This window comes from Neopsephotus bourkii, unplaced genomic scaffold (assembly GCF_033783945.1).
Source record: "Neopsephotus bourkii isolate Nb327-2 ecotype Australia unplaced genomic scaffold, CSIRO-AGI_Nbou_v1 NB_1770, whole genome shotgun sequence".
NCBI lineage: Eukaryota > Metazoa > Chordata > Aves > Psittaciformes > Psittacidae > Neopsephotus > Neopsephotus bourkii.
In genome coordinates, this window is record NW_026902244.1 from 13727 (window position 1) to 157905 (window position 144179).

General features: G+C 40.6%; 1 long non-coding RNA gene across 1 annotated transcript; it reads right to left on the reverse strand.

Moving 5' to 3' along the window:
- Positions 1-42001: 42001 nt before the first annotated feature.
- Positions 42002-85272, reverse strand: LOC133226189 (uncharacterized). The gene is made up of 3 exons (XR_009729441.1): positions 85176-85272; positions 43141-43267; positions 42002-42128 (listed from the first exon to the last, which is right to left on the reverse strand). It is a non-coding gene; the product is annotated as an uncharacterized LOC133226189 (long non-coding RNA).
- Positions 85273-144179: the final 58907 nt, after the last annotated feature.

The following is a 144179-nucleotide window of genomic DNA, read 5'->3' on the forward strand; positions in this document are numbered from 1 at the left end:
TTATATTCCCAGAGTCAGTATCTGGAAACCTGTAAGACTTATTTTTTTCAACTGACTTGTCTCCCCAGACAGCTGCTGCTTACAACCTCTGACTTTTCAATAGGTGATGACAGCTTGGTGAAGGATGGCTCAACAATCACGATCATTCATTTCCACCCTGTGGGCTGCAATCCAAAACTTCCCTATACTTCATTTTTTCCATACGGTAAATCATTATTGGGAAGAAAGTGTGAATGCACTTAATTGCTAGCCAAAATGTTGCAAGGGGGGGATTCAAACACATCTGGTTTGAAGCAATGTGCACTGCCACTACTACTTCAGAAGTTCATCTGAAGATAAATCTTCCATTTGCAGCTCAATACTTCCAATACATCAGTTCTTTAAAGCCTGGGTTTTCTTCAGGCATTTACTGCCTTGTAACTATACAGGTAAGAATCCAAAGTTCACTAAAATCAATGCGAGTCTTCCCACTGACTGCAATTTTAGATTTAACCCCCAAAAGATTTGGCAAGACCAGGCTTTCACACAGAAGTATGATCCTTCTTATAACCTGAATGTCAGTTATTGATTAGAAAGGTACATTTACTAGTCAGTGGAAATGGTGAGGATGTGGCATTGCCATTGCTCCATGAAGCAGTATTTGTACAGGGTGCAAAATCCTACATCAGGATGAATGACAAACTGCCTGCAAGTGTGTTACCTACCCCTGCTCATGTCTCCCAAGGAAATCCATACAGGCAGTTCCCATGAGTCGCTTTCACACATACACCCCAGCAAGCCATTGCCAGAACCGCATGCTGCACAGCCCTAGAGCAAGCAGGAGCAACCACCACTGCCTGGGCTGGAAAGCAGAATGAAACAGATTAAAACCAGCAGTGAAACACAAGGTAAAGCTAAGAAAGGAACCAATGCAAAGAACAAAAGCTGCTTGGGAACAGCCTTCACATCCCTTCAGCTGCAGGACAAGCAACAACAATATCCACTTTCCCCTCCCAACATGCCTGCAGCAAACTAGAAGGAGCTACTATTGCAACCCACTGACAAGAATACCTGACTTAGCCAGTTTTATATGTTCAGGGATCTGAGAGGCCTTGAAGATGACAACTTCACTTGGCAGGAAGTCTTTCCCTCCAAGCATGCCTCTGCATATGAGAAGGCACCAGGGTGGTGGTTCCCTTCACAGTGCTGGCTCCTGCCCAGGAAGAGGATTTGTCTCTCCAAGTGCACAGGGATCACTTTGTAATTTTTAGTAAACAACACCACCCTAACTGGCTGTAATTCCTGACTTCTTCAGAGGTTACCACTTCATCTTAGCTGGCAATTACTCTGCTGTGATTAATTACTGGCTTCAAAAGCACCAACTTTGCATTTATTGGGCTTTATGATAAAGAGCTTTAAAACCACAAACCTTAGCATTTTATTCACAGTAGGACAGAAGTCCAGTTATAGCCCTCTAGTGCAGAACACATTATACAGACCTGCCAGAAACCAGTTCCTGCTCCAAGGAGTTTACAATTTAAATCTGTGATTGAACACTAGTTCACATCCTTATCTTGAGGGACATAGTTTGTTCCAAAGACTCTAAAGAGATTATTAATCATAGTCATGAATTCAAGAGCATGCATATATATTTGCACAACTGGAAAAAGCTACAAGAACTGGAATTACAGCAGGTGGATATAAAGAGATATAATTGGGACTAATGCAATAAGCAGTGGCTACAGAAGAGTAGGTGCCTAGCTGTTGCTCAGTGTTTTACTGGCAGTGCACTAGGGGCCAAAATCAAGGAGAGATTTGAAAAAGGACAATGTAGTGTTTTTCAGGTTTAGGAAAGCTTTTCTTGTGCATTATTATAGGAAAAACACAAAAATGTCTGATGGAGATTGGATTAATGGCTTAATTTCTAAGGAGTATTAAATTACCTGGCATACTGTAGAAACATTCATAATTTATAAGTAAAATGATATTAGCGATTTCCACAAAGCTTAGAGAAAGAGTCTAGACAAGAATGATTATATTAAAATCCCAAGTTCACACTTGAGGACCATGTTTAACACTCATATCCTGTAATAGGATCCACCACACAGAGGAAGATGTCAGTTTTTCTACTTTCTCTGCTTTCATGCAGGCAGGACTCAGACTGACTGAACAGTAGGGCTGGGAAATAACAGCCTGGGGAGCCACACTGCTACTGAAGGTGAATGCAATCCCACTCCAGCTGCATTGGCTGTGGTTTATACAGCACCATGAACTGGGCAGGACCCTTTTGCAACATCATCCATCACCAAAATGCATTAGAGAAATGGAAGCTAGAAAACAACATAAAAATCTCTTTCTGCTAAATGATGTTATGGACTGTGGGTTTCCTTCAGATGTGTCACTATTTTACTTTTAGAGGGATGCTTCACTGCTGTGGCTAAAACAAATGTTGCAAGCAACAAAAATATTACAAGGCTACAAAGAGCCATTTCTCAGCTAGCAGAGGCCGCGCAGCTGAGATCTGCAGGCACAGGAGTCATGGCTAGCTCAGAATTACTTCAGACTCAGGGGTAAGGGGATAGGTTTTGTATTTTCTTCTCTGCTGTATTGATCATTGAACACTCACATTTTCAAATTCACTTTGCTTCCCAGTTACCTATTTTCTAACCCTCCCTATTTTTGATCTAGTATTTGAGGTTCTCTTATTTTTCAGGTCATCAAGGGGTACAGACAACAGTGCCTGCCCCCTTAATAGGTGTTCTGGGGTTTGGAGCTGTGAGTTTTGTCCATACAAACCTGCACTAGGGTGAAGATCACCACTGATAAGTGTGTCTAGCTGTCCTACAAAGATCAGAAGAAAAGCTACCAAGAGTTAGAATGGCATACAGGCATTATCACATAAATAGTAGCATGACTATTTCTTTAAGGCATACAAGAAGGTCACAACCTGCCCCAAATTGCTCTGTGACACCACGCGGCTTCTTAGAGAGTATGGTACTATTGAAAGCAAGCGCAGGGGGAAGAGTCTAGCTGTAAGTCATAAAAACTTAAAACTAAGTCCTACCATCAGAACATAAACCAAACCCTGTACACTCTTCATGCACAAGAATACGTTTGGCTGTTCAGTGTGCCCTGGGCAGCTTGTTGGGCATGTTGAAAGGTGCCCTGCCCTGTGCCGGCAGCAGGACAACGTACCATGTTGACAGCTCTCTGTCCCACTGTGCTGTGCCAGGGAGACAGGGAGCAGGAGATTTCAGACCTGCTGGGGCTGGAGCAGGACTTACTGCAGCACTGTCACAGAGAGTTGCAGCAAGGCAGGGCTGGAAACTAGAAACAATACAGTAGAAGGAAGGGGGTAATAAACACCCAGTGGAGAAGAATTTCCAGCTGTTGGTTAGCTGCTGGAAAAGGCATCAGGACTGTCAGTCTTAAATGTCTTCATAGTCAGCTTTGGCTATGCAGCGCAGTTCAAGAGCTGCTCATACAATTTATTTTAAAATATTCTGTATGTAATGCTATAAATAATGGAAAACAGAGTTATCCACAAGGAGTGCCCTTCCTAATAATCCTTAAAACACATTCACATTTAATGCCACCTTTTTAAATGTCTGCAAAGCAACTCGAGCAATGGTTTGTGTGCAGCAGGGAGGTATTAACAGCACTTTAGTGTGAGTCTGGTTTTGCTCAGTTAACTTTAGGCTACTGCTGTTTTATTTTGTGAATAAATTAGTCAGGTCCTATTTATTACATATCTTTATTTGCCCTTACATCTTTCTTCTGATCACTGAGCGTAAACGGAGGCAGCTGAGGCTCAGAGACATAGTGAACTGTTTGACACATCAAGATGTTTGACTCCATTCCGATCCATCGGCCACAACCATGAACATCACAGGCTCTGTCTTACCTCCTAGGAAGTTTGTGATGTGCAGGGGGAGGCCAGCATCCTGCTCATGAGCCAACTGATCACACAGGAGCATGGCCCCACTGAGCAGCAGCTTACTGTAATGGTTACTACTGGCCTGATAAGGTCTTTTCAGCATGAAGACCAAATTGATGCCCCAAAGGGAAGTATTTGGAAGCTCTAAAATGAAAGAAATGTAATACCTCCCTTGGTAACTTTAAATAAAACACATCTTTAAATGCTGAAGAAGCCACTGACTTTTCTCATTCTTTAAAACCTGCCAATTTCAGCAGCATTACTTCTCTCTCCCTTGACCTAGATGTGATACTAAAGCTCAGTCTCTGTCTTTGCTCCACACTGAAACATTCTAGAGATGGAGAAAACATTAAGGTATATGGGTACTGGCAGCACATCAGCAGTAATGTGATGCGAGCATCTTCTAGCAATGAAGAGGGGCTGGCTATCCCCAGAACCACTGCATTAATTTTGACGAGGAGGCACACTGAAGCTGGGGGTCTGGGTTTGCCACAGGCCTGGGGAACACGAGCAGCCCCACAGCACTGACATTTGGTCATCTCTGGGTGAGCCCCACTCCCACCCCATTTTTTTTTTTTTGTCCGATTTTAGTGGTTTAGCTGAGGTTATCTGTAAGGATGGGCTAAGCCCTTACTCTGCATTAGAGCACCTGAAACTGGTGTGCTTCAGTACCATACCCAGTGCTGGCTCCGAGTAGCTCACATTCAGGCAAGGAGTCCTCCCTCTGTCATCACTTCTGCAGTGTCCTCTGGGAAGGCAGCCTGGACACAGGAACACCATCACACCTCAGGTTCTACAAACTGTGCTGGGCAGCTCGGGCTTGGCTACCATGGCACTGGGTACCACCACTCAGGCATTTCAGTTCAGCTTTAGACTGGAAATGTGCAGAAAGCCAACACAGTACAACATGGGAGTAATGGTGGAAATTTGGGAAATTTAATGACAAGATGTTCCAAGTCCATGGACTCAGCAATGTGATCTGAGGATCAGAGGTCTGCTCAAGACTTCTGGCTCCCCCACTCACTTCAAGCACGCCTCAAAGAGGAGTAACAAAACCTTCTGTGCATCTTTTTATGCAAATACAAAATGGTTTAACATTTCCTGGAGCTGCGACAGCAGGTAATGTCAGATTGGAAGAACACAACCAACCACAATATAACTTCTGTCTAAAAATGAGGACTCTTATGCAGTGTCAGAGCTCAAAGCTGAAACCACAGGATGCTTTCCCTTTGTTTCACTGGACACTGAATCTCCTACCTTTTATACCTGGCAGTGTTTCACTGATCATACTGGCAGCAGCGAGAGAGCAAAGAAAGCAGTAGTAAAAAACCCACCTTTTAGACTACATTCCTTTATTAAGTCACTTAAATATGTAAATTTTCTTTTCATGTATCAATTGAGAGAAAAAAATCACTTTGGCAAAACCTCTGAATTCCACATATTCTGAGCTTCAAATAGAGGCCCTAAGTAAATATTTTTACCTGTAACCCCTACCACATAAGCAAGAAACAAAGCCTGCTCTTGTACAAATCCTGGGCTGCAGCAGCTACTAAATCCCTCTTCTAACAACTGCTGCTGCTGAAGCAAAGTGGGGGTTTTAAAATGTTGCTCAATACTTAGCAAAAGTAAGCTAAAGATTAATGGTTTATAGTTTTCATTTGTATTTCCATTAGAAACAAGGAAAGCAGCCAAGCAAATATCCAATTACCTCTGTGCACGGCTTTCCTCCAGTCTGGCACAGTCTGACCAAGCGAGTGTGTTCTGTGCTTTTCAAAGGAAAGTTGTCCTGCCATAAACCTGCCTCTATCCCTTTGAATCTTGGCTGTTATGAATTTTCAAGCCAACAGTTTATTTCTTCTATTTGTAGGATATAAATCAAATCCTGGGATGAGGATATTATACACCCAACTTTTCCACAGGGTACAGTAACTAATTGGGTGTCTCCTGATGCTTCTTCACAGTTCTATTTAGTACATACTAATGAATAATACATGCAAATAATATCAGGTTTTTACATAACAGAAGCTGAATTCGGTGTTGATCAGAAGATCTGGTGGCCTCTCAGCCACCTTGGATCTAGAGAGGAGCGCTGCAGCTGGGGTCATTTCAAGGTTTAAAGGAAAATTTCAAGACTCCCAACAAAAAGACTGCTTGAAGCAACTGTTCACGCTTGAGATGTCTCTGTGCTTGCGTGACAGGGACTGGGCACAGCGATTTACTTCCAGTTGACATTTTGCTATTGTTTTACATAAAAGGCGAAGTTGGAAGAAACACAGTGCACACAGGTGACACTTCTATTTTGGGAAGACTTCAACAACTTTTTTTCAGTTCATTTTATTACTCATGAAATTCATACAGGACTTGGCAAGGAGTGTTTCACTCTTACTAACATGATGATGCAGGTGAAGGGATCAGTTCATTTCTGACACAGATGTGTCGTGGTTTAACCCACAGCCAGACAGCTTGTTACCCACTCCCCCCCCTTCTTGCCCTCCCCCTACTCCTGGGGGACCGGAGAGGAGAATCAAAAAGAAATGCAACTCCCACGGCTTGAGATAAGAACAGTTTAGTAACTAAGGTACAATACGAATCACCACTGCTACCACCAACGACAACAATGATAAGAGAAAACAGCAAAGGAAAGGAGTACAATACCACGCGCCGAACCGCCAGTCCGACCCGGCCGACCCCCTCTCCTTCCGGGTTCCCCCCCAGTTCCCCCCTCGGCATGACGTGCTGTGGTATGGAATACCTCTTTGGTCAGTTTGGGTCAGGTGTCCTGTCTCTGCTTCCTCCCGGCCTCCCCTCCTCCCTGGCAGAGCATGAGACTCACAAAGTCCTTGGCCAAACCAAAACATCATTATCAGCTTTGTTCGAGCCCGAAAGTCAAAACACAGCACTGCACCAGCTACCAAGAAGGAGAAAAAATGACTGCTGCTGCTAAACCCAGGACACAGATGACAGCAGTTACTTAACAGAAAAGGGAAGTTTCATACAAACATCATAGTGAGAACTGAACACAAATACTCCACCTAAATAGAAGTGCTGTTTATATACCTGCCTTGCAATAACCTCAAGCAGCGTTTGGCCAGAACCAGTTATCAGGTAACAACCATGGGGCCCACTGATGGTCCACATCTCTAAGGCACCATCACCTACTGCAAGTCCACACAAGCTTCAAGTGTTGGTTCCAGAGGTAAAACCAAGCAGCAGGTCCTGGGATGCCACCAGCATTCCCTGCAATGTCCCTGAGTTTCCTCAGGAATTTTGTCCCAAAATCTGACTCAATTTAACCTCCAAACTTCAAGATCTTTTCAGTTAAGTTTAAAATTGTGAGCATGCATTTGAACCTGACCAAGAGGAAAAATACTTAACTAAAACACAACAAAATGCACAGCGTTGCATAAAATTTGCTACCCTAAACCACCAGTACCGGTTGTAAGAGATGTGAGCCTTGGATGAAGCCCCTGCAGTAGTACTTTGTCCTTTTTCACACCAAAACTACCAAAGTAACTCCAACACAACTTTGGCCCTCCTTTCTTATATTTTACCTCCCTACTGGCACTGATCTTCCCGAACTCTGAGCCACTATAAAACTGATCCATAAAACCCCATTGCCATGGTCAGCCTACCTGCAATTACCCTTGACTTGACAGTTGCCCTGGTGTCCTTCCCTCCTCCAGTTCAGCCCCATATGGTACGCACAAGTATTTCTGACTAACCAGATGAGAGGCTCTAGTTTTTTATAGCAATTGTGCAAAAAATTCTCATATTTTCAGAATTTAAAACAATCTCAAAATCTCATTCCTGGACACTAACTTTATACTCAAAACCAGAGATGTACTATAGAATTACGATGAACCAGTACTTTTCACTGAATCCTAAACTAGTAGATGCATTGCTTTCAAGAGATATTTTAAACACTAACTAGGAAAATAAATAAAACCAGCTTTGCACAGCCTCCCCTCGAGGAGCATGGATGCCCCAGGCTCTGTGCTCCTCTCCAGTCATTCTCCAAAAGTACAAAAGTATCTTCTTCAATTCAAAGGGCTCATTTCAAAGCCGTGTCTTAGTCTAGCAGAAGTTTCCAACACCTTACACAGTGCTTCTGAGAGAGAGATTGATAAAGGCAGTGGGAACAAAACAGAAAATGCAGTTTAAAAGATGAATCAAGAGATCAAGTTTCTAGGCCAGACTGTCTTTTCTTGTCTAGGGATTGCTTTGATCCTGACAGCCTCACAAACATGGGCAGAAACAATACGTCAAGACTAAAGTTTTGCCTCAAAAAAGAAGCAAAGAACTTTGGTACAAATATTGAATTCTGTGAACAGATTTCTCTTTTCTTAACTGCTTCAAAAAGTCATTTTACAGCAAGCATGTTGCATTAGCTCAGAATATCATTTGTCACACTGGACAATACCAGTGCTGGTACTGAATTTTCCCCCCTCCTGCTCACTGTAACTATGCATAAGATGTTAAACCTGTCCTATTTCAGTTTTGCTCCTGCTTACTGCACAAGCACAAATAAAGAGATGTGCATAAATGTTCTTTTTTCTTTTTTTAAATATAAAAATATATTTTGCAGGGAGATGAATGTAAAACACAGCAGGGGTTCTATTAGTGCACTTATTGTGAAGTAACTGAATCACCTATTCAGACATTCATATTTTCAGAACTTCAGCTATTACATCAATAGATAATGATTATGCAAAGCATTATCACACCTGAGTACTTAAGTAGATCTTGATGAGTCTACTCCCAGATTCTGTCTGGGTGTGCAAGGGCAGCTGTGAAAACTTTCCTGACAACATGTGTCCTTAGGAAGCTCTTTTATGGGCCAGTTAGGATGTGCGGCTCCAAGAAATCAACTCCTGTGGCATTGTGCCCGTGATGCCATAAAATGTCTGATTTTAGGCTCAGGACTGCAGAACCACAATGAAGTTTATATTTCTGAAAACACAACTCCTAAAGCCTCTGGAACTGTTCAGAGATAGCAGAGGAGTAATGGAAGGAATAAGAATAAAACCAAGAGTATGACACATTCACAGATGCCTGTAAAAATATTGAGCTATCATTACTGAATACATTTCTAACACAGTAGCAGTACCTCTGTAACACAATATTTCAGGATTCCAAATAACTTTTTCTTAGAGCCTCTCACAAACATACAAACTGGAAAAGGTGATATTTCCTCTATAGAGGGAGCAAAGTTCCTGCTGCCAGTGGGTCTCTAAACCCTCCTACCCTGGGATGAAGCATTCAGGTGAGAGAAAACTTAACTTTAACCTGACAGGTAGGTAAATAACTATTTTTCAGTGTGGGAATTGTTTTTATTTTGATGCCAACACCTTCTCTATGATTATGTCTGCATAGGAGACAATTGCTGTTAAATTGGGATTAAAAACAGCCTGTGGCTAAGGAACTGAAGTCAAGAAGTATAACGAAAAAGATAAACTGACTCAGGTCTGATTTTCAGTTGATCACGTAGGTACAAGGTAACGGCGAAGGGTCCCCTTAAACACACCGTCATCGGAAGTTAGTGAGTCATAACGAACGGAACTTGTTGGGGAAAATTAGGTTCCTAAAATAGAGTTCATTAAAAAACCCCAAAACATTTCACACCCAGTGACACTAAAGTAAAGGTAACTCATTCTGCGCATTAGGCAGTATCATTTCAATAGGCTGGGAGAGAGGGAGTATTTTAATAAACTAATAAAGAGATACAGATGATACAATTAGGTCAATAAAACCAGAAAGATGGAGTTTCATTATCCTATCCAATACTGCATGCTGTGCAACCAAGTGTGTTAAATGAAAACTTTCAGCTTTCATGGTTTCAGGATGTTAAAAACAACATAATAACAACATGAACTCGGATGCTAACCATGGCACTGTAAACAGACATAAATTTTAGCAATCAAGGGCACTAGAGCACAGTTGTCATTAAATGCATAATAAAAAAAATCCAACTCAACAGAGTGGGAGCAAAAAGCAAATCAGACCTGCCTGGCTTGTTGTGCTGACACCACGCAGAGCGTTAGCACATAAAATTAGGTGCAGACTTGTAGCACTCTCGGTGCATTTTCAGCTCTGCAAAAGTTTGTCAGTGCCTTTTGGAGACGCCATAGATTCACATTTCATGTTCAAGCTGATCACTGAAAACATTCATTTTTACCAACAAAGAAGCATTAATCTGAGGAACACGAAGGGACTGGGGATACATTTAGGAAGTGTATTACTTCACTGCGTGAGACAGCGTCAACTAGTGCTACAACTGGTGATAGCCCAATAAGTCTCAATAGCAGCATCGACATTCTCAGTGTTAAAAATACACGTTCACATTCTGCTTTCTGCTAATGTTCTACAATATTTGTACTACCTGCAGCACAGCACAGTATACTAACTACACACTCATTATTGGCAAGAAACCCATCACCTGCACAGATGAAAGGCAGGACACCTGTGATAAAAGCAGCTGTTCATAATGACAACTCCATTCCCTCTTCCAGTTAGTCACATTTTTTCATAAGCAATGCTAATTTTCCTTGACATTAAATGGTGGACATACTTCCAATAAAAATAGAAATATCTTTTGATAGGTCCTTCAGGTTGACTACTTGACAAGTACCACAAATTGCTGTGTCAGAGACAAGATAGGAGATCAGGTCAGCATCTGTCTGAACAGGTTTTGCAGTGTATTGGAGAAACCTGCTTCTTGTGTAGAAGAGAAACACAAACTTATTGTTCAGAGTATTTCAGTCTGGTATGGTTGTTTGGAGCAGGAGAAGGGACTAGATGGTGACTGAAGGCCCTTCCCTTCTCTATTTTCTGGGTCAGTTCTCCAAAACAGTAAATAAATGGCACATGGGTCCTGTGATGATCCCTGCACAGAGCTGAATTCCACCTCCATTCCATTGAAATCAATGAGGTGAACACTTTCAGGGTGACATTTATATATCTTAACTGATATTATCCTCACTATTTAAGCTATTTAAAATGATAAATAATTCTGATGTTTTTAATAATGTTCAATTTTTCCCCAAGACGACTTAGATTTTGACGCATGACATGAGCCTGCACCACTCTGCCACATTACACAGCATGATGAAACGCAGAGAGAGAAATCGCAGCACAGCTAATGAGCCATAGAAACCAACATCAGAACAAAAGTAAGCTCAGACAAAGATCACTCCATTTGGCTTTGACAACTCTCTAACCCCCCCCCCCCTTCCCTCTTCAAAACGAAGGAGAACTCTGCGGGTACCCACTGGCTGGAAATAACACTGTAATGATAAAGCAGAGTTGTGCCATGCAGCTTCGGTGAGTCTTTCAGCAGACCCACCATGGGTGCACAGTAGCCATGTGCAAGTGCAATAAGATATGAGTACACATTAAGGTCATCCACACATCTAGCATCCCTGGGCAGAAGTGCACAGGCAGGGGGCTGTGACCTCCCATGGGGTCAAGCCAAAGTCCCTGGTATCTGGGTTTTTTCTGATGCTGGAGCTGAAGAGTAGGCCAAGGAATCTGCCCTGCAGCATTATCAGGAACTAGCTGGGTTCAGCAGTGTACAACCTCCCTCTCCTAAGCCTGGCACTGCCAAGGATGCCCATTCCTGCAGGTGATCAGCGCTCACTGTGTTCATTTGGGTTTAAAAACTGACTTAAAGCCTCAGAACCTGTCTATCTCTGAAGCAGGTAGATGTCACACAAGAGCAAGAGAAAGGCTGCAATGAGGAAACAAACATCAGCTTCTGTCCATCTCTTCTCCCAGAGTTGGGAAAAGACAGGTAAAAGCAATTTACCTCTCTCCATGGCACCAGCTGCACAGCTGCAGAGAACTACCCAAAGGACTGGGGTTTTGTCCTCCTCACTCACTAGGAGAAGCTACCAAACAGGAAATGTCTCCCTATCGTGTTTTTTTTTGCTTCATATTACCAAGTACAGCAAAAATAAACATGGATAAAATTATTCAAAACACTCGGCAGATTAGTCTCTTTTCAACATGCTTTGATGAAGCAAGTCACCATCAAGATGTTGTTTCAAAACTAATTTGTATCTTAAGTACAAATCAATTAATATCATCCTAAAAGCCACACAGAAGTCCTTGCTTGTGAATAAACTGCTGCTGTGGCTGTTACAACTCTGTGAATGCAAATCCTCATGCCCAGAAGTTTGAAATGAAATTCCCATGAGACTAAAGTAAACCCCACTCCTTAAAATACTGCCTAAACCAGGATTAGCAAAAGATTTAGACTTAGCAGAAAACTAAAGAAATTATAATGACTTTTTTGCACTCACTGTGGATGTCATATTTCTCAATGCCTTTCAAAACTGAAGGCTATTCACTGCAGAACGTATCTGAATCTGATTCTACGAGAGTTTGAACAAATTATGCAAACTGCTGATCACCATAAATCCCTTTCATTATATTCTCTGCCACACATTCTTCACCATTTTTAGATGAGGTAAAAGGGAGCACCACTGCCAAAATACCATTAAAACCTGGTCTGAGCAGAATTAAACAACACTGTATATAAAATACCAGAAATCACTGTGGTCTGTGTTTCCAGTTTCTGTAGCACAGAAATCATTTCTATTGCTTGTTTCCATCCTAAACTTAGTCTTTGCAGTGCACCTCAAATGTTGAGATTTTAAAAACTGTGATAAGTCATCTTTTTCTCTACTAAATACACTCTGAAGCACCAGGAACCCTTTACAGTCACTGCAAATTCTAAAGATCCATTTATCAAAGGTAAGATCTTTTCTCATAATGCAAATCTCAAAGAATACGTGTTAGACATGAATGGAAGACCAGTTTTATCATATAAAATATTAACTGGCTCATCACATAATCTTCTTTAAAATACACCTGTCTGATATGAGACCTAGTAAATCTAAATGTTAGATCATACTTGCATAGGACATGGAAATAAAAGCTGACACATATCTTCCTAAATTACAAAGAAACTCAGATACCTTGTCATTCAAAATGAAATTCATTACTTACAGTGTGGTTTCAGCCACACCATGTTAAAATGTACTATGATAGGGTCCTCTTACCCAAATGTAATTTCTGATACTAGAAAATTTTCACCACAACAAAGAAATCTACAGAATTATCATGCTGGGGACTCCGTGCTCCTGTACTCAATTCTTACCAGGTTTATAAGGCATCAGGGATGCTACTCAGAATTAAATACAAGAAAGCTTTGCTTCCCTCTGCAGAACACACCACTAATAGAAAAAAGAGACTGTGAATACCACAAAGCCTTGTAAAGGAAAATGGGGACACTTTGGTTTACTATAATCCTTTGTAAATGGCCTTTTGAATTTGCAATCCAGCTATGTCATTTACTTTCTCATCTTATTCAAAGCCTGCCACAAAAAGTTATAAAGGCAAAGCAACACAATGGTACCTAGATGGAGAGAAGAGGCGTGCTGTCTTATATTGGCAGACCAGTAACTCCTGCTCCTAACACAAGCACCTAAGTATGATATCAAGGTAGGTGGTATGAACATCACATCCCTCCTAAGATGACAACTTTTTTTTTTTGTTTCTTTTCCCAGAATCACACATCTGTTTGATTCTTCAGAACATTAATTTTATTACTTACTACTACTTAAACCTGTGCACTGACAGACTGGATAGACACGGGCATGACGGACAGTCTGTCAGAAGGCCGACAAAGCTCCCTACAGGGTGCCTGTGTAACTTTTATTTACTGCAAAGTGTATTCTACAGAGGATACGCAGCTCTGGAAACATCAAAATGTGGTGTTCAAAGTTACGCAGCATAATCTGAGTGTATAACACTGGTGAGATCATAAGAAGAGCTAACATCAAAGGCGTAAGGACCCACAGACTGAGAACCTGGGCTGCTGCAGGGTTTGACTCCCATGTGGCAAGGGCACTATTCTGTTAGTCATCTTCTCGGGGTAAAGCCTCTTATGATAAATGTCTTAAGTGAGAGTCAGTGCTTCAAGCCATTCTCCAGACTGGCATTTAACAAGCTGTCAGGATGACTTAAAAATAGTGCAAGGACTAAAGGAAAAACAACATTCTCATTTGCTTGTTCTGCTTTCCCTGCTGTGATTTTATCAGGAATTGGCCAGCTTAATTTAGCTTTACAAGTTGCCAGAAAATGGCATAATTCCATTTTAATTTTGTTTCTTGGCTGAATTTGCCAAACTGATCCACCTCTGATGGTCCATCAATGACTGGTTCCAGCAGTTCACACCAGACCCTGGAGCAGGAGTCCTGGGCCCTGCTCTCACTCCTGCTGCTGATGGCAATGTGGCCACCACGCAATGCATTTATCTCCTCGTGCTTCCTAGCACTCATTTATAAAAGCAAGTTACAATTACTGCCCAGGTTGCAGCGAAGGAAAGCTGATACTTTTATAAATGTTTAGAACTAGAAATATTTCATGGCAGTATTATTTTGTGAAGCTGTAAGCTTTCATTTTTGGTTTGAAGGAAGTATGAAATAGAGGAAAACAAAGCATCTGCAACCCTGAAACTGAAGCTGAGATATCTTCAGACTGCCTCTGATCTTTGCACTGCTTTCAAGACTGAGATTCTTCTCCAGCTGAAGCAAGGGCTGTGTTGTCTGTCTGAAACTAATCTAAACAAGGTAAAAATGAAGACTTAACTAGCCCAGACAAAATAAGAGTGATCGTACAGCTCTCCAAAATGCAATGCAGTATTTTCTTTTTTGCAAATGTCTGTCCTTCATTACCTTGCTTAAGCTTTAATATTAGACATGACAATAACATGGTGTTCAACAGGATTTAAGATTACTGGAAATAGAGAGGCCATTTGGAAAATGTCATGGCCTTGGTAAGAAGATCCAGGGCTGGCTGAGAATACCCAAGGGCTTATTAAAACATAAACCTTGCATATTTAGGATTCAACCAAACAAATACAACTGCCATTTGCCATTAGCAAGCAAAAGGCAACTCTTACACCTTCTCCTGAAATACCGAATGACTGGGGTTTATTTACCTCAGGTTCCACTGAAGTCAGTAATTCATCATTCCCAAGCACTGTAACTGCTCCTGCAGTATTTGACAAAATCAGGCAGTGAAGTTATCAAAAGCAACCTTCTCCAGAGGATGGGGTGGACATGCCTGCAGGACTTTGTTTTAGGATACCAGCTTTCTTACTGGCTGGCAAACCACCAGAGCTTTCAGGGTCACCAACTTTTCAGACTGCCCACACACCTGTCCTTACGAGTAGAGTTCAAACTAGTATTCCACATGAACTCCCAACTCACCTCAGCAGATTTTGACAATAAAGGATTCTGCTTTGCATTTCAGTTCTTTTCTAATTCAATATTGAACTAAAATCATTCACATACACACTGAAACAAAAACCAAATGAGAATCAACACCCTGGCGAAATATGCATGCCACCAAAGAGTTATAGGAACCTAACAAACATGGCTTTCTCATCATCTTGGAGTGTTCAGTAGTGTTCAACAGCATCTGGTTTTCCCTAACATTAAAGGGAGGAGCATATTAATGAAAAATAGGACTTCTAAGACTGTTGATTCTTGCTAATTCACCTTACAGGAAAAGGAATTTCAACAGATCAATTACTGACATGCAGGATTTTAGGCTGACTAGAAAAGCCAATAAACCAGCCTCTCATAGACTGAAAAAATCTATCCTAAGGTATCTCGATATCAGCACCTCTTCCAAGTTTTAGAGCAACACACAGCTCTTCTGTAGTTCAGATGAATATATATATGTATGCCAGTGCAGAGGTTAAGTTTAAGATCTGGAAAAGATCAAATCGTCATTCCTGTAAAGCAAAATATTTTGGATTTGACTGGGTCAGGCTGCGTATGTGGCAGTAAAATGTCAGGCTGATCAAGACAGGTATCTGCACAGAGAGGAAGACAGGAGCTGCACTCTCCCCTTCCCTCTCCCCTTTTAAAGACTTCATTGTACTTAGATATATTCTTTGAAGATTTTTATAATTTCTTTGTATCAAAGGGATATTAAAAAATAAGGCTTAACATCTTTGTTATCTTTAATATTAGTGCAGGAATACTACTTCTGTGAAATCAATACAGAATTGTTTTCCAAAATCATGCTGGCCCCCCATGACAGTTGAATTGCAAATGAAGTGTAAGCACAGAGCATCCTTTTCCCTTCCATGTACCTGCAGTTACTGGATGTTGCTGCAATAGAGGCATGGAATAAACCTATAAGAGGCCAACGGTCATCACCTAAGGAAAAATTTACAAAACAAGCCTGGAATAGAATACGTGCTCACTCCTCAGGGTGACTGAAGAGGCAATTGAGGATCCCTTCCTGGCAGTGCCTCTTGAACCTCACTGAGTTCTCAGGGAACTGAAAAGCCTTCTAGATGGCTAAAGTTATGTGAGAAGAATCCCATTCCAGTCACTGGGTTGGGAGCCTTATATAGATGTGCTCTGCAATGTAAAATAGCCTAAAATACTTTTACCTAACCAAAAACCCGTAGCAAACTGATCAAACTTACCGCCTTTGTCTGAAACAAGAAGGTAAAGAGTGAGAGAACTGCTCCTATGAGATAAAGTGCATGCATATAGATAAGCAGCATACAGTACAAAGATATATTGAATTTCTGCTTTATAGGGAAAATTTCTGTCTCTGGCTTTCAGTTTGCCTTTCTGTATTATGCTATTTCAAATCAATATATTCTTCAATGTCTTGAACTTGCTCCCTCCATAGGATACAGATGAAAACGATTCCCAAAGAATTTACAAAATACTTTTAGTTAGAAGGTAGAACATAACTCTGCTTTACAATCGGTGTGAAGAAAACCCCCTAACAAAGCGAGTCCCTGGGCATCTTCTCTCTTCACCTTCTTTTAGGTGCTCTGTGGTGAAAAAAACATTTTCCAATATTCTCCGAGATCAAATTCTCTTGTTACAATCCTATTTTTACTTTGCTTTTATAAGACTCTGAAGAACATTGCTTGGTCATCATCCAGCACTGTATTTTTTTTCATATATCAAATTCCATCTGTGACTGTTATCCAACTGTGCTAAGACTATTCTTTGGCAAAGTAACCTGGAAATATTGCTTTTGCCCTATTTTCCCTTTTCAGTCCTTCCAGTTCTGTAACTGTCTGAATCTTTCTTGGTAAAACCTAAAACTATGCCTGTCCTGGCTTATTTCTTGTACCATCATATAGGTTAAGTTATTGGAAAGCTTCTTCGCAACCAAAACACCAGTTTGTGAACTTGTGATGCCAAGTTGCTCTGTAACAAACACAGCCTGACCTCACTTCCCACTGAGCACTTCCTCCACCTCTCATGTTCACACATGCCTGGCTGCCTGTTCAGCTCTTCAGTGCTCCGTGACTTCCCAGACTCTGACAGCAACTGCCTATATTCCACTTTCAAAGATGGGAACAAAGACATCTACATGAAACCCCAAAGCTGGCCTTGCTGCTCTGCCCGATTCTTTGAAATATAACCTGCCTAAAATCCCAGCAAGATCCATGGATCCTGCTCGTGTATGCTCCAGGTAAACTTCTGCTGTCCCTTCCTCTCACAGTACTATACCTCAACAGCAAAATTTCATTCATTTTTGTATATTTGAATAAACCCTCCCCAAAACAATCCAAAAGCACATAGACTTCCTGGATTACTGATAAAAACAAATTCATTTACTCATGAGAGAGGGTGCTGCTGCTTTTAAAAAGCATCTCTTGTGTATGTGAAAGAGGAAATTGGGAGAACAGTTTTCTCTCTTCTTGTTACTCTCATATAACTACCTCAAAACAAAGAATTAGAAAGCAAAATTGTCCAAACCCAAAGTATGGACAGGAAATGTGGGCAAGGAAGTATTTTATTTTTTTTTAAGTTATAAGAAACTGAATTTGCATGTCTTAAATCTGTAAGCAGCTCTGCAAATCACATTTCCTTCTCTTTTGAAAACAACTGCTGTATGCATTCACAACTCAGACTAATAAATTCCATAGCAACACCTTGAAGTGCACAAGTAATAGACCTCAGTAAGACACAATGAGAAATTTGAGAGCCGCCAAGAGAAAGAGGTCCCAGAGCTGCTTTCAGATACCCGATTTCCCAGGCTATTTATCACCCAGCATTCCCACTGCCTCTACAAATGAGCCAAATTCAGTCTGTGTCTCGGTTGCCTACAAACCCCATTCTCCTTCACAGCAATACCACTCACTACTCCACTGGAGTCCACAGTCCCCAAAGGGGAAGGGCTTCAGGTCATTTCTGGCTGTCACAGCATCATCAGAGGCAGCTGTGGGGACCGACAGGACCAACCAAGAGACAGGAAAGCACCCATCACAAAACAAGCCTGAGCATGACCAAACCCTTTCCTCTCAGTCCGTTCTATAGCCCAGAAGGCCTAGGGGACTTCAGAACAAGTACTCTGGGCCTTCTGTAGCAACTGATGTGGAAATGCCACTACTTCTACACAGCCAGAACATTCGATTCTTTCTTGCCAGGATTAGCAGAAGATATATATTTTTGAAAAAATTAAAAATTAAAAAAATAATCTAACTCTGCTTACTGGCATCAGCAGTATTTAACATTTTCTTTTACATATGATGTATATAATTTATATAGTAACAGAAATTTGTGAATCCTGTCATAGTAACAGAGACAAGAAAAGTATATTTTTGGTTGCAACAACAACTGAAGTTTTTAGTTAAGGATTCCATGAACACTTATTCTCTCTCATCCTCTTGAAACTCCCCACCTAGTTGCAAGAAAGAAAAATTTACTTATACATGCACACTGTCTGGTCCAGCTAAGTCAAAGAAGAAGGAAATAAACAAACAAAAAAACATTTCAGTGCTAAAATTGTTTCTTTGGACACTAAAATAATTGATTGTTCCTCTGACAGCACTGAGCATTGCCAGGGATAAACCCTGCAGAAGACTGTTGGAGTTACATGAAGAAAAGGCCAGGACCTACTCTCCACTTGGAAAATTGCAACTGCCCAGGCATGTCCATACATCCTCTTCTCATAATGCTAAGGGGCAGAGTGCGAGGGGCATGGCAAGGTTTAGCAGTGGCCTCCATGTGTCTCTACTGCTGGAAAGATTAGGAACAAACACCACTGCAGATGCAGGTGGGGAGCTGGGAAGACAGTGAGAGGACACAGGCAGCCTGGCAGGTGCCTCAGAGCTGGCTAGGAGGGCAGTGTTGGCCAGTGCACCTGCCGGAGGGGAGCAGCCACAAGCATACATAGGTTTTAATCTCCAGAGCTGTTTAACTAGAACACAAAATCCTGAACAAGAGCAACATAACTCTTCAGATATAAAATATAAATCTTCTGATCTGAAAACAAATCCTGCCTCCCTTCCCACCCACTGTGTCCTTGCAAAATTGTCCTTCCTGCCAGCTTAGCTTTCCAACACACCCACTGTGGCTCCCCAGGCTGACGCATCTCTTTTGATCTCTACAGACCTTGTCTGTCTGGCAGCAAACTGTTTTTCCTTCTCCCTCTGACACCTGCACCCCACGCTCACCCTCTGTACTCCACCAGGGTGAGCACTGTGGCCATCCATGGAGGTCACTCTGGCCAGGCCACAGCTCTTGAGCCCAAGCAGACTACTGATAAAGCAGTCTTGACATCCCAGATGATTGTCCTGATCTGAATCAAATTATTCAAGGCAGATGAACAAGAGCATCACTCATGCTGTACAGATTCAGCAGCAACAAGAAGCCCACTGACCCCTTGTGTTTTCCCAGATGTCAGCATCAGGTCAGGAAACTGAGCCAGAGCATTTAGGAAGGGGCAGTAATTAAGCTGCAGTAGCAGTTCACAGGCAGAAAGACCAGCTCCATCATCCCATCATAAGGTATCCCATCTGAAAAAAAATCAGAGCTCTGCCCCTGCAGAAGAAGGCTATCATGTGCCTGCTGGAGAGTTCCCTTGCCTTTCCTGCCACTGCTCCCACTCCTGCCCTGGAAGAGTCGAGACCCATCACTTTCAAGGCAAATGTGATAGTTCCAATGCCTGAACCACTCCTGGTTTTCATGAGTTATGTTTTCTTTTTCTCTATTCCTCTGAAAACTGTCAAGATCCTCCTTCATGTGACCGGCAGATGCTCAGGAGTACATACCCCTAATATATGAATTATTTGAAACTACTGGCTGATCTGCTGGAAACCACACTTCTTATTAACACTGCTCTGAAAAGCAGTTCAGAATTTCAGCTGTAGCTCACTTTTTCCTACATCTCCTGGCATGACTATTTTAAGTACAGGACTAAGAATGGGAAAACACAAGTATGCAAATGAATATACTTCCCAAGAAAAAAAAAAAAAATAAAGCTTTTCCTCTGAATTTTTCTCTAGCAGCTAGCAGAAATCCAATCCCATTGTGCTTTTATCTGTCATTTTCACTGGAAGGTTTTATTAGCTCAATTAACAGAGCTATCTGTACTGAAATGTCTCTTTCTATCATTACTTTACAGCTCTTGAATGTAAAAATCAGTATGCAGAAAGACTTTGAGATGCAATTTATGGCAAGCTTGAGAAGCTTTCAGTCTTTTACCTTTTTACCATACACTAAGCAGTATATATAGCCTCTTACTCCAGTTAACAGTCTGTGCTAACAGACTTCTGCAGGGCTTGACTGTACCAGGGTAGCTGTACTCAGTTCACCCTCAGATGCTAAGCCCATGGGGGACTGGTAGGGCAAAGCAAAGTAATCTCATGGAATAAGGCAGCCTTGCAGTGCTTCTATCATTATTATTCTATTAACACACTCTACCTTTTATTCTGCCTGAAATAATATTGACTTATTCCTTTCCTTAAGGGCAGTTTTAAGATGTGAGTGAACTATTATCTCTGCATTATCTGAAATGGAGCAAATGTTTTCTATCAAGTCTTCACCTCTTGGAGAAAGAAGCACTTCCATTTCTGTATAAGCAGTGCTGTGTCTGGGGGGGATCATTGCCCCAGTCACAGCTGGAGACTCAAAGGGAAGCAGACTCCAGAGGCTGCCTGCCTGGATGACGCTCACATTTAGCAACAGCATCAGTCAGGAGCAAGTTCCTGACATCTTCTAAAGCTACATTTTGCCACTGCAGAAACTGAGCACTGAAGACCTGTAAACCCAACAGCAAAGTGAGAACTGCCACATAACAAAGGACGTACATTTATTCTCAGTCTCCCCTTCCTTCCAAATCCATTCTCTTATAACCTTGCACCCCATTCAGGACAGGAGGATGCTGAAGGATCTAACCATACGGCTCCCAGTTTTGATGCACCCCTAAAAACAGAACTCTGCAAGTACTACACCAAGAATGAGCTTCTAGGAGAATCCCAAATGCTGTTAAGAGGCTTGCTCAGCATGTTTGAAAGTGCCAAAATATTAATAGAGTCAAAAGAGATCAATCAGATGAGTCAAACTGGCCTTTGCTAAATACATAAAATATTTTTGCAGAAAACAATGCAAGAGGGGAAGCATTTAACAGCCCAGTTTCATATCATCAGCAGTTACCAGCATTTTAGGATAGTGGTCACCAAGATCTATGAATCTGCCTATCTCTTAGAATAAATAGGCAGTTCAAATATTGTTGGTAGACTGTATACATAAATACTCACTTTCAATAACAATGCCACAAGAAACAGGTGTTCATTCTGTATCTCTATTTAAGAAGCTGGTGCAAAATACAGTCAAAACCATCTCTTATTTATCCGAGATCCAGAAATCTTCTATTGGTGGACTCAGATCACTGCTGTTGTAAAGTGTGAATCAACTTCCCACACCTTAAATCAGCAAATTACTGTATCATTTCCCTTGTGTTTGTTATTCAGAGCACTTCATCTCTGAGAGGAAAGAAAGCATTTGTTTCATTGACAGTAGCTGATAATTATACTTGTAAAAAAGCACTTTATAAGGGTCAGTAGCCTGTAACAGGGGGATTCTTACACAACTTTTCAGCCTCTACTATCAGTGCCTCTACTTTCAGAACTGAATTCCTGCCTCTAAACCACATTTCAAAAGAGGGTGAGTTTTGCTGGCAATTTAGATCATGTTATCCTTGTTAAAAAATTGGCTTAAAAAGAGAACAGTATCAAAGACTTCCAGTTTTCAAAAGCAGAAGAGCTGATGGGAACACAAAGAGCCCCATTTCTAACCCAGAAATATACACTTAAATTGACACAGCAAGCGTGTCACCAAAACAAAACAATTCAGAAGAACAGAGATTAGAGAACAAAACAGATAGAAAGAACTGATTAATTCTATTGATTCAGAGCAGCACTATGTGCATTTAACACTACTCCAGAAATAAGAATCTTCCTGATTTAGAATTCACATGTCTGATGGAAATACCATTACCTTAAGGATCAACATATAGTGGGAAACAGAGAGCCATCATTCCCATATCCAAACATTATAGAAAACTTTCCAACTCGAAGTCTTAGTCAGTTGAGACCAAGTATCTGAGCAGCTTTTTCTGATACAGAAGCATATTAACCTCAGGTATCAGACCTGCTGAGAATAACAACCTGATTTACAGAGAACAGATCTTTCCATCACACAGTACTACTTTTTCATTTCAGCAAGTGTTAGTGGGCAAGGTGGCAAAATGCTTGTCCCCAGGAAGAAATTAGCATTAAACTTGGCTTGCCAAGTTCTTCAAATCAAAATCAATCTGCAGACACTAAACCCACACCCACAACGACCAGCTGATCTTTAGAGTCTTTTTTTCCCCTTGGCTGTCATCTTCATCCACCCACTTCACAATGCTCTGAGATAGCCCCATCTTCAAGGCAAGTTCTTGACTACAGGCAGTAATCATTGTCTATGTGGAAACAGTGGACATTCAGCGCAGGTAAGGACAGACAAGCTCAGTGTTTGGTCTGAAGCTGCCACAAAAAAAAAAGGAAAACCAGATTCCATAAGGCTAAATTAATTTTAAGTTACTATCACATTCAGACAACTTTCCTATAGGCCCATTCCTCAGTAACTCCAGTTCATGGCCTAGGATATTTAAACAGTCATTTATGTTCAAGTGTCAAGCTATGAATGGTAGGAGCAAAGCAGAGTTAACAGATTTGCCTCCAGCATTTCTGCACACAGGCACTAACCTCCAGCACCAGCACAGAGCAAGCACCCCGGAGCAGCAACAGCTGAGTCACTGCAGCTCCTTGCTTCAGCACCCACATGACATTGCCATAAGAGAATTTTAACTAGGTCAAAAAACATATCCAGAATAACGACTGGTGTCATGCAAGGGTCTTGTGGCTATAGACACCAAAATTCATGACAACAGATATTTAACGAAAGAGAACTGAAACTGTAGCATCAATTGTCAACTAAATCTTTTGCTGTGAATAAAAATCAATTATAATCTTGTCTCTAACTTTTTAGGATGTGTTGAACAGATATATTACAAAGACTCTGAAAGCTAATGGAGCTTGGAATATGAGCTTCATCCTTAAAATGATATGTAACGTAATTATGCATAATGTTCTTCTACTGTGTCACAAATTTACAGGAGAAGTTTGATTTCTGTATAATTGCTTATTTGACATTAGTGTCTCTGTAACTGAAATCTTACTGAGCTTTCAGCTTGTCAAATATTTTGTGGTTTTCCACCTGTGAAACATTAGAATTGACCTGACTTTTTCACATTAATCTAGCCCAAGTAAAATGTCCCTTCTGATCTTTTTGGCTACAGGTATTGCCTTCAGCCGCTCATGGGGGCTGAGTGTATCAGAGCCTTCACAGTTGTCATGAGAAGTAGATGTCCTTTTCAAGGATATAAGGCATGATCAGTACACCTAATCCAGAACAGACAGACACATGTTTAGCAGCATTTCCCATGCAGTAGAGGAAACTTCATTGCACATGAGCAGTATTTCAAGGTAAAATAAAGGGCAAGAAAGAAACCCAAGTCCCACCTCTAGGATATAACTTCACCATTTGCACGTATATGATCAGTATTCCATCACCCATGTACTCGATTTCCTCTCTTGCATATTCTATTTTCATCACATTGGTGATTATTTGCATCCAGTCAGCACAAAGAACCCACAATAGAATGGTGCTAGGTAGATGCCTGAAGCAAGCTAAAAGAGCATTTTCAGCCAGCCATTAGTTCTTTCTCCCCAAGGGACCTCTTTATAAATGCACTGCTCCCAGATAATCGAGCTGAAGATCAGACAGACTGGTATTTTTACCTGCAGTCAAAGAGGAACACATTCTCAGCACCCACTGAAATTTTGCGGGGCTTTTTTCCCTACCGGTAACAAATATTTAACAGCCAAGAGGCTTTGAGCACTGGTATACGAGCACGTTATACCATCAAAACAATCAGGCTGTCAGTATTCTGAATTCTTACTTGAATGCACTCCTACATTGGTAAGAGATTTCTATTTTAAATTAAAACCAAGGACAATATGAATAAAGATGATTTTGAATTCATAAAGATGAACTTAGTTGGATTAAGGGAACAAGCATGCAAACATCTGACACAGCTAAGTTTCAGCTATCTTGCAGCAAAAACAAAGCCAGCACCACAAAATCACTAGAAAATAGGTTAAAAAAGACAGTGTGAAGAGAAGATTGAAAAAGATGAAAACCAATAGCAATGAAGGTTAAAACCCAGTTCACATACTCTGTCTTTTCATGCACATAACTCACTGCGCAGAAAAAAAGATTATCTCCCACCCCTGAATGGCTCAGTGCCTCAAGGAAATGCAAAACAATTACTGATACAGAATAAAAAAGACCACAGGATATGAGGAGGAGTACTCCTCCCCAAATGAAAAATTAAAATTAAAAAGGAAAACAAACGGGAAAAGTCTTACTGCATACAAATGAAAACACACAGCACAAGGACATCACATCAATAGGGAGAAAGGCATAAATGTAGCCAAGCAGGCCCTGGGTGAAGCAGGCAATACAAAAACTTACAAATCCAAGTTCTCCCAAGAACAAAGAAAGCATTCTACCGAGCTAAAGTCTTGCCTGCTCAAGTGATCATCCCCTGCACAAAGCCAAGGAGCATCTCATTAAGTTGTACCTGTGCCTCACACAAAAGAAATTAGTTTTATAATGCATGGCAACAAAGGAAAGGCTGATCCTGATTTTTCACTGTTATTATAAATTAGGAATTACTTCACAGCAGCCACTGAAATTACTGTACAGAGACAAAAACTCTGCAGATGTAAAATGAAGTTCAGGCTCAAGAGGAAACACCGACTCCCTATTTTTAATCCTGCAGCAGAAGGCCTTTTGTTATTGACATAAGGAAGGAAAACACAAACAGCAAATCAATTTTGCCAGTTTTTCAGGTTATGATCAACACAAAGCAATTTCCACACCTGGGTTTTTTTGTTGATTCCATCACTGTCTTGGTGCTTATATCACTTCCTCTGCTGATCTAACATCATGAGATGAATATTTTAAGGAAGAAGCAACACTTGAGTGGCAGCACAAAGTTTGTTTCTCAGACAGGCAAGCTGCCATCCCTCAGAAGGCAGCTGAATCACACAGTGTATAAATAACTGTCAAGAGAATCACTTAGTCTCACTGTGAAATCCCTCAGAGGGGCAGAAAGGTGGGGTACAGAGCAGTCCTTACCAGTCCACTAGCAGTTCCTCTCCCCACATCATCTGTAACAGCACTGCCTCTTTCAAGTAGCAAAGCTATGCATGAAGGCAGATGAGAATGTCCTGTTTCCACCTGCAGACATCAGGTTTGTGAGAATTCATTATCACAATTCTCAAACCCTAGCAGTGATGAAAGTTCACGCTGGTGTCCACGTGCCAATAAGAAACAGCCCTACCAAAGGGGATGGAGCCACATACAAATTGGTGAGGAGAAGTGGTGAGTCACATCCCACCCAGCAGGGGTTTCCAGCCCCCAGCCTTTACCTGTCCCACCCTGAGTAGCCAGGACACGCCAAATACAAAGTCAAGGTCATTCACAAGGGTGGCAGCAGAGAGTCACAGCTTTTAGGGAACACATTAATGGAAGCACACAGAAATGCTTGCCTGCACCAAATCCTGCTTTGAGGAACAGGATTCTTTTAAAGTAATAAAGCTTATGCACGAGTATTGGTGGCATTAAACTACTTATAACTTAACTCATGACCTCAGCATCTCGAAATTAAGACATACATACACTCTTGAGCTAAGATCTTTCTTGTACCTTGACTCTACTTCTTCGCATCCAGAAGTAACAAAAAACGTTTAGGCCTGTCCCTAGCACTGCATTTGGCCAAACCCTCTAGTACAAAGACTAGGGAAATCCACTTCACTTAGACAGACATACCACTGCCTTCATGATTACACTGTCATCTCCAATCTTGGCATGCTCAGGGCCCCAGGTACAGAAGGCAGCTGTCATTCTCTCCCAGGTGCTCTCCTTTACATCCCATTGTATGCTGTGCAGAAATGACACCAGAGCAGTATCAGAAAACATGTCCTAATGAAACCTACTCTGTTCTCACTGTTCTGTCATTGGCTTTTTGATGACTTTGGCAAAGTTTCTAGTACATCAGGAGTTAATATAATCTAGACTAAAATCAGAGCCTTCCATGGGCGATTTCTAACTGTTTTCCACTGAATAGCTTAATTTAACTTTCAACAACTGCAGGAGTTCTGCAGCCACATCTCCCTTCAGCAGACTATTTGCATGCAAAACAGAAGATCATAATACTCTATACAACCTCATAAAAATATGTAGGATAAGACACTAAGCATCACTTTGCAAACTGTTTGCTCTTCTGCTCCTTGTTATGTTTGTATCCTGGCTATTTGCCTCCCAAAAACTCCAGTCCTCCAAAGAAATCTTGAAAAAAGCACACAAACTAATTGCAAAATTATGTCATGAACTTGTCAGGTGAAAAATGAGGACACTTTTAGTCCCATCCTGAAGGCTCTGTGCAGTCAGCATTTCCACTAACTTCAGGGAGAAGCAGCTCAGAAAGCTGAGCCTTACTGTAAAAAGAAATGTAAAGATCCAAGAGAAAGATGCAATTCCAGATGTTTATTTGCTCTGTGAGGATGACGTGTACAGGCTTTGATGGTAACTGGAATTCCCAGGTATACCAAGTTCCTTTAATTAGGATTAAATGTGGAGATTAATATAGTTCATGGCCAGGTATTATTATATACCATACATTGAACCAGACAATGTAAAAAGGCAAGTGTAAGTAACAAATGTCTCACACTCCTGAACAACCACCTTCTCTCAAATTTTCTTAATCTTTTTTATCCTCTGCTTATGGAGCATGTGGTTTTCAGCTCACTGCAAAGAATGTTTCAGAAAATGCCCACTTTTGCCAGAAGAAAAGGCAAAATGCTCAAAAAAAAAAAAAAAAGAGCCAGACTAAAAAATAATCCACACTTCCCTGTGGGAGCTGTCAGAAGAGTTCTCTCTCCTCCTTATGAATGTGGTAGCTATATTCATTTATTGTAAACATCTTCATTTTCTTCTGCTTTTTCATTCTCTTTTGACAGAGGTGATAGATAAGGTCAAGTCATCCATTGCCTAATGAAACTATAGTGTTTTAAAAACAAACCAACCAACCTTTCTCTGCGTAGAATTGGTTATTATTCTTTCATCATCTCCTTTGTCTTCCTCTATCCTCTCCATCTACACAGCAAGTATTTTCTCTATGTCATACTTTTATTTTACACTCATTTTCCATCCATTTAATTCATGGACTCAGGTAAGTAACAGGAAAAGGATACTAGACACCCCCCACACTGATGACAGTTTCTTTCTATTTGATTTTTATAAAGAAAGAAATGGGCTATTACCTACTGTCATCACATCATGTAGGTTAGGAAGTACTTGTGATATGTCAGCATCCAAACATGGTAAATGGTAAGTGCTCTGCCAAGGCTGCTCCTCACCAATGACCTGGGAGGCTCCTCACAGCCAGGATGCCAGCAAGCATGCCTCATCTCACTGCTGCATCCTGGCTGGAGAGCAGGATGGCTGTAGCACAACACTGGCTTTCACATTTATCACCCTTTCACAGATGTCTGATGTCTGTGGATACAAATGAAGGGTTATGATGGAAGTGTTTAGCACCAAGAGTCAACTGTGAATGACTAACAATGAATAACCTAGTGGGTGTTTGATTACATGGTCTCTACGTTAGGTTTTTGAAGGCTAACCTCTCAAAGCATATTTCCATCCCCTTGGTTCCCTACAAGAGGATAAACTTTTCAAGGTAGCCTGTCTTTCTCAGTAGTTGTTTGTACAGTGCCCTACCACAATGGGGCTCTGTTCTCCAAGCAGCTCTTAATGTGAAGTTCAGGACCCATTTCCTTTTATAATCACACAATAAACAGTTTGTGTTTAGTCTTCTATTTTCCTGGTAGGAAAAAAGCCTTATTGACCAAATCCCCTGTTAGCTGTTCACCTTGGCAAGAATCCTCTTGCTAGATAAGAGAGGAGGAAAATTGTATTTCCCAGCAGCCGCACTCTTGAATCCACAAGTAATTTCAGCTAAAGACTATTTATTTTTAACCTCCAAAAGAGATGTTTCTCAAAATTCAGTTTGAGAGATGGAGTTGAAGGCAATTCTTAAAGAGCACTTCAGCTGTGAATACCAGTCTGTGCCTTGTACCTTTGAACACACATCTTCCTGAGCTACCAGTGATCCAGATTCTAAACTGTTGAACACTTACTGTTTGAAATGAGATAGTATTTTGAAGAGTGAGCATGTCTCTGCAGTGTCCATTTAAGTGGAGCATTCTCAGGCAGGTTGGTTGGCTCTCACAAGTACCTACACTAGCTAGTGCATTGGTCTCATAAAGGTTTTTTTTTTTTAACACGGAAGAAGTTAACTTAAGTCCTGACTGAGCGGCTGCTTTTCATTCCTTTTGAGTAACCTCCAGTAGCAGAGCCCTCCACAGCAGCTCCAATGCACCAGGTACATCCACCAGCAAACTCCCAGACAGCTGAGCTCCAGCAGCCTTACCTCCTTCCCAGAGAGGAACTGTCCCAGATCTGTCAGTGTGAGTTAGGACATCAGCAGAGACTAATGATTGGTGTGAAGCTAACATGAGAGAGGACAGAAACAGTCCCCAAATAAAAGCAATGTTCACTTCTCATATGCCTTAGACTCATTGTCTAGCTGAGACAGCTTACAGAAGTATCAATTTACAGTCACCTATAAGGGTAGTTTTCGTATAATGGGCACCTGGTCTATTCCCAGTGAGGCTGAGCCCACCAATTTATTTCATGAAGCTATCAAACCTTAATGGGTTTCTGGTTTTACCTGTCCAGACCTGAGATGGTAACTGAAAGAGATGAAGTTGCATCTCATCACGGGGCTTCAGAGCCAGCCAAGAACTTTCACCTTGCAGTCAGCTTTTTTGGTTTTTTGGGTTTTCTGGGTTTGGGGTTTTTTTTTGGTTAAAGGAAAGCTGGAATCTATAAAAACTTTAAATACTTTGCATTTTCCAAACAGGAACTTCCCTGTCAATCTATCACAGATTTCAGCCTCTTGATCTTTTCTATACGTCTCATGATAAGACTCAGTGCCAAAAAAAAGATTTCTCTTAAAGAGCTATCCCATAAAAATAAGCAAGGGGATTTTATTTTATAACTTCAAATTAGAAATGCATTATTGATGGGATCATTAATTATATATTTTGGATTTATAACCAAGTCTTGAAGGAAAGCACAATATTTGAACATACATAATTGGTACTGCACCATACAATCTCCCTTTTCTTATTAAACACAAACCTCATTTCCTCCTTGTATGAATATTTTATTCTGGATACGTGTTCCAGTTATTTGGCAATATCTTCTACTCCATTTCAGTCCTTATTTTGAAAGAAGACAACTAAGATGTGAAGATTTTCCCATTGATATAATCTAGTTCTAAATTAAAATAAATTTGAAGTGCAATGTCTTTAAAAAACCACAACTCCCAACTCCCTCCTCCCTCAAGGGCTTAAACCCATGGCCTGGAGGAATTGCAGGCACTTCAGTCCTGAACAGCATCTTCCCAGCCCTCTCTAAGTCACAGGAAAGGGCCTCCCTTTCCTGCCTGTCCATGGCTTCCTCAGATTATACGCATTACTGAAAGCTTTTGCATGATGATCAGTTCATTTGTAGGCCTTCAGAGGGCTCTGTGTGTGTGTGTGCATGCATACATACATGTGCATCCCTTTTAGACCAGGAGCAGAAAAGGAAGTCCTGTCAAATTTTCAGCCACCCTAAAGCAACTACATTGTTTTCTATGTGTATGCTTGATCTGAGACTCCAGAGGGATTTACTGGATTATTAACCTGGGTGGCTAACGTCGAGGTACATGGAGGAAGATTAAAAAGCTTTGTGGACATACATCCCAATGTTTTTCCCTTGTGTGCTATCACATGCCTCAGGAGCTGTTGCAGTAGTGCAGGAGAGGCTGTGCTGGTGAACCTGAGCACACGAGAGGCAGCAGGTCAGGATGGCCATGGGCCAAGGCAGCCCTGATTTCCTTCAGCCTCACTGAGTTCCTTGTTCTGTGACAAAAGGCAGCTCTTCCTGCCTTGTACAGTAAGTGTATTGGATGTGAATGACAGTGTATGTCAAACTTTCTTTCCATGAAATTATAATCATGCATTAAAGGATCTTTGGGTTATTTTTTCCTTACATGAAATAAAGAAGCTGGTTGATTCCCACAGACACACACACAATTTCCAAACTAAGGCAAATACATTAGTGATAAGAGATGACGAGCCATGCTCTAATCTTGTCAATCACTCAGCAGTGACAAATACATATAAATCCTTAATTTTCAGAACCAGACCCCCCAAGAGTCCAAGCTCAGCTAATACAGTATCTCAGAGCAGGCAGTAGGATGCTGGCCACACGCTTTAAAGACCGTGGTTCAGTTCCCCAAGTTACCACCCAGAATTTAAGAGTGGCAACCTGGTCCTTAGTCTTCTTGTGTTTCACTTCCCCATTGGTAAGACAGGGAAGCCATGACACACTGCACAGTAACCCTGATCTGCTCAAACCAGGTCATTGGAGCAAAAAGTGACTAAAGAGTACAGTCAGCTGTAGAAATCAGTTAGTTGCAACCAGTTGCTGCACTAAAAGTAACTGAGAGCAGAGAATCTGATATTCTATTATTATTTTGTATTTGATTTCTACAGGCTTAACTACATTATTTAACATAAAAACTTTAAAGCTACTGAAACTGAGAAAACAGTCTTTGGTGTCTTTTAAGCTTACTTCATTCACAGCGTAGATACTAAAACTCCTGCTTTAGAGACTGAAGACTCTGCTTCATTATTAAACGTATGCGCATCATGGCCCTTACAAATCTCTATTAAACTGAGGATTAGGCAAGGGCTGGAACAGATAAGACAGTATATTTTCATTCAATCTCCTTTAAAATAATGATGCATGCAACTTCATGTCATTACTCTTTAACAGTCTTAAGTCTATTTAATAGCACGGTAATATTCCAAAAAGGAAAAGCGAATTATTTCCACATTTAATTTTCATCACAAAAGTGAATGTGGTTCTTTCCATGGCAGATAAGCAGCTAAAGCTGCTTGGTACCTTAACTGGGATCCGACTGCATTAGCTCTGCTACATTACAGCTGAGCTAATGAAACAAAGCAAAATGATTAGCTTCAGACTCCTTAGAGTATCAGAAAGTAACGTTTGTCTTGCTCCTAGGGACCCCCATAGAGGCAACAGAATCGGCAGATGCCACACCTGAACGAGCATCAACTGGCCTGTGTGACTGAGCTGGTTATATATCCCATCCTCTGATAGCACAGAGGGTGATAGCCCCCATACTGTGGGCACCACAGGGAGCAGTGTGAATATTACAGTCTCTTGTCCTCAGCTTCTCTCATCTGCTGTGACAAGGGAGGAAGGAATGGCGAAAAGCTGAGGACAGATCTGCCCTAGCACATGGCCAGCTGTGCTAATCCCTGAAAAAGCAGCATGTCCAGGGGCTTATCCCACTCCCTCACTCGAAAACAACACAGGTTTCTTCTTTCTGCAGCAGTGCAGGGACAGCTTCAAAGAGGCAGGGGACACAATCCAGCCCTGGGCCAGCCCAAGCTGGGAGACTCCAGCATGAGCTCTGTCCACACCCTGGCTCTACTGCTTGTTCAGAATAAACCCAGGAGAAACTGCCTTTTACACCAGTAAGAAGTGCAGTTTTTAAGGCAGGGACAAGCCAACGAAACCAGACATTGCTCTCAGTCTCACTCCTTTGTGCTCACAGCCATGCACATGCACTGGCAACAAGTTTCCAGTCATCTACTTGCCATCAACCTGCCTGACCATTACCTGAACACTGCGGCCAGGATGGGGGTGCAGCAGAAGCTCATGGCTGGGGAGGGATGTGACTATCCCTTTTGCTCCCAGAAGCAGTTTAACGTGGCCATAGCAGAAAGCTCTGCCCTGAGCTCCTTCCTCCAGCTATACCTCACATCTTTACCTGCATCTATTGTTCACTGCCCTAAATCACTCCACCCCAGCAGTCATCACATTTGCTCCTTTCTTGGTGGAAAGTAATAGACTTGCCTCTTGAATGCCTGGAAGTAGTTCAAAATTAATACAGGTTTTAGCACTTACTGTTACAGCATCCACATAAAAATTCTCCACCTTTCCCCATAGGTTCTGCAGCCTTGCAGTTTGAGCAGCAAGCATACTAAGAATAAAGTTAGCACCAGTTTTGCATGGTCAGAGACTCTAAGGCATGTTAAATTAAGCCTAGATTTATGAATGCAGAAGAGATGCTGATGCTCATATATACACAAAGGTAACTACAGGAAAAGACTGTTGCACAATTTTTCTCTGTTAGACCTATGCTTAGAGCTGATGCCCATCACTTAAATTTCTTCTCTTGTTAATCCTAAATGAGGTATTATGATATGATCAGTCCCAGTGTCCATACCTGGTCTAATCAAGAAGCAGGGATATTAAGAGATCTGGAGAAGATGCTCATTTATTTGACAGTCTTTTGAGGCTTTGGAGCATACATATTTCAACACTTTAAACTGAGGCAGGATGTTCTAGGAAGTGAACAAAAGTTAGCAGTACTTTTATTTTACACGTTGTCCGTTTGTATCACTTCGTCCATTTCTTAAACTTTGTTTGTCTCAGAGACAACACTTGCATTGAACAGGATTTTGATCACCCTAATTCTCCTGTTCCCCAAGTACACTGTTCTCTCCTCGGTTTTGTAGGCTTTCTGCTCATTTTAGGCAAAGCAAAAGATTAGCGGGACAAGGAATCCTGAAGTGCATATTACTGATCTTCAGTCTCACATAACCTGCTTCTAGTGGTGGATGTAGCTGCAGAACTGAACCCAGTCTGAATCTTCAGCATTTGGAAAATTCAGTACCACTCACACCCCACTTTAACTGAGGTTCTCCTGCCAACTTCTCCAGCTCAGAGTCAGAAACGGCAGCTGCAGAGAGGTGACACAGGGGACTGCAGGCCATGGAGAACTGATTCACCAGGAATTGCAAAGATCCTTTATCCCTCTCCTTTTTTCAATAAAAAAAACACAGAAAGGACTCTCAGACCCACTATATACAGGCCGCAACCTGAATGGCTTCATAGGCTCATGCTTAGACATGAATGTAAATCTATGTATCTTCCAAATGATGCTGGACATTGAGCTGAGATCATGCTCAAATGCTTTACAGAGCTGAGACTTGACTGCTCAGTGATTTGGGGAAGGGAACATGAAGTCATGGCACCTCTCATGCAGTGAAAGCCACACATTGCCAAGGGAATATTTACCCCACAAAAACCTTGTTCTTCCCATATTTCATTGATGTAACTGTAAATGTAGATCCATTGCTGCTATACATCTGTGGAAATGAGCTGACACTGCGGCTTTTAACTCAGAGAATATCAGATTCAGAATAAAAGGGTATCTGAATTCACGTTCAGAAACTTTTTCTTTCAATGTAATAATGTGACTGATTCCCCCCCCCCAGCAGAGGGTGTTACTATATTCATAGTTCCTCTTTAATTAGCTTCTCCAGGATTGTTAGCTCTTCCGCAAGATTCTTTCCTCTAAGTTCTAATTATAGATACTGGATAGATTAGCCAGTGTTTGATGACCTTTTATACCAAATTGACTTCAGCTTCATGTGCACAAAAATCCTAGCTGGGGAAGGAAGAGAATTTATATCAGATGACTAAAACCAATTGAAGCACAGCAGCGCTGACCCTGTCCTCCCATGTTGGTACGTTACATCGTATAAGCTCCACTAGAGAGAAAACTCGCATCACTCGTGCAGCAGAAAAGAGACCACTTATATAAGCAGAAACCAAGAGCTATTAAATAGATATTTAATATTAAGTTCAACTCTTTAACAGAAAAGTTGTTTGTGCTTAGAAAAGAAAAGATACATTGAGCAAATATTTAGAGCTATTGGTACTGTAATCTGGAATATTTAAAAATGTGCCTTGCCAGGCCACACTAGACCTCAAAAACTAATAGAATATCACTGACCAGCACAGAACTGCTCTTTAAACACTGCCTCAATCTAGTTTTAGGCACGTTCCTGAAGAGAACAGGGCTCCAGCTGCCACAGTGTTATTGGAGGGGAAAAAAAAAGGGGGGGGGAGGGGGGCTACAGAACTTCTACTTGGAAAAAATGCTTTGTCATCCACAATTTATAGTATGAGTCTCAACCATTCCTGAATAGGCAGCTCCTACTTCTTCCTAGATCTCCAGGGAACCTGTGGACACAGACATCTCGCACAACCAAAGCATTTGCTGGGAGGAGCCTTCAGCAACATCACACTTTCTGCCCATGCAGAAGGTATGCTACAAACCTCTTGGTCTCTCTCTCATACACACTTCTTTTCTAGGGATTTGTGATATGTGAAGGACAGTTCCAAAGTTCCTCTCCTCACCTACCACAACTAAAGAGTACTAGAACCATGGAGTGACTGATGTTACTACTGCAGGCAGGATTTTCCCCAAGGATCTTCGAACACAGATTTCATTCATTTTTAAATGGATATGTGATTTTAACCAACCTTTGAAGATACTATAAAAAAGACTGCACATGTGTACAGAAACACATAAAACTAGTGGGGGAATTTTGTTAGGTTATCAGTTATGTATTAATAGTACATAACTTTGCTCCTCAGGAATAAAAATCTGGTAGGTTTTTTACTACTTAACCAGTAATTAATAAGGTTGCAGCAGTACAAATGATTGACAGTGACATGCTCTGACAGGTTATACATAGCAAGTAATGCCATGTCAGAGGCTTCAGTATTTATAGTGAGATGAATGGCACATAATGTGATGCACATGCTAACAATGAGCATAAATATTTAGTACTCCCAGCAAAGCCTACTGGTATGATTAATTTGGCCTTAACTCTGTGTCCCTCTGCAGTCTTGCCTATCAGCTGTTTATTTAAAGATGTATTTCCAGAGAACCCTTATCAAACGTATTTACACATCCTCCCTTCAAGAGCAGCTTTTGGCAAGTACTTTTTCTTCTCGGAGCAAGATCCTGGAGTCCATAAGGGTCAGTTTGGCTTGCAGCAGTTTGGTAAGAGCCCAGGAACCCAGCACTGTCACTGTCACACTGTCAGGGCTCCCCTACATACCTCTGCCATCTCCTGCAGGTAGAGATGGGCCCTTTCTCCATTCATGTCTATTCCCTTGTGGTAGAAGAGGAGTTTGATAGTACTGCACCACCCCTCTCAGCAACTGTGGAGAGTTACAAGGGAAGGAAAAAAGGCTTCCTCCCAGCTGCTCACCCCCTGCTCAAACCACTTTATACATCTGGAACCTTCAGAATATGGTTAAGAAATAATTATAGCAGCTTTCTTACTTGTTCTTCCCTTAAATCATTCACAGTGCTGGTTATTTTTTTGTCGGCAGCTGTCAGTGCAGCAATAACCATGCTGTGACTGGCCTGTGTAGTGTTTAAGCTGTGGAGAGGGAGGGAAAGATTTTCTATCCCTTATTTCTACCTAAAGAGAGCCTTTGCTCACCAGCTAATAGTTGTGATAATTCGCTCCATTTTTAGTATTAACTCCATTTATTGAACCAAAGGACAGGCTCTCCAGGTATTACTCCATGCAAAGTAAGAGTACATCTTAGTTTTGGAATGTTTTCAAGTGCTACCTTTGAGATTTTGCATCCTCACTACTTTTTAATACATAACACTCAACTCCAAATATTTAAGTTCCTATGACAAACAACTGAACAACTGATCATTTCCAGTGTGGTAACAGGGAAACCACAGACACAGTACCTGCCCTCTATTCCCTCAAAAACCTGGAAGGCAGGAGAGATTTGATTAAGTCTTACTATCCAGAATGTCACTCTGCCCATAAGAAGAGGAAGAAGTACAAGCTCATTCATTCCTGTGTTTCCCTTTTACCTGTAAGTGTGGTCCCACTGGCTCTTCAGGCACACACTATTTCATTGCATTCCTACTTGTCAAAGGAGCACAAAAAAAAGCTTGGGGTGTGACCTATTATCAAAAATACATATTATATACTCCAAGTATGATTTTATTTCAAACCCCAAACTAAACACAAATTAAGCAAGATATTTTCCTTGTTTAAACAAGAGCATATTGGGGAAACCACAGCTAGGTATCTACTTGAGTAGGGTAGCAATAAGCAAGCAGAGGATAAACCTCTATTGCCAGAGGCCTTTTCTCATTTTGAGCAGCTTCTTGACAATCCAGTCACACCTATATGAGCAGCTTATCCCTGTATTTATCCACCGCTAATCCGTAATTCTTTATGAACTGAACTCTCTCTCTCTTTAAAATTTTGTCATTCCTCTTGTCATGTGGATAAAAGAAAGACTCATCCCATGCATGTGCATAAAGTCAATGTTCATTTACTCACCTCATGTACTGAACTATTTTATGTTTGTCAGGTCTCAGAAAAGTTGTCAACCTGCCATTCATGGGAATGTTATGGTGTATCCTACTCTTTCAAAGATTATTTACAAGGCAAGGTATTTGCATGAATGAAAATCATGGGATGTTTGGCCTACATTTATCTAACACAGACATATTAAACCCTTCCCCTCTCTCCTGGCACTGACATTTTTCAGTGCAAGATTTCCTACTGGCACAACTAACAGCCATTACACATGGTGCTGCATTACACTGGAAGATTAAGGAGCATCACAAGGAAAACCAGAAGGTTAAAGGACTATGGTGCACCTCTGCAGGGAGAAAATATCAACAGCTGTTCAGTGCAGAGATGAGCACATGGTACACTCAAACAACTGGTGCAAGCACACTGGGATGCCCAAACAATTGGTAACAAAAGCCAGACAGATATAAGCGAGAATTAAGCCAAAATTAATGAACCTGAAGTTTACAACATTTAGAGGTTCACTGATGCTAGCGCTTCAACAGCAGGACTCTTTTTAGGTTGTAGGAGGTTCCTCTCTCCCCAAAAACTACCTTATAGGTGAGCAAAATACCCACTATCTTCCAGACTGCTCATACCTCATCAGGAAGAGCAAATTCAGGTCAAATTAGCTCTTCACTCCTACCAGAGTACTCCACTATCTTCTGCAAATTAACACAGCTATTACCAATGATTATTGGACACCTCAACACATGTGGAAGGGCAGAACCCATGTACCTTGCTTTCACCTGCACAAGCTCTACCACCCACACATAAGGTCTAAAGTCAGCAGCACTTAAACGTTATACTCAAGAACAGTATGTTTAGCCATGTTGAGGAATCCGATTTTTTTGTTACTAAAAATTAGCACACACAACAACCAGCAAGGCTGCTGGACAGAAAGGCGCCTCTTACATTTATAGACCTTTCTCTCCTAACAGCCCCCGCCATGGCAGTTGGGGTTGGACTACATGGTTAAAGTCCCTTTCCAACTCAAACCATGCTGTGGTTTCCCTCAAGAAAGGCAATAAAGGGATAGTAAATGTATTTCTGATAAAGGATTAAGGAAGGTACCGTAATGCCTACTACTATTATGCAAACCAAACATGAAACACAGTCAACATCTGTGTCCCTCTCACTGTAGGAGAGGAACTGGTTCGAGACCATCTTAAAATTCTGAACGTGCACAAGTCCATGGGTCCTGATGAAATCCATCCGCGGGTCCTGAAGGAGCTGGCAAATGAAGTTGCTAAGTCGCTGGCCATCATATTTGAGAAATCATGGCAGTCAGGTGAAGTTCCCGACAACTGGAAAAAGGGAACTATAACCCCCATTTTCAAGAAGGGAAAATGGATGACCTGGGGAATTACAGACCAGTCAGTCTCAGCTCTGTGTCTGGCAAAATCCTGGAAGGCATGCTAAGGCACATGAAAAACAGCAAGGTGCTTGGTGACAGCCAGCATGGCTTCACTAAGGGGAAATCCTGCCTGACCAATTTGGTGGCCTTCTATGATGGGGCTATGGAACTGATGGACAGGGGTAGAGCAGTTGATGTCATCTACCTGGACTTGTGTAAAGTGTTCAACACTCTCCCACACGACATCCTTGTCTCTAAATTGGAGAGACATCAATTTGATGGATGGACCACTCGGTGGATAAAGAACTGGCTGGATGGCCGCACACAGACTGTTACGGTCAATGGCTCAGTGTCCAGCTGGAGACCAGTAATGAGTGGTGTCCCTCAGGGAGTTGCCCAGGAAGGTTGTGAATGCTCCATCCCTGGCAGTGTTCAAGACCGGGTTGGACGAGGCCTTGGGTGATATGGTTTAGTGTGAGGTGCCCCTGCCCCATGGCAGGGGGGTTGGAACTTGATGATCTTAAGGTCCTTTCCAGCCCTAACTATTCTATGATTCTATGTTCTTCCCACCACCTTGCGCTGTTGTTTCATGTCTCCCAAGTCCCTTTCATCCTGTGATGATGCTCCTATTCTTAGTGACTAGGCTCAAAAACCTTACTGCTTTCTATGGTCTGAATTGACCCTGTAAAAAAATCTTTGAAAGCTACTATTAGGATGATATACGGCCTAATTTTGGATGCTACAGCATTTAGAGTCAGACTTATGACTGGGGAAACAATCTCCCACTGACTTGAAATGCAGGGAAAGGTTTCAGTACTGCAGGAGAAGGCTCTCTGGCTGAAAAGTCATATTTTAAAGTTTACAGCTCCTGCTTCTGGCTCGGCGTTGCTACGGCAGTGAGGAGAGAGCCTGGCAGGGCTCTGCAGATGCTGCTGAGCTCTGGATGCGGCCACTCCAGAACACTGTTTTAACTGCTCTAGGGGAGGAATCTAGCAGCGGGTTATTACTGTAAGTACCAAGCTGCCAATCCACCCTGTCTATGGTTTTAAAAGCAGCACAGTTTTATTAAGATAGAAATGACCATGAGAAATCAAGTGCATTTTAGCTTAGGCAGTAAGATATAAGGCAAGAACACTGTGTAGGCCTTTATGGCTGGCAATAGACACCATTGCTATCAACCTTCTCTGTTGTCTTCCATCGTGTTTAATGTGCATAATCATGGCAGCAGCACCTCATCTCATCTCACCCTGGCTTTGGGGCTACAAACAAATAAATCAAGCTAAAGTTGACTCCCAGAGCAGACAGGAGAACCCCTTTTCTCTCTTCATTCTACATATATCTGTTCACATGTCAGAACCGCTCAAAGCACTACTGTAAATATGCATCGTACTCTGTATGAAATCCAATGCTGATTTTACAAATGAAGACAGGATGGCTGAATCTGCCTCCAGTTCTGAACGCTTCAGTCTATATAGAGGTTTTTTTTTATATATTTCAGCAGGATTTTAAAAATGTTAAGCATCAGTTTCAGAAATGGCTTATACTTGGACCTAGATTCAGCAACGCTCAAGCACACTGTTAGAAACTATGGACCAGGTTCTCCAGAAATAAGAAGTAGCTTTAAAACATGATTTTCAAGGCAGGCAAAATGTCCTGTTTTTAATAATATACCTTAGACAAATCCAATCAAGGAAATCAATATAAGCTAACCATTGTTTAGATATGTGTCTAATTACTTTACATACAACCACAACTTTTCAGCATGCAGTGAGAATGCACATGCAAGTGTCATTTAGTTTAGCTTTACCTCCTTTCAAGGTACCTTTTTCAGCTAAGGAACAGAATCTGGTTTTAAGCACATACCTATTTCTGACAGATACAAAACGAACACGTTTAGCACTGCTTCTGCAGATTTTTAACCACCCTCAAGCATGTGGTGACTGTGGCTTACACAATGTGTACAGCTGATGAATTTTAAACTAATCTCTGGTACTGTTTCTACTCCAAGCAATGTTAGAGGTGCCCACTCCCATTGCCACACTGAAAAGTCACTTCCTGACTGCAAAGCAGATGCTTGGATATCATGCAAAGAATAGAAATATCCTACTCAGTGCACTATCAGGGCTGCTAATGAACTTTTAATTCCCTACCACAGAGACTGTATCTTGTCACAAAACCTTACATGGTGAAACTCTTGAGTTCATACATACAACACACCCTGCTTCCTAAGAGAATGATGCACTTGTTTAGTTGATACTAGATCCTTGGTCCAGCCAACCACAGCACATATGTGATCTCAAAATGTCACATTTCATAACTCTTTACCGTTCTCACCCTTTCTCCCTCCCCTCTCAACAACAGCCAGCTCCCTGCTGTGAGCAAGCCATCATTTCCACAAGTGTTTCACAGGCAGCTGGTGCAACCACACAGTGCTCCCAGCTCCAGCAGTGTAGGCAACACAGCACCCCAGGTGACCCCTGAACTCTGGTGCAAATCCACATTTGTACTAAGCACCCAAACACATAATACAGAATGTTTCTTCTCATCCACTGAGGAGATCCACAAAGATAAAATCATTTCCTTGCAGAATTAGTACAAGTTGGCTTGGTAACTCGATGAGTTTCAGTGCAGTCTGCACATGTTCCCTTCAGAAAAGCTCCATAGCAATCCACACCACATTATCCAGAAAGTCGGTACTGACTGGACTGTTAAAAGACTTCAGCCTTAGAGAGCTTTTTATTTACTGTTTTGTTCCTTTCTTGTTTTACTTCAAAAGTTTTCCCAGCAGCTCTAATCTGTGACAGAATATTAAGCTGCAAAACACCTCCTGTAGCTTTGTTGGTCACAGCTACTGGTAAGATCTAATTCCTACTGTTCTTAAAAGGCAAGCGACAGGCTTCACCGGGGCGTACATGACCTTTCCAAAGCCGCAGCCCGGCAGGAATTGTGTCGATTGCTCTAACCTGTCAATGAACAAGAGCTGCAGAGCTAGCAGGAGAACAAGTTCTGATGCCTGTAGTTAAATAACAGCACCTCAGGAGAGCACATTTATGAAATATCCGAAGGGCTGAAAGGTCACTCACAACGAATCTCCCCTTTCTCAGGAGCAAGAACTGCCTTCTCCCAGATGCTGCTCTGGCTGGGGCAGGTTATACTGCAGCAGCCTGGGTCTAAAGGGGTCCAGTGCTTTGGAAGAGGTCTCTTTATAGATGAGGATTTTTTCCATAATTATACTTCAGGCAACACTAAACATCTGACAGAAATTAATAAATCCCAGGGGTCTGAACTTCTTTAAACCAGTAGTGCATGAGGCCCACTCGCCTTCTCACACACACTGTTTTTAAGGACCAAGGGTCCCCAGACACCACCCACAGCGATCAAAGCTTTTGTCCCCTCACACATCCCACAACTAGAATTTGCAAGCCTTCCAAAACTTACCACACCATGCTAGGATTCAAAGCATTCTTCCCAGAGGTTCAACCAAAATGGTTGTGTACAATCACAAAGCTGTCTTTACGCCACATAGCACTGGCCTAAACCTTGACAGCCCTGAGCTCCCATCAAACTCGCTTTGCTGCACACTTTACTGCTAACTCTTGCAAACCCTTAGTAGCTCCAGGGTAGATCCATGGGTTGTATGTGAGTCAAATAACACCTTGTTGAGCAAAACCTGACTATCAGAAAAATCTAAGAGAGTGAAAGTCCCCAGCTGGAGTCATGTGTGGTGCCCTGAGCCTGCACAGCAGGTAGGAGAGCACAGGCATAAGAAAAGCTGTTGCATATTTAAGCCTTCTGAGACACCATGCTGAACATCACAACAGTCAAATGCACACTGGAGCCCTTGTCCTTGAGCAGAGCTTTATCTTACCTTCCCTGCACACTGGTGCAGCAGCCTGCTCTGCACACGCCTCAAAGGCCACAGCGCAAGTCCTCCAGCCTGTCTCGTGCTTTGTGTTTTCTCCTGTTTTCATGCTGCTCTCCTGCTGCTTCAAGGTGCTTCCCTACCTGTCCAAATGACAGATGAAAATCAAACTGACACCAGGTCTCTGTTTACACACATTCTAGTCTTTAGATAATTCGATGGATCTTAAGAAAAGGCACATTTGGCCCTTCCTACACTTAGTCCAAAGGAAGCGAGCTGGGATGGATATCAGTATCGGTACATCTGGTGTGATGCTTCCTGAACTGTACCCATCCTTCAGCATAACAATAGGAACATCCAAAAGCTGAACAGCAATTTCTCACTACCATGAGCTGTTTTACTGCCAGCTTAAAGTGCAAGTGTCTCAGAAGCAGATCTTTTACTACAAGCAATATGAGCTTGAAGTAACTCAAATCAAATGTTTTCCTTTTTTTTTTCTTCCCAATTTCCTCAAATCTGCCATCTCTTGACAACTTCCCTCCCTTGTTTAAAAGCTTTTCTAATCCAGAACAACATAGGAAACACAGTGCTGTGAAGTGCAGACAGTGAAATCTAGCTGGGTAATTTGGCAATAGTCTTACAATAACTGTTTTTTCAAACACATAAGTACACTTTTCCTGATGTTCCAGTTAATATATAAAAAATAAAGCTTAAACTGTATAACTTTTATAAAACCCTAGAGCAGGCGATGCACTCCTTGGCACAATCACATATTTCAAAAATGAGATTTTTATCACAGTATTTCATTTTCAGTCAATCGAGGTCTGCATTCATAGATCATTTTTCACATACATTACTCAGCCACTGCTCTTTCTATCTCCAGTCTGGTAAATATTTTTGCCTTGTGCAAAGGATGTTAAGGGCAATGCAGCCAAGATGAATTCTTGCATTAGTCTTGTAGCTGACAGTGACATACAGCAAGATATTAGAGCACTATAGTATCAGGAATGTACTGTAAGCCCCAGTAAAGGATGTAGCCTAGAGTTTTATAGCCTCAGTCCCAGAAAACAAAGATAAAAGGTACACTTCCACTGTAACATACAGCCAAGTTTAGTAATTCAGAATAATACACCACATCAATTAAATTTAACCTACCAATTCATCATCTTGCTGGAGTCAGGCCAGGTGCCTTTGATGACAGCTTGGCCTATTTCACGCAGTGCAACACAGATCAATAAGGAGGTGGTGCAGCGTAGTAGATGGTGCCCATGTGTCTACCTAAAAAAACCAAAATATAGCTTAGAGTTATTAAACTGTTCTACTGCTTCCAAACAGACATCAGTATTATATAATGTAACTCAGGTGACGTAGGAGAGGAGTTTGGCTATTGGAAGTGCTGTGATTATTTTAATGCCGAAAGACTGCTGTGTTTTTCTAACAGGCAGCAGGATATAGCTTCCAGCAGGTTCCCAGTTACAGGGAGCACGCTGGTGTCAGTTTTATGGCCAGACTAGATACAGCTTAAGAGCAGTGCCTAACCAGTCTCTTCCGAGCAAAGAACATTCTGGTTTTGTATATTGATGGTAAATCCTCATTTCTCTTTACAGATATTAATCCAAACTCTCTGAAATCAGACACATTTAGAAGACAGAGAACAGGTTAAACCATTCTTTCTTCCTCCCATTATTTATGCCTACAGCCTTATCAGCATTCAAAACCACATCAGTTTATCTAACAATACAAAAAATTTAAACAGCTAATGAATTCTGTGCATGGCCAGAACTACTTTAATTCAAATTTGCCTTATATTGAGTTCCCTCAGCTCAGCAAAGAAGGCAGCTTAATATGCAATTAAGGCTCTCTACACAAGTTGATCTACCTGCTACATGTTAGTATTATAGCAAAAATCATAAAAGAGAAGAAATCATGCAATGAAGGTGATGGAAAGGCAGAAAGTTTATGCAAAAAAGACTGCATCTAAGTCTCAGAGTCACCTTCTTCAGGACTGTGAAAATGCCAAACAGCATATGGAACATCGCGTTAGTCAGGTCGCTAAATGAAACAGAACTACTTCAAGACACAGCTTTAGCAGAGTGACTACTGAAATCCCTTCATAAGAGACCTGTATTATTCTGTTCTTATTTGTACATTTATAATAGGTGTCATAACTGTATATATAAATAACAAAGAAATAGTCTTGCAATGGTAAGTAATCCATACAAATTCTATCACAGTAATAAACTCTCTCAGAATTTTATCCTCAGGGCTCCAGATAACCTCATCCAGTGAGGAATTCAATAACTCCATCAGTCAGGAACCAGAAAGGGGGGTGTTAACTGAGTTTGGAAGTAACACTAATGAAACTCTACAGATGCAGCTTCTCAAATGGAATTAATTTGATGAGAATGGAACTCTGAGAATCATTTCAGGCTCATTTTTTTGACATCGTTCAGAGTTAAAATACCTCCAAATTGATATGCCAGAAACCCTAGCGACTGCCTTGATTTTCTAATCTAGTATCTTTGTGGATACAATCCTGGAAGACAAAAAATTACTGACACATGGCAGTATTATTTAATCTAACTTGGTCTGCAGGCTCAAAACACTTCATCTAAATGCTTAGGGAATGAACCATACTTAGTACTACTATGACTGAATTTTAATAACCTGATATTAAAGCTGGGAGAGTTGGAGGAGGAAGACATGAAAACTGAGCTACTCTTTTTCAAAGATTTGCAAGTTACTCTGAGTTTTTAACACAGTAAGGACCTCCAGGCATGACAGATACCAGTTTGGTGGGTATCCTACAAATGGGATAAAGGAAAAATGAAGATGTTCTTTTCTTCCAAATAGTTTCCAATTACTGCATGGAAAAAACAAAACCAAAAACAACACCTCCCCCCCCCCCCCCCAAAAAAAAACCCACAACCCAACACCCCAAAACAACAAAGCAAAACATAGAAACAAACAGTCTGAGGCATCAAGAAATAACATAGTACTTTGCAAAGAATACAATACTTTTCCAAATGAAGCCTGTTCTGTAAGTGACAAAGACAGCATCTTTCCACATGGCAGTGAAAGACCTCTGAAGGCTGGTGAGATGGTGAGCCCTAAGGTAGCAGGACCATAATAGCTTTACCAGCAGATTACTTCTCTAACAGCAACAGAAAATAGTTTGGCAAAGGCAAGCCAGGCCTCAAAGCAGGATTAATAAACTCTGAGCAGGTTTTCCAGAGTATGTTGCCATGCAAAGCAAACCAAAACATTGTCTTTGTGCAACTTAGAAAACCATATAACTTTAGGCATTTATCTTTGATACGAATGGCCTATGGAAAGCAAGTCTCACGTATCTATACAGAAAACAGGCTTCTAAACTGAGCTGGTCTGAATCTTACCATCATCAAATGCCACCAAACAAAACCACTATAAAAAGTACCGACCTATCTGGATTTCTTATCGATTGGTCTTCAGCTGTGAATGGGATTATTTTCTTCCTTGACCTCAGTGCAAGGAGTTATTTAGAAACTTTTCAAAATCTATCTATTATTCAGTGACAGATTTGAATTTATTGAAAAAGAACTGGTTTTTACAAACGCTTTTTTTTCCTGGATATTTTTCCTTGCATCTTGCTTTGCTGTTCTTTCCTTCCCCTCCCAAGGTGGATGTGAACCTCAGGCTGCCTGAGCAGGTTACTAATGTTAAACAAAACACATCAGCTTGCCACATCTGTCTCAGCAGAAAGTCAATATCCACTCCAGGAGCAATCAAGCACCCAAGCATGGAGGCTATAAGCAAAAGCCTGTAAAAAATGTAGTAACAAAGCCTGAAACTGGTGTAAGGGTTTTCTTGTAAACCTGCGATTGAAACCAACTTTATCTAAGAAATTACAAAGGCTTTGATCACCCTGAACTGAATTCTGGGATAAAGAGCCCAGTGCATGGGTAAGTGAAATTCTGAACCATGAAACGCACAAGTATCTTCTACTAAGTTTACCGAAACTCTAGCAATAAAGTACTTCTGTAACATTTGCAGCTCCAAATCTTTGATGCACTCAGAATTTTAGCTGAACCACATCTTAATATCTTTTCTGCTTCTATAAATGCAAACAGTGAGAAAACATTCGTTTTCTAGCAGCACAGCTTTGAAAAGCTTTACCCAAAATATAAACTCATTTCACATGGGTCACTGAACATATACTGGATGACAAATGCTTTTTATCACTACCAATCTCATGAGGTGTCTCAATGAAGAAACATCTACATGCAGAACAACACTATATGTACTATAAATGGCCCCCAGATAGACTGAAAAATAACGTAGCCAGCCCAGCAAAGATTGAACCTTCACCGTGTGAAGGTAGAAATGCTTTCCTCCTTGTGAAAAATCTACAAAGAGACTAAAAAATGCCATGGACTTAAAAAATAATTTGTACAATAATCAATATTCCAGATACATACTACATAATTTCACCCTTAAGTAAGTAAACTTGAGAAACATTTCCAAACCTGGGAATCAGGTGGTGACTGTCAGTGCTACATGCTGAGAAACAGAATGGACAGGAAATTGTTTCTGTACTCACTCACATATATACAATTCTTACCATTGAAGGATACAAGCACCTGTGCTCTCAGGTACATGCTGAGGTACAAGAAATTGATTTAATTTCTATTTAATAGTGTTTTGTTTCTTCAAAGGGAATGGCCAAACTAATTCTGATGTCATTTATCTAAGAATCCTGACTCCTCAAAACACTTTCCATTCTCAGTCATGCAGTGCTCCTGGTGAAACAGTGGGGACACAAAAAAAGAAAAGACGGAAGCACAGAATAAGTATCATTATGAAGAATTTGACAAGGAAATTCATCTCAAGGAAACACCAATTCCTCATGCTTGCAGAGTACGTAAGTATTTTACACTAAGAAAATCATTAAATCGCTTGTAAATGCACTAGGTGTTTATACCCTCCATGCTTTGGTAATTGAGGAGCACACATGTCAAGAGAAAGACCTGTTCAAAAATAATTTCAAGAAATTATCAAGAACAGCAGTTATGGTCGAAACAACATTATATGATGGCCGTTATAATGGGAACACCTATCAGCCCAAAATGAAACCACCACAAAAGAACAACTGCAGCAGCTTAGATCAGGGCTTACAAGCAATCACAGGCTTCAAATTAGCTCCAAAGTATAATTATTAATTCCAGAATTAGACAGCCATCTTGCACACATGCATGATCGTTCTTGAACTCCTGATTTTTTAAAGCCAAATTTCTCTCTCAACAGCAGAATTTAATCTCTCTTATTTATGGCTCCCTCAATTCCCCAAACAATTAGTTTGCAACTGAAGGAGAGAGGCATCTACAGAGGATGATGTATCTTCCCACACAACAGAGTGTGGAGCACCCCTGCTTCCTGGCACGCTGGTGTCATGGCATTGCCAGGTCATGTTGATTTGTAGCACCAGAGGACTGCAGAAGCCTCAGGTAGTTGAGAAGCCTTAGCTTCCAACTAGAAGCTTGTTGAATTATTTCCAAATTTACTACTACAGCAAATAGCTGCCAAACGGTCTCACTGCTCACGGCCCAGGAAAGCAGAGAACAATGAATTACGTTTAGAAGAGATGCAAAGTTTCAGTCTTGCTAGGTGAGACATTATCATCACATTTGAAGGTTTATCTACTTTCTACTGACAAAGGTGCCACCCCTGCAGTGCCAGATCATTCTGGAGGACATGAGAAAGCTGACAATTTTCCAAGAACAGGTTCATTATAAATCTATATAGCAAGTGGCAGAATACAAGAATACTGATAGTAAAGATCAAGATTCTCTTGAAGACTTATTTTGAAGAAAAGAAAGGGTATTTCTGAAGCTTAGAGTCAGCAACTGTTAAAAGGATGCAAAAGGCAAATCCTGAGTTACATTACTTAAGACACTGAGGGGCTATGTAATGGATCACTTACAGGATACACCTGGAACCACAAATACCCATTGTTAGTCCTCTCCTCTACTAACCTCTGCCTTTGCTTACTCATCCGTAAAACAAAACTGCTATTTCTTACAATCTTAGCTGATACGTGTTGAGAATTGTGATACTTGAGAGGTACCACATAGTTTGGGTGTGAGTCGTGATTGTGACTGTACTGAAATATAGTTTGTAAGGACAAGGAGTGAATAGGTCATCAATGTGTAAGTAATGGAAGCCAAAATGACTTCCTGTCCTTATGAGCTCTATTTTATTGCTAATGTAAGAGGATGTTAGAAATGTGCTTCACAGTGCAGGCAGAGAGCATGGCTCCACCTGGAGGCCTTTGGAGAAAGCACCCTAGGGACGGACACAAGGACAACCTCCAGGATTTCAGAGTCAGGGGTACTGGGTGTGTGAGACTCATGATACCCCCCACAACATGCTCCTTTCTCTTGCTATATGATGCCATTACATCAAACTTACCATTCTTTTTTAAATACCTGCCAAACTTTTACAAAGTAATTTATTTTTATTTATATATGCATATATATTATATATATATTAATATATACAAAGTATTTTATGTTAGATATTTTTATGGGTTATGAACAAAAACCCTCAAAATTTAACTTGAGTAAGAATATAACTAACCTGGAAATGAACAAACAAAAAAAAAGCAATGTGTAACTCTTTAAAAACCTTCATATTAGCATCCAAAAAAATGTAGAATGAAAACCATGTCATTTGGTGCTCCTTAAAATTGTGCACATCTACTAAAAATTACTCTGAATGTTCATATTTTTCTCACATTTAAAAATGATCCTAATAAAATACCAGTTTTGATATATTTATACAGAGCTCAAATCACTAACGTGTCTATTAAAAAAAGAAAGTGCTACTTAGTTGGGTTGTTTGGGTTTTTTTAGAGAAGACTTTTTTGCCCTTGGCAAGCTGAATTAGCAGTCTTACAGAGACTGCAAGAGAGTGAATTTAATGTGTGAAAGAATTTAATACAGGTCACATTTGCAAATAAAAACCTGAAATGGATCAAACAGTAAATACTCCCCAATTCAAAGTCATGAGACAGAATTGAGAAATAACCCAAATTATCCAGGTAACCTCTCATCAACTCTCACTATTGTGACAATTATCTGAAATCTGCAGCTGTTCTCACTAAAGTAAAACTGAGAAAGGAGCAGGTCAGGCCTTTGAAGTGGCCTTAAAGCTAAATTTAAAGGTTTTATTCTCCCATGGAGTGTGACCGGTCAATGTTACTACCGCAGCAATGCTTCACTGTGCCATCAGCGGGTGCAGCCTCTCCAGCTCCTGCTTGCTCCTCAAACTGCAACTGCTTTATTTCTTCTTGCCATTTCCTTTCGCAATAACCTTTTCTACTGTGAGATGGGCCTAATGAAAACAGCACAAACTCAAGCCCCTTAGGCAAACCAAAGTCCATCCCAGCTAACTCTTTTACAAACATTTCATATTTACCAAATTCAGCGATGCTGTGTACTGCAGTAATAAAAGCTCCATCTTTTGCACCTTGCTTCCAGAATGCCTATTACGTTACCCTTTGATATATCATATCCTTCTCACCTACAGTGTATTAAAAGTCTCTCTTACTAGTGTTGCAATATTTTCCTCTTAAATGAGGTGTACGAAACAAAGGACATCAGCGCCAGTTATCTGGTATCTTTGCTTACTCGGTTGTAAAGGAAGTTTTCCAATATAACTTAAATCTCTGCTCTCAGTAAGCCCAGACCCACAAGTTATGAATACCAGACCTGTCTGTTCTTCATTTGTCCTACAGATTATCCACAGCTGCCTGGAAACAACTCTTTCTCACCTGCAGTACCCCTTTCCCCATTCACTCTAGTAGTATTTACTTCTTCCCTTTTAATGCTACTTATTTGGAGAAATTAATTCATTTTTGACTCCATGTAATTTCAAACACCTCTTCTTTTATTATGCTCTGCCCACAACACATTTAGTTTCCTGCTGCAAACAGTGGGGGGCTGTACAGCTACTTAAAACACATGGGTTTTATAGACTTGGCTGTTTTCTCCTTAATCTAAGGCAAAACTACATAAAGCCTTTGCTTGCTTCACCATGGCCACCCCGGGTTGCTCACACCCACTACAGAAACCAGCCCTGGGAGCCTTTTGCCTTTTTCACTGGCTACTCTTATCTCTGCCTTGTTCTTCTAAAAGATCTTCCCACCAGGACGCTTCCCTATGCCTCTCGCCTGCCTCTTCAAAGTAGTTTTTCGTCAGTTCCCTTCCCTGCTTGAGCCAGGTCTCTACAGAGCAACATGCTGCACTGGAGATGCAAAAAGCCCATTCCCATGATGGGGCCAGAGGCCTCATCTGGAAACTTCCAAGCACGACCAAGAAGCACAGCAAGGAAGACACACACACGATCCTGTCTTTTTTTAGGCAGCACCTACTGACCTGAGTGACACCAAGAAATAAGAAGGAAAACTCAGTAACTGCATGCAGTACCGAGTAAGCACACTGCAAACAGAGTCGGGACAAAAGAACTGTGGGTAAATGAGCTTTAAATGGCATGAGCTTTTCTGAAAGCTTTCTGTAGTATGCACTGATCTCTAAAGAGGTCTGTAAAAATAAGAAAGGAAAACCCCCTCTTTTCCACAATTTATTCAAATTAGGTAAGTAAATTCTTTAAATCTGACTGCACATATGACTTTATCAGGCAAAATAATTTGAGAGAGATCTTCAGAGATCTATGAACAAAAGAACTGGAATTTTTTGCAGGCTCTAAGGCTGCGAATTGATGGCTTTGGACCATCTGCTTTTCTCCAGAAAGCTTTCCTGCTTTCAGAAGGAAGCACATTTAAATAGAACAAGAGACTTAAGGTCAAATCCAGCAAAGGAAGGTAACCATAATGATACAATCAGTTCAAAAGAGGAGACTGCCAAAAGTCTGTGTGTAACAGAACAGTTCCAGTTCAAATGACAACATATCAAAACAGGTGCTGAGATCCTAAATAATATCAGAGAGGTTTATCTTTAAAACCACTGAGCAAGGAAAGAGAGGAGGACCCTATGATGGAACGTGCAGGAACAAAGTGGTCTTAGGGTACAGGTATCAGCTACTCACAGGGAGGAGGAAGCTGGATCTGTATCCAGGGATGACATACTCAGTTTAACAGCCACAGCAGAGCCATAGTGACAGGCAAGAAGCTGGATATGATAAAGATAATGGATAGAAAACTTCCAAGGTCTAGTGATCATGGTAATATTAGCTTTAAAATTTTGAGGCTATTATTTCAGAAAAAGCAATTCAAATGCATTAGGGCTTTTAAAAAAAATCAGCACTTCAATGTGAATGACAGAAAACTGACTGTAATCAATTATTTTCTACAACAGTTGGGAATGGAGCAACAAAAAAGCATTTAGGTCACAGTTAAAGACTGAGAAATACAATCAGCCCACAAACATTACCCAAGTAATTTTACATGAGTTAAATCATGCAAATCTTAGTCACAATACATGCTGAAAGTTCTGGGATTTGAGTTTTGTAGCTGTCTCACTGTACACCTAAAGCTTCATAAAACCTGTGAAAATCAGTAGTGAATAAATGAACATACACATAAATATCTGTCATAAAGGAGAAAAGTTCTTTACTAGTATTTAGCCCTTGGATGGATGAGGAGGCCAACGTCAGACAAAATAGGAATGTGCAGAAGAAAACCAGAAATAAACTTTAAATTGCAGACCACTTATAGGCAGTACTCCCTCTTTTCTTCTAAGAGGGCTTGTAAAGCAGAACCCTGTTCCCATTTTGATTCTCTGGGCCTGGTTCTCAACAACACCAGCCTCTTTTCCTGTGATCTGGTAGATTTAAGGACCTCAGCAGACATATTACAGACCTCTCCTCAGTGTAATATACTCAGCTACGTTCTCAGATTTGAGTCATAATATTTAATACCTCATCCATACATAATATCTATGAAAAAGGATTAAAATAAACATAATAGTAATGGAAAGTGTTATTGCTATGGCAGCACTGATGATAATAGAAGCCTCACAAATAATTGTAATATTGTTCTCCTCTGCAAGCCCACTCACCGGTTTTTGTGCTGCTATCAAGGACAAACAAATAAGAGAAACCAGGAGGAATCCAGTTCCTAAGCAACGCTGTATTTCTGTACCCCACTCAGGCTCTGGCAGAGGTTTATCTTGCTCCAGGCTCTGAAATAGGATACAAAAGGTCTGTGGCACTGTCTGGGAAGCACAGTCCAGCTTCCGATGGCACCTTCTTAAATCACATTCCTCTCAGCCTGCTATTACATTCCTGTATGATGAAAATCATTGCTCTCACTTTTTTTCAGACCTTTGTGTTTCTCATCTATCTGCCCAACAGAGCCATCAGGGCAGCAATCAAACCCTTCTGCTGTTGTACAATGCCAGGCAAAAGGAAGAAGCCCTGAATTCAGAGGGAGGGTCTCTGATGCTACTGTAATACAAATCAAACAGCTGGGACATGCACCCAAATGATTCTCCTACTGCCAACACCTACATTTGGTGTTTGTTTCTCTGAACACTCTTAAACTGCAGCAAACAGAATTTCTCCCGCAACCAGAGCTGGGCTGAACTGCAGCACTGTTGCAGACCAAGAGCATATATGGGGCCATGATTCTATGATGTGAAGTATCACCCTGTGCACAGGAGAATCACCCAATGCATCCAAATTTATCAACTGCATGACAAGCTGATGCACCTCTTACATGGTACTTACATGGACCTATAGAAACAAGAAATCTGCCACCTGCCTAGGAAGGTATGGCATACCAGAAAACATCCAGATGACCCAAACCCCCTAAAAATCACATTTGCATAGTTGTCACTACAGTATTTCTCACATCAGACACCAAAGCAGTGGTATCTACCACCATTAAACACTGTTACAGGACAATGAACCAAACAAAAAGTTGGGTTTTGCTAATAAATACACACACACAAAACACACCCCTTAACTGCATGAAGCTCCATGAGCAATTTTGCAGAAGGATTTTTTAGTCATTGTGCATTCTCCAGTGGTAATATTTTTGCATCTGTTAGAGAGTGTAATTCCATATCCAAAGGCACAATACACATTGCCACGTGCCAGAAGGGATGTAGGATTCTTGCTTTGCACAGATCAGCCCATTGATCTTAATGGGATATGGCAAAATTCCAATAGTTCATGTACAGAGACATTTCAAGGATTCTCAGCTGAATAGCTTTTTAAATCGTAAAAAACCCTACGTCAAATCATATTTAGAGTTGAGTATCACCAGAGTAACAACTTTTTCAGCTATACAATGTTATTTATAAGCCATATGCAATGCAAATTTATGACACCTGAAGTATAAAACCGTAACTATACAAATAATAACCGCATATAAAAGTCTACCCTTTGACCTCTGTACAGTTATTTCACTCAGAGAAGTACTTTTCTTTATGAAGGGTTTATTTGTTCTGGCCTCGCTTCTAATGATGGTCTACTATAAGCACAAATGGATATAGGGTTGATTTGAACGATTTCTTTTGCTCCTAAAATGTGGGATATACTTATAAGCATCAGTGCACAGAGTCTAAGTTGTTCTACTATATGACTTTTTACCACAAGTAGAAAATTCTCTCCAAACAAAATTTCTCCTCTATCGTTTATGTTTTTATAGCAAAACCTCGCATTACTGAATGGAAATTATCACCTTACTATTAACCTAACCATTCACTAACTGCAGCAACTGCATAGACATCATCAGTGAGCCTGGATTCTCTCTGGTGAAAAGCACACACACTCCCTGACACCCAGAGAGATGAAATTTCAGTTCTCACCCTGGTTTTCAGGAACACGTTGCACTCCTGCCTTTCCAAACTACATCAACAACACTGCAGCATTTACTACAAAGGATTAGCACCAAAGAAACACATACTTAACATTTAGGTAGATGTTTCCAGCCCAGGCAAAGCTCAGCACTTTCGGAGTTCACCAGTACTGTCTCTAACTTAGTCTAGATGAGCCAATCTTTCAGTGGTTAAATGCAATTTAGATTAAATGTTAACTTATATCTGGGTACCTCTTGTGAGCAGCTTGTGCCAAATTGAATATGGTGCTCTTGTGATATGGGATTTCAGTCAGAAAAATTAAGGTGGTACCTAATTAATTTCAGTTAATTTTATTTAAAGACATACAGCTGTATGCAAACTAGCTTCCCAGCAGTAGAGGAATGTAATAGCATTTAATTCACAAAACTACTGTCTCCATAACATGTTCAAATTACAGACAAGTTACCAGTGCCACAGATCTGCATCTATGTATCAAAGCAGCACCGATGGGTATCCTGTCCCCCACTTCAGCACAGCTTGCGAGAGCATCCTGCTGTTTACTCAGAAAGCCACTTTAAGTGTCCATTTTAGGATGGGCAAGAAATAACCACTGCAATGGAAATGAAAGGTATTAAAAATGCAGTTTCCAAATTGCTCCATATTATCCTTACAACAGCTCTGAAGATTCACTCAACAGTGCAGATTCTTGACACAGTCTCAGACTGCTTTGCTGTCCCAAGGCACAACCTTCATGGCTGTCACTGGACTTCACGTACACTCAATGTGGAGCTAAATAAACTTCTGCTATAAATAGCAGTGGTGCTTGCACACATATTCACTGAAGGGATGTTTTTGTATGTTAAAACATCTTTAAGCTGCTGCTGCATGTGTTATCTGAAGCACTTGATTTCCCATGGGAATTTTGCTATAACAAACTTCTCCCTCCTTTTCCACAGAAGACCTACATTTAATGCAGTGGTGCTGCTTGGGGACTGCGAGACACCAGGGATGTGCTGGCACTGCCAGGAACCGACTCTTCGGTGGATTAGCTTTGTTAGCAGGTGGTCTGGAGGAAGGGCTATACAGTACTGGAATCTGCCACAAAATAAAAAGCATCTATTTTGAGTATGCTCACCCTGGCTTCACTTCTGACCTGTCAATGAAGAAAACGGCGGGCTGGATGCTGAGTGCTTTCAAAATAGGGATCTGGGTGAAACGCCAAGACCAGCAACCCAGCCTAAATTCTCCTCCAGTCTTTCCCTGACATCCCCATTTGCAAGCCTTAAATGTACCAATTTCTTTCCTGCACAGGAAATTAAATGTACATAAAAATGATTACCTATGCCAAAAGTTACACTTATTTTTTAATGCACATTAAAGATGTTATAAAAATGTGCAATACTGAAATAGGAAGCAGGGTCTCCACTGAAAATTGATACTAAGAGCTTGCTGCATCCTTTTATTTCAACATGGTGCTACCAGTTCCCTTTTTACCATTGCAGAAAGTCAGTTCCTCCATATCCTCACAGAGGTTACAAAACGTAACAGTTCAGAGATGTCTGGCTCCTTATTTTAAATGTCACCAAACCACAGCATTAAAGTTTAGTTACATACTTGTTCTGTACATGCCAAAACATTTGCTCTCACATCAAGAGCTCTTGTTTATTCTTCTCTTAGTTTACTAAGTTCTGAACTCACAGATGGTTGCAGTAAGTTTAGTTTACAGAGTAAGCATTGCAGAAGAAAAACTACGGTAATGAACAAAGTCTTTAGTAAGTCACGCTTCAAAGAGATCGATAACATCTAATTTTTGTGAAGAATGCAGTAAATCCCTCTTACCTGACACATTTGTGCACTCACAGGTACTCATGGTAATCTCAGTTCATTTGGGTAAATTGAAAACATAAACCTGGTAAGTTAAATTGCTGGTTTAAAATATGAAATTTTTACCATTAATTTCTTCTGCAGAGTACAATAAACAAGCATGAGGTTTCACAAGACAGTGTAAGTTAAATTTAAGCTAGTACAATAAGATTATTATAACTGCAAAAGTACATTATTTCAACAAAGTGTAAATACCTTAATAAGAAGCTAACAAAACAACACCAAGCCACATTTCTACTTACTAGATTAGTAATTTAGCTCTTTCCCTAATGGAACTAGATTGGTTTAGAAAACAAGTAAAAAATTCAGGTCATACTATAGCAATTTTATCATGCAAAATGATACAAGAAATGACAGCACCAAATTAAAACTATGCTTATAAATGGGCACATACATATCATAGAATCACAGAATGGTTTAGGCTGGATGGGACCTTAAAGCTCATCCAGTTCCAACCCCCTGCTATGGGCAGGAACACCTTCCACAGCTTCTCTGGGCAGTCTCTGTTCTGTCTCTGGAACCATACATTTGCATCACACAGGACAGATATATTGTGATAAAGAAATAATCATTGGGAACTTGCCTTAGAAATACCTTGAAGTAAACCATTTTCCAAGCATAAAACAGTCATTAAATTTATCTACAGCTTATACCACAGAGCATATGCTACAGGGTTAAAAAAACCTTGACAAGGAAGAAAAATAGCATGGAAATTTCCTGGAATATTGATGTTTCCTGCCATTCTCCACGCTTAGAAATTTTCTACTTTCATTAAATTTTAGTTAACCAGGCAGTATAAGTGATGTAGTACACTGTAAATTACAGCAGTAGCATTAGGATGCTAAATAGAGGCCAGTATTACACTTCCCTGCAGACAAGTTGTCTTCATTTAAGGAAGGACTGATTAAAGAAGGAGCAGAGAATCTGACCTCTCTGAGGATAAATAAAATTTACCTATACATTGCCTAATATCAAGGTGAGGAGCAACAGGGAAGAACCACGAACAACCAAAATACATGGCCTTATTTGAAACCTAACCATTAAAAATAGAATATCAATAAAAATGGCAGTGATGGTCCCTGAAGCAAGCTGTGATAGCAGGTCACAGATCTGCTTGGGTGTCAAATTTTATCATGGCTATCAAATACCAGGCTCAATACCTTTTAGTTTCACAGGACTAAGCAGTTTCTCCCCCTTGTTTTCAGTAAATTCAAGGGTAATCTTTGTAACAGTTCATTGCCCATACTGTATCCCAGGGGCATGAAACTATCCCCTTGGGAGGGGTGATCAGGTTATAGCTCTGCATTTCTGCTCTCCTCCTTTAATTAAGATTTTTCATGTCACCAAAATATGTTAACTTAAATTCAAATCAAGGATTTGTTACTGAGCTGCATTTGGTATTTATAAACTTCAGACAGAACAGGCATGTGTGGCTCATGGTTTATTGTTGTTTTAAGCTTATTGTAATCTACAAAATATGATCAGTTATCGTGGCAGCTTTAAGCATTTAAAGCAAAATCCATTTTTCTTTGTCAAACACTTTCTGTGATATGAGATGTTAGACACACAGACTGAGTCATCTTCTCATTAACTCAGCCAAGCATATACATCTTTCCCCATCCTCTCCTTGAATTTATGTTATGAAAAGATACATATTTTGAAGCAAATCATTTTCTCTGCACGTTAAAAACAAAAAGAAGCTGGAGACTGAGAAGGGGAGAAAGGGAACAGCTGAAAGTAATCTGAATCCCAGAATACATTTAAAGGGAAGAACAATGTATTTTTCATTTGGGAGATAAGTCATATTGGGCTTATCAAAAAACAGTCCTTGGATGCCACAGTTTGCATGTGGGCTTGAAGATAAAGAAACAATGCTTCTTCTGCTCTCTAATCCTCCAAATGAGCAGCTTTAAAATACTTGTATGGATTTATGATCAGAAATAGAGTACATTTGGTTTTTTTAGTTAATTACATTCAGAGTATTTAAGAAACCAGCATATTCCAGTGCTTTCTGAAAATAAGAAGGTGCAGTTCTAGCACTAGTTCTGCAGCCATGCTCAGTGGGCTTGTACCCAATGCAGCTTTGCAAAGCTTCATACATGGAGTTTTGCTGCATCTGATTTATTTGATGTGGAACACAGTTTTAAATTAATAAACTGCAAGAAATTGAGAGGACTGAGGGATTAAATCAGGAATAAAATTTGTAACATTCATAGACAAAAAGGGCTGTCTCAAAAAATAATCCCCCTGACTGAAATTCCCCTGAACAGACTGCCAGCCTCTGACACCCAAATAACTCCTAAATACAGGACTCATCCCACTGAAGCCACAAGACAGGTGTTTGCTTGATTAGGACCATACACTTTTAGACAAATTGATTTATGTGAACAGAGTTCACTCCTTCGACCACAGAAAGCTTTGGGATGAGCCTGTGAGGTAAGAATTCTTCCATTGATTCAGTCAACAGGAAGGCTTTCACTCAGGAAAATGCTGCACAAGTCTCATCTTCAAATTTCTGTACCCTCAGTAATACATCCATGAGTCCTGCACAGGCACTGCTCCACCTGGAGAAACTGAAGTGCAAATCCAGTCCTTCCAGTCCAAACTGAAACAAGACAGTTTGGCTGTGTCTTCACCAAGCTCGAACTAAAGCAGAGCAATGCAACTCACTGCACGGACAGGGGTTTTTTTTGCTCCTGCAAACAGGTACAACTTCCTTGCACTATATTTCATCTTTGTTGTTCTAGAAAATATATCCCCATACAAAAATAATGCAATATGAAATTCACATGTACTTCAAATTGTGGTTTAGGGGAACAATAGCTCGTTAGTTTTGAACATCTCAGAAGCAATACAGTGATTTCAAAGCACAGAGTGTATAAGCAACAAACACTAATGCCTGCTTGAACTGCTCTGTAATATTTTATCTGGAGATCTGCCAAATTCTTTGTCTGAAATGCAGCTAAAGTTAATGATCACAAGCAGAATGGCTATTTTTATATCCAGCATGTTTATCATCAGGAATAAAAAGAGAAGTTGCCAAGTGAATGGCACTGTTGTTCCAAAGGTGGTATTTAAGTAAATTAAGAACTCGGAAGCAAACAGAAGGCAAATTCCACATTGCTGCAAAAGGCAGTTTTACAAAGCTCCATTTTTCAATTATTTCACACAATGTGCCATGCTCTGTGGGTTTAGATCTCCAGTGCCAGGCTGTGATGCATCCTCCACACAGTCCTCGAAAAAGGACTTCGGGCTATTTTGAAGACATTTTTCAACGTAACCAAAGCCATAAGGGCAGTTTTCATGCATAAACACACCTTCCTGGATGCTCAGCACTTCAGTTTTATCATTTTCATTGCATACTCAGAATGGGGATCCCCAAGAGGAGGCATTTCTAAAAGGGTTATTGCTGTGGGAAGATAAACTAGCTCATGAAAATATGGATTTCATCCACTTCATTTCACAAAATTAAACCAATTACTACCTCATGTTCTATCCCAACTACTTCTCCAAGTTTGCAATAGCACATTCTCTCCCACTTTTACAAGACGCTGCCAATACACATAGCCTCCTATCCCAAACAATTCCTCAGGTACCCATATTTCCTTTTCTATACTGCAGTTAGCCCAGTAGCTCATCTCTCTAATTATACTTTTAGATACTGTTTCCAGGTGCCCTATGTCCCTTGTCCTGGAGTGCTGAATGGCTTCTTTGTCTTTGCTCCCCTCTCCAGGTGGTAGTGAAGTATAATCTTCTCACAAAACAGATTTTTTGATTAGGATAAACTTCCTTGTTCTTGTTCTAACAAGACAGGAAATCAACTGCTCCGAGAACTCAGCAGTGATGACCCCCAGAATTATTAACTCTTCTAAAGCCCTTTAAAACAAAACAGAAGACCCCCATTTTTTATTAAATAGTTCCTATGGCAGCTTTAAAATGTACCTTTTACTTTTGCCTACAAATGTCTGCTATCTGGGCTGCCGAATACTGAGAAGTCTCACCTTTTACCTGTGGATATTTTCCCCTCTTGGACTAGAGTGTTGGGAGGAAAAGGGAATGGCTGAATTTGCAGAAAGATGGTCAAGGAACAATAATAGAAACCATCCTGTTCTCTCCCTTTGGATCGTTAGTCAGGCTGATAAGCATTTCACCAATTAAACAAAGTTTTGCTGGCTAAACCAGTGCTGCCACCTTCCTGCAGCCCCCCTCAGCTCTGTGCTCTACAGGCACTATGGCATCTGGGTTCAGAAGAAATCTTGCAAAGCGCAGCTCTCAAGAGCATGTGGAAAGACTCACTCCAGAGGTATGAAAAGCAAAGAGCTCTCTTCAGCAGCAGCTGTTCTAAGAGCACAGTCTCACCAAGTGACTGACAACAGCCTTAAGACATCTTAGCTTACCCACCAAGATTTATATTTTCCCTATGGCTAACTTTTTTGAAAGAAGGTATAAGCTGATCGTATTTTGTCTTCATCTGCTCATGTTTCAACCTTCTACCTTTTAAAAGTTAACCCACTCATGTCTTAACATGTACAGGCTCTTTCATCAGCCACAGACTGCACAGACATATGCTGTATTACATGTCCAATGTGGGCAATTTATGCAAAAAACCGTAATACCGATGGTCAGAGGTTATTCTGGTTTGCATCCGCCTTCAGGCATCCTACAGTCTGTGTTCTGCACCCTAATGGTTTGCAAACTGGATGTGAACTGGAGACGATAATCACAAGCATGTTCCTGTCAGAAGCACTGTGAGGTGGAAGTGCACTGATGAATACTTACTGACTCCAGTGACCTCATCTGCCTGTACATTCCCTCGGAGACTTTCCCCTCCTGCAGCGGATGCACCATTCTCTCTTGCCTGGAGCAATGCCACTAAGCTCTTGCATTTTCTAGTGACTCTTTGCTTTATGTTACAAAGCCACCAACCAGTTTAACAAGCAGTATTAACTAGACCTGTGGTTCCAGACAGGTAAGATTCTAGCAGTATAAAAATGTAACAAATCATTGCATTTACATTATGGTAAGCTACTATGTAAGGTACTTGCAGCAAAGAAATTAAATTGACAGATACTAAAATCAGTATTGATAGCAACAGCTTGAAAGAGAAATAAAAAGATGAAGAACAAGAAAAGGGAATCACCAGGAGATTTAGCTTCAAATGTTCTAAAATCCTTAGATGATGGATATGACTAAGAACAATTGTCAGGGAAGCAAGCATTCAGGGAAAAGCATTTAAGTGCCAAAATAAACAGAGCTTCAGCCAAATTTAAAGCTCTCTGGAGGAACAAAGCCCATAACAAGACTGCACATCACCAACTACATCCCCAGGTAAAGCAGTAATATCAATCACTATAGATACTATCACGCAATTATAATGCTGTTTAGTAAATTATCATCACAAACAAGTCCTACTAACCTCACTCTATCCATTTTATTAAATAGGAGAATCCTAAGAAAGACAGTATTATGCTAACAAGTCATTAAAATGTGAAGTATGATCATATTACAAAAAGTGAAATAGAATATTTCCTTCTTACCAACCCCCCTCTATCTATATTGCAATATTGAAGTGGAAACAGGAAAAAGCTTCCTTACAGCAAAGAGAACTTTTCTCTCAGAATTAAAGCAAAAATAGTGTAAGCTTATGTTGGTCACCCTAAAAGTGGTCACTGAACAGCTCTTGATTTAGCCCATCTCAAAAGGTACCAGCACTGGGATGAGAGGCTGTCCTGGTAGCATCAGTCTAAATGGTTCACCAGTTCTGGACAGATTGGTCCCACTGCTTCTCTTCTTGCCCTGCAGTCTCCTCTTCCTCCTAACCCCACTACCCCAGCTCTGGCACTGGTCAGACTCCATACAGAGCTGATTCAGAACACAGAACCAGCAGAATCTGGCCACAAAACTCCATCTTTTCTGCCAGGTTAGCCAGCTGAATCAGCTCAGGAAAAGATACTGCTGTCAGATCCAACCCATGGGAGGAGGCTGGACAGCAGTGGGATGGTAGATCAGCTCATGCTTAATGGGTGACCTTGGCATTAAGATGGGAAAAGCATCCATGTAAGTTCCTGGTTTGATGCTCCACCTAGGACATAAGCCAAAGGAAAATCAAGCTGTGGCCACACAAATACGAGTGTCCAAGTCTACTGTTTCCCCATCCTGAGAAGAACAGATTTTATACCTCTTTACAAAAACACTGTGACACAGGATTGTCTCTTCAGTGTGGCTGCACACTTATTTTATGCATATGAATAGCTTTTGCAACAAGATGACTTTAACCAGAACTGCAATGCAAATTTAAACTTACAGTCAAAGGGGAAAAAAAGCTGTGTTTGTAATTCCCTCTAATACAATGTGACTCCTAATCAACTGAGCCAAGGTGAACTTAGGGGCAAATATTTACTTCTGTTAATCTCCAGATCCAGTATTTCTCATCTTTTTTGTGGGGGGTGAAGAAACAGCTCCTTTGTCCTTCCTCCACCGATATCTTTCCAGTGATCCTGGTGTCCTCAACATAAAAAGGACATGAAACTGTTGGAACAAGTCCAGAGAAGGGCTACAAGAATGGTCAGGGGACTGGAGCACCTCCCATATGAAGACAGGCTGAGAAAGTTGGGGCTGTGCAGCCTGGAGAAGAGAAGGCTGCGTGGAGACCTCATAGCAGCCTTCCACTATCTGAAGGGGGCCTATAGTGCTGCTGGGGAGGGACTCTTCATTAGGGACCGTAGTGATAGGACAAGGGGTAATGGGTTAAAACCTAAACAGGGGAAGTTTAGATAGGATATAAGGAGGAAATTCTTTCCTGTTAGGGTGGTGAGGCACTGGAATAGGTTGCCCAGGGAGGTTGTGAATGCTCCATCCCTGGCAGTGTCCAAGGCCAGGCTGGACGAGGCCTTGGGTGATACGGTTTAGAGCGAGGTGTCCCTGCCCATGGCAGGGGGGTTGGAACTTGATGATCTTAAGGTCCTTTCCAGCCCTAACTATTCTATGATTCTATTAAACCCCACACCTCTACCCCTACCTAAGCAGAGATGTTTGACTCAGTGTACCTACCCCCTTTAAAAATGGCCAAATAAGTGACCAGAGCTTCACAAGCTGTTGATGATCTCTTAAATACTAATTTAAATTTTGTTGACATTTGTATTTGAGAGGAATTATGGTAACACCTGCAGCTTTAACAGGTTTTATCACAGACATGCAAGCTCACTCATATTCAGTAATAGGCTTGCTCCTGTCTTTTTCAGTTTATATCTTCCATCACAATAAAAAGCCACCCACTTCCTTCTGCTCTTCTGGGCTTTAGCCTAAGCATCTTGAAAGACAGATACCTTCAGACACCTGGGTATTTATGATACTGATACTTCAAATATATGATATCTCAAATTTGCTTGAGGAAACACGTGTTAGGTGCTAAGCCCTTTGCTGCTGCCTTGGCCTTTTGTTTATTGAATATGTCTTTTCCTGCTGTTCCCATGACTCCTCCTTCTGTCTGGATCAGGTCAAGTTCCTTCCTGCCACCAATGTTTTTTGAACTCTCTTATTATTAATACCATAAATCAATCTGTCCAGTAGCTCACTCACTAGGATATATCTAGACAACTGCCTGGAAAGGCCTAAACTATTCTAGGAATTTGTTGAGGTGGTCCTGCCCTATCCCCACTTGCGGACAGGCCCTGGCACCTCTTCTCACTCTCTGGTGGGTGCTGGGGTTCAGCCCTGCACACTAGGCTGCAGAAAAAATTGGGGAGGGTGAAGGAGAGGGAAAGGAGTGGGGTCATTTTCTGCCAGCTCAGCTCACTGAAACAGGTCACAACAAAGCAGAGGTAACCCAAGGGAGAAGGCAGGAAACCAAGCGAGACCTCTCAGCTCTGATATGGAGGAACATTCCACCTGTCTTCCAGCATGCAAGGGACCATGCCACCCTCAAGGTAGGCACTGTCCAGGATGCACAGAGTTTAGACCTTTGCAAGTGATCTAAACTTCCACCCTCCTCATTGGTAAAGTTGTTAAGAACTGACTGCGAACAGGTTGTATTGTCACAGACAATCAGAAGAACAGCACCTTTCTGTTCTGTACAGTAGTACTCCTTCTAACTTTCCCTTTTCTGCACTATATATCCATTTTCTTTTACTCTGTCACTATATCTTTTGGACCACGGCTATGTAATGGAGCCACTCAATACAAAATTTGCAGACAAAACCAGCTTCAGCAAATGGGGTGTCCTGCATGCTCCAGCCCATCACCGTGTAGTTAAGCCAATTCAAACCTGTGTGACTGTGTAACACTTTAACACAGGTCCTATACTTAGAGCCCTTCCATGTATAGCTGTAAGTGTCCTAAGAATATTCCTTAAACAAGAATATTCATTACAAATGGGCACTATATAGAGCAATGACAGAGCAGCATCTCACAGGAAACCCAAGCTTACTCCAGGCACTGCATGCTGCTGCCATCCACTAACCTGACTGCTCCTTGCCTTCATAAGCAGTCCTCAACCCTCAACCCTAAAGGGACAAGTTAATTGTAAATATTTAGTTATTTATCCAGCCTGATAAAATGCTCACATGCCACCTCCCTTGCTCCGTCCCGAAGAGCAGCATGGTTTGCTGGTTAAGTATATTTTCTTTCACTGATCATGATGATGATTATGGTTGCTGTGAGTGATGATAACCTCCCAGGACATTATTGTTCTTCAAAGCCTGCTATGGCAAAGACATTCATTTAACTATCCAAGGGGTATTTAGGAAAATACTTTTGTTATATGCATAAACCCAAAGGGAAGAGCAGCTACACTGTGAGTATCGTTACAACAATTAAGTATCATTACTCCCACTATTTTTTTTCAAATTATAAGTAAGAGAACAAAAATGTGAATTTTCTTTAAATCTTCCTTTCCCTCCATCACTTAGGTCATACAATTTCATTATCCTGTATCTCAAATATCCATCCTCATTATTACTATTAGAAGACCCATTTTAGCACTTTGGGAAGTCTTCAACTGCACAGCAATTATTACACATTGTAGAGCATTAAGTGAGAAGACAACATGCTAGACACCTGTGAGAATTTGTATCAACTATTTGGAAATCAAACAATGTAATTTCTTCTTGAATATTAATTTTGAAAATAGTGAATTAGGCCAAATAACTTCAAGGAGCTTATCTTCCTTCCCAGGTATGAGGCTGCAGATGAATCAGACCATAAAAAAATCATTCTAAGTATATAAAAGTAAAAATATCTCAAGATCTGAGTGTATTTAAAATAATACCTTATTATTGCCATGGGGTATATTAAGTAGGATTAGTTCCGATAGATATTTAAATGTTTATTTCAAAAATAGATCTAACTTCCGTGGGACAAAGGAAAAAAGCACAGACTACAGCCTCTCCTGCTTGAATACAGCAAAATTCATCAATATGGGTGAGGATTCTCAGTAAAGACTTTTTAATCAGATCAGGTTTTCACCTTAGAAAACAAACAACTCTTGTTTCTACTGCCACTCTTATACTGCATGAGAGTTTTGCTGAATACTTATTTCATCAGTCAATGCTTTGATTTACCCTTGTACATATACTGAAGAAAGAGCACCTTAAAATGCAATCACTGGAACTGCATGACAGCTGATAATTTAGGAGGTTCAAGCCTTCTGCTTACTATCCTATATTACAAAAAGGGCTTTGTCTACAGCATTTTAAAGGGTACAAAAAAAAAGACTATGTTATTTAACTCTGTAAATTAACGACATGTACTCTTGGCTTTTTTAAGTATGCTGAAGAAAAACAGAAAAGGAAATGAAAGTGACCCAAAGAATGATGAGCAGAAATCTCATGCTCAAAAATAATACACTGATGAAAGTATACAGATTATACTGGATTCTGCTCTACACATAGAGATCTTGTCCTTCCAATGTCCTTGCAGCAGGAAACCAAACCACCTCCACCAAAAGCACCAATTTTAGTTGATATTGTAATTAGCTACAACTTCCATTTTTAAGCTTAGTTTTTGCTGTTGAATCCCTACTTCAAAATTAAAATCCCAAACCAGCCCTTTTGCTGTTTGTCAACATGGACTTGCTCTGGAAGTGCTAAGTCTCTGGGGAAACACGTATTGTATTGCAGTAACTTTCACCACATCTACTTGAACTGTACTTGACCCCACTTAGTCCCAGCTCTTCTTTTACTTCTTACAATTTGGCCTCAATTTTATCCATCTATATCTGTATGTATATATAAACACAGATATCTACATACTTATGTATGTATCACAAACCTAGCTTATTGTTTCTGATTTTAATTATTTAGTTTAAATTCCTATAGAGGCTTTAAAGGAATTCTCTTTCTGTAGAAAAGAAACCCTGAAGGAATCCTGATCCTGCAGGCACAGAATATTGCATTTGACTGCTCAGCATATTCAGCAAGGCTTGAGTGACTCATGCAAGGACACGGCTGCAAAAGAAATGTTTCTATTAATTATTTACTCATCTTCAGTGTTTCAGTGCCATACAGAGTTTGCATAACTTTCTGAATAAATTATTCAGATCTTCACAGTTCAACCCAAGCACAGTACAGCTCAAAAGAGATGACAAACCTGCGGCACATAACACCTACCCATTAAACCCTTTCCCCTCATTGCAGCTCTTGATACTTTAATCATGCTTCTACCCAGGGATGCACATGTAGCATCAGGCAATGCAAATCAGCAGGGTTACAAATACTATAGAAATGCAGTGGTTATTCCAGCCTCCTCCCACAACAGGGGAACAACAGACTGAAGGTAACACTGGAACAAGGAAGTCACAACATCAGAAATGCTCTGACAGAAATACCACTGGCTAGTCAGGATCAGCCTCACACTAACCTGCTCTGGCTGCTTCAAAGGGGCTGGGCAGGGCAGGCAGCTACAGGCAGTCATATTTTCCCACCATATGAAAGTCCTCCCTCATGAATCACAGTGCACTGTGGTCTTGCGCCCTGAGGCTGTGGCATTCTTATAATTTGCCAAACGCACGTTTTCTGCACTTGGTATGGCAGCTCTAAAGAGTCCTAGCATATGTATAAAAAGACAGTTTAAAATCCTGCCAAGTTTATGGCTTAAGTGCTGTTGTGTAACTAAGACCTCCAGAAGCTAGCTGCATATGATGGTGCTTAAAAAGAAAAGAAAGAACCATAAAATGCGTCTAGTGGAAGGTGTCCCTACCCATGGCAGTGGAGGCTGGAACTAGAGGATCTTTAAGGTCCCTCCCAACCCAAACCATTCTATGATTCTAAGAAAATGGCAATTGCCTAAGAAAACAATGATCCATAATGCAAACTAGATGAGAAGATTTTTGAGCATTTCCTTCTGCAGAGTTATCTTTACTGGAGCAACCTCTCTAGCCAAGGGCATGAGCAGGGCACAGCACACCCCAGTCACTCCTGTGGCTCTGAGGGTCTGACTGCTCAGAGCTGGCCCTCCCAAAGCAGCCCTGTACAATGCACTCTTACTGTGAGAGAAATCATTGCACTGCACCCTGTGCTGCTGAATGAGGCCCCTTGATCTAGCTCCTGCAGGAATCAATCACTGATTGAATTATGTAGGCATAATCCCTAAGCAGAGCTAGGACTTGGCTCATAATACAAATTAGTCCCCCACAAAGCATTATCAACATCTTACTTCAAGTAAATATTAGACTACACATTGCTGGGAAAAGCGGCTGTCTTGGCCTCCTGAGATCCAAGATACTTCAGAAAGTGCCTTTAGGCTGGGATTTCCGGTGTGCCCAAGGAAATTCATGCTTTAGGCACTTGCTTCTTCTGTTCTTCTTCTGTGCCTCAAGCTACATGAGGCAACAGGAAATGCAACCACCCAACCCAACCTCTAGCCAATCTCCACTGGCAAAGCAGAAAACATAGATAATGGAAGGAAGAGGCAACCAAAAGAAAATTCCTAATGGATTATGAATTATACAAAGAACATTCTTTGCTATGTAATTAATGTAAATTCACCATTTTTAAGCTTCCACAGGGAAATTTTCCATGTCAAATCAATTTGTAGGTAGGACCCAAGAGGCAGAAAATCACAACTACTTCAGTATGCTTCTTCATTAGACTGTTGGTGGGGGTTTAATTTTCAGTCACGTTCTTTGGTGACTTTGATCTTTGATGACAGTGTTAACTCTATCTGGTCCTCAGTTCTGCATTGATTTTAAACAGCCTTTGAGATACCTTCGCTAATTATTTCAGTGGAAGTTTAATTAAATCTTGTCACACAGGAATAAGCTGCTTCTTGGAATGGCTGCTAAACATTATAGAGCATGTAATTGGAAAAAAAGGAGGATGGATAATTATAGCTGGACAGACAAGCACATGAAGAAAAAGCAGAAAGCTATTTCTAAATAGGAATTCAAGTGCAAGTGTCTGTGAACCTTCCCAGCTTCCTTTGTGCACAGAAGCAACAGACTTCTTGCGTTTGTTCTGTTATTTCTATGTCTAGATTTCTGTCATGCATTTCCATTCCCAAATTTCGTCCTAATTTCTGTATGTGTATTAACTTTGTAATTTAAATGTTTCTCAGAATTCCTGCAAGATTGGAAAGGAGTTATTAATATTTAGTCAAGTATACATTGTAAGTGGTTATCTTCCTTCAGACAACTGCTCTGCTTATGTTTGATTATACAAAACAACAGAGGAAAAGCTGAAAGCATTTCTTTTTAATGAAATTCCCATGCCCATAATTCCTCCCTGTTGATCTGTAACTACCTTTTATTTTCCAAATGGAGTCCCATAAATGAAGGATATTAGATTATAGCAGAGGTTGAGTTTACTCAACCAGATACACATGCTCAAAAATGAGACCTGTTTTTTTTAGATTTCACTATCTTTCCACTTCCCTTCTGATTCTTAGACTCCCTAGAGCTAATGAATAAGTCTTTTACCACAAGTAATTCACTCAGCTCTAATGTCACTCCCATATATTTCATACTGAGCCAGCAGCTACTTAGTATGTTCTCCTTAGAAAGCTGAAAAAAAAAAAAAAGGAAATAAAGCTATATCCCTTAGGTTAAGCACATACTTTTGCTGGCCAATATATTTTCATATTATGTTATAAATATGGCATTCATACATAAATACCATACTTTAAAGACGACACCAGTATTTCTTTTTGGAAAAAAAATCAAAAAGATGATATGACTTTAAATGGGCTCAAAAATCAGAAGAAATAGCGTGGAAGGGTACATAATAGAATCATAGAACGGGTTGAGTTGGAAAGCACCTTAAGATCATATAGTTCCATCCCCCCTGCTATGGGCAGAGATGCCTCACACCAGACCATGTCACCCAAGACTCTATCCAACCTGGCCTTGAACACTGCCAGGGATGGAGCATTTACTACTTTTTTGGGCAACTTGTCCAGTGCCTCACCATCCTCATAGTAAAGAACTTTATATCTAACCTGAAGTTCCCCTGTTTTAAGTTTAAACCCCTTACCCTTGTCCTACTGCTACAGTCCCTGATAAAGAGTCCCTCTCCAGTATCCTTGTAGGCCCCCTTCAGAGGAGGTCTCCACACAGCTTCTGTTCTCCAGGCTGAAGAGCCCCAACTTTCTCAGCCTATCTTCGTATGGGAGGTGCTCCAGTCCCACAATCATCCTTGTGGCCTCCTCTGGACTTGCTGCAAGAGCTACATGTCCTTCCTATGCTGAGGGCACCAGAACTGCACGGAGTCCAAGTGAGGTCTCACAAGGGCAGAGTAGAGGGGCAGGATCACCTCCTTCGACCTGCTGGTCACGCTCCTTTTGATGCAGCCTAGGATACGGCTGGCATTTTGGGCTGCGAGTGCACACTGAAGCCGGCTCATGTTCATTTTCTTATTGACCAACACCCTCCCCACCCCCCCAAAGTCCTTCTCCTCAGGGCTGCTCTGAATCACTTCTCCACACAACCATATCAACCATAACAAGACAGCAGAAAGTAAAATTAAAGCTTAATGATAGGTGAAATAAAATAGCAAAATGTATTCATTTCCTAATCTTAATTTTAATACATGACCTGCATTAGACATTGAAGGATGGGATTTAAAGTTCCTCACAGACTGAAGATTTTTGTATGATAAACCAAAATGGTCAAACTGGACTCAACTGAAAGAAAACCAAACCAGCTGTTCTGAGGGGGACAGTAACAGCAGCAGCAGTGGCAGAGACCGATGATGAGAAGACCTGACCAAGAAAGCCAGACCTAATAATACATTCTAAAAAATGTAGGGGAAAATGAAACACCCAAACAGGGTGCTGCTCCTCACTGATATATCTACAATATGGCTGGAACATTCAAGAAAGAGAATTTGTTTTCCAGCCCTTGAACAAATGACCATGGCCATCTGGAAAGATTGCTCTTCGTCCAAACAGGCTGGAAAGTCTCTGAGAACAAACACTTCTGCTTGGAAATTAAGAATAAAACCTCTGTTATTTACACTTCTTTGATGCTGTCCTCTGGCCTAGCAGAAGCACCCAAGGGTAGAAATTTCTTACTTGTTTTAAAAGAAGAAAATAGCACTTCCTCATGTTGATTTTGAAGCATTCAAATAAATGTGACAGGACTTGCATCCCCTGCAAAACATGTTTGATAATGTGAAGGCTCTTTAAATCTCCCCACAGAGAGGGTTTAATTATCTGGTTCCATAGAAATGTATTATTCTCTTTCCAATTAAGCTGCACAGTATTTTTTCCATCTGTATATTAACTTTTTTTTTGCTCCTGTTAGTTACTTTCTTGTGTTCTTACACTAGGCCTCTCTCACCCCTAAAATAAATTTAACAAATCCTCTAGAACTCTTCACCTCTAAAGCAGCATCCACGCTTTTCTGTCACAATCATATCTGATAGAGATTCCAGCAGGGTGTCTACTATGCCTAAACACAGTAACAAAACCTTCAAGCTAGTTGACCGTGTGTCCAGTCACTCCCACTGGATTTCCATAGCAGAATAACCAATTTCAGTTGGTTTATTTCAAAGTAAAGATTCAGACCACACAATTCTCATGTTATAAGCTTTTTTGTACTTTAAGACAGCGAGAGGCTCATGCTGTAGACCCCAGCTCCCAGCCCAGTTCCAACACCTACATGAGAAGTCCCACTGGCTGTCACTGCAATGTAACATGTATGGGTTTGTACACTTACTGGAGTTACGGATGCCAAGAGATTACAGATGAATCAGCTGCCCTGCTGTCACTGGGGATCAACAGACACTGAATTTACTGAATACACTGATTAGGTCAGCACAAGAAGTGCACAGTTTCAGGCTGAGGAATCCACCTCATCCCTTTTATTTTGTATGGTCTTGGAGCTTCTCACAGATTAATCTCTTCAGGCTGGGCTGAAACATCTTCCAAACACATGCTGTGGTTATACTCACAGGAGTTTATTTGCATTGTTTTTTCCTTAGTTCCACTTGCCTTGAAAATAATATCCTGACTGATACCAATTGATTAGTGTGTGCGTTTAGGCATTAATGAATTGGTGGATGCTGTAAACTGCCACTCTCCTAAACTGAAATCTGTCATGCTGACAGTGAAACTTCAAGCAAGTCATTTAACATGTCTCTGCCTGATCCCCATCTTACAGAAAGTGCCATCACTGTCTTTATTTTATTTACACTCTCAACACTTGGGGGCTGGCATCTCTTGCTACATGTTCCTGGTATAACACACCCATACTTCCAGTTGTGGGTACTGGAATATAAAGATACAGGTAACTATGTAGGGAAAATAGTTAAAATAGCTGCAAAGAAGGACAGAACAAATAGAGAGAAAACTCTTTTATTCTCTTAATGATGTTTGAAAAAAGCATGATATTTGCAGACAGCATGATCTTCAAATTCTCTTGTTGCAAAAAGCTTAGCTAAATTCTAGATTATAATATGCTTCAAGGTTTCGCATGGTCTTTATGGAGAATTTCTGGAATACTGTCATAAATATTTAGTAGCTGGAAGTCAGCAAATATATTACAAGGCAAAAACCTACAGTCCATCTACCATACAAAAAATAAAACAGAAGAAAAATCACCACTGCACTCATGCATACAATTAACTTCTGGGAAGCTTTCTAAAAAACCAGCTCATATGGTAATTTAAGATTGTCACTTTGAATCAACACAACTTTGTACTTTCATCTTTACTTCCTGTACATAAAGACCTTCCCAGTGACAATCTAGTCATCAGTTTCCAGCATCTGTCCACAGCTGCAGAGTATATGTGATATGCAGATAGATTTATACATAAATTATAGCAAATAGGACACACAATCCTTATTTTTCAAGTATCTTCACTACAGATGCCACATTTTTGATTCCAAATTGCTTGTCCACTCCTCTTCCACAAGCAATTTTGCTATGGAAGACCAGCCCAAATACAAAGAAGGCTCAAAAAAGAAAAAAGAGGAAAACAAACAAGAACAAAACCCTTAGGAAAATTGGACATTTCCCTGACTACTTCTGAATTATTGCAGCCTGTCAGGGATGCAGACTAGCTCGCAGCTTATATAACCAGAATGGTTTTTCATAACTAAATTAAAAAGCAACTTGTCATAATGATACAATTTAATGAAAAACTGGTGTTTAAGAAGCACTGGCCCCACAAGGCAAGTAAGTTCACCCCACCTGCTGCCTCCTGCTGTTTCAACTGTATTTGGTGGGGGATGATGGCAACACAACAACAAAGGGTAAGACTTTTTCAGCATTTTAAATATTGATGTGCTGTTATTTCCTAAGACCCAGGTACTGGAATGCACAGTGCATCCCCTTTCCTAGCTAACAGGTACACTCCTGCATCTTCAAGAGCTGAGGCCAGCACCAGTGAGAGCCAGCCCACAGCACCACAAGGCTAACTGAAGACCCTGCCTAGCAAAACTAAAGAAATAAAGGCTTTACAGAGAACAGCAACTTCTTTGCCTTGTGGTCCCACTAACACAACATCTGATGCAGGAGTGCTGCTGGACAGGAGAGACACCTCCCTTTTTGCAGCCAGCGTCCCCTCTTTCTCAGATCTGCTCCCCACCTTCTGGCAGGGCAAGAAGGTGGCAGGTGAGGCAGCGCTGGCCTCTCTCAGTATTTCTGCATGACAACACTCTTTCTGAAAGTGCTTCTTTTTCTCTCCTAACAGCATTAAAAGCTTTGTAGCCAGTACAATAATGAGCATTTGCCTGTCAACACAGCGCCATGGCACTGCTATTTGCACCTACCAACCACATTTCCCCACAGAACTGAAAGTCGCTTTGAAGCTGCTCGAGGTCTGGGTCAACAGGGAGAAATTCAGGACAGTGAGCATAGAAGCTAATGGATCCAATCATTCAAAATGCAAAAATAGGTGCAGAAGAGAAGTACCTAATTTATGTGAAAGTCTACATAACCAGGTATCGTTCTTGGTTTGACTTTAAAATACAGTATCATTTATTTGTTTCTAACTTCCCAAAGACTGGCATTTCTTCACTTAAAAAAGAAAACAGGAAGATAAAATAAAAATAAACCACAGTAAACAGTTCAACCAAATCAGATATGAAAGGAAAAAAAGTCTGCAGACCCCTATCATGGAGACTGATTATTAGCAAGTATATAAACACTTAGTCTAAGTCCTTCATCTGGGTCCAAGTAGGAAACAGCACAGACCTCTGCAGAAACAACACCAGAAGGGATTTCTCTCCAAGCTTCTGAGGGAATAGTGGGCACTGACCCTTCACAAACTGTTTGTTTAAGTTCACATGTAGTGAAAAACAAAAGTCCTAGCAACATAATTTCCGACTTCTCTGCTTCACAGTTTGAGACATCCAGGAGGACACTCAGCAATTTGTTCAGCTGAGCAGTAAACAACCCCTGCACACAGCAGGAACATGTGCAAAGCAAACTACACCTGCATGTTCCTCTCCAATTTGCCAGAGGCTGTTAGAACAACTGCATCTCATTTGGGGGAGGAAGAAACAAAAAAGCACAGGAATATTGCATCATTTTCCAGAACAAGTTGCTAAAGCTCCGCATAAAGAGAATGTACCATCTGATGTACTATCAATAATTAAAAATAAACTCACATTTAACATGACATTCTTCTTGTGTTAAAGCAGGCAGACAGGCCTCAGTTTGTTCTTTGCAAACATTTTTAAAGTTTAAGCTTATTCAAGTATTGGCGACTCCCTTCCTGGCTATGTTACCCATCCCGGATGCTGAATGCTTGCTCTGTCTGCTGCTGGTCCATGGCTGGAACTGGAGACCTACATGTTTGTTCCCCCAAAGCTGCAGCATCAAACCACCTGCTCTTGGAGCCATGGCACTGTTGAACAAGGAGAGGCAGAGCTTGCTGCAGGGTAGGAGAGCATGTATGGGGTAGCAGCTCCCCACTGCCTGCAGCCTCAGCACAGGGATTCCAGAGGTCCTCATCTCACCAAGTTGAAATGCAGGACCAGGGCAGCTCACAGCAGCCAGGGGAAGAGCAGATTCAGTTGATGCCACCTTGTCCTTCTCATCACTGCTAAAATGATAATAAAAGGCTGGTAGAAGCCAGCTCCTGACCAGGGAATCCCAGAGCATGGCACATGGCATTCTGCCCTCCCACACTGCTCCTGACTGCCCAGGATGATTACTAGAGCAGTGCACTGCAGTACCCTTATCTATGCTGATCCACAACTAAAGCAATGTCACAAATAAAATGCTGGCTAAGTGCATCAAAATCTTAATCTGCCCTCAGGATCAGCCCTACCACTTCCATCCTCAACCATGGGCACAGCCACACAGCCTTCTCGAACCTTGCCTGCTCCCCTCAGCTCCACAGCACTCCCAGACCCTGCCCAGCTCACTGTCCACCAAGCACCAGCCCAGTTTATGGGTCACCACCAGGCTGTTCTCCCATAGCCAGAGATGCACAGATGCAGAGATGCAGGAGGAGCTGCATCCTCTTTGCCACCAGTCCCCAGAGTGTCCCTGGCTTCCTACAGCTGGCCCACAGCTCTGCCAGTGATGGCCACAGCCTCTGCAGAGCCACTGTGGGGCTTTTAACAGGGCAACAAGCTCACCAGATTCACAAGGAAATATTTTCTCTGATCTCTGTCTCTGGGAAGGAAAATATGACAAAAAAAAAATAATCTTGTTATGTGGTATTGAATTCCATTCAGTGCAATACAGGGAACAATATAGAAAGCTATAGAACAAAAATGAAAAACAAAACCCCAGCGACCCTTGGTAGACAACACTGGAATTGCTTCAGTAAGGAAAACCGCAGATGCCAAAGGCATAACAATTCAGACTACGTTTTCCAAGTTACTCAGAATAACTGCTGCATTTCTGGAAGATATTTATTATAAACGTGGGCCCCTGCACAAGACTGGGCCAACCTAGCTTTGGCACTCCCTAATGAGAGACCCCTCAAACAAGCTTCACCAGCTACTGTAAGGAGAGAGCCAGAAGCTGTGGCTGAGAACTGCAGAAATCCTCAGGCATGACACCACCCTCACCCCTAACTGCCCCTGTGTAGCCACATCCTGGGTGCCCACCAGAGGACACACAGTTGGCTGCCAGGCACTGTGGGTTATACTGCCCTCAAGCAAAAAGCTCCCTCTTTAGTTCCTGTTTTGGGAACAGCTAAACATGTGTGCCTGCAGGGAAACTTGGCATGCCCTCCAGAAGTAATGCAGGGGAAAAAGCTGAAATGCAACATCAGGAAATAGCCAACTGAAGAGAGGTTCATGAGTTACAATACTTTTGAATCAAGTGATTTCTGTGTTTTCTACCAACTATTTTCAGTCCCAACCTCTGTCCATGCAATTCCTTTGATCTAATACTATAACTGTAGGATTATCTTTGTCTTCTGTCTAAAGATTTAAGAGCATCTGGTGGTTTCTTGGTTGTCACCTGTCCCTAATACAGTGACTACTAAACCACATCCCTAAGTGCCACACCTACATCCCTTCCAGGGATGTCAACTCAACCACTTCCCTGGGCAGCCTGTTTCAATGCTCAACAACCCTTCCTAATATCCAATCTAAACCTCCCCTAGGGCAACTTGAGGCCATTTCTTCTGTCACTTGTTACCTGGGAGAAGAGACTGACTCCCACCTTGCTACAACCTCCTTTTAACTAGTTGTAGAGAGCAATAAGGTTTGCCCTGAACCTCCTTTTCTGCAGGCTAAACAACCCCAGTTCCCTCAGTGGCTCCTCGTAAGACTTGTACTTCCATTGAAAAAATATCTTATTGCCATTCTTCTTATACATATGTTTCTTGAACAGTGAATGCAGAGCATGATACCACTCAGGCAAAAGCAAAAACTGCAATTCTTTGTAATCGAGATATTATGTGCGAAACCAAAGACACTTTGAAAGAAAACTATCTAAGGAGAATTATCTGCCAGAATTCTTCCCAGGACAATCTCGTTCCTGGGCCATTGTAGCACAGTTGCATCTAGATTCAGTTGGGATTAATGAATTAGAAATGCTTTAAACACATTATTTACTGTCGATGAGTGAGGTGAGGTTTTGGTGTTTGGTCGGGTTGTTTCCCAGACACTGTTTAGCCGTAACTTCCATAATAACTGAAATACCAATTTGATGTGAAAAAATTCCAGCAGCACCTCACAGCAAGTTTCACAGGACAGTCAGATAGCTATTTGGCCAAACAGAATTAAGAAAGAAAATACATCTAGTTTAGAGAAACAGCAAACATTAAAAAAAATGGTTTATAGCCATATTCATTGTGTCTCAATTTTATCCTCAGGTTATGTTGAACTGAAGGACACTTTATGTGAAATCAATGCCTGTTGTGTACACAGAGGCTTTTTCAAGTATTACTGTGCAGACTGGCATGTGTTTTAATGGAAATATCATTTACTGTAAGCAGGCAGTCCTAATACCATTGAAAGATGTGATTATATTTTCACTAATACTGTTCTGATGCTGCAGGTATCTTGATGTGCTTGTAAACCTAAAGCTGTAATGGCTTAAGAGAACTAGCCTCATACAAGTTGAATTATTAGGGACTGATACGCAGTCAATACCCTTCCACAAATTAGGAACGAGAGACGTGACACCTCTGTTCTACTGCAACCCTTGGAGTATAAATCCTCTGCACATAGAGGCTGTTGTATTGCAGGAACACCAGATACTACACAGATAATTAATGAGTTCCCTATATCACATTTGTTATTACTTACCTATATTCAGTAAATTGTTGGCCAGACTGGAACAACCTAAAGCCACCAAAGACAGCTTTTGTGGTAGGGCTTTAGAAGAAGGTAGCTGTCACCAGACAAAATGCCAGTCACCAAGACTGCTAAAAACCTGTTTAAACTCAAGCTACGCTCACACCTCCACAACCTTCTGCCACATGCAAGCTGCCTATGAAAGGAAACCCTCAGCAACGGAAACCAAAACTGGGTGCCCAATGGCCCTCAGGAAGGGCTTAGTAACCTGCAGGATAAGCTAATTAAACCCAATTAAGTATTGGAGTGCAATTTAAATCAGAAAAAATGTTGAATGAGGTTAAGCACAAATGAAAAGGTCAGTGATGAAGTATGTACTTACGGAGCTGCATGTTCCAATAGGAACATTAAGAAATTCAACATTTTTATTTGCTTGTGCAACAGTACAAGCAAACCAGATACTGTCTCGGATGCCATGAAAAGGATGCTGCTGTTAAAGGGAGATCAGCAGTATACTTGGAAAAACCTATCCTGCAAATCCTGAATTGCCCACAATACTCCTTTTAATTTGAACAAACCTCCACACATTTCTGTGTTAAATAACACAGAGTATCAGTGTAGAACACAAAGATAGGCTCGTGCTGCTACTTCTCTGTCTCATATTTGGGGCTTGTTTAGTCATAATTAAACTATATTGATGCGATATTTAAACACTTCCTGTATGGCTTTGCCCACAGGGCTGCCAGGAAATTTTCTCTTCCTATTTGAATGAACAAAACAATTGGAGAATTTTCATCAGATGCACACATTTTAACTCTCTTTTAATGACAGAATAATAAATACTTTATAGTTGCAGTTTCTGGTTTATATGAGATATTTTTACTGGTGCTGGGATTGTCCTGTAATGGTTCCAATTCGAAGCTCACAGGATTGTAATTAAGTATTTTTCTAAATATTTGATACTTTTCCTGATCATTCTGATAGGTACAATTTTCTCATGGTTTAATAGCCTCTGAATAGTCAGAAGCTGAATATGCCAATCATTAAAATGACTCAGTGGCAAAGAAAATACATCTGTCTCTTCAAAAATACAGTGTAACAATCTGTAAACTTTTAAAAACTGCTTATCAAATATGGATTTGCAACTTTGAACATACTTTAAAAATACATGTTACAGTAGAATTGGCAAACTTACACTTTGAATAACATGTTCAATTTTCATTAGTTATACTCAGGAACATTTAGGTTAATGCCACAAAGAAAATATAAGAGAATGTTATAATTTGGATGCACAGAAAACATTTCTGTCTAGAACAACAGCAGAGCTAACCATCTGGAAAGAAACATACATTCTCTGTAAAGCTATTTAATTTGGGAAATGGGTGCGTTTTAAACGCTAGTGTTTTTTTCTCTTAAGAATATCATGTTCTAACAAATTTGCAAGAAGTACACATAGACATATGTTTGTCAGGAATTAACAAGAAAATTGACTGCTGAATACTGCGGCACTGAGACTGATGGACAACTCCCCAGTTTTACTGAAAATCCATATATACCACATTGCATACAACAGAATTTCTACTTAGAGTCTTAAGGTTTTATGAAAGCATGTGGATAGTCCATAAATTTCTGAGCTATGGTATGTTTATTCAGGTAGCGGTTCCATTGCCATAATTGTCTGTACGGAAGAAGTTACACTGCATGTCCCCCTTCCACTTCTCCCAATTGTCCTATTGTATGTGTGATTATCACACTACATCCCATTTCCCACCAACACTCTTTCAAAATGGAACCCTCTTCCCCCAAAAAATAACCCAGTATTATTTAGAAGCTTAAAAAGGCAACAGAGTTTCCTGAATGAGGGGTTTATTATAGTGAAAGTCAACAGAAAAAACCTGTGTAGCATATGAATCCTCAAAAAACAAGCTACTTCTTGGCCCTAATATTCAGCATGTCTGGATTCATTAGTCTGGGTACCTTTATCCCAGGGAACATCTTGGGGCCATACGTTTATCTTCTCTGAACAACAAATAACAGGCCACCAGTGAGACTTTCAAAATGCCTGGCCACATACCATACAAAGGTGTCCCAGAACTGACCTGTATGTGCAAACAGTGACTTGGGAATTTGAGTGTTCATCTTAAATACTCTTCATACAAGCAGCTTAAACTGATTAAGTGGCCCAGACTGCAAACACCCAACACTCGGCATCTAAATTACCTGTTACTTGAGGAAAAAAGAAAAAAGCCTACGGCCTAAAGTCTTAAATTTAAAGAGCTATTTGCTATTTTCTCTGTGTCTATCCAGGACAGTAATCACAGAATTCCATGTAACAGTCATGCTTCCTCAGTGACTGATTAAACAGAGCACTGAATGGAGGCACCTTTGCAGAGCTCACCAAATCCTCAACCTCCAGTCTTTTCCACAGCACTACAACAGCATGTGTCACACTACTGCTCACAACAGCCTCAGTGCCCATTATCCTCCGTGCCACACTTTGCATCCTTAAGTTAAAGCAATAGTTTTTAATTGGAATGGGAGTGCACAACAGACTTCACAAAATGCAGTTCCTTACTCTGTAAAGAGCACCAATGTAAAAGCTTTACAATCCCTGGCTTTGATCAAACATACAGTAATTACAGGCAAACAGGATGAAGGCCAGTTAAGCCTCTGTACAAATATAATGTGCACAGATGATTCAAGAAAGAAACCCAATACTAATACTATTATAGCTGTTTTCCTCCAAGACTGCATTTCTCTGCTCCGCATCAAAGTACTGACCCACAGCTGTATATCACCACCATGTGCATCTCTACGGCTGTAAATCATCACTGTGCTCCTGAAAGCGGAATTTTCACCATCAGCAATGGAACCAGTGGCCAAGACCTGCTCTGTGCTTTAGGAAGAGCCTGAGATAAGAGGGGCAAACACAGCTAAAAACAGGGACTGAGCAACAGCACAGCAAAGCCCTCACTCAGGGCAATGAAAGACCCTGGGCTTGGGATTCAATCTCCTTCCCTTAAAGCTACTATTGCTTTAGACACCAAAGTAAAGCTCTCAAACTGCCCTAAGCAGGCCATACAGATGTGACTACCTCTTTGGGACTGTGCTGTGGTCACTAAGGAGCCATCAGTAATCCCCAGAACACTGATGTTCTTAAGTTTGACATGGTATGATTCCAACTGCTATCTTAGAGATCCAAGAGAGAATGAACACTTTATACCATATCTGAAGTACAAATGATCTTGTAAGGAAATCATGTGGCACACAAAAGTGACACTAACAGGTGAACTGTTATTACCTGGTCCCCAAAATGGAACACGGGAACGGGTCACTAAGCAGTTTGACCTCAGCACACAGACATGGTTGCTAAATACCACTTGCAGTAGCACTCAATTCCTGGCCAACAGATGAACGATGAGGCCCATATTAAACCTACCCACATTAGTACCATCAATTGGAAATCACCATTATGGTGGTTATGAGAAGATAATTAAAATAAAGCAAGTTACTAACAGATCCCATCAAGTTTGACCTTGAATAATTAGGTTTCAAATGCATAGGAAGGCCACTAATAACATGCTACCATGAAAGCAGACATTCAGATGTTTTTCTTGCAGGCAGAACTGAAAGGAAACACGGTGCTTTTCCAGTGTCTTTAATTTTCAATATGGAGTCTATGATGAGCTGTTAATAATCATATACAATTGCTATCAGGGGTTTGCACCTATTTACATATAAATAGTTCTGACCTGATTTGGCTACCAACAACACTTAATTTAATTTATTGTCCTTTGGCAAGTGAATAGTCATTGGTTTTCTAGTACTTTTAACCTTGGCAAACCCTTGGGAAATAAAAATTAGATTGAAAGAAAATTACTAGTGGTGGAGAACAGTAAGGAAGTGACAGTGGTATATATAAACCTCAGGCAGCAGTGGAATAAAGTGTCATATTATTGTACGCTGTCTTCCAAAGTTCAATATTACTTTCTTGATTTACACTTCTGTAATTTTTTCCCAGTAATTCTTTTTGCTTTGGGGACTTCTGCACCTAACTTCATGTTTTTCAGCTGGGAAGAGGGATTAACCTATTTAGCATCTAAAAGAAATAAAAATCTATCTGAATTCATAAAAATAAAGCAGTGTTATGCAGCCAACAACAACTAAATCAGGGGACAGTTATTAACCACTAATGACCAAATATTAGAGTAAGATTATTTGATCATCACTCTTATACCACTGTATGATAACACACTTGAGGCACCATGTTTCACCGTCTGGAGTCTAGAGTGAATACAAAGCCCAGAAGCACTGCTTTCCTCCCCCAACACATACAGCTGTCTCCTGACTTTCACTTCACATGTAAAGTGCTCAACTGAGTGCACACATGATGAGTCACTATTGACATTATTATTGTAATGAAGTCTAGATAATGAAGATCAGGAGTGCAGTAATGGGAACTGACACCTTTGGAGTTTCTGGGAATAATGCCCCATGAGTTAAACATAAGCAGCACAGGCTTCAGGAAGTGCATGTGCCTTCCCACGCTTGTTCCTCTCCTGGAACTGACATGCAGCTTTGTGGGATCTCACAGAAGGATGTGAGCCACCTCTTACCCTTACAACACTGCCTCTGGGCAGAACTACAGGAGATACAGGGTACAGATAGTTGCAGAATAGATTTCATGGACTTCTTTATTGCTCCTGGGTTCCTAGAAATTGTAGATGTGCAGAGTTCTTGTCTGCTCTTATATATACTCTTGACTTCGACTTCAGCATCTTCTAACACACACAGGCTGGTAAAATAGTAAGATCAATCATATACATGGAGTATCAACACGGTCAATATTTGGTTTCTGGTTTACGCTGGTGAAATTTGGCATTTTTATATATGAGGCTATGTCACACTGCAGAAACAAAACATCCAAGATAACGATTCAAACACACAAAACTGTAACCTTCATACCAAGTGAAAAGTGTAAATGCACAATACGAACTAAAATTAAGGAAAACAGAAGTCCCCGAGAGACTCAAGTGAGTAAATGCTTTCTCAGCAGTCTTCTTTAAAAAGGGAAAGTTATGTGCAGTTCATCCCTCGCATAAACTCTCCACATATCTATTTACACTGCAAAAATCCAATAAAAACCATTTCTGCAATTAAAATACTGCACAGCATCAGTTACGTGAGAGCATCTGGGCAGGAACAACCCCAGGTTCCAGTATAGATTGGGGAACGACCTGTTAGAGAGCAGTGTAGGGGAGAGGGACCTGGGGGTCCTAGTGGACGACAGGATGACCATGAGCCGACACTGTGCCCTTGTGGCCAAGAAGGCCAATGGCATCCTGGGGTGTATTAGAAGGGGGGTGGTTAGTAGGTCGAGAGAGGTCCTCCTTCCCCTCTACTCAGCCCTGGTGAGACCGCATCTGGAATACTGTGTCCAGTTCTGGGCCCCTCAGTTTAAGGACAGGGACCTGCTGGAGAGAGTCCAGCGCAGGGCAACTAAGATGATTAAGGGAGTGGAGCATCTCCCTTATGAGGAAAGACTGAGGGAGCTGGGTCTCTATAGTTTGGAGAAGAGGAGATTGAGGGGTGACCTTATTAGTGTATATAAATATATAAAGGGGGAGTGTCACGAGGATGGAGCCAGGCTCTTCTCAGTGGCAAACAATGGAAGGACAAGGGGAAATGGGTACAAACTGGAACACAAGAGGTTCCACTTAAACCTGAGAAGAAACTTCTTCTCAGTGAGGGTGATGGAACATTGGAACAGGCTGCCCAGGGAGGTTGTGGAATCTCCTTCTTTGGAGACCTTCAAAACCCGCCTGGACACGTTCCTGTGTAACCTTATCTAGGTGTTCCTGCTCCGGCAGGGGGATTGGACTAGATGATCTTTTGAGGTCCCTTCCAATCTCTAACATACTGTGATACTGTGATCATGCTTACTTTTTATCTGGGGCCACCTACAGGTGCAAGTAAATAATCAAGACTGGAAATGATGACAGATAATGCCAGGAAAATCTCAATAAAATTATGTTGCAATGGCTGCACTGTGCATTAAAATGAAGCCAAAAGACATCTATTACACCATGGTTAAAAGAGATACACCAATGATTGCAGTACTACCAATGCTGTTCATTTAAAAGTATATTTTTCAAAGAGGAAGTAGGAAAAAAAAAAACATTTTTAGATAAAGGATAGCTATGAACATTTTCATAACTTGTGTACTGCTACCTGCACAGTCTATGAGGCAGAAAATATTGTTTAATAAGATGCCAGAATGACATTACTTGTCAACTTCTGGTGTTACAACCATCTTCTGAGTGCACGTTGCATTCAAAGGGGTCCTTTTAGGATCCTTTGTGTTTTCCAGTTGTGCACTATTTCAATGCACTTTCCAGTAACCTCACTGTGTTAAGTGCGCTGGGAGTTTTCAGCTTCTCTGTGATTCCCCTGTGAAGAAACAAAACTAGAAAACATAGTTAGCTATGCAGATTCCAAAGTGATTGATCTGAGAAGCCCCTAACGAGCTTGCTTTTTCATCAGGCACCAAACTCCCTGATGAATCCAGCCCTGAATGACATCTTAAGTGAGCAGTTCAGCACAAGGCAGTTTTGAAAACAGAAGCCTATACAGAAATGTAAAAATAGAAATAACCACTAACACTGTGGGTTTGTTTGTTGCTTTAGAAGACACTGAACAACATTTATTGCTCTATTGCTACAACAAATACTTTGGGGAAAAAAAATAAGGTTTGGGTACTGCTGACAGCTTGCATGTGCATGAAACCACTGCACAATTAGTTTTCTGGAATCAAAAATGAATTACTTTACATAGGAAGGAAGTTAGAAGCAGTGTCTGGCACTTTATGAAGTTCTGTTGCCAGAGCCAAACTTTCTAAGATGGACAATATACCACAGATGTGTACTTAACTGTGACCCTCATGCACAGACATACAGGTGTATTTTAAGAGGGAACCAAGTGCTTGACTTGGTTCACTCTGGCCACAGCTGCTGGTGAAGCCGAAACAGCTTTCCTGTGATTCAGGAAAACTTTGCAGTCAGCTCTTGCTGTGGAACTGGTTCAAATTCTTTGCCATGGAATTTCTCTGCCATCTCTGACATTCATTTCTCATAAAACGGATGTGGTTCTGGCCAAGGTATTTAATCTCGTCCTGTACTTACAAATCACTTACAAACACTGCAAGGTAAATGTCCTGACAGATGACAACTTAACATCTCAAGGTGTTTTTTCCTCCCTCTTCAGAGATTCCTCATGCCTTTCTTGAGCACTTGTCAAACACATGACTAAAGTACATGCATACATCTTTAACTGCATAGCAGCTAAAATTTATGGCACACATCAATAGGTCCCACTGGACTTATGCAACAATGCGTATAACCTTACCCATTAGATCACACATCTACCTAGGACTGTTCAACGTGAATGTCAACAAAACCTATAAATCCTCATGCTACATCTAAAGTGGAGATCTTATAGGACCAATTTAAATTGCACTTTGGTGATCAACATCAATGAAATGATTAACGTACAAAATTATGAGCCTCATAACCAGCATTCCTACTTCTCTCCATGTCTTCAAAACATCCCGCTCCCAAGCCACCAGCCCTCTTTACAGTCTTAAGTGTTCTGAGCCTCTTTTCCCTGTATCTTTGGCTCTGCTTTGCACCTTCTCTTTTTTTAACTCTGATCCACTAATGAGTCCCTCTTAGTTATTTCCAAACCCCTCAATCTCTGTATATGAAAAAAATGTTCTACATGTAATATCTCATAATAATCTGCTCAGTAAAGTTCCAGCTAATTCCCAAATTACTTTTTCTGGAGTGCTTAAATGTGTATTGTGGAGTACTTACACCTGAAAGGAGAGAAGAATGTGCTGAGAGAAGCTCTTATTCAAAATCCCAGGAATGTCAGTTGTCTTTTCCTTGCTAACTATGGAGATTAGAAAAACACCATTCTGCACAGTGTCTTGGAGACTATGTGAACTTCACAAACATGGTAGCAGGCTCAGGAAATGGGAAGTCCTGAAATTCTTATGCCAGTACTTTTTAACTAGAACATTTTTATGCCAGAAGTGTGTTACCAGCAATGCATTTTTATTCCACAAGAGATTTTTGTTTAAAAACAGAAAATCAATAACCATTGTGCAAGAAAATAAATTCCATTTTCAGCTTGGAAACAATTTCCTTTTCTGCACTTTCCCAAAACCGTATTTTGCTCCTCAGTCACCTTCAGAGAATCACTTCCAAAAATACTTCTACATTCCTGATGTTAAAAGCACAAATCTACTATAAGTACTTGTTCAAAGGAGCCAGTATTATGTACCTCAACATGATCCTTACTGGTTTGTCCTAGGTGTTGTCAGCTATTTTAGCAGAGGTTGAGTCACTGTGTGAAATGCAAATGCCGTTTCATTCCACATCAGTAGTGATTCACCCTGAAATTTATAAGAATTTGGCAAGCTACTATTTTATGCATTAGGTACTTAGGCTATTTGCTTCAATAATACAGCATCACTTTATCACTTAACTTCAAAGTGATTAAAAGTCTATAAAGTAAGAAAATATTAACAGTTTGCATTTTACTGATGGAAGCTGTGAGAGAGATCTCATCCCACGAGATATTTAGGGGAGATGCAAGTATTTCACCAGGAGGAAATGGGGAGCAGTGGAACATGTGACTTTCAATGAAATCAAATGCAAACAAAGCACCAAGACCTTTGAAAGCTGAACTGATGCAGCTTGAGCTCTTCAGGTAATTTTGCACATTTTCAAACACATCCTAAGAAGATGGACTATGCCCACACTCCAAAGTCACAACTCAGCACAGAATAACTTGCTCTGCTTCTCAGCAGGCCAGATCAGATTCTGGTATTGTGCTGCTGCAAATTTACTATGCCCAGCATCCAAACAGGTTTACTCTAAATCCAGCTTGGCAGTATCAACACTGTAGTCAAAGCGTTGCTTTGGTACAGGTACAGGTGTATCCAAACGGTAAAATTTGTCCAGTTCTTGTGTTAGCACTGAATGAACATCTGCCATTTGAACGATTTTTGACTAAAAACTTAATTTCCAGTGAAACAACAGTTTTTCAGAAAATAATGGATTTCAATATCAAGAAAGTCTTCTTTTGGAAAATCAAATTGCATTCTTCCAGCTGAAGCTGTATGGTAGTGACATATTGAACTGAACCAATATTCTTAGTTCACAGTCAGCAAGTGAAACAAACATAAACCTACAGGAACAACATGTAATGTGCTACTCTGGACAAGGGAATTTACATACTAAACTAACTTAGAAGAGTAACATTGAATTTAATTTTAAATAATAAAATTTTGCTTGAATAGCAAATACTGCCAAGTACAAATCTATTTTTAAAAGTTCACATTATATTAGGATTTTTTTTTTTTTCAAACTATTTGGGCTGAAAAGAAACATTAAATGTTGACATTTTCCCCAGAAAAGAAATCGTAAATTACGAAACTCTGGCAGATTTAGACCAGTCCCTTTTTGAAAAGGAATTCTGGAGTTCAATCCTACTGAAAGTAGCTCAGATAACCTTCTGGAGGCCTGTACCACTTTGGAAAATGGGGTAAAAGCTCCTATCCAACCTAGACATTTTCTAAATGCTTACTGTTTGTGCCCAGTGTGTTAGTTATTCAAACCAGGACAAAGTGAACCAGTAAAACCAGGCTTCTTGTCACACCTCTGTTCTGAAATCACTATTTGCTCATGCCTATCCTCTTTAGGACTGCATGGCCATGACTTCACTCCTTTTCACTGGAAAAAGTGGTAACACAACAGCAAAAGTAAATATGTATCAATTTTCCATTTCAAAACCAGCAAAACCAATTCCTTAGAAGACAGCAGTCATGTTATTAGTTTGGCTTTGATATAAGTGGCATGAGCCACAGCAGCTTCCAAATAGAAGGTTTACTACAAATTGGGATCTGAATGGAAAGAATTAAATGGCAGACAGAGAGGATTATGAGTCTGTGACTGTATTCTGACATATATTGGATTATTAGGATTTGCATTCATTAGGAAAGTTAGACAGGCATTTCCATGAGTGCTGTGGATGTATTGTGCAGTTCATGAAAGTTCTGTAGTTAATATGAGAAGGTAATTATGACTTTTTCTGATTAAAAGCAGTAGGTTTTGCAGACTTTGACATTGCTTGTAGTTTGTTATGCCAAACATGGCTCTAATCCTCCACAGAGCCTCTGTGCCCATATGAAACTGGTAGGTTTTAACTGATGTAGGAGCCTGTCTGCACTGTGTTTTGTAGCAACTAGCCCCTAGGGTAGCTAACAGTTTTCATAAAATATACTGAGGGTTAAATCTGAGTTTCAGCTAAAATCTTGTGTAAAGTACAATTCATATTGAGGTGTATGCAGTACACTGCAGTAATGACAGGCAAAGTTATGAGCTGGAGATGAGATCTGCAGTTTGCGACAATTAGTTAACTTAGTGACTCAATAAATCAGAATCTGTAAGAGAAAAGAAGTGCCTTACTCTTTATCTATTAATTTGTTACCTAAATATTTGGATAGACAATGAAGGTTACTCAAACGACTCCTAAAGTCCTTGCCTATTGCCATCCTTGGCTACTCAAATGACTCCCAAACTCCTTGTCTATAGCCATCTTAAATCTTGACTGGCACATAACAGAATTCAACATTGTCTTAGAAACTCAAATATGATAGTCTTCAAATTAAGCTCTGATGACAATCATTTATAGCCTTTAAAAGTCTCATCCCCACTGCAAGCAGCATGGCAGGCAGGTAGACTCAAGAGTTCCTCCAAGAAACATGAACCACTTCCTCAGTAAAAGCTCTGCTCTGCCACAGTGCTGGAGCTGGGCCAACTGTGATGCTGTTGAAACTGACAGGTAATAGCACAACATAGGGTGAAAAGAAAGGAAGGGGAAAAAGGAGAGCTAAAGCCAAGCTCTGGAGAAGGCTGAACACAGAGGATTATACTACTAAATGCATTTTCATGACAGGTGAATAATGAGCTCTTATTGGTGAGATGCTGCTCATTAAACTTTGACATTTAAAAGGATTTATGAAGGCTTATTACTAGGGGCTGCATTTACAGAGTCTACATGGGTCTGCACTCCACCAGCGCATCTCCTGGTGTTGACATTTTCTTTCTTTTCTCTCAGAGTAAGTAAAAAAATAAAGTAATAGAACCCCCTATTTGCTTTTCAGAGCTGAAGGAGTAATTAACTGTGGGAGCAAGAGGCAAGAAGGAAGAGACCTCAGACTTAAGGTATTTGGTTGCAGATAGAAGCAAAACTATTATCAGTATTAATAGAGATCAGAAGTCTCAATATAAAGGTATTAAAAATGCACACAATATTGATCAACAGGCTTACCATAATTATGTAGTAGAAGCTGATTCAGCTGACTGTGTTTTCAGACTTTCTGGGGGATGTATCTCCCAGCTCATGAAATACAGTCTCATGCTATGAATAGTGACTGACACCTTCATTTTAGTAATTTGCCACGGTAAACTGACATTCTATTAGAGCTCAGTAGAAGATACATTGAAATTAATGGGGGAGACTCTTTTGCTTCCAGCAGGCTCTGGATAAACTAATAAGTTTTATTTCTGATTCAATGGCAGCAGACCCTTTTAAAACCACAGTGGCTTCAAAATTTTCACAAATGAAAATGAGTGGGAGCTCTGCATGAGTCCGATGTGGGCTTTTGAACACTCCCTTATAATTACACAAACACTTGTCAGGGTGGAAAGTCAAGAGAGAAGATGCTTCACCTGTGCTATGATACATCCCCCTCAGATCAGTTTACTCTCTTTTGTTCCATTCCCTTTCCTTTTTGAGTCCCGTTTCTCAATCAACCATTTTCTCCAGTCCTTCCTCCCATCTTAATCTTCCTGTCAAGCTATTTGCTACTGTTTCCAGCAGTAGATTCAGGAGCTATTCCCAGTTCCTAGACTTCTTTCCAGTCTGTTCAGCTCTCCTGATGTGGCATTAGCTAATCTGATTTTGATCAGCATCAGAAAATTACGTCAGATGATCAGGGACCTGAGTAAGCTGCAGAGGCTCTCCAACCTCTTCCCATTCCCTGGGGTTTGGCTGCTTGTGCTCTGAACCCACTTGGATGTGGTGCAGCTGGATAACTTTGGATCTGACTGCTGTGTGAAGAGCTGTGGGTGAAGGCTGTTAAGAAGCTTTCACATCAGAGGTGTCTCTGGCTTTGCTTGGCAGCTGCATTTAAGTGACGTACCTAACCAGTCTCAGCCCTGGCTTGCTGACTGAATGTCCCAGCTTGACCTTACCCTGCCTCATCACCTCTGGACTGCAACAGGTCCTGGCACCATCACCAGACCTGCTTTGCTCAACTTGCTTGGGTACTGTGGGACACCACCCTTGTGGGTGAGGACTCTGTTTCTGCCTGTCTGGCACATGCAGGCTCACCTGCCCCAGCCAAGCAGCTTGCCCAGGCAGTTTGAGCACCGCTGGCTCTAGAGGAAAGGAAAAGCTCAACATTCAGATCATGTTCAGGAAATTTAGCAGCTAAACAGTGTTCAGTGCTTTGTTTGCATTTGATTTCATTGGAAGAAGACTGTACATTTATCAAAGGCTTGTGACCGAATTCAGACACTCAGCAAAAGGAACATCCCTAATAGCCATTCAGCCTTTCAAGCCCACATCCCAGGGAGTAAGGTAGCCAGAAAGCAGATATGCCAACAGAACTTTTCAAGAATGCCAAACGCTACACTTCACTTTCCAGTTCCATTTTTGTGTCTTACCAGCAACGACTAAATATAAAATAAAATAAATAAACCAAAACAAACCTACGATTTGTGTAATTTTCCATTCCTATGGGGTTCACATCCCTGTCTACAGGTACTATAGTTACTATAGGTACTCTTTCTTTATAGAGTCATCAGCCAGACTTTTGCTCTCTTTTATAATGCAGATACGTGGTCCTGAAGGTGACAGCTTCTGATCTGCACATTCACCAGCTCTTTGTGTCTGACATTGACATGGAAGTGCCACTGTTCCTTCCATTTCCAGCAGTTTCAAGACAGAACTTGGTCCCTGAATCAGACCCATAGGCCACTGAAATCAAAAGAAGTACTCTGATTATCCCCAATGAGATTTGAATCAGTCTAGCAAAGGAAACTTTCCACAGAAGCTAATGTAGGATTGACTCTCTTATCAAAAAGGAACTCCAAAGCGCATATGTTATTAATCCTTCTTCCTTCTTAATCCCACCCTAAACAGTTGTAGTTTCACTTCACTCTCCCCTTGTAAAGTTCAAACTTCCATAGGTTTTAAAGACACCCTTTATCAAAGAAACACTGGAAGGACCTGTGGAAGTTTACAGATCATTAATTAGAGCAGAGAGGATGAAGTTCTGTTAAATTGCCCATCTGTGAGTGTTAATTTAGCAGCTACTAGTTACTTTTCTCTGCTGGGATGCTAGAGGAAAAACAAGCTGAGAAATAAAAGGCAAAAGAAATTAAGAAGGGAAAAACAGTATGAAGCTTATCAGGAGAAAATGTTAATTACACTTTAAAGCACTCAGTCACCTAAGCTTCTATTTACAATAGAAATAGAAACAGTCCAAACTATCTCTGGGTTGTTGTTTTTTGGGGTTTTTTTTTACCTGTGATTACAGTTCTATTTGCTAATTTTCTCTCATTATCTTTACTCTAACTGGAGAACTATCAAGCACTTGTAATTTCTGCATACTGTTTTGTTACTTTCTATTTAATTCCTGTGTTTCTAATGAACACACATCCAGAGGTGTGTGCAGCCACGTGAAAAGTGAAGCCAGTTGACTGCCGGTCACTGACAGCTATTTAGACGCAATCAAAACTGCTCCCACTAACGTCTTGGCTGCAGCATATTGAAAAAGAACCCTACAATCACACCTTCCCCAAGACATCATTGCAAACTCCTTCAGAGTACCTGCTATAGCAATGGCAACAAAAAAAGGACTTTGCAAAAATGGCATAAAAGAGTATCACCTTTATTATCTTTGACCACTAAAATAAAAGGTTATGTACGATTAACATCTATTCACACAGTGAAATACATGAGGATTTTGCTACTGAATTCAGCGAGAGCAAGACTATGCCCACAGCCTACAAAGCTGGCAACAGCTGTAAATAAGCTTAATCTGTTCTCCAGGGCTACATTTTTATATGCCAGAAATAACAAGAGGTAATCATTCTTTGAAAACCGCTGTGTTCATTAACAAGGAACATTTAGTCTACAGAAACGAATGACCTTTTCTAAGATACACCAAATTTCAATCTCTAAGCAAGGAAAGGTCTGTGTTTAAAAGCTGTCATTTGCTTTCTCAGTTTCTAGTCTGAGTGTTCAGTGTAAGACACCATGGGTTGCAAAGTTCCTGATTACAAAACTGCATGCTCTTGAAATGTTTTGCTTCTTCACTTTGAAATAATTATATTTTAAATAACATGCAAAGGTAACTATGAAATTGCTTTACATCTCTTTAAAAACCAAACCCTATCACGTGTCTGTTCAAAAGAAAGTTTCAGAACTTATTTTTTAAATAGGTGAGAAAAGTCAAAGATATTGTAGGTTAACTGCTCAAATTTGTTCATAGGCATTTCTAACAAAAATACTAAAACTAAAAAAAAACCATTAAATACCAGAGAAAACAGGAATATTCTGTCACCTCTACTCATGGAACAAGTCTCTGGGTGTGCTTTCAGTAAATCAGTTTATGAAAAGCAAGGATTAAGTGATCAAATAAAAATGCTGTTATGACATGGCAAGGAGCTTCAGTTTCAACTGGCCAGCTGTACAAACCAAATGGGCATGTATGCTGAGAATTCACTTCCAGACAGTCAGATTTCACTAACACACTCACACTGGACTAGAGACAGATCTGTGCAAAGCCCTAGAAGCTCAAGACACTGCAGGTCTGACTTATCCAATGTCTTGATCTCAGTTCTGCAATGCCAGATGTAAACTCACTGATGAAGTCTCTCTAGCTATGAATGCATTCTAATTTCTTTACTAAAGCTCCTCGCTAGAGAAAATGACTTCTGGCTTTGCAGACTCTTAAATTTTTTGAGAACATTGATTCGTAAGCAGAACTTGTAGCTGAAGTGAAAGGCACAGACCTTGATGTGAACCCTGAATTTTAATACTCAACTTGCTTTCCAACTATTCACCTTTCTCCCCCTCTCTGTCACGCTGCTTCTATTAAGTATCCCATTATTGCAACAGCCCTTTTTTAAAGTACAAAAAGTGAATCATACATATAAAAATTAAAAAATGCTGCACTATGTCTGTGTAAGAAGAGATTATCACAGAATCTAAATAAACACTAGTAGAAAAGCTGCATTTCCACTGTTCAGCTTCCACATTCACCAGATCAGCCTCATCTAGCTCCAACCCTCTGCCGTGGGCAGGGACACTTTGCACTAGACCAGGTTGCTCCAAGTCCCATCCGACCCGCCCTCGGCTGCTGCCAGGGACGGGTCAGCCACAGCTTCTTTGGGCAACCTGTACAAGTGTCTCACCACTCCCACAGTAAAGACCTCCTTAATATCTGATTTAAACCTACCCTCTCTCAGTTCAAAGCAATTCCCTTTCTCCCCCCATGCCCATGGACATGGGGAATGACATGCCCTATGAAAAGCCCTTTTCCACATTTCCTTATAGCCCCATTTAAGGCACTAGAAGCTACTCTAAGGCCTCCCCTGAGACTTCTCCAGGCTGAACAAGCCCAACTCTCTCAGCCTGTTCTCCACAATAGTCCTCCAGAGAGTGCTTTCCTCTCCAAGGAAGGGGAAAACCAGTCACAGGCCCTGAGAAAGGGTGCAGAGGGGAGAAGAAATAATGTCTCTCTGACACTTGCTTGGGGCGATTACCACGGAGCACTCCCCGCACAGAGAGGTCAGCTCCAGGCACCACAGCCCTGCAGCAGTGTCACACCAGGCATATGCTTGGCAGCACCATGACAGCACCATGCTAACAGAGCACTCCCACCACTCACACGTGTGGAGGTCTGAGACAAAACATATGCCTTCACAGAACAGCGAACTTGACTTTGTTATGATTGTGGGTATCATTAACCACCCCAGACACAAATACTGTTTTGCTTGCAGCAACACTGCCACTGAACCTGCCCAACAGCATTAAGGGAGGTCTCAGCATCATATCTCTATCTGGCTCAATCACCTAGTCTGCAAAGAGTTGCTGGACCTCAAAAAGCTAATACACATTTGGTGATTCTGTATGATAGCCTCAGAAATGAATATTTCCATGGCAATGAATAGAAGCCACTGCCTGTGTGTATTGAGTGAAATTGAAGCCCCTTTTGCTGTAGGCTGCTGCAAGGATTTTGCATGAAATATTAAAAAGAAGCCTTCATGCCTGGAGTCCTTACTGGGACTTCAGCTATCCAGCCATCTCAGTCCTCTCCTTGGGATGTAATTAAATAAGGGTAAAATGGCATGAACCTGCTAATGGCTTCACATTGCCCAGAAGAAAACCACTGAATTACCCTGGGACACCAGCTCTGATTAGAAGTAGCACTTGCTTGACTGAGGTACTTCATTTGGCAGTAAGACTAACAGTATATAAGCAGTGGAACTGAACAGCATTAAAGGGAAACCACCTCAGAATATGCTTTTGCAAAGAAGATTAGTGAAGGTTGAGAGGACCACAGACTATACACCCACATCCTGAAAGACCTACAGAGAGAATCTGATTTCAAGCTGGCTGGTGTTTTTAGCTGAGCTGAGTGCCTTTACCTGGAGGTAAAGATCAGGGGCCCAGTTCTCAAGGATAGAAATTAGCGGGTTGTTCCATCAGCATCGTTTGACATATGCTGTGAAGCTACTTTCTGATACAAACTCTAAATATTTAAAAGTTAGTAGAAAAGTCTCTCCTTGGGCAATATTATTCCACTCCTGCCTATTGCAGGATTTCCTATATTGTCATCTGAGGTGCCTGGTGCTGGCCCCCTCCAGGCAGAGGACAAGATGAGCATAGTCCAACTTCTGTTTTGAGTTTGAAGTCTGGTGCAAGCAAAGCCAGAACTTCTGGCAAGCAAAGCCAGAACTTGTATCTGCTGAGAAGAGACGCTTTAAAAAAAAAAAAAAATCCCATGAAAAAAAAAAAGTGAAAGGGTTTTGACAGCCTTTTTTTTCCAGCTGTAATTATCTTCAAAGTAATTATCTCTGGAGGAATATAGCTTTGCTCTTCCATTGCATTAACCCAACTCTGCTTTTCCTTTTCAGAAGCAGCCTAAGTAAGATTAAATCTTGATTTTAAAAAGCATATTGTGGAAGCGAGGGGGGGAAATGTGTAATTACAAAAAACCTGCTTAATTTTTTGCTACAAGACAGAAAAAAGCAGAAAAACTGGAGAACAGCAATCAGCTATGGGATTTTTTTTTACAGAAGAGTTTCTTTGGCAGAAGTTAGTAGCCCTGCAATGTAAGAATGACTGATAACAGCAGGATGCCACCCCAGCATGAAGATCATGTCCCATGTGGCCAGAAAATGGACAAGATCCTTGCTGCAATGTGTCTATACCATCTATCACCCATGCCTCCGGCCAAATACCAGACCAGACCTTTGGACCCTTTGGTGTGTAAAGACTGAGGAGGAACTTTTTCTATCACCAGCAAAAATACATGGAGATGTCACAAGAGGCCTGTTTAGAAAATGCAAACACCATACCACCATACCACCATATTGAAATATGTGAAAGAAATACTTGCTATTGAACCCACCGTAAATCGTGGAATGGTTTGGATACACTGGCTTTGGTTTTAAAGTCTTCAACCTACATGTTCATGCTGGTTGGTTACTATTTCATACATCCAGTTTGAACATGACTGCTCACAGTGACACCCAAACTGGGTAACCAATTTCCAGCAACAGGTACCTATCGCTTCAACTGCAGCACTAATACCAAAGATGGCCATAATAGCAGGTCAGCATTGTCTCCCTGTTAGTGTATAACCCTATCAGCTCACCAGAAGTCATTTCAAGGACTGGCAGCTCCAGTGAGGAACTAAAAACACCTATGGCTGGGGTATCATGAGGCATACTTAAAAAAAATAGCCCATCAAAACATAATGCTGAAATGTGTTTCTGAGGACAGACAATGTTTTCTTTGCAGGAAATCTCTTTCTATCAAGAACTCCGACTCTACCATTTTTCTGAGCCACCTAAAAGCAAAGTTTTTCATTAACTCTGAGTCACAAAAAGTACAAAGGCAAGATATATGGTGGTGAAAAGTTCTGCTTTGTATGCAGACAAAAGAAGACCTACATTCTTTAGACCTACATCTTTAGATCATGAAAGCTCCTGATAACATCACATCTAATCTCTGCAGCTTAGTCTCATACATGATCTTCACCCTTCTCACACCAAGTTTCATTGCTTTCTTTCCATTCCAAATCTCGGAGGAAATCACTTTACAACACCATAAAGTTGCTGCTTGTATTCAACCTGCAGCTAACTTCTGCTTTTAGGGTCTCCAGCACAAAGACAATATGTGTGTATTTACCTGGAACAACTGCTCTCCAGAGCCTGCACTTCCACAGTGCTGCTGTTCCAAGTACTGCTACTTGTGACCCATCCCCAGCCAGCTGGTCCCCTCGTTACATTCAACAATCCGTATGTCCCTTCTCTGATCAGCCACAAGTGGTTTTCCAGGCTGTTAATGGTGGAATTTGATAATAAAGTGAATGTTATTTGATTCTGAACAGGCAATTAGACTTCCTCATTTAGTTTTTAGGGGTTTAACTGCCTGACTTGACACTAATGTGAATTAACCAGCATCCCACCCTGCTATGCCACTGCCATTAATGCCAGTGCAACGTGCACAATTATTATGATATATTATATCACTGACAGCTCATCTCCATATTATCCACCTTTTTTCCCCAAACTTAGTCTGATGGTAGGATCATACATTCCCTAATTAACACCTTCTTTCTACAGTTACTAATGAGTCTGCTGATACCATTTCTTCAGGCTGCCTCTATTATAATAAAGTCTTGTGGGTATATCCAACTCCAACTGTCTGCTTTAATTAACAGACAGATGTCATTGACTTTCTTTCACTTAACACTTAACAGAGACTTAGACCCCTGGATGGTAAGTGAGGAATGGAACCTTCATCTTCTGATTCTTCATTGTGCATTGCAGGACTCAGACTGGGAAGTGAGACTGATACCTTAAATAGCACTTGGGAGAAGGTCAGCCTTGGTCTTTTTAAAAGAAAAACGAGACTAAGGCAGAAGACAGTGAATTTATGGAGGGAACAGAGGCTAAAATGATTTATGGAGAAGATTTAAACAAATCACAAGAGAAAACAACTCTCCCATATAACAAAACTTGCTAACTTCATCAGAAATCAGAAACAGCCAGTTGTGTTAGTTTCATATTTTGAGAACAACTGATGTAATCCAAAACCTAACAAATAAGGGGATCTCATTTAGCTTCATCAGGCTTTCATTAACACTGCATCATGAAGGTGAAGATTTTTTATTTAAGACAGTCCATGCTGGTTGAACAGCACGAAAAAGGGCAGAATACAAAACAGATTTACAATGTCTGCTACAGAGATCTTTTCAGCCAACTACCATAGCATCTTTGCTCTTGAAAGCAATGCTGGAGCCAATCCTGGAGCAAAAAAGACAGAAATCAACAGGATACAACTGCATCGCTTTAACACAGAAAAAGCTATTCAGGACAGAGCATTCATACAAGGCACTCATCATATTCCTTTTAAAGGAATTGTGATTGTGTTTGTTTACAAAAGGGGAACACGTATGCAAGAATAAAATAAACACTTCAGAAGAGCAGATTCATTAATCTAAGTCAGCATATTTCTGTCGGCACTGTACACCATAATTGTAACACCTTCAAATTCCAAAATCTATTTTAAATACTGAAGCTGAAAAATAGGAAAAAAAAAAAAAAAGGAAGTTCATTTTATAATTTGTTTACTTTTTGAAATGAAATAACTCAACCTTTGAACACAGAATGACAGATTGAAATTGTGACTGATTTGAGTCCAGTTCTAAACTACTGTAAGGGATTAACAGAAGGGGTAAAGCCAGACACATTGCTACTCTGAAATTCAATAGCTAAGCATTCAACAACATTGGGTTGCTCATTCTTCTATTTCCTCTGTGAATCCTACAGTTATTTTCAACACCTCACCTGCCACAACATCTTGCTCAAACTCGGAGACTCACAGTTGCATTTCTCATGGCCCAGCAACTCCTCTTATCCATATTTTTGCAAAGCATAGTGATCTGTAAAAGTGTACAGACACTTTGATGTAAATAACCATTTGATGTAAGATTCAAGGGAAAATAAAACTATGCTGATCATGTGTCCAGTTCAGAGATCTAAGTGGTACCCGTGTATCTTTTAATACTTAAGTTTTGATTTCAAATGGCTTGGAATTGAAGCTGTGAGACTTTCAAATAAGGGGTCCAGTGGAAGGTTAAGTCAACACATTTACCAATGTGATGCCCTGCTGATTTTCTTCTCCCCAGCATAAAAGGCCTGAGACAACCTCTTTGGCTGTGCACAGCAAAAACCTTCAAGCTGGAGGAAATGTTCTGGAGGGAAGATGTGACAGGATTGGGAAAATCATTAACAGCAGGAAGTATGAAGAACATGAAAAACCACTTACTCAAGCAAACCAAATAAGACTGGCAATCGGTGCTCTAAGAAACACAGAAGTAAGTGTGATACCCTATAAACTGCACTATTATTCACTTCTGTAGCAAACCACAAGGCTTTTTCTTTCATAAGACCTTTTCTAATGGATAAGCCCCTTACAGCTACAATGCAGCAACACAACTTGCTGATCTTCTATAAAGAAACAAGACAATCCAGCTTTCAGAGGTTACCCCATCTTCAGGTTTAACATAGGGCTATTGTACTGCTGCATGTCAAAGGTAATGTCTTCAGGAAGAGAAACATCAGCAAGGGTAAAAACAGGTTTCCATTGTTGCTGCTTTGACACAATATTTCATTTTAATAATGACAAGTGAAAGGCTTTCACACTTGGACTTAAGATGATGACAACTTTTTCTTGAAGAGGACATGTCAATATCTTGTTTAGTTTTCTTTAATCACTGTGATGTATTTCTCCTTTCCAGGTTGCTGGTATGAGTTGTGATTATTAAACCACTGCCACCTCAGAAGAACATGGCACCTAAGTATTGGTTCAGGATACACAGACCGCTGACTGCCCTCCATTTTTTATCTCAGGCAACCAAGCAGAGTAAAACACCTGCTGCCCTGGTCTTGTATCCAGTAAAGAATGTTCTTCATGCTCGGATTTTATTTTTTGTTTTACTTGGTTACTTATCTAAGTGAATTGGGGCTACTCACCCACAGCAGTCTGAAAAGTTATGCTTTATAGTCAACATTTGGCCAGATTAGAGCTTTACCAAGGAAATGCAGGACTAGCTGTCCCCCTTACCAGCTGCACATACAGTTTGTATACCTACAATCCAACAATTAAATACCCCCAACTATGCTATTATTTGAAGAGTTCATGTATAGTGCTGTAGTGTCCCCCTCCAGACCTAAAATAAGACAGCTTATTGTCCCGCTAAGGTATTTCATGATGGTTATCACCCAACACACTGCTCAGCTGAGCTGTTATCTCCACATCATGGTCACATCTGCATTTGCAACAGCTGCACAACCTACGCCACACTACAGCTGTGGTACAATCACATTTTAGATATTTCTGTTCACAAAAGTGTTCAAGAGTAAAATTGCTCTTTCAGTGATAGTGTAGTAACGGGCAAATACATACTCCTAGTGAAGGGAGTCATTAAATCAAGAAGTCTTGATCCTCTCTACCCTGCCCTGGCGACAGGAATATTTTACCAGTATGGGAGACGGCTGCAGTTCGTATGAAGAACAGAGAACACAGGTGAAAGATTGCTTTTAAAGAATTGCTTTTAAAGAATTCACACTGAAAGCATCTCTAAGAAGTAAAAATCTGCAGCAAAAGATTGTGGACATTTTGGATACAAATCAGGACTACATGAAGGCATTCAGAGAGGTGCTGACTTACAGAACAGCTAAACACCTCATCTCTGCCAAAACTGCAGCCTGTTAGATAGCATTAACTGTCTGCAAATAAGCCAGAGAATCCAGAGGGACACACAGCACACAGGTGAATGGGAACATCTCACAGCTGGCAAAAGCCAGTTAGTCTCAACTTGCTATGGAAATTTTGGGAAATGAACAGATTATAAATCTCATAAAATTTATCTGTCAAAAAGCTCTGGAAGCCTGAGCACCCACTGAGCTGTCCCCAGAGGAGGCAAAAATAGCCTCCTCCGCAGACAAGTCCACATCCTTGGCTGTAGACCTGTTCTAGCCACAGATTTGCTCAGACTCACTATATACAAACTCACCAGAGGAAAAGGAGTGTTTATAGCTGCCATTTGAGGACAATCTATGTTGGAGCTGAACATGCACAGTACCGCTGTTAGCCAGTTTTAGACAGGGTGATTTGAAAAAGGAAGTGTCCCTCAAAGCTCCAGGTGAAGTCTGATGTGTTCCCATCTGCTACAAGCAATAGCCCCTCTCTCACAAAAGCACTCTAAGAAAGGGGGTGAAGGAAAAACAGCAAAGGTGTCAGCTGAGCAGCTACAGGGGTCCGTTCTCTCCTCTTCCACTCCAAAAGGAACAGGCACAGATAGCACAGGGTGGGTTATAAAACCATCCAACCCCCACTGCAGCTCCTACCGTATCTTTGCTGTCATACAGTTAAAAACCCCACAGGAAGCTTGTAATTTTCTATTACACTTCAGAAATCATTACATCCATTTCTATGGAACTCTAATAATTACCCAGGTTTTCCCATAAAGAAAAGGCCTAGTTCCTTTTGGGGAAAAAATAAAAATAAAAAAATAAAATCAATCAGGCCATCAAAAAAAGTAATAGACTTCTCTGTGTACATTAATCTGGTAAAACAGCGACCAACCATGTTTACTAATACAATATTTCCTCATGAATATGGCTAATGAGCTCAAATGATGCAAGCCTACATGGCACAGAAAAAGACTTCAAAGTACAGAAACTTCCTTCTGACAATACACAGACTTCAGGTACACTGAGACATATCCTCTTGGATATCAGAGGGAAAAGAAAGAGAAGTTCAGGATTTAGTCAAAGTTAGAAAAGGATTCTGCAGACTCAGTTATGCCTCCTTGAATGGCAGTTTACGTGGAGAGACACACTACCTACACCAGGGTTCACCAGGGCACCCTATGGGCTGTTGCATGGCAAGTGTGTCACATGAATATATCTACCATTTTCCAATTTGGAATCCTGGCAGCTCTTCTCACTTTGTTTGATAACTTAAGCCAGCTGTACCATCATTCCTACCTAATACCCATGGTGGTCTTGCCAAAGGAGCTGAAGCATGTTGCCCTGCATACCCGTGGTTACACCTTCATTTCCCAAGCTCCAGTTCTTTGGAAAAGTGTTCTCAGGCACATGTGCTGGCTCACAGCACATGCAGGGGATGAGGAACAAGGTTTAGATTTATGGGCTCTTTGCTGTTAAAAAGCGAACAGGATTGAGTCAACCCCAGATGAGTGAGCCCAGATGCTGTCTTCCAAAAGCATTTCCCAAGCAGAAGTTGAAAGAACACAGCTTTCTCCACCATGGGAAAGTTTGTTGCCTTCTCTGGAGAGTGTTAAGCTTTCCAGGCATGACTTTCATTCCTATCTCAGAGCTACTTCTGACAATCAACATTTTTGCTGTCAGACTAACCAAAATGGCAGAGATTAATAAATAAATAAATAAATAATCTCCAAAGGATGTGACATCCTGAACTCTCCATTGCCTTTATTTCCTTTATCTTCTCTTTTCTCCTGTCCAAGACAGGAAAACAAACACACCATTCTGCACCTTCTCACAGACCTTTGCATCCATGCAACACTCAGTTCAGCAGACCACCCCGCATTTTGGTTACACCCTTGGAGGAAGTGACTCCTCAAGGGAAGAAAAAGCTTCACCACCATAAAGAACCCAGTTTCAAAGGGCAGATCATCACATCTGGACTTAGGACAGTAAATGACACCGGCTATAAACCAGAAAAGAAAAGATTTTGTGGCCTGTGGTCCTGTAGGCAGGATAAATCCTTCAAATTACAACAAGACCCTTGTTAAACTCATTACTTGCTGCTCAGAAGTCTTCCAGCATTTTTCATACTTTGCTAAACTTATCACACCAAATCCCTTCCCTAAGATCAAAATCTTCTGAGATACAGCAGCTGAAAGACTTTAAAGTGCTATGATCCAATGGGACTCTATGATGAAAACAGGCATCAATAATACAACCTCTTTAACTGTTACCATAGCTCAGCATGATACACTATCTCAATGTCATCAGCAATGAAACTTCTCAACAGGAAATACTGATTTAGGGGATCCAGCCCTTGCATCGTATGTGTTACCTTCGTGGCAGTACTTCACATTTTAAATAGTAAGGCTTGCTTTCCAGTAGAAGTCCAGTTCAAGAATCAATTTAATCAATTAGAAACGATGGAAAATTATTTATGTATATTATGTATTATTTATTGTCCTGAGCTGTTCTAGAAACACTCAAGGAACACAGTATCAGGTGTGGGGAGAAAGCAGCAATCAACAATATAAAAATCAGCTTGTCAGTCTCAGTTACTTCTCTATCGATCACTTCCACAGTACCAAAACAGCATGTTCAATACCAAACTCAAATACTAATTCAATTAGGGATCTCCTAGTTGTGCTATTGCTTTCCATTGGGGTGCATCACTAGCATTTTTAACTGATACTGTAATTAACATCTAAATTTTGCAGGACTTTCTACATTTCTGTGTGTATTTCAAATAGGAGAGGCAGAACTACACAGAACAAAGGGCTTGATTTCATTACAAAAAGGGGCAACTTTCAAGGCAGCTCATTCATTTCTCCAGGGAAAATCAAGTTTATCTGCTACAGACCTCCCAAATATTTGCTATTGAATCATTCTGCAAAGCTACTCCTTACAAGTCCTTCCTTCCCACATCACCTCAAACTGCTCCCCAGGAGTCTGCACACATTTGCTGATCTGACACTACCTGTCAACAGCATTGCATAGATTTCATAAAAAGTGACACTGTGGTATCAAACTCTTCATTCTCTGGGATGTAAACCTGGGCCTGTCTTGACATGTCTTACTCTTTGAGGACCTTGACAACCCAGAAAGCCAACCCCAGGGGTTCTCTCACTCACACATACTGAAGTTTGCTAGGAAGAACAGGCCAAAACCACTGCAGCAAAGTCCATAGTGTCACTCCTGGGTTTGTTTTCCTTCAGCCATTAACTTCCTGCCTAATCCAACAGAAGCTTCCTGGAAACTTCCCTGCTATTTTCACTTGCACCAGCAATTCCTCTGTGTTCAAGCTGCACAGGGAAAAATGCCTCCATTCTTAGCAGGTTTAGTCCTGAACTGTACCAGTAAGATGGTCCAGAATTACTGCTGCCTATGTTGTACAAGTTAGCTCTTCCTCAAAACGCAATAAACATTTCATTAAAAAAGCTAAAAACCTACAAGCAAGGACAAAACCAAATAATCAGAAAATTCCATTTTCCATAAACGCAAATGAGAACCAGCTTGCATGGATAGATACAGAAGACAATCTCCTGAGTGAGTCTAATGACTAAGACATAAGAACTAAATTCTTCCTGGCCAAGCTGTGTTCAATATAGGATAAAGGACAGGGAAACAAAAGGAGTTCTCCACAACCTTGATTTTATGGCTGATCAGCTTAGACCCTCTGTGTTGCTCCTAGCTGCTTTTGACCAAAAGGAGCCTGGGTGGGGGAAAGAGATGCAGAAGCTCAGGACAAATGGGCACAGGCAAAGTCCATCCGCTTGTTGATGAAACAGTTAACAAACTGCACCGGTGAGTTCAGTCCCATGTCCCACCACAGATTTCGAGACTGGGGGTGCAGAAAAGTCAAGATTTTAGTTTGTATAAAACTAAATCTATTTGGTGATATTTTCCATTCCTGAGGTCTCTAATGCTACTGCATTTAGTTGGTCAGGCAGAAAATGACTTTTCATAAATAAGGTACTTGGGTTTTGGAAGAGGCTTACCACTGCTAGCTATACAGCTATTCAGTTTATCCACACAACTGTATGACTTCACTTCCTTTAGTACGGTGATTATCATCTTTGCCAATAATCCTACCCATGTGATTCTGTGCTGGCAGGACACTACATAATCAATGTGTAGGATGAAACTCGTGTTATGGTTAAATCCATGAGACAAAGACATTCACCACATAAATGACAAATGTTCAGCTATGTTCTGATCCTGCTCCTGCTAAAAACATGTCTTCTACACCAAGATGTTGAAGACAAAGTTCTAGCACAAAGCAGTGGAGTTTGAGGGACTTAAAGTCTCCCAAAACACCCTTCTGCCCTTACACAGGATGAACTACAGCAATGCAACCACTGATCTGCTCTAAAATACACCCACTGAAGCTGTAGTGTGTACTGGGACACATTTCAGCTGATGTGAAGTTGTCTGACAACTGACATCAGCCAAAGAATCAGGTCTGATAGTTCTTCTAGACTCCAGGCTTGCTGATCTGGGAACCCATATAGGTGTAGTTATAGTTCACAGTAACCTCCTGTGGCAGAGTAACGGGAATCAGGTCATAAGGAGAAACTACATGTTTGCTGGCAAGATGCATTGAAGGCGAATTGGACAGATGTAGAGTGTTTGAACTTTCCGTTTTACTATCTATTCAATATCCACAGCACTGAATTCTTTGTCTGTTGAAATTCAGTGAACATCACCATTGTGTCAGGGGCTGGAAGAAATCTAATTGTTGGCTTTTTCTTTTACTCCTTTTTTTTAACAGCATCCTTTTCTGACAGGAACAGCAGCGGATTATATCCCCCATGCCTGTGACTCATTCAGGTGCATGTACAGAAATATCTTTGTGTCAAACTAGGCTAATTATGCCACTATTCCCTTGTGGATTATAGAAAAAATTCAATTAAAACTCAGCCCTTCTTTGTGATAATTTAAGCGTAATTTCTGAACAACTGCATTACCTCAGTAAGTGCCTGGGTTGGATGAGACAGAGATGGGAATTACAATGTGAATTCTCCGCAAATCGCAGTGGGAGGAGGAAGCCTGACCTCTCTGTGGTGTGAAAAATCTACTGCTTCATTTCTAAAATGGATCTCTAGAAATAATGCCCACATAGCAGTCTCTTGATGCCGGAAGAAACAGTTAAGCATTTTATGGACACAACTAAGGACACAAATAATGCAGCCCTCTTGGACCGTAAGCTAGGTACAAGGGCCCATCCTTTCAATGGGCTGCATGCCCTTTCAGCAGGGAGCTTCCACACTGAGACCCACAATAGCATTTTGCAGCACTGTGTACTGGAGATACAGAACCGAAGTTCCTGGATTTGAACCCATTTTCCTCTCACCAAGAGCTGTTAAATTCTACAACAGAAGTGAATTTTTTGTTGTTTCTATCAAAGTTTATCATGAACCACTTCAGTCCAATAAGATATGATTCCGAAGACAGTACAACGAAGAAACAGCTGACATTTGGTAACTGAATCTTGGTAATGACAAAGTAGTTACACTAGCGTTTGGGGCACACAAACACAGTGCTTCAGTAACAAACAGTACTCAGTTATGACAGTATCTTTCTCTCACAGCTCTAAAAGCACAGTCAAATAGTACCCCAACTTTGAGTTTTGAGAAGCAAGGCAACAAGTACTGAGGACCAACATTTCCAAACTGGTTACAAATTTTTGTAGTGCTCCTGTGTTTTCTGTGCTAACAGACCTCATCTTACAGAAGCACCAATCACACACAAATCCCACTGAATCACTGGGAGCTGAAAGTTATCATCATTTCTAAACAATAAATTAAAGAGAGCAAAATAAATTTGTTGCAATAAGTTGGATGCACAAAAATAAGGGATTACTTTGCAAAAAAACATGCCCCATCTCTCATCCAAGGTCACACAGTACATCTATTGCACAAGAGGGAACTGAGACCAGGTCTCCTAATAGCATAGAAAGTAGAATTATACAGAAACTGGGCTAATGATTCAGCTGTGGGCTTTGCAGTATCATGTCTCTAGTGCATAATCTGAATGACACTGATGAAGCATCATCATCATTTCATAATCATCCATACCACTGTAGACTCTGGAGAATACCAGAGATATTTATGAGGCCAGTTAGGAAATACACATGGGCTCATTGTCAGTGTTATGAAAAATCAAAGTAACTACATACTGTCTTTTTTTTTTTAAAGGCTTCTTTTAAACATAAAAATCGAAGAAGAGGAGGAACAAATTCTTAAACTAAGCTGAAAAGAGAGACAACAACAGAATTTATATATATAGGTATGATTTTTTGGTAACTAGCAAAAAATCTCAAATCCAAACATCCAGTAACTGCATGTGATATTTAAAATACACACATTATTTCCTGATCAGCCTACTCCAGGTTTAATTGTTCGCACATAAGCATTACTTCTGGGAAATAAGGTTTGCCAATCAGACTGCTGATGAAAATCAAAGCAAATACTTAGTAAATTTTTAAGTTCCTGAACCTGCCATTATCAGACAAACATCATGGAAATTCTAAATGAACAAAAATTAATACTAAAGGTCAGACCCAATAAAGAAATACTGAGCAAATGCTTCTGGAAAAGGCATACTTGCATTTGTCAGATCAGCCTTTCAACAAAATTGTCTGCTTTACAAAGGAGAAAGGCAGATAAATTATTATTATTATAGAGATACACGTTAATGATGGGTAAAAACAGTTTCAGTTCTGTGTTACATCGTCTAAAAAATCCTCACTGTTTTGTTTTTGCTAAGTGATATCTAAGATACCGCTTTGATAATTCCAAATAACAAATCTGGAGAGCAGGAAGCTTTTAATTAAGTTATTCTCAACCAGGGAGAACCTTCTCCCTCTGCCTCTCTACTCAGTGCATCTCCAACAGATTGCATGTAAACATAAAGTTAAAAATAACCCCAGCATGGTAATCAAACATGTATTAATATATGTGCAAAGGGTAGAAATTAAAAATGCTTCCTCTCACCAGCAAGTCTTTATTTTACAAACCACTGCTCCTTTATCCATCTTAAAAATGTCTACAACAGTTCCAAAGCAAGAGCTAGTAGCATAAACCGTATGCATGTAGCTGAATTCCTGAACAGCAATATTTTGGACCCAAATTACCTTCCTCTAACTGACGCTCAATATTCTGTAAATAGATTTCAAGAGACCTCCTAATTTAGAAACTTTGAAATATGAGTCAAAAGGAAAGGAATAGGTTAACTTTCTTTTTATTTGCCCTTTTCTATTATTCATAGTTCTTTGCATAATGCTGTTTAGATGTAATCCTTTATAGGTTTTATATCGTCCACCATTAGAATTAAAATTGAAACCTGTTCTAGGTCACATGCTCATCTGATGTAAATTAGAGCAGCTATTGAAATAAAAGTTACAGACTGAAAGTAATGCTGAACACTGGAGCAATAAGTCTCTATCTTTTTCTGCTTGGCAAAGTGTGGTGAAAATTTTCTTTTAAAAATGGAATCAGAGAATACCTGTTGACAAAATATGCTTCTATCCTAGTGAAGAGCATCAGTTCCCTTCATAAAAATGTATCTATTGAGACCAATCCACACACAGCAAGAAAATAAATGCTACACAAAACTGCATCTTAAACATTTGATATATTATCAAAAATTAAACCAGGCCAGCTAAGAATGTAAAGCTGAAAACAAAGCAATAGATTACAAAAGTAATCAGAAATTATTCTTTCAGAATGCTTGAGAAGGCTTCCCAGAAATGCATTTCTACAAGAAAAGTGTGCATGTGCACCAGTGACTCATGCTTCTAAAAACGTTTTTCTGCTTTTCCTACTGAACTTTCAAGCCACCTGGTACATTAACCCATCTGACACAGACAGGAATCTTATAATAAAGTAATGCAAAACAACCTGCTGGAACTCACATTGTGTTGGGAACAGAGCTAGGAATCAGATCTCTTCCCTAGTCCCCATCCTAAATGCATAATTCTGGGGGAGAGGTCATTAATTTGCCACTGAATAATGAAACTACCAGTGCATGAAGCTAACAGCATGTCCTGGTTAACTCCAAAACCTGGCTGCTCTTCTACCAAGACACAATGCATTTGCTGCAACTGAAAATGGAACCATGACACCTAAAGTTGAAATTTGTTAAATTTAGGGTTAAGAATCTGCCCTGTGCCTCACCAACACAGTACAGACCACACTGTCTGCAGCCATGGGTCCAGAAAGCCCAGTCCTAAGACACTTCTCTGAACAGGCTTCCAAACCCCACCAGCCAAGCTGAAGCCTCTCAGATACCCCCAAGAATATCAGATTGTCTGTAACTGATATAGGCAAATCCCATTTTCTGTATAACAAACACACTATGCTCAGACCTAATTCCATCTTTAACACTGTGCTGGGACTTAACACAGAAATGAATGGCAAGTCCTCCAAATCAGCTGTCACAGATCTTCACCTCTACAGCATACAGGAAGTTGTGTGACACCTAGTTGTCCTGACCGCAACCTGAAACCATCTTGTTTGAATTAGCATTCTGTGTGGTGTCAGAATCCATAAACGAGAGAATACACCCACACACTGGGACAAAGCTTCATTTTAAATTGGGTAACATTGCAATAGACAGGAATTCAACTAGTTTTGCAGCTCCTGCTTTTCTGGAAACTAACCATAACCATAGCCTTATCCTGAACTGACTGAGCACAATGAATAATAACCTCCAGTCATATGGCAATCCTCAGCCTAAACAGAGCTTTGTCCTCATCTTCATACAGGACACTATGCAACCTGCAGCAGTTTGTGGGGCCCCACTTCCATCCACTCCTTTATGAAGGTCCCTGTCCTGAATTACTTGTTAAGCATTGTGACTTAGGAAGAGTCCAAGTGTGGATCCACAACAATATCTTCATTTAAAACCAAAACACATGTAAACAGTTTTCATCAAATGTCCGGTCACTTTGCTAGGAGCTGAAGCAGCATATTCATGCTTTAACAGGAAACAGATGTAGGTCTGTACAGTACTATGTACAGCATATGTATTCACTGAATTCAGCTTGTCACCCCCATTTCATGTTTTATTGTTCTCCTCCAAGTGTAGCAAACCTGACCTAATAAAAAGTTTTATTTAATAAATATCTTTTTTAGTCATTTGCATGGGGCAAATTTCCATTGCCAAGTAAAACTTATACTAAGTACCAAATTCTGAGTTTTGCAAAGTACCAAACAGAGTTTTGCAGAGCCTGGGGGGCTGCTGGCACGTGGTGCTAGGGAGCAATCCTTCATCCTTCCGAAATTTGATGTGATGTCCCAGCTGAATCAGAGAGCCACAGGACAGGGGAAAAGGGCTCCTGGAATAAACAGATGATGAATGAAAGTGTTCCCTGCTAAGCATAAAGCCACTGCAATGGATCTAGGTCAGACAGCATCACTTAAGTTTTGATGCTTCTCCACACACAGGTCTATGAGCTGGGCATGTGCAGAAGTCACAGGTCTGCAAGCCCAGCAGTCCAAGCTGCAGGACTGCAGGCATGACTCTGAGCAGAGAACTCCCAGCTCTCAGTGACAGACATGGCTATGTGCTTGGATGGAGGGGAGTGCAAGCAGTGGGGCAGGCAGAAGACTTAGAAAACAGATGAGATTATAACTTTGGCTGAAACACATTATTCTCCAGCTATTCTCAAGAGGTCCCAGTTATAATACATCAGACAGCAGCTTCAGCAAAGCCTGGGGTACCTCTCAGACTCCTCCAACTCACTCCAGGCATCGGTTACCCTAAGGGAACACATGCACCACAGCTGTATCAGGGAGAGAAATCCAGCAACGGAGGTTTGCTGCCAGTCCACTGAGCAAAATCTGGCCTCAGCCCTGGGACTCAGTATTGGCTATGGTGGACTTTGGCCCTGTTTGTTAACAGCAGGCTGCCTCTCTAGGCTGTTTCTCACTTTTATGTCACTGTAGCAAGAGCACGATATGGAGTAATAGTCCTTCTTATGCTTGTGCTCTGTGTTTGAGGAATGGGTAATCGGTTTTATAGCTTTTTATGAAGTCTCATTTATAATAGCAGCCAGCTGTTTTATCAGCCACTATACCCTCTTTTCCCCCTCTATACACTGATAAATTTTACTCTTGACCCCGACTCGGTCAGCGCTCATGAGACCCATTCTCCTGTGAAAAAAGCACTCAAGGGAGATCTGACACAAAGTCTAGCGTAGTGTGTGATGGTCTAAAAGAAGAAAGATCTAAGCCCCAGTAACAATCCACTATTTGTGTTTTCATATAATCACATCTGGTTACTATAACTCATTCTTCATGGCTATGGAACTAAAGCCTCTGAATTTTGTTATTTAAAAACAGCATCACCCAGCATTTGAACTTCCCCTTCGCAAGCTGGCTCTATGAACCACCACTGTGCTCACAGGCGCACTGCGCAGACCACCCACACATAAACCTGCCTCTCCACCTCTCTCCCATCTTGCATTGCTCCTTGCTTAGATCTGAACTGCAGAACAGACTTGACAGCTGCATAAAGCCATGGGGTGGCCTTAGGTACTTGAAATCAGAGCAGATAATTCAGACTACCAAACTGATGTCACCTGCAGACTAACTGAGCGTATAACATTTGCCTCTGCTCCCTCTAGCCACGTTGCTTGGTTTGAATTCGAGGCATTCTTTTTCCCAGGAAGCTTAATGCAAACACTGAGATAATGGTAGTGGTGGTTTTGTTGGTTTCTTTTCTTGCTGGAGGAGAATGTTAGGAAAAGCTCCCGCTATTAATTTGATGAAAAAGGTCCTAGAAATTACAGGAAACAGCAACATAAATCCATATAAAAGCTCTGCAGTGTTTTTTATTCCAAACTCATGCAATCAGGCATGCATGTATGTTTTTCATAGCCACTCTAAGCTCCTCAGTTATCTTCTGTCAGGTGTCAGTGGCACCTATTTCCCCTGTTCTTATTTTGGATGTTTCACACATTTGGTATTACTCTCCAAAGGATAGGTGGTCACTCCAAGTTTTACTAAAATGTCTGTTTAAGTAATGAGTATAAAATATCTGTTTGCAAAAGTGGACCTGAATGTGTGACAAGTAAAACCCAGCTGCATTCAAATTTGAAAATAAGCTGTTATCATCCTAGTAATAAACAGAATTATCTAAAAGGGAAGAACTCTTAAAACTTTGAAAGCAATCTGCAATTCTCCTTGGTTTCTCTTTGGGAAAGATACATGTCTTTTGCCCAATTTTGTTTTTATGAGGCCAGAAGTCTCACTGCAAAGAAAAGCAAATTTTTTCAAGCTCAGAATATTCTGTATAAGTATTGGAAAGATAGATTATAAATGGCTTAAAACAAAAAAAAAAAGATTAAAAAAAAGAGAGAGAACAGGTAGTGAAAAATGGAAGGCAAATGAGGATGATCCTTAATAACTGAGACACAAATGCAATGCAAGTAAAGAATGGTGAAATGAAGAGTTACTGTTACGCCACCACACTGGTTTGGCTGGTTAAAGTATTGGCCAAGTATGAAGTTGTGATATGCCTTCACACCAGCAATAGGATCACATACAAACCCCCAAAATTCCACATGGATTTCTGTAGAATTAAGACCTTGCACACACTTTTTATCTCCTAGTTAAATACTAACCTTTTGCTAAATCCCTGAACATCTGTAGTAAGTGCAAAGAGCTAACTCCTTGGTACACTCCTGGTATTGGCATTGCTACAGGCAACATCCCTATAGAAAGGTCACCTGAGGATAAGCAGTCTGGTCAGTCAAATGTTTTGCTGATAGAACCACCAAATTCACTCATCACTAAGGGAGCAGGTAAACTGTTACTCATAGTAAAAGGTCTCTCAAGCAATTCAGCTTTTCAGCAACAAGATGCATGTGCACAGTAAGTCAGCACAGCCAAGACCCAATTCTACACCATCAAAAGCAACAAACATACTGCAGGTGAGGTTTGCTGGGCACGAGGACTGCTCCCAAAGTGAGCACATGTAAAACTTACCACTGTCCCTCTAAGTCTGGAGAAGAAGCTGTGATGGAAATGGACACATGGGAAGGCAATAATGGGAACATTCTACCTAAAGACTGCTGTATCTCGTCCCAGCCACGGTGTTCACTTCTGTGCAGTTTTAAAAATTGTTTTTCAACCTCAAGAGGAATGATTTTAAACCTACAGTAGAGGAGCCTAGTCTCCTCCAATGCACTTTATGAGACTCCAGTGCACGTTTTGATTTCCTGAGCCTAAGCAGACCCTGCAGGCATCACCTTCAACATATCACAAAACCTAAACTGCAGCTTCAGAAAATTCTACAAACTTGCAGGAAAATGTATTTTCCAGCTGCTGCCATGAAATCTGAATAAAGTACAGAAACCACCTGATAGTTTAAGTCCCACAAGCGCTGCATCTGAAGATCTCTGCTCCCAAACACATTCTGGTCAAACAACTTTACACACAGCTGAACTCTGCTTTCTAGTGTAAGAGGTACTGTCTGGACACTGAAGATGGATGAGGATTAAAGGATATCTTGATCATCAGTGAGAAAACACACAAGAACAACCAGAGATACAAACTCCCAAGAGTCTTGAGGGTATTGTGCCAGCCTGGGAGGGTACTACAAAAGGCAACAAAATAGAATAGCTCCTCATGGAGACTGCAGAGAAACTGCTTTTTGGGAGATCAGGTCACAGCAAGTTACAGATCATGGACCACTTATGATCCTATAGGTCACAGCAGCCTCTGATAAAATCACTTCCATAGCATGTCATCAGTAGCGTTCACAGGGAAATCTACCCATGAGATGTTTCCTAGCTCAACCATGCTATGGAACATAACTTTCAGCCCCTTCACAACAAAATAAGTTTCTCCAGTGACAACTGACTCTGTAAGAACAAATCACAGGCAGAAATCCAGGCTGTAACCACAATGTTGGTGCTCATTGTCAATGTTATTCTCAGTGTACAGCACTCAATGATTGTTCCCAAATTTATCCTACCTTCCCTTGGCTGACCATTAACATCTTGACCTTGCACAGGCCTGTTTATTTCAAGTCCTTCTATTTCCCATATAAAGCAATTAAATTTTCATACAGGCAAAACTTCCCAAAAATGATCAGCTTCCCATGCATACAATACCTTATTCTTTTAATAAAAGCATGGCCCTTTGCATCAATAAAACAGAGTGAATTCTCTGCCTGTTTTATGAAAGGGCAATGTATTAAATGTATTCTCCCATGTTAAAACACTTCTCTTTTTTGTCAGAAGAGCTCCCTTCCCACTTGCTGCTTTAATAAAACATGGCAAGAAGCACTAAAAACAGTGGAGCTGCATGCTGTAATGCTGAGCTGTGTACAGAAATGAGTATTCCATCAACCCCTATTCCCAAAAGCATGGAGACAAAGATCTATGATCAAAACCCCTGCCCTGTCTATTTGGCACACCAGAGGTCTCTGTCGCTCCCTTCTGTCACCTCAGGCCTCTGTTTTACAGCTCAGCTGGCAAGCAGCTCAGCAGCCCCTCACCATGGCACTGGGGCCTCAAGTCTCCCCGTAAGACCCCACCAGGCACATATGGAACCTCAGGTGAGGCTGGACAGGGAACTGGTTGGGGGACAGGTGACAATAACAAGGTACTGCACCTCCCACCAGGTATTTTAGAGCCTCAGTTGCCCTGCAAGCACCACACTGCCTTACACCTCCTGAAACCCCACCGCCGCCTCACAGACTTGCCTTTTACAGGGAATTTTTCTGCTTACTGAAGAGATTGTGACACATAAAAGGAACTCCCACACTTATCCTCACCTTACAAGCAACTCTTTAAGACTGCTGCCTGCAAAAAGGTTTAAAATTTGGGAGCAGAGTTTTGAAACCTCATTGAGAAAATAAAAATAAAAATGCAAGCTTGAAATGCAAGAACAGCTTTATCATAAAAAATGGCAGTTTACTTAATCTGGCAGTGATACTTGCCATTATTTAGTGGTACAGGTGGATATCTTTATAAAAATTCTTCCTGTATGCTGAGAAAGCAGGCAGTATCTGTTGTTGGAACTGATTAGTTGCATTTGAAACTTCACATTTGCTTAAAGACCTTAATTTTATTTCCTTTTAATTGTGCTCTGACCTAAAATAAGCATTGTTTGGTGCTTGGAAATGCATTTGCATATATTGAGGCTAATACAACTCCAAGTAGGCCATCTTTCTTTATTATGCCATACTTACTTGTCATTGTAATTCCTTTCCCAGAACATGTAGTCTCAGTCGCACAAACTTTGTCCAAAGTCCTACAATGTTTTGGGGCAGCTATTGAAGCTTTGGTACCCAGACTGATGACGTTTCCTGAGAAACTCAGTTCCTTCCAAGTTTTTAGCCCTCAAGGATGCTAAGAGAAGGTTACAAATAAAACTTGCAATGCAAGCTAAAAGTTCATAAGCAGAAAGCCTTATCTCAACCAGAAGAGCATTAATCATTGTCTGTAACAGCCCATACCCACAGATAGCTGTTCATTTGCAAAATATAAATTTGCTCCAAGCAGAAATGCAGAAAGCAGAGGTTCCTGAGCATTAGAAAGGATGCAGAGCATCAGTGTCTACATAGCACAGAAGCTGATTGCAAATGAGTTTCAGAACTTGCTGGGATGAAGACTCAGCTGCCCCTTCACTTTATTTTTTAATCTAAAACTAACTCAAGACGTCAACGTTTTGACAAAGGTCAGCCCCTCTGGAAATCAACTGCTCTGCTGAAGCTGTCTTAACAATTGCTACGGTCCTGATAAGGACTGCTGGAAACTGCTGTTATTAAGACTACCTGTAAGATATCTGCTGTGGTCTCCATCACAAGCAGCAGCCTTGTTCCTTTTCAAGTGTTCTGTTTGCTCCCTTGCCACTTGCACTCTCTTTTCTTTACCTGTCAAAGCTGGTTTGCTCCCACCCCCATACTTCATTCTGCTACAGCCATTTGCACATGCGTGGCTAGGGCAGTTTCTCCAGCTGTCTTAAAGGAGATGCCCTTTCTAAATACTAGTCTGTATGACCACTCTGAACTCACTTATGCAAGTCAGGTTATCTATGATGAAAGATCAACGTATCTTGCTCTTAGAGGGAATTTTTCAGTCAAAGAAATCTCAGAGGCTTTCAAACATTCTTTCATACTTCTGACCACTCAACCTTTTCGATTTCATTGCACTATGTTTTTCACCTCTCAAGCAGAGACCTCACTTTTCAGTTAAGTCTATGCAATGCTCTGAAACCAGTAACAAAATACTGTAAATGATCCTTAAATTACCCCCATGCTAAGAACTAATTACTCAGGAATCTTTTCCCCCATTTCTTTGAAAGTCACTGGGTGATCTTGGGAACCACAAAGAGCCACTCTCCTTTATTATCAATTATAAGATGAGATGGCAATACTATCCCAAGTTTCCTTAGAAAAAACCCCAACAAACAAATCTACTCGCAGTTTCCTACCTTCTATCCAGCAATCCTAATAATCAAAACACGTTCAACCGTATTTTAGCTAAGTTTTCAGGCCTGTGATTACTGGTGAATCTGTAGTTTTTCACTGTACCATACACCCAAAATACAAGCCAAACATAACAAGGGTTGGAGGCATCACTGCTGTCATCCAGGCAGTCCATGGTACCAGAATGGGTGTTATTTAGGGACTGTGCTATATGCTCAGTGAGCTGCAATGTTTTTGAAGAAAACTTCTAAAAAGTGTGACCTTCAAAGTACTCAGGCAAATGGTGCTGCAAGTGCCAGGTTTTCAGATCCGAACAGCATCTTCCTTGTAATTGAGATCCACTTCCCTGCCTCAAAATCCAGATGCCTATGATTGTGCAATAACCTGAAGGCAGCAGATGCTGCTTTATCTTGCTGGGTAATTTTTCCCCCTTCTTAAAAATAGGATATGAATTTCTTACACCTTCTAGTACTATTTCATCCAAATAATTGTTAACATTTGGAATGCAGCTTCATGTGACAGGCTCATTAGTCTGATAGCAAAACAAGCAACTTCAGAATAACACAGTGGAACATGTGTTGCTTTTCTCTGCAAATGCTCCAAAAATAAGCAAAAGCAGCCCGAATCCTGACCCCCGCATGCACCCCAAACTAGCTAAAGAAATCTTTCTCCAAACCAGAAGCTGTTCCAGCACTGCGTCATAGCAGAAGATCAGTAATTTCCTCACTTGTTGTGTTTCTTTATAGAGGAGCCCAAGAACAAGTCCAGCAAAGGCTCAAAACTGCTCCGCTGCTCTCAGGCTCGCCCCCTGGGGGTGGTTCCTGTGCCTTGTCTCTCCTGCTGTCACACAGCTCCCCTGGAGAAGGGCATTTTTGCATTTAAATTGTGGAACACGATGCCACAGAACTAGTGCTATTTTTTGTCTCCTAAAAAAATTACAATGTGAATGGCTGCAGCTGTCAGCTGATTTGACTTGGCCAGGATGGGAAGTGGTATAAAGATACGAGCTGGCTTGAAGACTATCAGAAAAGCATATGCAAAACAAGAATACTCTGGTAAAAAGGGATTAGACAGTGTCCTTATTAATTACAATAAAATTAATTCAAGGAATCACTGGCAAGGCAGAAGCAGCATTTCAAATGACCAGATATACAGTTTACCCTTGAAAATGACAAATAACCATTAAACCTTTAGGCAGAGCAGGTTTTTATGCCTAGAAAAATGAGATAAAATTGCATGTTAACTGGTATTGCAGAGACACAAAGCTGTTAGAAGCAATTAGCATCATGATAAATACTGTTTCCATCAGTGATGTAAGGCTAAGTTACATGACTCATTTTAGCTGAACTATGACTCCAGAAATAACTTAGCAGCATTTTTCTGAATGTCCATCTAAACTTGCAATTAAACTGGAAATGGAGGTGAAGAGGCTTAAGAGAAATGAAAAACAAACATGCAAACTAACAGGCAAATAGGCCAGACAGCAAATCAGAGTGGTTTTGGCAGAAAGTCTCTACTCTTCCTCCCTGGCCTGAACAGAGTTAAAAATGCCCAACATGATGAACTCAGGATTTTGAACTCCCCAGGTTTTCCAAGCTCCTCCCCAGATCCACAGGGAAAGGACTCACTAACAAGGCCTAATGATTACAACATTCTCACACAGACAAACCAACCAGTTTATTTTGCACCCCTCCTTCCAAATGAGGAAAAAAGAAAAAAAACAAACAAAAAAGCAGGGGGAAATACCTGGTAAACTAGACTTGTCAGGAGAAACCAAGCACAATCCTTTTACTTCTCTGAATTTATTAACAAGGAAAGAAGTTCTGAGTAACTGCCTGATTTGCTGAGTTACACATGCAAAAATACACAGGTTTCAAAGTGCCTGAGGTCAAAGGAAGGGCTCTGGATGGTGACTTTTGGCTCAGATTTTGAGGACAAACTGGTCTAAAATGTCACCAATGTGAAAGCAGTACACAAAAAAAAGAAAAATAAAAAAACCCACGAGATCCCAAAGCTCAGAAGTAATGCATTTTCTGCAAGACACTATATTCAAAGAAGAAACCTGGACTTCTTCAGAAAATCAGCTTCTAAATTGATGAAAGAACAGCCCTTGGATACTGCAGGTACCAGAGGTGTACAGGAGAAATAGCTGCGCTCTTCAACCCACACGGTCATTGCATGCTAACATACACCGTCCTTCTGCAGCTGCTAATAATAACCTCTATCTGGAATATTAGTAATACAACTATATCAAAATTCTCACCTTTTGGTAGAAGGTGTTCTGAAACAAGGACTCTGAATAATACCACGCTGTGCACATGAAAATATCTAATCCACATGAAAATGTCTAACCCACACATACTGGGCTTCTGATCTAGGATACAATAGAGAAAAACTCAGATAAGAACAGAGTCAGCATTGTCTTGCTGCTACAGTATTGATTCCAGTTGAAGAAAGGTAGATTCAGATGTCAAATTTCGCATATGACCTTGAGCAGGGCTGAATCTTGGGATTGTGCATTCTGTCCTGGTAACTGGGATGACAGGGCACAAAGGCAACTAATAAGTTATTTGGAAATTACTCCAATGGGCAGGAGCAGTTTTCTAACATGATCTACTGTAGCAATAAAAGCAACGAACTTGCCATCAAGAAGAGGTCTCGCAGGTGCAGACTATATTCAACACAAAAATAATCAGAGTGATTTAGCTCCTGTGCTCACTAACCAGAGAGATCTAAGGCTTCTTATATGTTATCTTTAATATAAAACATACACTACTTATACACTATTTTCACTCTTACTGGCTTCCTGCACAAGGCACTCTATTTACAAGGTATTTTTAGATTTATAATTTAATCATATCAACAGCTTTGACCAATTGATGTTCAAGTCCCATGAGGATATACTTTTAGATTGGAGCTTTAAATAGCTCCAAGAAATGTTTATCCTGCAAATGAGGAGCTTAAGCAATGCACAATTTATTTTTATCCTCCTGGTGTAACGAGGGCAGGTAAATGGGATGCAAACCATTTTCACATTCATTCTAAATGCTGCATTACAAACACAGACTGCATCTTCAGCTCTTCAGAGTCCTTAAACCTCTCTTTGTTCCCGTAACCCAGAAATTTTAGCTTGCTTTATGCTGCTTCAAGCCTACCTTATGAAAATAATCTCTCCTGCTTTCTTTTCTTATACAAGCTCCAATCACTCAAATGAAATTGTTTTCTTTTACTTTCTTCTTCATCACTTACTGTATTCTGATAAAGCCTATTGGACTCAGGTTCTATAACTAGGATATATTATCTAACCTTACAAGGCAAATTTTACCCAAGTCCTTTTCCTATTGGACAGAAAAATTGCACTTTAAACACTCATTTCAGGAAGCTAGAATACAGGTATATTACATAACAATAATGTGTCTTATCAACATTATGTTGAACAAATACTCTGAAAGCACTTACTTTTATTATAAACCTAGCATTTAGTATTTCTGATTGCACAGGCTTCTTCCAAACAGCCAAGACTGATACGCAATCAGCATGACTAAGGAGAATTTATGTTGGGGACTAGTACAACTTGCAAGATACTATTTTTAAAAATAACTACAAATAGCAGTTTCTACATTAATCTCCTTCAGTGACACACATTGAGTGACTGGAAAGAGACAGCCTAAATTGTAGCAGTTTCACTTAAAAAAAAATAAAAGCATATGAACAAACAAAGGAGCGTGAGCACTGATTTATAGAAACTACAAGGTCTATATTATGAAAACGTGTTCAGTAGTCTTAATGCTAATTCTTATCATCTTTAAGAAAATGCAAAATGGATTTAAAATGTCCAGCACAATTCTCTGCAAATACAACTCTACAGTTCAAAAGGAAGGCAAGACAAAAGCTGTTATTTTTTCATCCACTGGAAAAATACCTGCTCTGTTTCTGAAGAGTTAAGGGTGAACAAGCAGACCTCACCAGGACATCTAGAGCAGATATTCTAAGATACCCTGTACACCCTGGGTCTCCTGCAGGATCTGAACTTTATCTTGTTAGTCTCAAGACTTACTGCATAAAAATGGAACGTGCATTTTATTTCATATTTAAAGTTACTTTGGTGTTAATTAAGGTTCCACTTGAAAATTTAGAACTGGGTATTATTCTTCAAAAAAACTGCTTCTTTAGACATTACCTGGCCCTCACACCAAGTTTGAGTCCAACTCACGGGTGGAATCATGATGCAGACGTATTAGAACACACACTGAGCAGGCTGGGGAGTAGAGGAAGATTTATCTGTTTGCATATTCTTTGACCAAATGGAATAATCTGATGGTGCTTTATGCTCACAGGAATTAGCTCTGGCAACTCCCAGTTGCACAGTGCAAAAACACGGCACTGACTGTAAGCCTGAAGGGGAGGTGAGGGCACTGTGCATTAGGGACCTGTGGTCCCTAACTGATTGTAGCAATCTTCTAGTTCATGGGTGACTCTGCTTCTGTTCACAGAGTAACCTGCCTGGGCACAGAACCTTTGTCCTCCAAAAAGAGACATGTAATTTACTCCATTAGGTACAGGGAGGCACGTGAAGCACAGATCAAATGTTAAGAGCGAGTAACTAAATGAAGTACAGCGATGACATACTTTTTAATTATCCATGTACAATACCTAATAAAAAGAGCAACATCTCCAATAACAGATCAACTAGATTAAGTATCTGAAACAAAGAAATATATATTGGTGCTAACAAAATTAGAAAGAACAAAACCTAATTAACAGAAAACAAATGACTACCTAATGTAATTGTAGGCCCTTTGCTTGTACTTGAGCATTTGAGGAAGTATTAGCAGGTATAAAGACAATATAGACCTGGCTAAAGCACAACACTAATTACCCCAAGGAATGCAGTACACTCACAAATTAAAACAACTATGAACAGGCTTTTATGAAAAACGCTTGCAGGTAATTGTCCTTACAAAAAAAACAAATCCTTTTCATATGTAATACTGTGTGGGGTTTTTTTGTGGATGGGATTAAAAAACTACTGCAAGTCAAAGGATCCACCAAAAATAATTGAATACTGGGAAGAAGGAGAAAGAAACTTTTATAGTATGAATCATAATGACAGGGCAGTATACATTCAACATCCCAAATAAATCCCATCAGCTCACACCTGGTAAAACTGTGTATGCCTGAACTCTATTAGGATGTTAATGTGTACATTACAGATAGAAAATTAACACAGTTTTTAAAAACTAAAGGTCTTTAACATTTTTAATAGCTATCTCTAATCTTTTGTTTTCAGAAGAAACAGTATTACAATTCAAAAAGAGCAAAAGGATTGACTAGTGTCCTAGCAAATCACTGCAGAGAAGACACCAGATACAGTCACACCTAAATTTCAATGGCCTAAGGTACAAACACAGCACAAAAGAACTTCTCAGATGAGCCAAATGATTGAATTTCACTTGTAAAGGGCAACAAAGCATACAAGTATTGATTTTTTTCCTCAGAAACTCACATTTCTGCTTGTGAATGTGTAATCAGCAGTTTAGATTCCAGTTAATGCTTTCTATCTAAAGAAACACTCTGTAGAGATTAGAGCAAAACTTGTGTTTCATTGTGTTGGAGGAGATGAGAAAACGGTTTTGCTCGCATCAGTCATTCTCTCTGAAATGCAACTTTAAAAAATAAAAATAAATAAAATAAAAAAGGCAGCAGCAAGCTGTGCTTTCCATTCTGGCTCTATCTATGGCAAATGGGGTTCTCAAATGGACACAGATGGAGGTGTTCCACTCCCAGGCAGGAATTCTGGTCTTACTTCAGTGGTTCCACAAAAGATATGGAAGATCCCTGAGGCTGAATAAAGGCTGCACTCAAGACACGTTTAAAAATACTGGTCTGGAGTCAGAACACCAACTCTAACTAACCCAAACACTTCCATATGAGACCTCAATACGCCAGAACCCTTTAAGTTGGCTGAGGGCCGGCCAGCACTACAGGGGCAGGCCTATGATCTCTAGGGATCCTCGGTGGGACAAAGCTCCTGCCACAGACCACAGGCTGGTTTAACGTGGGTTTTACCCCACCTTCACCATGCCTCCACCTCACACATGTCACACTCACCCCTCGGCTCCGGCTCCCCCAGCCCCATCCTGCCCCGTGCAGCGCCCAGCGCGCTCCTTCGAGTGTCCGCCGCGCTGATCGGCCGAAGAGCCCGGCCCCCGGAGAAAAGGAAGAGGAAAGGGACCAGCACACCCACGGGCAATGCCCGCCTGTCCCCACACGATGGTGCCGCCGGGGCGGGAGGCAATGGCCGCACGCCCCACAAGGTGGCGCCGCCAGGGGTGGGAGTGAGTCGCCAGCTGGGGCACACGGGAAGGGAGAAATCGTTTACATTTGCTTCTTCCCCCTCGCTCCCCTCTTTATATTATTATTAAATATGAGTCTTATCCCCTTTCTTTTCAGAACTCTTACTGCTGTTTTTCGCCTTTGGTGACTATGGACAAGCGCAGAGTCCGGTTTGCCTGGGGCTGTACTCGATGCTTAAAGCCAGAAATCTCCAGCTACTAAAAACATTCAGCCACAGCAGCTGTGTCTGCTCCAGGCACAGCTGGGTACGGCAGCAGATTTTTAAACTTACCAGTGAATCTCCAGTCATTCACAGAAACCAGGTCTGAAGGAAGCCTTAATTCAAAATGTTACACCAGCAGAAAAAATGGTTTTAAGACTCACAAAAAATCCCAACCCTATCATGAGGCAGAAATGGTTATTCCCCTTTCCTCCTTCCATACATCACCTATCTCTCCTCACCATGCTGATGCTCCCAGTCACTATTGAGTGACTCCAGTGCCTGAGCAAGGGCCTCAGTTTAACTCCAAGAGACCAAAAAGGAGTATTAGCTGTTAAAATCTGTGGCATCTGCAACTGAACAGAGCGCTGGAGGTGGGCTGGGCCCCTGCAGGAGCACAGTTAGGTCAGATTTTAAGAATCAAAGGCAATTATTGTACACAGTTTTACTGTCTCTGCAGGGCACCTGAGGAAGGTTCAGCAACCAGAACCACCGAGCGACTAACAGGAGGGGCAGGATCAGAGCAAGAGGTGTCTGCCTGCTTGTCTGCATCGTACTGAGCCCTCCTGACCCGTTAAATCAAACACTACACAGCTGGCCCACCTGCAAGCTGGGAAACACCCTTACAAAGGGCAATGTAATGTATGCAAAGATCTCCACTTGTGTCCTTTTTTGCTGTCACCTTTAATTGCTCCAGAATACCAAACAGGTCCCATAAAAAGGGCTCAGATCTCGTCCTGGAACTGACACCAAAAGATAGATTTTTGGAAACACCATTCTGCAGAAATGTATGTGTCTCAGGCTAGATTCAAAGCAAGAAAAGCTGGAGACTGCAATGTCCTGTCTGAAAGCGACTTGGCCTTGGCACTTACACTCCGAGGCAACCACATGGTACAGAGGAAGGCTGTGGCCTCCGGAGGCCAGCCTGGACAGTACAGCTGGTTGCAAGCACTTCTGGGTCTTGCAGGGCTTTAATCATGTCCTCTCTTTTCCCGTTTCCACAGGAGTAATGCCACTTTCCACAGACACAACACCTCTCTTAGGGAGCCCACCACTGCCAGGGGTCAGAGAAAAACTGGTGGTGTGGTAAGTCCTCCTGCTCTGGGAAGGCATGGAGCACATCGCACCCAGGCACACAGCACATGAACCACTCTTCTGCATTTACCCCAGAAAGGTCTACTATAGGTGACTGCCCTTCAACCAGAGCCTGTGATTTATCCAGCTTCAGTGAAACCAACCTGACTTCCCCCAACTGCAGCAGCTGCTGCTGCATAACCTTCAGCCCATCACATTTCAGATGCAGACACAAAGTTTCTAGCACAGTCAAAACTTTCCTAATGATTTTCCTCTTGCACCACTTTCCCTTCTGCCTCCACCAGTCCTGTCACAAGACACACACACTTCAGCAAATGGCAAGAGGGAAATGAAAAATGAACAAGAATCAGCAAAAATGCTTACATTCTTAGAATCCCCTAAGTTGTTTATGTCTATCAGCTTCGAAGCTTACATTCACATTACTTCGGAAGACAGGTCTGGCTGTGGCATAGTAAGTCAGGACACACTGGAAAATAAATAAATCCTAGGCTTAGTGCTGATACAAGAAGCAAGATTTGATAGTTGTGTTATGAATTTTCTAGTTCTCCTAAAGTTTAGCTTGGGCTATGGTTCTTATGACTTTTGCCCATATATATGTATATATATGTACAGACACACACACACATATATATATGTGTGTGTAGTTGAAGTGTTGGCTATGTAATTATATTTCACATCTTTCCACACATCATTACATAGGTAACAAAAGACTGTGGTAAAAAACACAAGTACTTTTTCTTGGGTTGTTTCAAAACCTTGATCAGAATGATTGTTTTCATTGTTTCTTAAATTCCAAGTCTATAAAATGAAGCCAGCATTTGCCTGCTCCCCACATAAGAGACAGAGCTTTCCGTATTAACCCATCTAAGGCACTTTCAGGTTTCGTTAGCATCTTCTGGCAGAGAACCTCAGAACACTATTTTTTTTCTTCTTCTTCTGATGTCTCCTTTTATTCATGAGCAGGCTTATATTACTTGTGGATCAACAGCAGTATTGGTGTATAACCTTGCTAGATACCCTGATCATCATAAAATCCATTAATATGTTTGTTGAGCTCTCATCTCCTATTCCAACATTCTCTACCTATTTCTCAATTATCTTCTACACTGTCTGTTCACCTGCTGCAAAAGAGCTACATCAAGCCATGGACCCTGCTTAAAGACCCTGATCCAGAAAGCCGTTAGTACGTATTAAATGTAAATGTATGCTTTAATGCTTTGCCAGATGAAGTCTAAACCTCTTCAATGCTAGGAGAAAATGGCAGGTTTCTAAAGAGCTGGTCCAGCTCTGGTTCTACTTACAGCAGTGTAAATCAAGAATCTTGCAACGCTCACATGCATTGCAACAGGACGAAGGGCAAGGGAGATGGGAATCAGGCTGAGTGTCATGATCATCACTCACATCCCACCAACAAAACTCCACAGCAGGAGTACAGGATACAGGCTGCTTTATAATCAACTGGAAAATTAGCTAATAGCCAGCTGCATACCAAAACTGATGTCACCCCTCATTGCCCAGTCCCAGCCATATTGAACACGTCTGAACAGTCAGACCCTGAGGTGAGTCTCTGCAGCTCACAGAGGAAGAAAACCTTCAAGATTTTCAATGTGCATTGACCTGTGAGCTATTACTGTTGCTGTCATTATTCATTAATTTACTAGCAGTTTATTACTGCTGTTTCATGCTAAGGATTAATGCAAGGTGCTGTTAGTTAAGAGCTGTTTTAGAGTTTTCCAGGTTGAAAGCACTTGACATATACTATCTGAGCCTCACATGAACAGTGTACTATGAAGACAACAGGAAATACTTTTATCTGCTTACGCCCCATGCTGGGAATCACATCAATGATTCCCACACACTGCTAAGACCCCAACGATTCCCTTTTTTCCTTTTATTCATCTAGTCAGCTGTCTAGATACCTGTTGTGTCAGGTCCAATTCACTACACTGTCGGCACCCTGTGTTATCAAGTACAAGCATTCCTGAAGCTACTGCTGTCATACATACATACATTCTTGCACTCACTTTATGTTCTTGTCACTCACTTGTCCAAACACGCTGGCTGACGCACAGCTCCTCCTCTGGAACTGATACTACACTCAGCCTTACGCCCATTACGTTAGCAGAAACATTCAACTCTGCTGCTTTCAGTGCTCCCTTTGACAAGAAGACACCCCAGTTTCAACACTCTATTTTCCAAATGCTGTCCATGAAAGACAGCTTCACAAGACTCCTATCTGTGTCTGGGGTTCTGCATTTAAAAAGACCCCTGTATCACACAGATTGTGAGCTGCATCACAGATGAGACTTTGGGGTCAAACCCTACCATCCTCTGAATCAAACAGTTTCTTTGATGAAATAGAAAGGAAAATGTGTCAGTCTTCCAGCAACTGTTTACTGAAGCTGGTCAAAAAAGGGGTTTTTGTTGTTTCCAATCTTTTGTACCAAAGAAATCCATCTTCCAGTGGCCGGCTTTAACCACTATGAGCTCCCTCTTCAAAAGCACTAGAAAATACAACACATCACACACATTACATGCCGACCGCACCACAGCCCCATCCACATCAGCTGCTTCATTGACTTTGGCACTGGGAATACACAGTAATGACTTTAGAAGTAAAAACCCAAGGTTCTTTGGCATGTCATTATCACACCGTACCCAGCACATTGGGAAACTCATCACTGCACATTCATACCTGTGACTGCTACACACTGGAAGAGTTTGGCAATTGGGCAATTTCTTTAAACATTAATACAACCTCTTTTCTAAATCACACCCTCTGTAATTTAGTGTCCAAACTTTATCATCAGTGGATTGCTTTCACAGAGTTCTTGATGAAACTCTAAATGGTTCATGGCACAGTAATTTTTCCTTGTTAATATTCTATTCTCTTCTAGAAACCAGACAATGTTTTAAAAAGAAATTGGTAGACCAATTTATAAATTCATGAGTTAAAGCAAATCTTATTCTTTGGCATACGGGGAATAAAAACAGCCTGCTAAATCAAAGCCTTCATTTCATATGATTCCTCACTGTGCAGCTTCTGTCTGATGTTGGTAATTAATGTTTGTTCTCCAGCTGTAACTACTCTAGCTGGCATGTCAAGGGCCTGTACAGCATCCATACAGTCTTTTCCAGGATTTAGGGTATTTCCCCTCCTGTAAAACTTCAGCTTCCTACAGGAGCATCCCAGATGCTGATTGAGGCAGCTGCCATTTTTTTAGTCAATCTGTCCATGTTTCCATGCCAGATGTGAGTGCTGGCAAAAAAAAAAAAACAACAACAAAACAATTAATGAACCATTCAGTAAGTGGGCACCAAGTGGGATCCACCACTCAACTGCTTCTTGGTGTGGGAAATAGGGCAGACAGCAAGTGGAAGAAAAGGGTCACAAACACACATGAAACTAGTGAGGAAGGGTAGAAGCCAACTTCTTCCTTCACTTCTGCTTCCCATGTGAATCATCTTTAACTGGATCCAGCTGTAAATCTGTAATAAAATAGGATTTAAGAACAATTATGTAGCAAGATTTAGACATAAAAATGATTTGTGTTGAGCTTGAATCAGTTGGTTCCTGGAAACACCTCTGAGGGCTTTCCTCACTTTCTGTGCTTTAGTGGCAAACAGACTGCTCTGTACAAGCAAGAGCAAGTAGCCTAAAGACAATATTCAACTACCACAAAAAGAGAAAGACCACTCCCCCACAAACATGAGGTGGTGAGGAAGCCATCCTAAATGTGTGATGTGGGAGATAACTCACCAGTTTGTATCTATTATGCCTAATCCAACAGTCTCATGTAAGAAGGAAGCATGTTCTGCTAACCTGCCTGCAAGGACTTTTAGAGAGAGAACCTACAGCACAGCACCCACCAGGAAAGTACAAACATGTCCACTTTTGAAGAGCTTGTGTTAATGCAGCCTCTGGCAAGCAAAGGGCAAAATGTTTGATACAAGTACGCTACGGTCTATAAAGGAAGGATACATCCTGCCAAGCTGGATTCAACAGCTCATCTGTGAACTGGGATTGCTAATAGCAACAGAAGGCTTGGGTGTGCAATTTCTGCAGTTACACTTTACTGATTGAATCAGAGGCCTCAGCAGCAGCAGTTCACCTGAAGAGGTGCCCTTCAACAGCAAACAGATCTCCAAAACAAAACAAAATAACCTAACAGCCTGGCACTGCAAACACCACATGTCCAGTTCCAACAGGTCTCTGGCTTCCCAGAGCAAACACACAGCAGTGCTTCCTTCACAGTGATGAGTACCTGTGTAGGGTATTTGGATAATGCTGTTTTGAATGTCTTTCTACCTTAAAAATGAGCTTTTGCCTGGAAACCGCATTTACTCATGTTGCTAAACAGAAATGTTTCCAAACAGCATATACTGAACTATACTGGTGGAAGTATTGTAACAGGCTGCCCAGGGAAGTGGTGGAGTCACCATCCCTGGAGGTATTTAAAAGATGTATAGACATGGCACTTGGGGACATGGTTTAGTGGTCAACTTGGCCATGTTGGGCTAACAGTTGGACTCAATGATCTTAAAGGTCTTTTCCAACCTAAAGTATTCCATGATTCTAAGTAAATGCAAAAGTGATTGTATCCATACAGCCACTAAAATCCTGAATAAGTAGATTAAAAGACAGATCTATTGTCATGGTGACAATCTAGATTAAATTGAAATTTGAGTTTCTGAATAAAATAGTTAAAAAGGCACAAGCAGTGATTACCTCCTCCTGCTGCTGAAGTCTGCTACCAGTCATACTACTCCTTTACCTTCTGGTTTAACTGGAAACAGAAATTATCCAAAAAGTTATCAGAGATGAATGCAGGCAAACAATCCAATCCATCAATCCCTGTTTCCGTTGTAAAACAGACTAAAACGGTATAAAATAAATAAAAACTGGTCACAAGCTCAAGGGAACAGTAAAGCTATCTGACAACCAAGTGGTTTGCCTGATTCACAGACTTCCCTCAGTTCTAGCATTGAAAAGCAGATCTTTCCATTTCCTTGGAAACAGAAAATGTAGAACAAATAATTATTTAATCAGAGTTTAAATGGTGTCTGTAGTAAAAAGACAGTTTAGGTAAGTAATACATTTCCTGTAACGTACACTGCTTTTTGGCCTTATCAAGGCAATGCTCTTTTGTTACAGACCCGGGTCAGAATAAGCATGAAATGAAAAATGGGATTACCTGCATTTAGCAGGCTAGCAGCTATCACTTCAGCATAAGATGAAGTGAACACAACACTTGACTACCAATGGAAACTCCAGCATAATTGGCAGCCAGACATTAGCAATCAGTAATTAGTGGATGCTGACATCAATGATATGGATACATGATAACGATATGTTAGATTTCAAGTAAAAAATAAGATCAAACGTCAATGGACTCCGATATTATTTCATCACTAAACTGTGAAGACAGAGATATGGGGGTGGTGGGAGTGCGGAAACCAGCCAACCAAAAGAAGTTAGCACACAGGGTAAGCAAGCTGTATTTTCTGAAATTACTGTTTCAGTGATAAAGCAAATACAAGCAGTAAAGGGGATCTGACCTAAAGAGGGTGTAGCATACAGTTTCACTAACAAAGCCTTTGTTTCCCTTACTTGGCAGCCCTGCATATAATTTCAGCTCCATTCTCCTTTTAAGATGAAGGCTGATACATAAGCAAAATGAGCAAACAACAAATATATTCAGCAGTATTTCAGCCACTTAAAAACAGAATTTAGCCCCAGCTGTTTGCTTTCAGCAAATATTTATGAGCACTGTGTTTTGTTCAGACAACCGCTTGCTGAAAGCAAAGCTTAGGACTGTATAAGAGATCCATTTAAATGGCAAACTGGATTTGTTTTGGAAAATTTAGGCAGAAGTTGTTTACAAAAAATATATTGCAAACAGGGCTGCAAAACAGTGGCATTAGTTAGCATGTATGCCCAGAGGCACAGGGAGCTGAAGACCATATGAAATTGAAAGTGGTCCTGTGCAAGAGGTCACTGTGTGTCTTTTCTGAGACAGAGCAATGAGTACCACAGATCTAATTTACTAGAACCAGCTCTAGATTTTGGAGAAGCATAAGCAAAACTCTTGGGATGCTCTCCCCTTCTGCAGAAGGATTTACCCAGGCTATGGTGCCAGGGAATTGCCCCCATGCTTGGGGCACAGCAAGATGGGGATATCTGCCATTTGCTGCTCCCCTGCATTCCTCAATTGCAGCAAGGAGAGCAATAATGAAGCCAGAAGGAGAGAGGTACTGGGGTTCTGTCTGCCCATCTGAAGGAAGTTTGTTGCTTTGGATAACAACCTACTGTTCTCCTATCTAAGTATCAGACTGTAGCTAATAGAAGGTGTTGTAGAACACAGGTTGCGTTAAATAGTGGGTCAGCTATTTGCCACTCACCACACTGTAGTCAACACTCAGGTTTGCACTCCTGAGTCACTGTACCCAAAAAGAAAATATCTTAAAATCTGGCTTATTTTCCCAGACATGTGAGGATTGGACACTGAGCGAGGATTTGGAAATTCATTTATGGTCTGGCCTCAAAACAGTAACATCTGAGCAGCCTTCAGTGGGTCACAGCCCCACACGACAATGGTCAGAGCAGTTCCTTGCATCAGCCAAACAGCTGACAGCCCAGCAGTGCTCAGCCTCTTCCATTGTGTGGGCAAAAGTCATGGAGGAGAAACAGGATTTGCTGTGTGTCAGTTTGATGCTGACATTTTCATTTTTAATATCAAAAGCAGCGTACAAAGCAGCCATAGGTCATCTTTCCATGACACTGGGCTGCAGCTGCTCTGAAATATATAGCTGGCTTGGCCCAGGGGAAGGACCTACAGGCTGAACTAATACGTGCTTTGGGTTTGTGACTCCTAATTCCTGCACAGCATATTGAAAAGCAATGGTCAGGAACAATTGCTCCCTCTCATCTAACAAAAGCAAAAACTGTACAGGGAGAAACACAAATGGTTTCCACCACAGCCAGCTGTGCCAAAAGCTTTGCTCCCTGGCATGGTTGCCAAGAGCCCTAGGAGCACTCACTCTCCCTGCACACAAGGTCTGTGTTGGCACCTTGTTTTGGACACGATACCCACACTAATTTTTTATATCTATTTTATCATGGAGCAAGAGTGAAGGAGCTTTTCAATATCATCATTAACAAATCATTGATCCAATTATCTGCCTTTCTATTTCATTTAAAACTTACAATCTCGTTACTGCTTCTATGACAGGAATAGATTTTCAGATGATTTCAGAAGTAGTTAGGAAGCCATTATGAGTCAATGCATGTCATTAAACGTCTTACTGAATGATTCTGTTCGATTAATGAAACCATTTGATGAATTTAACTTGATATTCCAGCAAAGAGCATATGACGGTATTTCAAAATGGGAAAGATTTCTTTCACATATTCTGGTGTTCTCAGTGTCTTTCTGTATTAGGGACATGTTCCAATTATGAGAGGATTTGAAAGCTCAAACAGAAGGCTTCTCTGATTGTCTCTGGGACTTGTGCCTTAAGGCCACTATCCCCAGGCACAGCTGAGAATGCAAAATTACAGGGCAGGTCAAACAACATGGCCTTAATCTACACCTAAAGCAGAGCCAACACATGGAGAAAAGCCAATAAACTTGGTAAATTATTCTCTAAAAAGGAAGAAAAGATGCACAGTTTTACATCTCATTTGCAATTGCTCCCAGGAGCATCTCCTGGAACAGGGTGGCTCTGAGCATAAGCTATATCACAGTTACAAGATTTGAACTGAGTCCTCTTCAGGGCTAGAGGTGGAGGAAGAGGACAATCAGTGCTGGGTTTGAGAAGCATTCTTACCATTTCTTCACAACAATTTCTGTAGACATATGCTGACAAACAACTTTCAACTCAAAATACCTCTTTCTAGCTTTTATATTTCCTCCTAATGAAAGTGAAAAACAATTAGAAACTGGACTCTAACAAGAAAGGACCAGATCCCTATCTTAATGCTTACACAGTATAACAGTGACTGTCTTCAGGAACATCCAGATGCTGTATTGCAGGCACATTGCATAATCTTTAGTTTACTTTCTCAACATTCTTCCAAGACAGAGATATTACCCTCAGATGCTGGCCCCCTCAGATTCACTCTAGGTACAGCAGGAGCGATGTTTTACATAAGTTTTCTTCCTCATGAAATTTAAGTGCCAGATCTGCACTGCCCAAATGTGTTGAGTATGCTATTTGCACTATCTGTCAAAGCATTTTGCTGCCACATGAAGCGTATTTCCAAACCAGAATTTGAGATTATAACCCCCTCTGATGTCCTTATAACCATAGTGACAACTCCAAATGGCTGCCCAAGGGGCTCATTTTATACCTGGGCTGGATCTGAGCTGTGGTCAGATAAGGTCACATAGCCCCCATGGGCTCAGGACCCAATTTCCTGCCCCTGTACCCACTGACCACCATCAAGTGGGTGCGACAACAGCTGTGCACATGGGGAGTGCTCCCGGGCTTCTGTCTGTGTGGAGAAGCTTCTGTGGGCTTCTGTCAGGGTGGGTGAACCTGCCCCAAAACCATACACAAATACTGAGTAAAGATTGCACAGACAGGTAACACGTATCTGAGATCAAATGCACAAGATTCTGGAGCTTGTCCTGTACTGCTTTGCCCTTGCTGAGAGTAAAAAAATGGCAGTCTCTTAGCACCGAGGAACACTGGAGAGCCAGGACACACCACTTCTGCCTTGTTCATACAGCACTATCCCCAAACCAGAATTTAATCCCTAACAAACATTCTAGATAAAGCAACAAAATACTACAGAGCAGTTCACATCCCTACTGCTCATATCATAGCCTCATAGGCTTCTTCTGTTTCAAATAGTTGAAAAGAAGGAATACTTGACTCCCTAAGGATTTATGAAGGTTACAGAAACTTGATAGGAGAGACTGATTCTTATATTGCTCTACCATATTCCTTCAAAACCACGTAATATCACACACTACTTCAACCAAACTTAGGAAAACATACTTGTGAGCAAATCCTTATTTTAATTTAAAGCTAATTAAATAAATACTTACCTTATATACACTCATATAGACACTACAGGAATGCCTTGTTAGTATGTACTCACCAATGTTTTTCTGCATTTCATAGGTGGAGACAGTCGCTTGTATAGATAATATTACACAATAATCTAATTACCATTAATAGAAGATGAAAAATGCTGCTATTGGTATCAAAACCAAAAAACTTCTGAGGATCAGATTCACAATCTGTGTTCCTTAGTATTCATTTAGACATTATTTCTGTGCAATATTTAATTCCCCTGGATAAACCAAATTACTTGTGAAAATGAACTATTCATCCAGAACAGAAAAGGGGTTGATCATCTGGCCATTATTTCCCATCTAAGTAATAACTAAGGATTCTAGCACAAATTATAAACTAGGCAGATCCCCTGGGGAGGGATGTCCTGGGCCAAAGCAGGAGACAGACAGTGCCCTTCACTAACAACTGCTGGTTTGCCTTCCTGAAGCATTGCAAACCTTTGACAGGCAGCACAGCATATCAAGAACCAGAACTCACGAATGTATGAATGACCAACTCCCAAGTTAAATAGCATCTGTACTCCTTAACTCTAAAAACATGCAGGCCACATCTGACACAGACTGCAAACCTCCAAGCACACATCTCTATACTACATGCTGCAGGCCTTAATTTTAAAGTCTACAGAACATGTTTGCATGTTCCAGAGAAACAACACAAATATGAAGCTTTGTGATTAATTTTGCCCTGATTCATTCACAAATTCACCCATCCATTATGTGCTAAAGTTCAGTGTAAGCCCAGTCTACTTGAGCAATCTGGGAACCTGAACACTGCATCCCCAAGAGGAATTGATTCTTCAATTTCCTTCAGTGATTTTGGGACTCTTACTCAGCACATAGTTAACAGCCACAGTCAATTGGCAGCAAACAACACTATCTGGCTAACTCCAACATCAGTCACCGCAGGTGAGTTAAAAGTAAGGGCCTGCTTCTGACCCTCAGATCAACTCCTTGATATTATATCAGACAAAATTCTTACTGTATACAGGAGACCAAAGGATACTATTTTTAATCTATTTAACAAAAATCTTAGTTCTTCAAAGGTTTTGAAAAAATTTTCTTAATTTATCTAAGAAAATATTATAGAAATTTCTCCCTTCATACACCTCAGCAGTAAAATGCTTAAATATGTGTCAAGTTCCATTACAATTCAAAATGAGGACAAAATGCTGACCCACTCCCCATTCACATCACTCAGGGCTTTGCTAGTATCTACAGAATTTATGTAGAGAGTACACATTTACTTGGTCTGCAACTATTTTCTTATATATTGTTGTCCAAAGAAGAGTATCTTTTTTCTCCTCTGGAAGAGGCGAGCTAAGATGAACCAGCAAGGGTTCTTGCCTATTAGTACATCAGCACTGCGATGGCTTGGACATTCCATATTTTAGTTACAACAATGAAACTTATCACTGCACTGTGATTAAAACTTCCAACAGAAAATGACATGCTAACTTAAATCACAGGAAAACCCAGAGCTCTTTGTTATGTGGATGGTCCTTTTGTGAATAGCATAGTGAAGATAGGATGTAAGACAGCATAAGCAGAGGAAATTATGAAAGGTGAGGTGCTTGTGCCTCTGGAACTGTTTGAACTATAAGACATCCATATCAACATGGATTGAAGTTGCCACCAATGAAAATGCCATCAGATTTACCGTACTCTTTTGCAGAGAAGAGAAGCAGCAGCATGTTGTTTCAGTTGCATTATCGCCCTTTGGTTTTACTAGGATTTCACTTGCAATGTCAGATACAGAGGGTCTAGTTTCAAACCTATGCTTTGAATATCTTTGAGCTACCCATGTCTTGGCTGTTCACACAGAAATCAGTGAATCCTACAAGTAACTTGAATGTGGAAGCTCTGAGGGTCAGATCCTCAGGTGAGGTAAAACAGTAAAATTTAATTAACTTCACTGAAATGCCCCAACATGCTGACTCTGCAGTCAAGGGAGGAAACAGGGAGCCTTGCAGTACATTAAAGCTGCTGGAGTAACTCTAGCAGCATGCGTTTCATTAACACACTATGGGCTACTAATACAAACTGGGCAACACAGAGAAACTGGGGATATGTAGGGAGATGCAGGAGTAATCTAGGTAGAGAGGCCCTAAGATTGCTGTAGCTAACAGCAGCAGAACTCATCCAAGTAACATCCTAAAATTCAGAAAATACAGAAATACAGCAATAAACCACCAAGGCCAGCATCAGAAGGATATAGCTGACAACAGAGATGAGGGATCTCAATGTTTGGTTCAATGAGAAGGGGAAATTCCCCACATTTTCCCAGATTTCTATCTTTATACCTCCAAGTATACACACCGTGAAGATCTGCTCAACTTTGCCCTCATGTTGGAAAGAATCCCAAAACAGAATGTGAAGCTTCAAGGCTGAAATTGGAAGAGACAGAATGACAAGATCAGAGAATTACTAGAGTAAAAACTGTTTTTTGAAACACAATACAAAGCAAATCAAATGAGTCATTGACCTAGGTGCTACATCTTAATGGAAAAAGGTTTTGGAAGAGTTTGTATAAAAGTTTTTTCCACAATGTCATTCAGTTAGCCTTTAACTCTTCTGCTACTGAGGCAATATAACAGAGTGAGGATTACAATCTCCCATCTCCAAGGGAGAAAGGCTTTTCCACGTATACTTTCCTCTAAATTTTGTCTTCTTTGTAACACTGTCCAGAGACTGTCAAGGAAAAGTTTCATCAATCAAATCACTGACATTTCATGGTGAATTTTTTTTTAAAACAGACCACAAACACTTCTAGAAATTCAATACATTGATTGTGTTCTTTAACTTCCTTTCCTCCCTGTTTTAGCATTTGAAGCACTGTTTTCTTTTGTGGCTGGGTATGTTAGACTAATCAATAAGAAATTATACTTTCACATTTTACATTCCAAGAAAGGCAAATGCAACATATTTCTCACTCATTCATATTGATTGCAAAGCAAAGCCAGAGAAAACTAATGGAAATTCTGTACAGTGTTCTTAATGTTGCCATCTAGTACTGGGGAACTGTGCTGTCGATGCTAACTTCATTTGCAGAGAGTATTAGTTTTAACAGTGTGTACATCCATGTATGAAGCTTTTTTGTTATCAGTAACATTAATTATCATAAGATTAATTTCACTTGAAGAGACTTACTTATTAGAACTCATCACCAGTGTGCTGATTACCCCAAGGGAGGAACAGAGCAGCTGGGACTGCATCTTCTCACTTTAAGTGACTGTTACTGGCTATAGTTTTGCGATAAAGATAATAAATGCCAACATTCCATTCTCCTTATATTTTGGGGTAAAAGAATCAAAAGTAAGGCCAAGAGCAGAGTGACCAGTATATCTTCCTTCCCATCTTTTCACACCAGTGAATGCAATCCCAGTGCTGTGGCTCGAGAGTTCCAAGGGATTCTCCCTCCAATCCAAGGATCTCAAATAGGAAGAGGCTGAGAGAAGAGAAAGTAATCCTGTGCATTTCTTCACAGCAAAAAGTAGGCTACTTCTGGCACTTAAGACACCACCTCCTGAGCACACAAAGCTCTCTTTTTTAAAAACAAAACAAAACCTTTTGTAATGAAAATGTTCTAAGTTTTTCACAAGACAGTGGTACACTTCTAAAGCAAAACAGTACTGCTTCATCAGTTATATATACACTCAATGAACTCTTTGGATCTCCAGGTTTCTCAACTGTTTTGTCTCCACAAAAGAATAAAACATTTATTTAGTACAATTTAAAGAGCGCTGAGCTGATTGTCTTCTCCCTACAACTATATATGTAGGGAGAAGGCAGTGCACCTTTTGCTCATGTAAAGCGACTTTTACACTTTCAGTGAAGAACAGAACTCCCATCCCAGCTGGAGGCATATCACCTTGATTTGAAGGAAGCTTCCAGCACCTGCTCTAAATATTTGCTGGAAAAAAGCAGAGTGACACTGTCAAATACTCTTCATTTCATCCCTTTCCTAGACTCTGTTTCCTCTAATCTGCTTTTTAGGGGAGGCACTTGCAAGTTAAGAAAAAGTTATGTCTCATGCAACCAAGATATCAGGAACAAGAGAGCCTGCTAGATAAGTAGTGGCATTCCTCTTCAGAGTTGTTCTGAATAAGGGTTAGTCATATACCATTGGAAAAAAGATTGACAATGAAGAGTGAAAGATGGGAGGGTGTGTGAAATGAGAGCCAAACACATATATTTTGGATGGCTTCCCCAGCAATTAATTTATTGTCAAGTTGAGACTATACCCCTGGAAGGACGCACCAAACTAGATAGTTAACATTTGAGCGGCTTCATTCACATTAGCATTAGAGAACAGAACTCATCTTGGAGAAAAGGAGAAAGTCATGAAAGCAATTGGTTTTTTCCATTGGCGTCACTTCAAACTTTTTTATAAAAATTAATGCTTCAAAAATAAGCAGGAAAAAATAGCAACAGCAAATCTGCATCCCACAGAAAAGTTAATGTTTCTACTTGGCTAATTCACCACTGAATATTGAAATGCTGACAACAGTGACCAAGTATTTAATAAGTTTAACTTGCAAATGCAGTGGCCCAGATTTCCAATAGAGCTGAGAATACTGGATGCCTTTGGAAATCCTTGTGTCCCTTATTTAGTGCTGATTTGGAGAACAGCTCTTGGAAATGCAGAGCCAGTTGTGGACCATCAGCAAAGTCCAACACTGATTTCTTTTCCAAGCTTATTCCTACAGAGTATAAAGATTAAAAAACAGAAGTATTAGGGTGGAATGGTTTAGTGGGAGGTGTCCCTGCCCCGTGGCAGGGGGGATGGAACTAGGTGATCTTAAGGTCCTTTCCAACCCTAACTATTCTATGATTCTATAATAAATGCATTGAGTAACAAATCCATCACCTTGCCATCTATGTTTCCTCCTAGCAGTGAAAATATCTCCTAACATAAAACGCAGAGGGAAATTACCTAATAAATACAAGGAAGGTTTAAATCAACACAGTGAAAACAATATGGAAATCAGCACATCTTTCCATTGCCTTTATCCAGACAAGATATGAACAGCACAAAATCTATTTAAAACACAGTGTAACATGTCAGAAACAATTAATGCAGTTAGAGTATTTTCTGTAAAATTCAAAAGTAATCTGGGAAGTTCCCCTGGAAGAACATAACTGCTATTAATAAGACAAAGTACATTTGGACAGAGCTTTGAATCACACAATAATGATTAGGTCTTGCAGGAAAAATGACAAATTGTTTTGAAATATTTTTTGCAAAAAGAGTAGGGAAAGAATAATTTACAATGAAAGTGTATGTTTCTCTGTGGTAGGAGGGAAGCAGAGGAAGCATCCTCCAGAAATGACTGCACAGTTAAGATGTAGACAACTGGAGGGGTCAGACCAGTAAGAAGGATAAGACATTGGTTACAAATCAGGAAATATATCCTTTTGTATTATTATTATTCCTTTTCTGCATTGTCCTTGGAAGGCAAATGAAAAATCACTTTTCGGTATCTGAAAATACAGATGTTCACATACTAAGACTGTACAGGTGATGCAGTAGCTTCCATCAGCTTGGTGGTCATGAACCAGGCACAAGAGCTCTTGACAGGCCTGATCTCTTCTCCCTGTAAAGCCCAAATGACAGTGCAACTGTTGGCATCCATGCACCAAGAAGGACTTCCACACTTTTTGCTTCCCTGTTTATTATAGCTTGGTGTTTAGGAGTCCTCTATCTCCCTCAGGCTGCTCAGCTCTCATTAACGCATATTTTACTAAAAGCAGCTTCTACCTTTGTTGTTGAATTTTTTTGACACTTGTGCTTCACCTTGGGGCTGCTTGGCTGAAGTCAGCTACTGTGCAGCAGATCCAAAGGGATATCACCACATTACTCAGGAGGTAAACAGGTACATGGAATCTTCCTTAGTGACCCAAGTGATTCTTAACCAGTACTCTACTACTTTATTTAAAGCTGCACTTGACTAAGTTCTGAAATCAGCATAGAAACACCTGAATAACTGCAATGGCATGCAGTAATTGCAGACACTTTAATATTTCACAATAGCATTATTTTGCTCCACTAAGCAAAATGAAATTGTGGCAAGATGTTACAGAAAATCAAGAGAGCTTATATCTGTCTCTGATGAACACCTACTGTATTGTTCATCAGTGAGCAGTCCAGGGCAGTGGTCATCACAGGGCTACCTTTCTTTTCTGTGAAGAGCTTTACACACCTGTCTGTCCCAATAAACCTCTGTCTGTTGCTGAGAAGATTTATTTTAATATTATTAATGTACAAAGGGAAAAATATCTTCACTTGTGGAAACAGTCTCTAAGAGATGATGGACAGGAAAAGTAGAGTTCCTGTTCTGAATATTCGACAGCAACGGGCAGAACAGCATGCAACCAGCTAAAAATAACTCACACCCACTTTCCTCTTTTTTTTCTTTTATCCTTTGAAAAGAACAAACCTGAGAAAGTTGTCCTGTTCAACACGGTCTGAAGAAACCTGTCAGTTGATTGCCATGGAACTGCTGCCAGTAAAACTCATGCCCAGCCAGGTTTAGTGCATCAAGATTTGTGCATTCTCCTCCTGCTCTGTACTGAAAGTTACCAAATCACAGGTCTCACCCCAACATCCACCATTACTCTCTTATGCTTTGGAGTCCCTCATGCTCCTCTTTACAAGCTTCCCACCAGTGGCAGAAGAAAGAATCAGCATGGTTGCTTGCCCTTCAGTGGAAGATGAGACCTTCCTCTGGCACAGCAGCTTCAGTGACAAGGTACTGGACTGCCAACATTTCACCATGATGTACCATGTAGGGGACACCGAACCAGAACACTACACCATCATATTACTGTAAGATTTTGGTCACAGGAGGGGAACCAGACCTAGCTGTGAGTAGCGTTTTTAACTGACTGCAGCAATAGTATTCTGAAGTTCATTTGAGTCTGTTTAATATTAATTTACTCCACACATTTTTATGCTTTTCCTAGTTAAGACATCTCTTAGTAATAGTTTAAATTATTAGACTAAGGTACTGGTATAAACATGGTTGAAATCCATGTGAAAGTGATTATAATTAAGCCTGTAACCATAATTAGTGTTAGAATAACTGTGTCTCATGATAAACCGTAACAGATTACTAATGCCAAGGCCTTTTGCAGTGATTCAAACATGGTGCCGTTTTCAGTTTAGCAAGTATTTTGTATTATCGTAAAGCTTTTCTGGTTTTAACACTGTATTGCTAAGGAACATGTAATATTCTTATTAGCATTAACATTTACTAAAACATAATAATTTTACAATTACTACTGTTGCCTAAAAGTTTACCTGCTTTATCTGGTTGCGTTGATTGAGCCAACGATACAACTTCAGGGTGTGAACATTAAATTTTTTACCTCCTTAGAGCACTGTGACTGCAATGCCATTGCAACTGATTTAAAACACTGCAAATGCAGTCATAAGCAGAATTCAACCCAGCCTGGATCTCATCGTGAATGGTGCCATAAAACCACAGAAAATGACATTCCCTTCTTCAGTCTCCTTTTATGATTAAAAATGGCTTTAGTTTGGACCACTGGATTTTCAAAGCCATCCTAGACTGACAGATTCATTTTAAATAAGGCCTTGACAACAGCTTAATATCTTTCCAAGCAGGTGTGCTAGAACTTAAACCATCTTGAGACAAACATTATGTCATCACATGAAAAAAAATAAATGGTCTTTCAGGCATTCAGCAACTAGACTTGAAAACCCAGAATCATCCCCTTAAGTTCCACTGGTTTCTTCCAACTCAGATTAAAAAGCATTTATGTACTATAAGAAGACAAGAAAATTTTAGGAGAGAGTGTTCTACCATCTTCTGTAATGGCTCTCATATAGAGATTAGCACAATGAATGATTCACAGGACACTGAAGTCAAAGTGCCCATAAACTTTTACAAGAGTGGAATTAGACCAGAACTGTGTGTTATGGGAAATGTCACCCTGTCCACTTAATATTCTCTTGGGAGCCACACTATAATAAAAGCAGAAGATAATGTAGCATACATGGCAATGTATGTACATCAAGTCTATTACTTCCAAGGATCTCCTATCCTATTACAAAGATATTTCAGTATCATTACCTTTAGTAATGGAAAGATTATTGACAGCCACAGAAAAGGCTATAGACTTGCTGAAGGTCATACAGTAAGTCAGCAGCAAGGTGAGAGCAGAGCATATACTAAGTCCCCAGGTCAGCTTCTATACTGTGCTGCTCCTCCTATTAATATGGCATGACTTCTGTAAATGGTATTATCACCCTTACCAAGTTATAGAGATAAATGAACCTTTAAAAGAATTAGAGCTGTTTAAATGGCCATACATCACACAGTAACAGAGTTCTCATCACTTTTACAGAGGCAGAAATGTATAAATTCCTCACTAGAAAGTAGGAAGGCAAAGTTGAGTCCTTTTACATGCAAATACAGAGAAAACTTATCAGCTAGCATTTCCAAAGCTGTTGTTGCATATGCAAGAGCCATGATAATATTCTCAATTCTGTCTTACTCATCTCTCCCACCTTAATTCTAGGTTGTTAGAAACTCCATGCGGTGGGAGGAAAGAAAAAACTGTGAACAAGTACATTTCGCAAAATATCATCCCCAGAAATAGAGAGTGTTTTTCAAAATCTGTCTGCAAATGAAATATGTCTTTCAAGATCATAATCAATCACTGCAAGTACTTCATCTGGAGATCCTAGTGAATAGAACCATATTGCAAAAACTTCCTACAAACAACAACGTCTGCAACAAACCAGACCATGAAGATTAGTGAGGATGCAAAACAAGTCACAATATGTTTCCTGAAATGTTCTTTTCATCCATCTTTTGATGACATCTCCCTCCAAATAGGGGAGTCAGGAGTTACACCACACCTTTACCACTGGCCTGAAAATTGTGCACAATGCAGCAATGCTGCACCAGCAGGTGCTTTTTTTCCCCTTTTCCTGTGCAAAATCTGAAAGCAAAACGAAGAAAACAGCTTCCCCCCAGCACTCTGCTAGAACATATCACTTCCATACCTCTAATATAAGACTGTACATTTTGGGTTCAACACAGTTCCTAAAATTCAGTGGACAGCTCCACACTGAATAAGCTGCATAAATATACGCAATCTATTCTTATCAGAGTTACCATTCCTTGAAACCTAACAGCATGTCTAGAGCTTTTTTTGGCAGGAGATTCAAGAATCCCTGGAGCATACCTTAAAGGCAGGAGGAAGCAATGTATTCGAGTGCATCTAGACAGTTGCACTGGAGCAAGCATTCCCAGATGGGCTGTGTGCTGTTGCTTCTACAGTTGTCCTGGCAGAAAACAGAGTTTATCAGCTGGTAGGAAGTGCTTGGAGGCAGTTTAAACCCAGCAGCATGCTCATAGTTAAGAGCTGACTGGAAATGTTTCTCCAAAGCAAAATCACAATGAGAATATAGAGGAATGCAACTGTAAGAGTATTTGATGAAGCACTCACTGTACAGATGACTCTAATGTTACCTTTGCCAAGGTAATTCGGCCATGGTGGACCTCCTTTCTTCAACCTCCTTTCTTCCTATGAAAGACCATAGCATAACACCAGCAGGACTGGTAGGACTACACATTGTCTTTGTGCTGTTATGTTGGGTATGAGACCTTTGCGTTGGGTAAAATCTATATTACACTCTTTTGGCCATACATCATTAACTCAAATAACTTTTGGATTGGAGTCATCTTCTAGGAGTAAATGAACCAAAACCTTCTCTTTTATTGCTTGTTATAGCTCTTAGCAGATGAGAACTAAGAATTTTCTTTGCTGACAAGGTAATACATCATTTCAAGATGAAGTGTAACACTTATTAACCACCATTACTATTGCCACTTTACAGTAATCTCTTTTTTCCCTATAATCTTATTTACTGATGTAATTTTATCTTAGTGTTGAATATTCTGCTTGCTTTTTCAAAGTTGGTTTCCTAGAGTAAGCATGTTTTTTTAATTCCTTATGCAAAATTAGGGGGGTTTAATACTGCCGATTAAGAATGTGTTTTTTTCTGTAAAATTAAGAGCAACAATGAAGTCACTGGACCATATGTATTTGTCAGACGGATATGCGCATGTCCAGAATTACTCTACTGAACACACAGGCAGATGCCTGATCCTCTAAATTAGCAAAATTCAAACACATGCTGAAATCATATTCTTCAGAACTTTTTAAAGTGACAGTTAAATCTTTGGCTACTGAGAGCATTTGATTAATAACTTGGACTAGATCAGACCAAAAGTATGTTTGATAGCATTTTTATATTTACTAGCCCTTCATGAGTTTCATTTCATTCTTCATGGGGTGTAAGAAAAGATCTGGAAAGCATGAATCAGCACTTGAGGTTTCAGAACAAATGCTGTAAATGAAGTGAAGCACCAGTACATTTTCGTTCATGCACAGTCTGATGAGACAGCCTGATCAAAACATTATGAACCCATTGTTCTACATTTCAGCTACTGGCTGTACAGAAAGAATGATGATATCTATTGCATTTGCAGTGCATAGGTATTACACTTACACAAGAGATACATGTTTATGTTAAGCAACTGAGAATTAAATGCATTCATTCATGGACAAAGCAATTGTTTCTGTAATAAACTACACTATAAGGCAGATGGAAAAAGTAAATTCTGATAAATAGTTGAGACATTGGATTTTAAATTCAAGAAACTAGTCTTGAAATGCCACATGTGAAGAGCAAATAAACATCTGTTCAGAAGCTAATAAGGATTAAATAACCAATTGCTATCAGTAAATTGGACTGTTTTGGTTGTTTTTTATATAGTTTATATATTGCTCTGTCCTCAGCTTGATTAATCCCTTCAGGAAAGTGTGGAAGGACTTGTCCTATAGTTGAGAAGAGTGATGTGGACCACAACCACTTGTACTGAGCTATAATTAATTACCTATCAGTTGACTGTCTTCTGCATGCAGCCTGGCAGGCATACACTTAATGAGCAGCTCACTGCCAAGTTGTGTTCTTTCAATTCCTTACTGAAGAATGCACGACTTTTCCAGCAAGCTGCTTGGTTATTTTGCAGGCACTTAGAATCTAATACTGTCTTTTATTTTATTTTCCTCCAATAAGAAAAAGAATTTGAGATGAGGTTTGAGCACGCACACACAAAGAATCTCAAAATAGAAACAAACCGGAATATTCTGACTCTTCCTTCTAAAAGACATTGAAGCAAAACTCCATCTTGTCCCTCTGGGAGAGCAGCTTATCTGAGAACTCCAAGCATCATATTCTCAACCCAAATCATATTCTCAACAAGTCACAGCCAGCATCTTCAGAGAGTCTGTGTACTACAAGTGGGACTGGAGCTGAGCACAATGCCTTTCTTGCAAACAGAGAGCAGGACTCAGGGATTTGGGAACCACATTAGTGAGTATCTAATTATTTACAGACTCCATGAAGAAGTCAGGTGCAACTGATGGCCATGAACCATTCAGCCTCAAATGCCAGCACTATGCCGCCTATTTTCTGGAGGAGTTCAGTCTGGCAAGCAACAGAAACTAGATTTTAACAAAAAAAAACAACAGCTGTAGTTTAAATAGAGCACGTGCTCACCCTTCCTCCAGTCCCCCAGCAAGGTGAGGAAGACCTCCATACAGCTCTGGCCACTGCTGTGTTCAAGATGTACTGTGGCACTTTGCAGGGAATAATTGACGATGGTCCAAATCAGACAACATATAAAAGTGAACGCACTACACTGGCTGTAATCCATTAAGCACAGCACTTAGGGAATTCTCCGAGGTACGCTCTGGTCTTGGAACCAAGGACATTCTTGTACTTGAAATTCCACCCTCCCTGGGGAAATGCCTTGGAACCAGCTCTCCCTTCACCTGGGCTAATTCTTTCTTTTTGACTCTGATTCAAGTCAATCCTGGGTTATTTTCTGAACAAGGATTACTTCACCTGAATGGGTTACTCAATCAAGGAATACCCAGAAAGCTTTGGAATTCACCTGTGTGAAATCCTGACTCTCCTAACCACTTAACTATTAGTAACTTGTAGCTGGAGGACAAAGAAATTTTACACCCCATCATTTTAAATGTTTCAACAGCATTAACAGCCTCTTTCTGGGGACTTCTCATAAAAATATAGGCAAAGCACCTAACAACTAGAAGATTCAGAAATGCAAATCCCAGAAGGCTAAAAGCTTCTGTACAGAATTGTAGGTGATGAAGTCCTGCAGCAATACAGGACTTGGGATATCCATATCTCCAGGCGTTTTGCTCTGCCTGTCTTGGCCTGCTTGCTTGAGAATTCTGACAAACATTCCTCTTTTTCCATATATTGCCTAAGCAGTAGCTCAGGGCAGTAGCCTGCGCCAAAGGCCAAGTGCTTATCTCCCTTTGTGGATGCTATTTTTGTTTTAGGATCCACTGGTATTTTTCTCTTTTGCCTTTTGGCCCTTACTCATCACCTATCCCAAAATCAGACTGAGCTTAGAGGTCCCTCCTTGTGTGTCTGGCAAAATACTTCAAATGCTGAATAAACTGAGTACCAGGTTGCAAAGAGGTTTTAAGCCTAAAAAAGATGCCCAGCAATCAATGTTCTTTTCTCCTAAGACTTTTCCTTCTTTTACATAGAGGGTAGGTAGGAGGGAAGCAAAAGTACATGCTCTATACTCTCTCTCAAGCAAGAAATGCCATTGATTTGTGGTAGGAAGCAGGGAGAATAAAATAAGGAAGTCACAGTTTCATACAAAAAGATGGTTACTGAAAAGATGCTTAAAACCCAACAGAATAAACATACCAATATTGCCAAAAATAGAAAAATGCCTACCTTTGACAGTGATGTTTCCCCTTAACTGCATAACTGAACACTGGTACAATAATGCCTTTCATTCTCAGGCCTGCAGCTCTGCTAGTGGCAAAATGTGATTGCTTGTGAAGTTTAATTGATTTTTCTAAAGGTCTCAAAGTCTGTTGTTCCTTTAAATTATTGATGGGTGCACTCAGATTACTATGTGTGCACTG